At 43.6% G+C, this 142,474-nt stretch overlaps 1 protein-coding gene across 2 annotated transcripts; it reads right to left on the minus strand.

The window, feature by feature from the left end:
- Positions 1–21,508: 21,508 nt before the first annotated feature.
- Positions 21,509–105,591, minus strand: BRPF1 (bromodomain and PHD finger containing 1). Of its 2 annotated transcripts, XM_077451796.1 has the most exons (15): positions 105,316–105,591; positions 99,115–99,723; positions 94,111–95,070; positions 84,522–84,678; positions 80,807–80,902; positions 78,440–78,571; positions 78,196–78,342; positions 72,135–72,447; positions 69,596–69,916; positions 54,529–54,822; positions 48,652–48,799; positions 44,689–44,819; positions 40,550–40,671; positions 40,206–40,360; positions 21,509–28,294 (listed from the first exon to the last, which is right to left on the minus strand). In XM_077451796.1, the coding sequence occupies exons 2-15, from the start codon at positions 99,711–99,713 to the stop codon at positions 28,111–28,113; spliced, it is 3,759 nt and encodes a 1,252-aa protein (XP_077307922.1). In that variant the 5' UTR covers positions 99,714–99,723; positions 105,316–105,591; the 3' UTR covers positions 21,509–28,110. The 2 variants fall into 2 exon arrangements, with proteins under 2 accessions (XP_077307922.1, XP_077307923.1); XM_077451797.1 differs by lacking the exon at positions 40,550–40,671 and having other exon boundaries at positions 28,145–28,294.
- Between the last annotated feature and the right edge of the window lie 36,883 nt (positions 105,592–142,474).

Here is a 142,474-nt window from a genome sequence, read left to right on the forward strand (position 1 = left end):
GCTAACCCTAACTGCCCTAACAGTTATTACAGTCACAAATGACACCAATGAAAAAAAAAAAAATGCAATTGGTGTCACTGTGACTGGGGGGGCAGGGGTAATTGGGGGGGTGATCGGGGGGTAAAGGGGGGGTGTGAGTGTGCCTGGCATGTTCTACTGTACGTGTAGTGTGTTGGTGCAACTCACCGATCCTCTCTCCTCGGTGCCGGAACGAAAAATACCGACACGGAGGAGAGATTACATCACTTCCTCTCCTGTGTTTACATTACAGGAGAGGAAGTGATGTCACGGAGCATTTCTATTCGTCGGGAGCGATCGCGAGGGGGTGGCCATGAATGAATGGCCGCCCCCTCATCCCGGATCGCTCCCGTACGAAAACCGACCGCCGCAGGCACCGGGGGGGGGGCCCGATCGGGCCCCCCACCCGCGGGAAGGCAGGGACGTAAATATACGCCCATATGCCTGCCCGTGCCATTCTGTCGACGTACATCGTCGTGCGGCGGTCGGCAAGTGGTTAAAAGAGTCTAAAACAAAAACTTTGTCTCTACTGGTGAACAGCCAACCAGCGTTTATATTTTGATTTTCTAAGCTGTGTGGAAATAAAGGAAAGATAGAAAGCTGATTGGTTGCTTTGGGCAGCGGCACGTTGCTGATTACATATATATATATATATATATATATATATATATATACACACACACACACACACAGTACATTTATACTGTTTATAGTTTATAACTTTATAGTGATGAGTGACATAGAGGGTCATTTACTAAAGGAAAATCCACTTTGCACTGCAAGTGCACTTGGAAGTAAAGTCGCTGTAGATCCGAGGGGAACATGCAAAGAAAATAAAAAACAGCATTTTAGCTTGCACATGATTGGATGATAAAATCAGCAGAGCTTCCCCTCATTTCAGATCTACCCCTTAGATTTAGAGCGACTGCACTTCCAAATGCACTTGCAATGCAAAGTGGATTTGCCTTTCGTAAATGACCCCCATTGTGTATAATATAAATTATAACCAGCAGTAGTAGAGGATTGTACCGTGTTAGCCTTAATTAATGCAGGCATTTTGGAGTTTAAGTGTGCTCCCTTATTGGCTAACCTAAAGGGACACTATGTATAATATATATATATATATATATATATACACATACACACACACATTATATATATATATATATATACACACACATATACACACACACATATATATATACACACATACAGGGCAGAACTTAGGGTGGTGGGGACCCCTGGGCTTGAGTCACTTTCGGGCCCTACCTTCTATACATTACTGTATTTATCTGCGTATAACACGCGCCGGCGTATAACACGCACCCCAAGTTTAGGAGTGAAGTTTAAGGAAAAAAACTTACATTTAAATGCCCATCTGCAGCCTTGTCCAGTGTCATTGCAGCCTTGTCAGCGTAGCCTTGTCATTGCAGTCTTGCCCCAGTGTTATTTGCAGCCTTGTCATTTGCAGCCTTAAAGTTTAAAAATGGCGCTGCCGAGATAGAGAGTCCTGTGTATCTCTTCGGCTCTTGGGTATTCTCGGCGGCTCTCAGGGCCTCTCGCAGTCCAGAGTAGGGATGAGCCGAACACCCCCCGGTTCGGTTCGCACCAGAACTTGCGAACGACCCCCGCGTTCGGTACGAACGTTAGAACCCCATTGAAGTCTATGGGACTCGAACGTTCGAATTGGAAAGTGCTCATTTTAACGGCTAATATGCAAGATAGTGTCCTAAAAAGGGTTTGGGGACCTGCCTCCTACCTCAGGGGACATGGGTCACTGCAAAAAAAAAGTTTTAAAAACTGACGTTTTGGCAGGAGCACTGATTTTAATAACGATTAAAGTGAAAAAAAAAAAAGTGAAATATTCCTTTAAATATGGTGCCTGGGGGGTGTCTGTAGTATGCCTGTGAAGTGCCACGTGTTTCCCGTGTTTAGAACAGTCCCTGCACAAAATGACATTAAACGGAAATAACGTCATTTAAAACTGCTTGCGGTTTTAATGTTATATCTGGTTCCTGCAATATGGTTGAAAATCATTGAGAAACATGGCATGGGTAGCCCTCCCTGCTCATTACCAGCCCCTTTGGGTCTTGTACGCATATTAAGGGGAACCCCGTACCCATATTAAAAAAAGGAAATGCGTGTGGCCCCCAGGCCCTATATACTCAGAACAGCAGTATACAGGCGGTGCAAACAAGACAGGGACTGTGTAGGTTTGTTGTGTTAAGTTGAATCTGTTTGTCATTTTCAACCGGTACATTTTTAAAGTGTAGCTCCAGTCAAAAAAACTATCTTTAAGCTTTTTGGAAAACATAGGGAAGGGTTATCACCCCTGTATAATTTGTTTTGTCGTCCATCTTTTTTCATCTCACTTGCTGCTGTCTCCTTGCGTTTGCAAGTAGGAGATGTTTGTAAGTTGGATGTTTGAAAGTAGGGGCCTGCCCTATATTATAGCGGTATGTACTGGGTACAGAGCACGCAGACAGCACGCACTATCTCCTAACACTACTGACTGCAAGCTCTATTATTAACCACTTGTTAGCCCAATGTTTGCATAAAGTGAAAGATGAAGTTACGCTGAGTAAATAGATATCAAACATGTCACTCTTCAAAATTGCACATGCCCGTGGAATGGCGCCAAACGTCGCTACTTAAAAAATCCCCATAGGCGACGCTTTATTTTTTTTTTTACTGGTTACATGTTTTGAGTTGCAGAGGAGGTCTAGAACTAGAATTATTGCTCTCGCTCTAACATTCTCGGCGATACCTCACATGTGTGGCACATGCGAGCACATGGGGACATGGGCGCTTTAATTTTTATTTTATTTTTTTATTGTTCATTTTACTTTATTTATGCTAGTTTGACATTTTTTTCCCCAAAAATATATTTTTGATCACTTTTATTCCTATTACAAGAAATGTAAACATCCCTTGTAATAGGAATATGGGGTGACAGGTCCTCTTTACAGTGAAATCTGGGGGGTCAATATTACCCCACATCTCACCTCTAGGCTGGGAAGCCTGAAATAAAAAATAAAAAAAAGATTCTGGCTTTGATCGTACTGGCGAGTTGGTAGAAGCACCGGAGGGCGGTGAGGGGTGGGGGGCGTCTATGGCTGGGTATTTCAGGGTATCACCGAGTATGGCTGGGTATCTCTGAGTATGGCTGGGTATGGCAATTTATGGCAGGGTATTACAGAGTATTGGCGGGGTATTGGCGGGGTACTACAGAGTAATAGCAGGGTACTGCAGAGTATTGGGGGGTACTACAGAGTAATGGCAGGGTACTGCAGAGTATTGGGGGTACTGCAGAGTAATGGCGGGTACTGCAGAGTAATGGCAGGTACTGCAGAGTATTGGATGGTACTGCAGAGTAATGGGGGTTACTGCAGAGTAATGGCGGGTACTGCAGAGTAATGGCAGGGTACTGCACTGCAGAGTAATGGCAGGGTACTGCAGAGTATTGGGGTACTGCAGAGTAATGGCGGGTACTGCAGAGTATTGGGGGGTACTGCAGAGTAATGGGGGTTACTGCAGAGTAATGGGGGGTACTGCAGAGTAATGGCAGGGTACTGCACTGCAGAGTAATGGCAGGGTACTGCAGAGTAATGGCAGGGTACTGCAGAGTAATGGTGGGTACTGCAGAGTAATGGCGGGTACTGCAGAGTATTGGGGGGTACTGCAGAGTAATGGGGGTTACTGCAGAGTAATGGGGGGTACTGCAGAGTAATGGCAGGGTACTGCACTGCAGAGTAATGGCAGGGTACTGCACTGCAGAGTAATGGCGGGGTACTGCAGAGTAATGGCAGGGTACTGCAGAGTATGCACTGGTATTGCAGAGTATTGGCAGGGAATTGAGGGGTTAAATTCGGTGAGCAGCGATGTGGGCACTGCAGATGCAGCCCACATCGCTGCTGACACCGATCTCTTTCCCCTCCGCTGTACCGATCGGTACAGAGAGGGGAGGGAGGAACAGGCGTCATAACATGACGCCGGTTTGTTTCCAAGTGATCACTCCATCATTTGACGGAGCAATCACGTGGTAAACGGCCGCTATGAGCGGCCGTTTACCGTGATCCGTGATGCGACCCGGCGGTCACGGATGCTCTCGAGTGCGCACACCTCGGGGCACGTGAGAGCAGAATTCTGGGAGGCCGTTAATTAACGGCCTCTCAGAGTTAAACAACCCCCCTGAAGCCGTTAATCGGCAATGGGCAGTTGTTAAGTGGTTAAAGCTAGATCACTAGCTATATAGGTGAGGTGAATATAGTGGTGTATACTGCAGTCAGGGCACAGACAACAACCACTAAACAGCAGCAAGATAGGAAATCAGCCAAAAACGATTGGTGTCTACTGTGTTGAAGGTACACAGAACACCCACTGCTTCAGATGCTAAGTAACACACTACACGAGGCCGCCTCAAAGGCGGCCTTATATAGTGTGGGGCGTGCACTACACAGCCTGAGCTATGATTGGCCACAGGCAGGATGCCTGTGGCCAATCATGGCTCTCCTCGCTGCCGGCGCTGCGATTGGCCAAGCATGCGGGGTCACAGTGCATGCTTGGCCAATCATGGGGCAGCAATGCACTGCGCCACCGCAGTGCATTGTGGTCCGCACGCGCGTCACTCGAATTTTGACGCGAACGGCCCAAACGTTCGGAATTCGCCGAACGGCCGAACAGCCAATGTTCGAGTCGAACGTACGTTCGACTCCAACACGAAGCTCATCCCTAGTCCAGAGCAGAGCCGAGAGTACTCAGCTCGGCTCACAGTCATGCCAAAGTCCCTGTGTTATGTCCATCATAGGGCGGGACTGGGCGTGACTGTGAGCGGTGCTGAGCCGAGTACACTCGGCTATGTATCTCAGTGGGGCCCAGGGGCTTGAGCCCAGTCAAGCCCAATGGTAAGTCCGGCCCTGTATATATAGCATACAAATACATATAAGATCCAGTCTGTCACTAGCAATTACACTGCAGTCTTTGTTTTCTGAGTCCACCCTGTAGCATAGTTTATTATCTGGAGATCCGGCCAGTAAGTCTCATGTTTTTCAGCTTCCTGTAACAGACCAACCTGTCCAGCACAAATGCCAGTTGCAAAAAAAACATGCAACACTGACAGGTGTTCTTACGATGTTCAGCTTTTGTTCATTTATATAAAACTTTTATCCCAAAAGGAAGAAAAATGGATGAGGTACCTGCTTAAAAGTGTTACCTGGAGTTGGGTTTTAAATTAAAATGATGCAATTGAATTTAATTACATTTAAATACACTTATGTAATGAAATCTACTAGTCCATCCAATACCACCCTCTCCACTGATTGACTAGAAGTGGTAAAATAAATAAATAAAAAGATCCTTATGCAAGTGTATAGGCATTGTTAACCAGGCCTATAGAATGTTGCTGAAACAAGGCTTGTCAGGAGCCACACTTTTTATTTATTGGATTGAACTGGATGGTCATGCTGACATTTTAAGCCCCACCCACCGACTTTTATAAAATGTATATATGTACAGTGAGGGAGAGTAATATTTGATCCCCTGCTGATTTTGTATGTTTGCCCACTGACAAAGAAGTGATCAGTCTAACATTTTAATGGTAGGTTTATTTTAACCGTGAGAGACAGAATAACAAGAAAAATATCCAGAAAAATGCATTTCAAAAATGTTATAAACTGATTTGCATTTTAATGAACGAAATAAGTATTTGACCTCTTTCCAAAACATGACTTGGTACATGGTGGCAAAACCTTTGTTATCAATCACAGAGGTCAGACGTTTCTTTTAGTTGGCCACCAGGTTTGCACACATCTCAGGAGGGATTTTTTTCCCACTCCTCTTTGCAGATCCCCTCCAAGTCATTAAGGTTTTAAGGCTGATCTTTGGTAACTCGAATCCTCATCTCCCTCCACATATTTTCTATGGGATTAAGGTCTGGAGACTTGCTAGACCACTCCAGGACCGTTAATGTTCCTCTTCTTGAGCCACTCCTTTGTTGCCTTGGCCATGTGTTTTGGGTCATTGTCATGCTGGAATACCCATCCACGATACATTTTCAATGCCCTGGCTGAGGGAAGGAGGTTCTCACCCAAGATTTGACAGTACATGTGCCCGTCCATCGTCCATTTGATGCAGTGGTTGTCCTGTCCCCTTAGCAGAAAAACACCCCCAAAGCATAACGTTTCCACCTCCACGTTTGACGGTAGGGATGGTGTTTTTGGGGTCATAGGCAGCTTTCCTCCTCCTCTTCCAAACATGGTGAGTTAAGTTGATGCCAAAGAGATCAATTTTGGTCTCATTTGACCACAACACTTTCACCCAGTTCTCCTCTGAATCAAAAGAATTAGATAGTGGCCTATGGCGCTAAAACCCAATATGTATTTAACCTATGAGGGTCTATTTATAAAGATATATACAAAATAAATTTATAAGTGTTACAATACAAATCTATATTTCAGTGCTGAAATTTTTTTACGTTGCAAATTTAAAATGAGAAAAATGCAATAATCAGTGTGTGCAAATACATGCCGACACTACTATGACCCATAAATATAATTTGCTTATAATAATAATAATATCAAAATTCATAAGAAAAAATCATTCAAAAGGTTGTGCAAAATAATTAATCCCAAAAACATCCTTGTACATAAAAAAAAACTTTCAAAATCGCATTCTGGGATCGCTGGAAAGTCCCATACAGTAATGTCCCAGGTAGTGGTAACACAAGGTAAAGTGACTAGTGCACAAGTGCCAATCCTCAATGCAGAGAAAACACTCGTCCCCGGTGCGCCACTCAGTGTTGTGGTAATGCGAATGCTCTCACCAGATCATGTACCCCTGTGGGGTTGGATGGGCTTTCACAGTATGAGCCACTGTGCTGCTATCTGGATACTGTTGCTGGTGCACTGGGGGAATGTTCACTCTTCACTTTATGTGCACTCTGTTGTTATGTACATTGAAGGAAGAAAAACATATCCATGGTGTAGTACGTTTGAACAGCTTTTTATTTAATTACATAAAAGAAAATTACTCACATTTGCTAGTAAAAACAGTTCGCATTTGTAAACGGGTAGAACAAACTCCGCCGGCCGCTGCTGGCTATAGGAAGGGTGCACGCACGTACGTAGCCACGCCCTACGCGTTTCGTCAGAGTGACGTCTTCTGGAGCCCTTCTCCTCTGAATCATTCAGATGTTCATTAGTAAACTTCAAACGGGCCTGTACATGTGCTTTCTTGAGCAGGGGGACTGCAGGATTTCAGTCCTTCATGGTGTAGTGTGTTACCAATTGTTTTCTTAGTGACTGGTCCCAGCTGCCTTGAGATCATTGAAAAGATTCTCCTGTGTAGTTCTGGGCTGATTCCTCAACGTTCTCAAGTTCATTGAAACTCCACAAGGTGAGATCTTGCATGGAGCCCCATCTCGAAGGAGATCGAGTTATTTTGTGTTTCTACCATTGGCAAATAATTTCACCAACTGTGGTCACCCTCTCACCAAGGTGCTTGGCGATGATCTTGTAGCCCATTCCAGCCTTGTGTAGGTCTACAATCTTGTCCCTGACATCCTTGGACAGCTATTTGGTCTTGGCCATGGTGGAGAGATTGGAATCTGATTGATTGCTTCTGTGGACAGGTGTCTTTTTTACAGGTAACAGCTGAGATTAGATGCCCTTTAAGAGAGTGCTCCTAATCTTAGCTCCTTACCTGTATAGAAGATACCTGGGAGACAGAAATCTTGCTGATTGATGGGGGACAAAACACTTATTTCACTTATTTAAATGCAAATCAATTCATAACTTTTTTTAAATGCGCTTTTCTGTTTATTTTTGTTGTTATTCTGTCTCTTACTGTTAAAATAAACTTACCATTAAAATAGTAGACTGGTCATTTCTTTGTCAGTGGGTAAACTTACAAAATAAGCAGGGGCTCAAAATACGTTTTCCCTCATTGTATACCAGGAAAGCATTCATGAAATACATCTATTTTTCTTGACACATTTGACTAGAAATGTTTATACTCAATAGAATATATCTATAGTTTCAGAAAGTTATCCTTGCATCCTATTGTGTTTGAATCCACCTAATGTAACATGCGTCAATCCACAAAACATATGTGCAGCATTGTGATGTGAATGTCCCCTCTGGTGGGATTCTGACATTGTCAACAGTGCAGATTTTAGAGTTGCCACCAGAACAGGAATAGAGGGGAAACCTTCCAATGGGGACACCAGTTCCAGTAACAACTAGCTAACAGGGCAGAGGAATTTTCTCTAATTTCTTGCTGCCTATCCAGGACAGGAAATTAAGGGAAGTCATCCCAGCAGAAAACCAGCAAAAATACATTTTTAAAGGTTGTAAACCTCATTGACTCTACCTAAAACTTAGAACAGTTTTGGCTACACATACACTTTTAATCTTTGTCAGTTGATCTTTATATGTTATACTATTCTCATTATTCAAACAGGAAAAAAGTGCTCAACTTGTCACTAAGACTTCCAACTTTATGTGTAAATCGCATCTATATACATATATGTACATTGATAGGATTGTTTACACAGATGCCATTCAACCACATAGGAAAAAGAAAATACATTTATATGCTCACTGATTCTTTTTAATATAAACAAGAAAATTTATATTCTTTTTTCTATTTCTCTCTCCAGGGCCAAGAGATGCCTCACCTACCGGCATCACCAGCAGAACATCATCAGCTCCAAACATTAAGCCAAAGTCAAAATCTTCTTCACCATCATTCGCGCAACCCATTATTGCTGAAGAGCAACCTCAACTGGCTTCAGAAGCTAGCAGAAATGTCAAAGAGTTATTGGCTTAAGGCAACTTCAAGGACTCAGGCTTATCTATCTCATGTATCCAAATAACATCTCTGACTTCATTGGCTTTGACCCCAAACCAAGGACTCGGCATTGGATGCATCATGGAATCAGCCACCATCCAAGGCTTCATTGGCTTTGACCCCTAAAGACTGGGCATTTTCTAACTCATGTAGACAGCAAAGATCTCCAAATTAATTTGCCTCGATCTCTGAAGACTGGGCATTATCTCCCTCATGTAACCAGCCACCATCTCAGGCTTCATTGTCTTTGACCCCTGAAAACTATGCATTATCTGACTCATGTAAACAGCCACCCTCTCCAGCTTCATTGGCTTCAATCCCTGAAGACTGGGCATTATCTGCCTCATGTAGCCAGCCATCATCTCCAGCATCATCATCTTTGACCCATGCCAAGGATTCAGCATTATCTGCACCATGTATTCAGCCACCATCTCCAGCTTCATTGTCTTTGACCCCTGAAGACTTGGTATTATCTGACTCGGGTAAACAGACACCATCTCCGACTTCATTGGCTTTGACCCCTGAGGACTGGGTATTATCTGCCTCATGTAGCCAGCCACTATCTCCAGCATCATCGGTTTTGACCCATGCCAAGGACTCAGCATTATCTGCTCCATGTATCCAGCCACCATCTCCAGCTTCATTGTCTTTGACCACTGAAGACTATGCATTATCTGACTCATGTAAACAGCCACCATCTTCGACTTCATCAGCTTTGACCCCTAAGGATTGGGCATTATCTGCCTCATGTAGCCAGCCACCATCTCCAGCATCATTGGCTTTGACCAATGCCAAGGACTCAGCATTATCTGCCTCATCTATCCAGCCACTATCTCCAGCTTCATTGGATTTGACCCAAACCAAGGACAAAGCATTACCTGCATCATGTAACCAGTCACCATCTCCGGCTTCGATGTCTTCAACCCCTGAAGACTGGTGGGCAATATCTGTCTCATGTATCAAGCCACCATCTCTGGCTTCATTGGATTTGACCCAAACCAAGGACAAAGCATTACCTGCATCATGTAACCAGTCACCATCTCCGGCTTCGATGTCTTCAACCCCTGAAGACTGGTGGGCAATATCTGTCTCATGTATCAAGCCACCATCTCTGGCTTCATTGGATTTGACCCAAACCAAGGACAAAGTATTACCTGCATTATGTAACCAGGCACAATCTCCGGCATCATTGTCTTCGACCCCTGAAGACTGGTAGGCAATATCTGTCTCATGTATCCAGCCACCATCTCCGGCTTCATTGGCTTTGACCCAAACCAAGGACAAAGCATTATCTGCATCATGCAACCAGCAACCATCTCCGGCTTCATTGGCTTTGACCCCTGAAGACTGCTGGACATTATCTGCCCCACGTGGCCAGGCACCATCTGTGGCTTTGTTGGCTTTGGCCCAAACCAAGGATTTGGCATTATCAGTCCCAAGTTGCATCCCATCATCTAAAGCTTCACTGACTCCAGGAAACACCAGCAACAGAGATTTGTTTTCTGTATACAGCTGGCTTAATATAGCACGCTCATCCAAATGTAGTTTCAACCAAAGGCCTTTACTGCCCACAATATTCTTGGACAGGGTGCTTTTGGAAAGGTAAGTGATTTGGCTGATTTGCCACAGTCTGCTATATGTGTTTTCCTATACATGTTTTTCATAATAAAATATCCCTATCCCTAGTATGAGTCTCACTCACACTAGACAGTAGAGGCAAAGTGTGGGAAGCCATAATGCTTGTAGCTTAAAAGCAGACCTTCACCCAATAAAATAACTCTCTTCCACCTGTTTTTTCCCTCCTCCCACAATTAGATATATTTTAAAGCAATTTTATTCTGGTGGGCACATAAGAAACCTTTGTGCCTGCGCAGATTTGCCACAGGAGTCTACCTTGTTCTAAAGACAGGACAGAGGCCTTTGGCACATCTGTGCACATGCAAAAAATTCAAAGATGGCTACATGGGTAAGGAGGGGCAGGGCAGAAATAATGGGGACTGAAGTTCCTCTTTAATGGGGGTCTCTCAAGTCTTGTTAAAAAACGCTCTGTATTAACATAATGTATGCATCCCCAAATGTCTAGCCTGAACTAAGCCTTACAGATCTGTGAACGCTGCAGAAATGATCAGTTACTCCCTAGACAACGTAAGAATGACACTCCTGATATGTACAGTACTTGGCCAAGAAAAACCCCTCCGGACTGTGATTGGTCTGCAAATTTGAATGCCTATAATAACTCTTATGTTTTCTTATTTCTTTTCTATCAGAATGCTGACATCGGAAATTATTTGTGGCCTCCATTACCTTCATGGCAAAGGAATCATGCACAGGTAAGGATCACAACATCTGATTATCTAAAGGGTCACCATCAAAATTGTTATTTTTAGTTATGGGTACAAAATTCTCTGCTCCTCCACTTACAATTCCTGATAGCATAGTGGCAGTACTTCCCAGCTGTATGCCTTGTAAAGTCTCATTCCTTCTGCTGTAGTCATCAAAGTGCTTCTCCATTATTTAAAAAAAAAATCTGCATGAATAAAAAACTTCAACAGATAAGGTGAGACTTCCCTATACAGGTCTCACTGGGGGAATGAAAGAAGCTGAGATCCACCCATAACTACAATTCTGCTTTGAATATATAATATATATTTTCATCTTTTCTCATAACAACCAAGCTTACTGTCTGTTTTCCTCCTCATAGGGACATCAAGCCGAGCAATGTGCTTTTGGACGAATATGGGCATCCTAAAATTGCAGATTTCGGACTTGCAGTGACCGACATGTTTCCTCCAAAGAAGACCACAGGAGTTGCAGGAACCTTAAACTATATGGCCCCAGAAGTAACGGATGATTTCATTGTAGTGTTCATCTAGATACAAAGCCCTTCATTACAGGATGTGGGAGAGTTTATGGGGCATTCTGCCTTTAGTTAATGGATAATGCCTCCAATTGAGTCCTGGTGATATCAGTGGCTTTCTAGGCCGGGTTCAGCAGTGACCAAATTTTGATCCATCTATGGGCAGGCTGGTTGTACTGAAGTCAATCCATCTACTGACTTCAGTATAACCAGCTTTTCGTTTTTTTTTCATTTGATCTGAGCTATAGCCAGAAGTGATCAATGTATTCAGATGTCTGTAAATACTTTCAGAATACAAAAGCTCTGCGTGAGGGGTTTCTCCATCAACGCTGGCTGTGTTGACCAGGGAATCGAGCAATCACGGGTTGCAGGAAACAAAATTGTTTAACGTATGGCCTGTTTAAATCACCAACAAGAAGTGTTGCCTTCATCTGCTGGGGGGGGCATTAAAGTTGCATATAGATGGAGATCTGCGTCACAATCCAGACATTGGCTCCATCATTATCTGCTACCCAGAAGATGGCCTGAGGTTTTTTTAAAGGGAGATAAAGCGAAATCTTCCAATTGGTACACCTATGCCGGTGACACCCATCATAAAGGAGATATCCTCTTGCTTTCAAAAAATCTCCTCTAACTTCCCATTGTTTCTCTGGAGCAGGAAACTAAGGGAAATGACGCAAAAACAGAAAAAAAAGTCCCTTGTCTCATTCCCTACTCCATTCAAAAAAAAAAAAAAATACTGAGATTTGACTTTACACTATACCTCTAACACCTCCTAATTTGATGTTTTATGAGTGAAACCATTTTGATGAATTATGCCACTTTTTCAGAATCTAAACGTTCATAAAAATCCCAGTAAAATCAGGACACTTGGGGGGCGCTCTACATTGTATAAGCTAGTATTGTGTTATCTCTGTCCTCTGCTTTTCTGGACAATGTAACCTAACCTTTCCTCTCTTATGTTTCTACAGATTTTTATCAGAAAAGCCATATGGGATACAGGCCGATTATTTTTCACTTGGAGTCATGATTTACGAAATGGCAGTTTGTCGCCACCCATACTGTCCACGCAAAATGACCAAACTCCAGATGAAAAGGGCGGTAATGGAACCTGTTTCCGAATATCCACAGAACATGGATCCTGACCTCCAGGGTCTCATCATAAGGGTAACTTGATATTGGGAAGAGAAAGCACACACAGAAGGGAAAAAAGCATTATGGGAAATGTTGGCAGGGCTGGCCAACATTTACATATGTGACACTCCAGGTCTTATGGGTAAACAGTGTGGTGTTGGGGAGGGGGGTTTAAGGCAATTGCATTTCTAGTAAGGTACATTTTGGGTGCAAACACGTTTTGCATAATGGAGTGGTCAAATAAAGATTGTATGCGCATTTTATCAGTTGTGCCGCAACTGAGAACAACTTGTTAAAAGTAGGTTACCGGCGTGAACAGGGAGGTTGAAAATATGCAACTGCTAAAAATGTGGGATGGTTGGGCAGGGAGACCTCAGGGTGGGATGGGAGTGGATAGAGAGGTCTCAGGATCTCAGGGTGGGATGAGATGGGGGGGTGGACAGAGAGGCCTCAGAATTGGATAGGGTGGATAGAGAGATCTCAGGATGGGATGGGGGGAGGGGTGGACAGAGAGATCTCAGGATGGGATTGGGTAGGACAGAGAAATCTCAGGATGGGATTGGGGTAGGACAGAGAGATCTCAGGATAGGATGGGATGAGATGGGGGGTGGACAGAGAGATCTCAGGATGGGATGGAGGATGGACACGGAGACCTATGGATGGGACGGGACGAGGGGGTGGACAGAGAGACCTCAGGATGGGATGGGATGGGATGGGGTAGGACAGAGAGATCTCAGGATGGGATGGGGTAGGACAGAGAGATCTCAGGATGGGATCGGGGTAGGACAGAGAGATCTCAGGATGGGATCGGGGTAGGACAGAGAGACCTCAGGATGGGATCGTGGTAGGACAGAGAGACCTCAGGATGGGATCGGGGTAGGACAGAGACCTCAGGATGGGATTGGGGTAGGACAGAGAGACCTTAGGATAGGATGAGGGGTAGACAGAGAGATCTCACGATGGGATGGGGGATGGACAGAGAGACCTATGGATGGGATGGGATGGGAGGAAGGGGTAGACAGAGAGATCTCAGGATAGGATCGGGGTAGGACAGAGAGACCTCAGGATGAGATGGGATGGACAAAGAGATCTCAGGATAGGATGGGATGGGATGGGGGGTGGACAGAGAGATCTCAGGATGGGATGGAGGATGGACACAGAGACCTATGGATGGGACGGGATGAGGGGGTGGACAGAGAGACCTCAGGATGGGATGGGATGGGGTAGGACAGAGAGATCTCAGGATGGGATGGGGTAGGACAGAGAGACCTCAGGATAGGATGAGGGGTAGACAGAGAGATCTCACGATGGGATGAGGGATGGACAGAGAGACCTATGGATGGGATGGGATGGGAGGAAGGGGTAGACAGAGAGATCTCAGGATAGGATCGGGGTAGGACAGAGAGACCTCAGGATGAGATGGGATGGACAAAGAGATCTCAGGATAGGATGGGGTGGGATGGGGGGTGGACAGAGAGATCTCAGGATGGGATGGAGGATGGACACAGAGACCTATGGATGGGACGGGACGAGGGGGTGGACAGAGAGACCTCAGGATGGGATGGGATGGGGTAGGACAGAGAGACCTCAGGATGGGATCGGGGTAGGACAGAGAGACCTCAGGATGGGATTGGGGTAGGACAGAGAGACCTTCGGATAGGATGGGGGGTAGGACAGAGAGACCTTAGGATAGGATGGGGGGTAGACAGAGAGATCTCACGATGGGATGGGGGATGGACAGAGAGACCTATGGATGGGATGGGATGGGAGGAAGGGGTAGACAGAGAGATCTCAGGATGGGATCGGGGTAGGACAGAGAGACCTTAGGATGAGATGGGATGATGGGATGGACAAAGAGATCTCAGGATAGGATAGGATGGGATGGGATGGGCGGTGGACAGAGAGACCTCAGGACTGGAGAGAATGCATAAACAGTGCAGCTCAGAGTCAGACAATACAATATTTTAGCCCCCATTCTCAGCACACTCGCTGTTCTCATCCTGCTGTAGAGTCCTGTACAGATGAAGCAGACAGGAGAACGAGTGGCGCACTGACTGCAGCCTGAGCCCAGCTTCTGACTTACAATGATCTCATCAGATTCTGGGCACAGACAATCTTCACCTGAAATCATTCTGCCATCTGCAAGGACACTGCCACAGCTTCTCCATACTCCAGCACTTTTCTATCAGGCTCACTCACCTGCTCTCCTCCATTGGAAAGTTCATCCCGGGCTTCAGCAAAGATTGAGAGTGAATAGCCAGTGCAGGGTGATCACTATAAGCTGCAGCCAATCACCAGGATGAAAAGCAGCCATGAGGTCCAATTAAATAATGTTTTCACACAGCCTGCATCTGCGGGACAGCCTTCAGTTTGTGGGATGATCCCGGACGTTCAGGGACGTTCAGGGATGATTGGGAGGTATACCTTCACTGTCACAGCTGCCTTTAGGAGAGACACACAGAGCTGGTGTCCTCTTCACCTGCCCAGTGTATCTCCGCAATCTCACCCCCAGTAATGGATGGGGCCTGGCATAGATTCCATGAGCGCACTTCACTGTAGGCCCCTTTCACACTAACGATCCGTTCAGGTCCGCCTGTCAGTTTTTCAGGCGGACCTGAACGGATGCTCCATAGAGCTCTATGGAGCGTCGGATGTCAGCGGTGACATGTCCACTGACATCCGACCCTCTCCGATCCGAAAAAGTGCGACGGTGGAAAAAGCTATTTTTCCATCCGTCATTGGATCGGATGACGACAGACACTGCGGTCCGTCATCACCCGATTTCCCATAGGGGAGAGCGGCGCTGTGACAGGTCTGTCCCTGCGCAGTGTGCAGAGACGGACCCGTCCTCTTCTTGCTCAGCGGAGATCGCTCCGGCGATCCCCGCTGAGCAAGCTGATATCCACAGGGCGGATCAGCACTGATCCGCCCCCTGTGAAAGCACCCTAACTCTTCCTCCTCTGTACCTGTACACAGGCTGAGGACCTCTTAGGCCCCTTTCACACATGCGGATGATATGTCCGTATTTCATCCATCCGTTTGCGGATGAAATACGGACATCCATTCATCCCTATGGGATAGCGGGTGTCTGCGGATGAGCATCCGCAGACACCCGCTATTGTCCGCCTCCGCAAATGTCCGATTCTGCAGACGGAGGAAAATCCTATTTTTCTGTCCGTCTGCAGAGCGGATCGGATGAACACGGACACACGGTCCGTGCTCGTCCGATCCCCATAGAGGAGAGCGGAGAGCTGACAGGGCGGTCCCCGCACAGTGTGCGGAGACCGCCCTGTCCGCAGCCGGCTCAGCGGGGACAACGGAGCGATCCCCGCTGAGCGAGCGGATCATCACGGGGCGGATCATTACTGATCCGCCCCGTGTGAAAGGGGCCTTAGAGCTTATCCAGTTCTGTTGCTAGGGGAGACAGACCACCAAGGCAGATAATGCCGACAACAAATCCCTCGCTACAAGAAGTTGTCCCACCTCTCACTGGTACACGCTTCACGACAGGCTGCTTGCTAAACCTTTGTTACCCTTGTTAAAGAGGAACTGCAGTCTGCTCACATCATTTGTAATAAAAACATTTTTGCCATTCTGAAGCTTCCCTCCAACCGCATATTATTTTGTATATACTGTGATTCTGTACTTCCCAAATATGCTGCAGAAATCTCCCACCACTGAGTCTGGCTGCATCCATTTTAACTGTGGGCAGCTGAAGCTGCTGTCTGTTTCACTTTTTAAAAAATTCTGGTTATTTTACAATGCAAACATCACATTGCCTACTTACGATTTAATAATAACCCTTGCATGACTAAGTCTATTTTTGACATTTGGTGTTTACAAGTTAAAATCTGTATTTTTTTCTAGAAAATTACTTAGAACCCCCAAACATTATACATATTTTTTTTAGCAGAGAATCTAGAGAATAAAATGGCGATTGTTGCAATATCTTATGTTACACGGTATTTGTGCAGCGGTGTTTTAAACACAACTTTTTGGAAAAAGGGACACTTTCATGTATTTTAAAAAAACGAAATAGTAATAGTACAACAGCCATTCTAAATAGAAAGAATTTACTTTCCCAAGAACAATATATTTTCTTTCTTTAATAAATACAAAAAACAGAAAAATGCAATAAGACTTTGAAATGAGCATACAAAAAAAGAAAAAATTTGATTAAATGAAACTCCTACACAACATTCTATAATGTGCCGTCTTAAGTGTTTGGTTATCAAAGGACTTAGAAAATGGACCCGTTTGTAAAGACAGGTCTTCTTTAAATCACAAGAGGAGGCATTACAGATGCACGGTAATGAAGGGGGTGCGGAACCAAGGTATCGGTTGTCTGTAAACAGTACATTATAGAAGCTTAGAACGTCATTAAAGGAGAAGTACAGCCAAGGCTTGTTTGGCTGGGCTTTTCCCGTGGATCACAGGAGTGCAGTTCGCTTTGCACTCCTGTGACCCATTTCAACAGAGAGCGGGCTGAACTCTCTGCTGACGTCACAGAAGTTGGTCCAGGCACCGCGTCATCACGACCATACAGTCGGGACCCACCTTGATCCCTGGACTGACGCCCGGCTCAGCCTCCCAGTGAGCCGCTAAGAGCCTCAGCTGGCCGCTCCACCTCCTCCACAGCCCAGCGCTCCAGTGAGCGAGGTGGGGGCAGAGCAGAGAGCTGTGACTGACAGTCACCAGCTCTCTGCTTGGGGAGCTGTGAGAACCAAGAGATCTGCGGTGTTTGATCGCTCAGTTTTCAGTGTTGGAGGCACCGGAGGACAGATGCTGCATCCACCTAGGTAAGTATGAATCCAAAATAAAACAAAAAACAAACAAACATCTATACTGCTCTTTTAATTATTTTTCCGTCCCGCTGATCTTCCTTTCTCTAGTGGAATCATTTTTTGCATTCATCGGTTCTAGGTGTGTCAAATAACTAGGCCCGCTGTTGGAAGATTTGGTTTCACCCAACATCACTACTTTGTCCTGTAGGAAAGTAGAGGTTAGCAGAAGGAACCACGGAGAGCAGAGGGTGATCAGGCACCCTGCACTCCTGGAAGTGTCAGATGCAAAAAGGTTTCTCAGGCCGCTCTCTTCAAGAGAGTAAAAATCAGCCATGTGAGTAGTGGGACAGGCAAGTTATTAACCCTTTCGTGACTAAGCCTATTTTTGACATTTGTTGCTTGAAAGTTAAAATCCGTATTTTTTTGCTAGAAAATAATTTAGAACCCCCAAACATAATATGTTTTTTTTTTTTAGCAGAGAATCTATAGAATAAAATGGTGATTGTTGCAATATTTTATGTCACACTGTATTTGCGCAGCGGTCTTTCAAATGCTATTTATTTTTTTAGGGGAAAAAAAAAAAACTTTCACGAATTAAAAAAAAAATTTAAAAAACGGTTACCAGGTTACAGAGGAGGTCTAGTGCTAGAATTATTGCTCTCGCTCTAACGATCACGGCGATACCTCACACAGCCCTCAAAAATTACACTTGCATTTTGCGAGTGAATTTTGAGGGCTGGTGAGAAGGGTTGCCTGGGGGGGGATGAGCACCGTCGATCACAGAGAGGAAGAGAGGAGAGTCACTGGCTGGATGATCAGAGCAGGGAACATCACAGTTTTCGTTTCAATAGCTGTGTGTTCGCCCGCCATGCGCCGTCACATAAGCCCCTCCTCTTTTTCTGGGACTTTGATAGACAGATCAGACATGTATCAAAGTTCCCTGGACAAGGGGAGGGGCTTATGTGACAGTGAGCGGCGGGGGAACACACAGCTATTAAAACAAAAGCTGTGATGTTCCCTGCTCTGATCATCCAGCCGGCAGCTCTCCTCTCTTCCCTTCTGTGATCGGCGGTGCTCATCCCCTCCCAGGCAGCCCTTCTCACCAGCCCTCAAAATTCACTCGCAAAATGAACTCTGAGTGTAGAGTTCAGTGCATTGGATGTACTGCCGTAAAGCAATCCTTGCTGTGGATCCCGCCCGAATCCCCGAAGTGTACTATGGATCAGCATGCCGACAGCATAGGGCAGTGATTCTCAACCAGGGTTCAGTGGAACCCTAGGGTTCCTCCAGAGGTTGCTAGGGGTTCCTTCAGCATTGGGCAATTTCTGCCCCTCACTGACACCATTGATCTTTTTAGCTATCTGTAAGGAGGTAATTCTTCCCAATGACCACAAGTGTAAGGACCATTCTTCCCACTGACCATCACACTAATGTATCATGAGTTGTAGATGATTAATTTTTAGCAGGGGTTCCCCCGAGAATTGAGAACTATTTCAAGGGTTCCTCTGTGTTGAAAAGGTTGAGAAACGCTGGCATAGAGGAACATAGCTTACTTCCATCCAGACTGCAGAGATCATATATGACTTTACTGGACTCCCCTGCGCTTGATCGTTTTTTACATGTGAGTGTTTTAATGCAATTTCTTATTATATTTAAACAGTCTTACTAAGAGGCGCCTGTTGCTTTGTTTTCTCTCTTACATATCTGGAGTGGCTTCAACTCCCCCCACAAGGCTGCCTTATCATACAGACCGCACATCTTCACACAGAGCTGTATTTGCTCAAAGGACTTTTTTACGAACCTGCATTGCTTATCTCCATACTTTGACTTGGGCCGCTATTTATTGTTTTCTCCTGTAATTCACTTGACCTGGCTGCCCTATGGACGGTTGTCGCCTGAAAAGAAGCTCTTGCTCCTCTTCGGGCAACAAGCTTCATGCGATTTGCAAAGGCACATTTTGCTGCTATTGCCATGTGGCAGAATCGCAACGTATTTAGGGTGCCAATGAAGGAGAGGGGCACCCAAACACACGCAATTCAGGATAGCGGGCATAATCGCTGTGTTCCCAAATCACGAGATGTGGACGGGGCCTTGTCCCTCGACCAACATGCTAATGATATTAAATAAAACCTTTACATTTTCATTACATACCTTGTTTTAGACACATTGATGCCATCACTGGGTGTTTGTGCTTGGCTATGGAATGCAGGCAGATCATGGCTTATAGGGTGAAAATCTCATAGCACTCTGCCTCAGTACTCCCCTGAAGAGCCCTCAGTCCTGATGCAAGCAAAGCAGAGGAGTTATGAATATATTAAAATGGGTATATGTCAATCTGGAGGAGTGTGTGTTCCTAGGCAGGACGCATTTGTATGCAGACCACCCTAGGTAATGCCCACATGTGATTGCCAAGCCTCCATAATTGAAAGCACTGAATGCCAAAGAATGAGGGGAGGACCAGGGACAGTAAGGTTGGTGAGGAAAGAGCTAGGTAATTCTGGATGTCACCCAGCCAAGAAATGACTTGCTGCAGCTTTTAATGTACATTGTGAAAAGCTCACAGTGTGCAGTGAACTCAAGAGTAAGCATTTTCAGTACAAGAGAGGAACTTGTAAAACTGTGCAAGACTGAAAAGAAGGCCGGAGTTCAGCTTTACTGCATCCGATTACAGGCAGTATCTTGTTTAACCACTTGCCAACCATATAACATAGATATATGGCGGCTCAGCTGCACCAGATCATGTACCCAGTAGATGACCCGACACTTCCAGATAGGGGGCGCATGTGCACTCTGCCGGGGATCCGGACATGCTATGATTAAACCTAGCAGATGCCGATCACCGGGTGCCAACTGGCCATTTTTCGATCATCGTGAACTTACACAGGACAGAGCCCTGTCCTGTTAGCAGGGAAGTAATAGATTTTCTTTCCTCGCAAAGCAGAAAATAAAATCCATTACTTCCCCTAGTAAAAGCACCACACAGTGTACACCAAAACACTGGCTAGGCACACATTTAACCCTTTGATTGCACTAGATGTTTAATCCCTTCCCAGCCAGTGTCATTAGTACAGTGACAATGCATATTTTATTAGCACCGATCACTGTATTAGTGTCGCTGGTTCCCAAAAAGTGTCAGTTACTGTCTGAATGTCCACTGCAATATCACAGTCCCACTATAAGTCGCTGACCGCCGCCATTACTAGTATTAAAAATAAAAAATAAAAAAAACAATAATTAAAAATTCCAGTATATATTCTTCGCTATAACCATTGAATATACGCTTAATGCTTTTTTTTACCAAAAATATGCAACAGAATACATATTGGCCTAAGTTTATCAAGAAATTAGGTTTTTAAAAAATTTTATGGGATGTGTTTTATAGCCGAAAGTTAAAACTTTTTTTTTTTGCAAAATTGTTTACAGTGCAAAAAAAAAAAAAAACGCAGAGGTGATCAAATACCACCAAAAGAAAGCTCTATTTGTGGGAAAAAGGACATACATTTTATTTGAGTACAGCGTCGCATGTACCCAAATCAAAGCAACACAGTGCCATATCGCAAAAAATGGCCTGGTCATGAAGGGCGCGTGTGTGATTGGGGCGGGGGGGGCTAAATCTTCCGGAGGTCAAGTGGTTAATCATCTTCTGAAAAATGTAAACTCCCCCAACTTACCTCCATAGCGCCGGACCTTTGTGATTAAAGCAGACCCATCTTTATAGTTTAGAACAGCTTTAAGGAAGGCCTATGTGTTAACACAAATTCCCCCCTTCTCTGTTTTCAAACCACTACATTTTAGCAAAGCAAATATTTTTTTTACTATGACATTTGAAAATAAATCATCAGGTATTAAAACAAAACAGGATCCCATATGTTTACAAATGAGAATAATTTAATTCTCCTCACACATATACAATATTTACATAGACATGCTCGAGTTAGGAAGGTACAAAGGCCCAACGTCTCCTTTGTGGCACATCATTAACAGTGTGCTGCACAGGAGGCTGAAGACAATGAGGCTTGCTTTCTTGCTACACTCATTACAAAACCTCTTGTGTAGCTTAGGCCTCAGAAAATATAATCACTGCAAAAGGTAGCCATTTTTGTAGGTCAAAACAACCAATCTGAAACGAGCTTTCAGCAGCTTGAAGAGGGTGAAGTTAAAAAACCGGATCTGATTGATTGCTATGAGCCTCCTGCACACCCGGCTGTTGCTTTTATACTGTTAAAAGCGAATGACCCTAAGTCAACTTTCGCTCTCTTGAAGGGCTACAGTCGTTGGATGCCTGGTCCCTCAACTGAGTGCTGTGGTTTAATCCACCAGCCTAAACATCACGGTGTCCTGTAGTGATCAAACCACAGAGCACACAGTACCCACCAGGCAACCCACACGCCTGGAAGATGTTGGGAGATTCTTTGGGCGCTGGAGTTCTTCAAGAAAGCAATGCTCGATGGTGTGGACAGGTGGACAGGCAAATATGAATTCTTTACAGGGAGACCTTTGTTTCAAATTTTTATTCTAGAGACAGGGTCACTTTAAAAAGAAAAATCAACCTAAAAGTGAGATTAAGTTACATGTGTCTTTCCGAGATGAAGGTCTCTGCTTCTGTGGTGGATTCTCACATAGAATAGTATAATCGTCTACATAAAACAAAAACATGAATCTACAGCTGAAAACCCCAAACTTTTTTTTTTCCTTTCCGTTCTGGATATAGTGAAAGAGGGTTAGAATCTCCCACACCTTTACTGCTGTGCAGGATTCAGATGGGGAGATTTCCTCTCAATTCCTGCCCTGGTGACAAAATTTCTAAACTAATGGCCAGTTTAAGGTCCTTCCGACTGTAGAAGGGCTAAACTGTGGCCAGCGGGAGTAGAAAATGTCCTGGCGCCAGTGGGAGTGAATTTTTTGGTATTAGAAAATTAGTGCCCCATCATGGGTGTCAGTGTAAAGAATAGTGCTCCATCGTTGGTGTCAGTGGAAGGAATAGTGTCCTATCATTGGTGTCAATGGGAGGAATATTGTCCCATCATTGGTGTCAATGGGAGGAATATTGCCCCATCACTGGTGTCAATGGGAAGAATATTGCCCCATCATTGGTGTCAGTGGGAGGAATATTGCCCCATCATTGGTGTCAGTGGGAGGAATATTGCCCCATCACTGGTGTCAATGGGAAGAATATTGCCCCATCATTGGTGTCAGTGGGAGGAATAGTACCCCATCATTCCTGTCAGTAGAAGGAATAATGCCCCATCGTTACCATCAGTGGAAATAAAAGTGGGAGGAATAGTACCCCAAGGGCCAGGTAAAGCCAAGCAAAGTTTGGAGACCACTGCTATAGACAGACTTTCTCCTGAATTGACCAAAATTCAAGCTGGGGGTGACGCGCCACGCCCCAATTATGGGCCGCACAGCGACTGCATCCCATCGGGTTCTGCAGCTGCTTGACTACAATAGCTGGCAGTGGAGAATCCTCTCTTTCTCCATGCTGTTTAGCGTGGATGGAGGGTATCAATTGATTTTCTCTTGTTCAGCCTACAGGTTGAATGAGAGAAATCTGTGTATGGCTAGCTTACACTCTCACCAGAAAAGGAAGTGAGGGGAATTTTCAACAGGGACACACAGCAATTAAGACTTTTTTTTTTTTTCTTCTTTAAAGTATAGGAAGGCTATGACCCCAGGATCTTTTTATTGCTGTGTTCCTGTTGCAGATATTCTGAGCTTACCAGTTTGGTGATGTTGTCTCTGGAAAAGGAAATAAGGAGAACTCTCCCTAACAAGACTGTCGACAGCAAAACCCAAAAGTTCTATATTCTAAAACAGAAGAGTTTTGGATTGATTTTGAACTAGAGGAGAAGTGAGAAGACCCAACTGTAGTGAATGTGGAAATAGTTGGAGCTGGGAACTAACGTGCACAGATGTCGTTGCCAGAATTCCGGGAAAGATATTGGAGGGTGATTAAGCTCCTTGCAGCCATCTGCTACCATCACTTTAAATTAGCTCCAAAATGCCTCAAAAATTCAGTGACACGATAACCAGGGTCTAAAAAAAATGGTGTCAGGAACCATAAAATGTATTCCCCCACTAAACACAGGTAGCTAGTCCTCTTTAAGAAAAGCAATCAACCTCATTTGGTAAAATAACCCAGTTCTGAGCAGGTGGCCTTGCAACAATGGACTCCATGGCCTACTTTTGCAATCAAGTGTATGGTATTGCTTGGGGACTGGAAGTAGGTTGAAGGGACTATAAAACTGACCTTGATGTTGTGCTTAGATCTACCAGCAATGTTTCCTAAGGAAGCATGTGTGTTATTTGCTGGGAAAACCCTCTGTGCAAACGATGGCATCTTGCCAGTTTAAGCTGTAAGAAAGGGTCACCCTGTTACCCAACTTTGTGTGATTTTTCCTAAACTACAGCTTTTGGAAGACAGGGCATTGTGCAGTCACATTCAAGATACATGAAATATCAGTTTGGTCTCGTTTGCTGGAAGCATTACCCTATGTCAGGGATATGCAATTAGCGTACCTCCAGCTGTTGCCAAACTACAAGTCCCATCATGCCTCTTCCTCTGGGTGTCATGTTTGTGGCTGTCAGAGTATTGCTATGCCTCATGGGACTTGTAGTTCTGCAACAGCTGGAGGTCCGCTAATTGCATATCCCTGCCCTATGTGGTTATCTAGTAAACATGTCCTTTAGTCATGTGACAAGCAAAGCTAGTCATAGACAGGGAATGTGGCCAATAAAGCCTAGCTAGCCTCCCGCATTGCAGCAGTTGTATTAATCACCAGGTATGTTCTATCTGTAGTCCCACAACACAGGGGAATAATGGTTGTGTACTTTTGGTGTGGAGTGTTTTCTTTCATGTACTTCTTTACAGTAAATCGTGATCACCATTCATAGTCTCATTGGGGTTGATTTAGTAAAACTGGAGAGTGCAAAATCTTGTGTTGCTGTGCATGGTAGCCAATCAGCTTCTAACGTCAGCTTCTTAAATTAGGCTTTGACAAAAAAAAAAAAAAAAAAACAACAACCTGGAAGCTGATTGGCTTCTATGCAGAATTGCATTCGATTTTGTACTCTCCAGATTTAGTAAATGAACCCCTTTATATATATTTTTTTTCTTTACAGTCCAAAATGGCTTGTTGTATCTTTACAGTCCAAGTTGTGTCTTTACAGTCCAAATTGGCCTGTTTTAGGCCCAGTTATTGAGGTCACTCACAGTGGAACTACCGTCAAAACTTTTTTATTTTAAAAGCTGGACTCAAGGCACAAAACGTTTTTATTTTAAATATATTTTTCAATAGCCATAAAAAAATATAAATCTAGTTTGTGCACGCCAAATGCCTTTCAAAACCCAGATATTATCTTGGAAAAGTAGAAGTGACATCATCATGTGCTGCACATAGCTTGCTTGTGCACAGGTCAGAGCTGTGGGAGGCCCACCCACTACAGGCTGCCTGGAGAAAACTAGAAGAAGGCAGAGATCAGACCGGTCACCCTGCACAAAAAAAAAAAAGACAGCAACAGTGACCGGTCTTTATTACAGGAAATTGCTTCAAAAAGGCAAACTGCTTTAGTGGCTTAATGCTGGATTACTGCACAAATCTCAAAGCACATTAAGATTCATGTAAGATAGCATATGCCTCTTGTATTTTGAATAATATTTGTTTAGCTTGATTTCAGGATTTATGGTTTGGATACAGCAGGGAAGTGTTTGAACAGAGAACGTATGGCAGTTTTTTCTGTATTGCTGTCTGTGCCCATTACTAGGGAGCTTTCTGCTCACTTCCTGTGACAATGACCATGGAGAGGAAACCTCCTCAATGGTGACAATATAAACTTTTGCCCACACTATCCCAAAAACCGGAAAAAAAAAATTTGGGCTGGAGTTGCACTTTCGGCAACCCAACAGTATTTCAGATAAATATACTCACGACTACACAGTTACCATTTAATGTGGTTGTAAACTCTGTTAAACCACTTGCACCTACAGGTAAGCCTATAATAAGGCTTACCTGTAGGTAATGTAAATATCTCCTAAACTTGCACAGCTTAGGAGATATTCACTATGTGCTCTGCTGTCAACATCACCGGCGCATGCACACTGAAGAAACGGGCCACTGGTGCTGTTCCTTCAGTACCCATGCCGTGACCGGCGGCACATTCGCACATGTGCGGGAAAGACGTCATTGCAGCTCCGGGCCAATCACAGTACCGGAGCCCACGAACCCGAAAGCAACCCGGAAAAATGTCGGCCGTGGGAGTGCGGGGCAGCACTGCAGGGCATCATTTTAATTATTTCATAATGAGCTAGTATGCGATGCCTTTGTCTTGCAGGTTTCTTTTTTTTTTTTTCCAGGGGTTTACAATATCTTTAAATAAAGATTGTGCGACTATTGATGATGGACTGACACTTTGCTGCATCCCAGGACTTCTGAGTCCCTTTGACAAAAGAGCCACAGGCTAAGCAAGGTTATTTTAGGTATACCCTTCCTACTGAAAACCACTCCATTGGGTGGAACTGGAACCCTCCGCACTATTCTGAACGTCTCTATGCACTAAGTCTAACCAATGCAAACAGCAGAATTTACTGCAAGTGTTCACAAGGAGCTGTCCAATTTTCATTTACATGGGAAAACTCCTTTAATTGGTAATATCTACTGAATATGAAGTTTGTCACAGAACCATTACTTAGAAACATGAAATCACTGGCACTTAAGATTTGGTAAACCTGATCATCTCCTGTGATACTTACTTGGGCCTACCTCATCCAAGGTAAGCTGGTTGCTCCACAGAATGAAATATTCTAGGGACTTAAAAGGAGAAGTACAGCCAAAGCTTGTTTGGCTGTACTTCTCCTGTGGATCACAGGAGTGCAGTTTGTTCTGCTCACCTGTGATCAGTTTTCGGCAGACGTCAGAGAGGCTCCAGGCTCGGGCAAGATCGTAACGGTGAGTTGTAAAATACCTAGACACCTGCCATTATTACTCCCCAGACCTCCCCTTGTGGTTGGCTGCTCCAGAAAAAGGAGAACTAAAATGGTAATTCACAAAAGCTAAGTGATTTACAATTTTTATTGTGGGGGTAAAACATGATATCTTACATATAGACGTTCTAGATTGTAGGAGACTTTATAGCTACCCCAGATCACCCTCCCACCCCACACACACACACATACAGACCTACGCTCTCACTGGGCGTTGGGTATCAACTGTCAGCATCAATTACTGTATCATTTGGCCAAAACCGGAGATGAGCTTTTAAACCAGCCTGCAAATGACAGCTAAGCAGGATTGTTGGCTGTAAAAAAATATCAACTGATCCTAACTGGACACGTATTACAGTCAAGAGTTTCAATTCACTATGCTATAACACATGTGTTATTTACCATTTTGATGATTAAAAGACTGCTATTTTAGGCTCTCATTGACTGTACTCGTGAAAACTGTTTGTCTATATGGTAAATAATTAACAATCATTATAACTTAGTGGACATAAGGGAACTGTGGCCATACTATGGATATTTAAATGCTAATGTATTGTTAACAAGCAGTAAATTAGCTTTCATATAAGCCCTCACTGACCTCAGTAGCTGCAGGCACTGTGAATAAATTCATCCAGATTTCCCACTTTCACAGCACAAGAACTATCACTTTAGACAGTTCAGCTTCTCCAAGCTCCCCCCAGGTGTAGTAAATTAGCAGCTTTCCAGCCTTCAAATCTGTAATTTTGACATAGAGCAAGGTTCAAAACTAAAAGGGAATGAGAAAGGTCTTTAGACCAGGTGAAGGACTTTAGTGCTTCATTGGTGAACTTTGAGGATGAATTGCTCATCAGTTCCTGCAGCTATAGAGGATGTCGGGGACATGTTTTAAAGCTCATTTAGTGTTTGTATATGTACATATTTAACTGTCTGGTCACAGTTCTACTTTAAGCCTAATGGCTTATATAGTCTTTCCTTCTGGTGCACGCTCACAGTTTTTGTTAAAAATTTTGCAGACAGAACATATTCAGAATGGAGCATAAGAATCTGAAAGGATGGAATATCCCAATGCTTCATTAAAACCATCAGACAACTCAATATACAAACATTATTAAGTCTGTACACAGGAATCCATGAATAAAGAGTAACCAGCCAAAGGACAGCCGACCCCAGTAGAATATCTTAACTCCAGAAGACAGCGGCCTGCGTTCGATAGTTTGAATTAAAATGGTCAACCAGCGACCATGAGGACATCTTCTCAGAATGTCATTGTCATCATCCTGTGTGTTACTTGTTAGCCCTATCTGTGCTCACAGCGACCCACAAAAAACGTGGCACTGGCCCTCTCCACTGTGGTCACATTATCTGAAAAAAGCTGTTCATTTAAGCGCTACTCACTTTAAGGTAACTTCTCTGGTTACCACGTTTTTTATTCTTAGTAACAGCAGCAGAGTTGTGACACAGGAACAGGTCACAAAAGTTCATGGAAAGCGCTAATCGCTTTCACTTGTCTCGCTGCTCTGTGCGCCTTGGACTTTGTTACGGTGTTGCACGGCACGTTCGTAGGCGATCTGCACAGATTTGCGGATGTTTGATTTCCTCCCTTCCAGCATTTTTTCCTTATCCAGCTCGCGGTTCAGCCCCAGCGGAACCAGCTTTGTTCTGGGTAGCCACTGCCTGTAGAGTAAAGTATGAAATATTACACACTACTGATACATATTATGCAATGACACAAATTGAAACTAGACAAAACCAAAAATTAGATATATGCTGCATTCTAATCACATTATTAACACAGCAGTTTTTGTTTTTCTGAGTTTCTCTGTAAGCACATTGGTGTAGTGTTCAGCACTTCCGCCTAGCAGCACTAGGGTCGCTGGTTCGAATCCCAACTAAACCACGACAATACCTGCCTGGAGTTTGCACGTCAACGTGGATTTTCTCCAGGAACTCCGGTTTCCTTCCATACTCCAAAGACATGCTGGTAGATTACTTGAATGGATAAATTGGCCCTTGTATGTATGAATGTGAGTTAGGGGCCTTAGATTGTAAGCTCCTTGCGGGCAGGGACTGATGTGAATGCACAATATATAATATATGTAAAGTGCTGCATAAACTGACGGCACTATATAAGTACCTGTAATAAATAAAATAAACATATTGCCTGTTGATCCACCTAGTAGATCTGTTATTTTTCCACTTCATGCAATAGAACGACAACGCCATTCTGCAGTGAAATCACACAGCAGTCTGAGATTAACATGTTGTTTTAAATGGACTTCAACCCTTTTGCTGCCGGTGACATAACTATTATGTCCGCAGCATCCCTGGCTTTTAAGAAAACTCTTGGACCCTATAGCTGCTGGGAGTTAGTTTACAATGTTTTTATCCTGACTACTGGACTTGTAGAAGTGAATCAGATGGCCCCATCCCTTATACATGCTGAAGAAGTTGCTGCCCCTCCATCCTCCCATGTGTCTCTGGCTCATCTGTCCCTCCTGGGTGAGGAGACCTCCATGGTGGGTGTCAGGATGGAAAGCAGTATTATGAACCCAGAGGTGCCTAGCTCCGAGTACTTCCAAGTTTAGAGCCATCAAACCCCAGTCCCTCTGACTGGAAAAACTAATCGATCGCAGTTTGCACTTGTTCAACAGGGTGCAGGTGTGACACCCCTGATGTCTCTTTATAGAGAACCTGGGCTCAAATTCAAAGAGTTGGATGAATGAAGGAATGGATATAGTGAAGAAGAATAAGAACCTGACAGTTTTTATTTCTAATAAAGAGGTAAAATGGTTTAAATCGTAGAAATATGCCTGCTTGCTAAGGCTGCTTTCACACTGAAAGCGCCGGACGTTTTCACCCTCTATCGGGGTACTTTTAACCCCAAAAAACTCCTGTGTTCAGCAATGGGCAGGGGCGATTTTGGAGCGCTGTATTCAGTGCTCACAAACAGCCCCAAAGATGCTGCTTGAAGGGACTTTTTCTAACGTCCCGCAAGCGCACCGCCCAGGTATGAAAGCCCCCATTGCAATGAATGGGAGGCACTTTACAGGCACTATTTCTAGTGCTAAAGCGCCTGAAAACTACCTCAGTGTGAAAGGGGTCTAAGTGCGATCTCTGCAGCATATGTATTAATACAAAAGAAAAAAGCAGACTAGAATACCAGTCAAAGGAAAGCTGCTTTTACATGACACATGTGGCGTATCAAAAACAGTCAGTTCAAATAAGTAAATTAAAAAATATCTTTAGAAATGTCAAATATTAAATGAAAAAAAAAAAAGACGTTTGTCATTGAGGAAGAATAAAAGATCTGACGTTCTCAACAGATGCAATCCAATCCTAGTATGCAGTCTGCAGCACAGGTGCCAAGGCATGGTGTGTTGTCTCACACCAAGTACAATATATCAGGCCCCTTTCACACTGCAGCAACTTGAAAGTCGCACAATGCGGAGTCGATTTTGCCACGATTTCAGGGAATGCGCCTGTGTAAACTTGAGGTCTATGGACCATAACTTGCATCAAAGTCAGACCAAAGTGATACAGGGACTACTTTGAAGTCGGTGTGACTTGAAGTTGCACAGATATGAATGGTTATCATGGGGTATGACTTGTCATGCGCATCTGATGTCCAAAGTCGCAGGAAATGTCGCATAAGTGTGAAAGGGCCTAAGAGAAGAGCCGACAACTCCAAAGTCCTTGATGAAAAAAATGTATTGGCTACATATGAGCATTAACCACTTTAAGACTGCCCACTGCACATAAACTGCAGCAGGGCAGCTCTATTGCGCAAAACAACGTACCTGTACGCCGTTTCGTGAAAAAGATAGTGGGCGCGCCTGATGCGTGCCGCAGGAGCGCACCTGCGGATCTCTAGGTTCGGCGGCCACCCGCCATAGCGGTACATAGAGGAAGAATAACCACGTCAACATGATTGTATGAGTTATTTACCTCATGTTGTTGGTTTGTAAATAAGGCGGTAGTAGGCTGACATTTCAATGAGATAATTTGAAAAAAACGTGTCACGTGATTCAATTATCTCCTGAGATGAGCGAGTGAATTGAGCCCCCTTGTCATCTGCAATTTGCTATCACATAGGGGGCTTGACAGTCCCCTTCAGATAGCAATAAAATAAACAAGATACATTTAAAAAAAAACACCCAACTAATTTTAAAAAGCCCCACACCCCATGTACGCACATACAAACACAAATGCACCTGTTGATTGCACATTGCGTACAAAAACTACGATTGCACCACATATAATGGCTCACACCAATGTGCCATAATTCACGGATAAAGCTGATGATTTGTAAAGACTTTTACAGTTGACTATGGACAATTTTGGGTACCATAACAGACAATTGTGGGTACTATAGTGTTTTAAAATGAAAAAAAAACACACAAATGAAAGGCCAACTTCAACCAACACTTTTTAAGCAGTTACATTTATTTTTAATTTTTTAACCACTTTCAGACCGGACCATTTTGCTGGTAAATGACCAGAGGTCTTTTTACACTTTGGCACTGCGCTGCTTTAACTGGTAATTGCGCGGTCATGCAATGTTGTACCCAAACAAAATTTGCGTCCTTTTCTTCCCACAAATAGAGCTTTCTTTTAAAGGTATTTGACTGACTCTGCGATTTTTTTTTTTTGCGATATAAACGTAAAAAGACCGCAAATTTTGAAAAAAAATGATATTTTCTACTTTTTGTTATTAGAAAAATCCAATAAACTCAATTTTAGTCATACATTTAGGCCAAAATGTATTCAGCCACATGTCTTTGGTAAAAAAAAAAGTCAATAACTGTATATTTATTGGTTTGCGCAAAAGTTGTCACATCTACAAACTAAGGTACGTTTTCTGGAATTTACGCAGCTTTTAGTTTACGACTGCCTATCTCATTTCTTGAGGTGCTAAAATGGCAGGGCAGTACAAAACCCCCCCAAATGACCCCATTTTGGAAAGTAGACCCCCTAAGGAAATTGATAAGTGGCATGTTGAGCCCATTGAATATTTTATTTTTTTGCCTCAAGCGATTGAATAATGACAAAAAAAAATTTTTTTTTTTTTTTTTTTACACAAAGTTGTCACTAAATGATATATTGCTCACACATGCTATGGGCATATGTGAAATGACACCCCAAAATAAATTCTGCTGCTTCTCCTGAGTACGGGGATACCACATGTGTGGGATTTTTTGGGAGCCTAGCCGTGTACGGGGCCCCGAAAACCAAGCACCGCCTTCAGGCTTTCTAAGGGCGTAAATTTTTGATTTCACTTCTCACTACCTATTACAGTTTTGAAGGCCATAAAATGCCAAGATGGCACAAAATCCCCACAAATGACCCCATTTTAGAAAGTAGACACCCCAAGCTATTTGCTGAGAGGCATGTTGAGTCCATGGAATATTTTATATTTTGCCACAAGTTGCGGGAAAATTACAAACTTTAATTTTTTTTTATTTTTTTTTCACAAAGTTGTCACTAAATGATATATTGCTCACGCATGCCATGGGCATATGTGAAATGACACCCCAAAATAAATTCTGCTGCTTCTCCTGAGTACGGGGATACCACATGTGTGGGATTTTTTGGGAGCCTAGCCGCGTACGGGGCCCCGAAAGCCAAGAACCGCCTTCAGGTTTTCTAAGGGCGTAAATATTTGACTTCACTCCTCACTACCTATTACAGTTTTGAAGGCCATAAAATGCCAAGATGGCACAAAACCCCCATAAATGACCCCATTTTAGAAAGTAGACACCCCAAGCTATTTGCTGAGAGGCATGTTGAGTCCATGGAATATTTTATATTTTGCCACAAGTTGCGGGAAAATTACAAACTTTTTTTTTTTTTTTCACAAAGTTGTCACTAAATGATATATTGCTCACGCATGCCATGGGCATATGTGAAATGACACCCCAAAATAAATTCTGCTGCTTCTCCTGAGTACGGGGATACCACATATGTGGTACTTTTTGGGAGCCTAGCCGCGTACGGGGCCCCGAAAACCAAGCACCGCCTTCAGGCTTTCTAAGGGCGTTACAGTTTTGAAGGCCATAAAATGCCAAGATGGCACAAACCCCCCCCCCCAAATGACCCCATTTTGGAAAGTAGACACCCCTAAATTTAGGGGTACACTAGTGAGACTAGGTAATAAATGGCGGGTGCCCTGAAACTATAAAAAAATAACTAACCAACCAGCGTCACCTGTAACAGTTATATGGTGATCACTGGTGAAAGGGTTAACTAGGGGGCAATCAGGGGGCTTTATACAGTAGTATATGGGGGTCCCTGGCGCTATAAAAAGCTGCGGCGAACCTAAATACCTACCTGCCTAACTAGCGTCACCTGTGACACTAATACAGCGATCAGAAAAACGATCGCTTATTAGGCTGGGTTCACACTGGAGCGATGCGGGAACGTCAGGAATCCGCGGCGGGTTCCCGCATCGCATGCCTCCCGGCGGCAGTTCACACTGCCCTATGCGAACTGCTGGGGGTGTCAGTGAAATGTTAATGACACCCCCAGATCAGTTTGCATATCGCAGTGCGATCTGCAAACTCGGATCGCATGGTGTGAACACCCATGCGATCCGATTCTGCTGCGGACCAAAAAAAGGGTCCCGTGCGAGTTTGCGGCGGGTGCGACACGAATTCAGCCATACTATCTGTATGGCTGAACTCGAATCGCACAGAGATCGGATGTGATTTGCACTGCAGTGCGGTGCAAATCACATCCGTTCTCATAAACCGCTGCAATGTGAACCCAGCCTTAGTGACACTGGCGACGGGGGGTGATCACGGGGTTAAACCTTTATTGGGGGGGGTTAGGGGGGTACCTTAGAACTAAAGGGGGCTAACCCTAACAGTTATTACAGTCACAAATGACACCCGCCGGGTGATCAGGGGGTTAAACCTTTATTAGGTAATAAATGGCGGGTGCCCTGAAACTATAAAAAAATAACTAACCAACCAGCGTCACCTGTAACAGTTATATGGTGATCACTGGTGAAAGGGTTAACTAGGGGGCAATCAGGGGGCTTTATGCGGTAGTATATGGGGGTCCCTGGCGCTATAAAAAGCTGCGGCGAACCTAAATACCTACCTGCCTAACTAGCGTCACCTGTGACACTAATACAGCGATCAGAAAAACGATCGCTTATTAGGCTGGGTTCACACTGGAGCGATGCGGGAACGCCAGGAATCCGCGGCGGGTTCCCGCATCGCATGCCTCCCGGCGGCAGTTCACACTGCCCTATGCGAACTGCTGGGAGTGTCAGTGAAATGTTAATGACACCCCCAGATCAGTTCGCATATCACAGTGTGATCTGCAAACTCGGATCGCATGGTGTGAACACCCATGTGATCCGATTCTGCTGCGGACCAAAAAAAGGGTCCCGTGCGAATTTGCGGCGGGTGCGGCGAATGGCTGAACTCGAATCGCAGAGATCGGATGTGATTTGCACTGCAGTGCGAATCACATCCGTTCTCATAAACCGCTGCAATGTGAACCCAGCCTTAGTGACACTGGCGACGGGGGGTGATCACGGGGTTAAACCTTTATTGGGGGGGTTAGGGGGGTACATTAGAACTAAAGGGGGCTAACCCTAACTGTCCTAACAGTTATTACAGTCACAAATGACACCAATGCAAAAAAAAATAAAATAAAATAAAATGCATTGGTGTCACTGTGACTGGGGGGGCAGGGGTAATTGGGGGGGTGATCGGGGAGTAAAGGGGGGGTGTGAGTGTGCCTGGCATGTTCTACTGTGAAGTGTCGTGTTGGTGCAACTCACCGATCCTCTCTCCTCGGTGCCGGAACGAAAAATACCGACACGGAGGAGAGATTACATCACTTCCTCTCCTGTGTTTACATTACAGGAGAGGAAGTGATGTCACGAAGGATTTCTATTCGTCGGGAGCGATCGCGAGGGGGTGGCCATGAATGAATGGCCGCCCCCTCATCCCGGATCGCTCCCGAACGAATACCAACAGCCGCAGGCACCGGGGGGGGGGGGCCCGATCGGGCCCCCCACCCGCGGGAAGGCAGGGACGTACAGGTACGCCCATATGCCTGCCCGTGCCATTCTGTCGACGTACATCGTCGTGCGGCGGTCGGCAAGTGGTTAAAGAACGCAGAACTATAGTCCACAATACTTACCCTGCTTCAGCGTCCTGAGGACCCTCACCGGCTTCTTCCATATGCCGGGCTGCAGCTGTCTTGATTGGTCAATGCAGGATTATGTCACTCCTGTGCAAGTGTTCAGTTATCCCGGCATACATGATCTGCCCATGTGCAGCTCAGTGTGCATTCTAAAAAAGACTGCGAGCAGGTAAGTAAGTTTATTTTATTGCTGAAGAGACATAGCATGTCTCTTGTGCAAGAGCCTGCCTGCTTGCGGTTTTTAACTGGAGACTATAGCTTAATTTTAAAATAGAATTTCAGCTAAAACCTAACTAGTCCAAAAATCTCCTCCCCCTCCTAACATCTGAGCTAACTAACCGGTGTTAAAAAGATGCATATACTTAACTATTTTCAGCCCACTCTGGTCCAGTCTGCGATCCCCTGGTGCTAGCCAGTGGTGGCTGCAAGGGAATGGAAATGACTGAGAAAGTCGGGAATGGTGATGTCATTCATAAACTTCCATGGTGCAGCCAGTGTCAATGCTCCCTCCTCTCTCTCGCAGCCGCTGCTTGCTGATAGAGGGGAGCTAAGTCAGATGACTAGACCAGAGCGGGCTGAGAATACCGTATATACTCGAGTATAGGCCGACCCGAATATAAGCCGAGGCCCCCAATTTACCCCCAAAAAAACTGGCAAACTTATTGACTCGTGTATAAGCCGAGGGTGAGACATGCCTGTCCATCCCTGTGTGTGTGTCCGTCCATCCCTGTGTGTCCGTCCATCCCTGTGTGTCCGTCCATCCCTGTGTGTCCGTCCATCCATCCCTGTGTGTGTGTCCATCTATCCATCCATCCCTGTGTGTGTGTGTCTCCATCCATCCATCCATCCATCCCTGTGTGTGTGTGTCTCCATCCATCCATCCATCCATCCCTGTGTGTGTGTGTCTCCATCCATCCATCCATCCCTGTGTGTGTCTCCATCCGTGTGTGTGTGTGTGTGTGTGTGTGTGTGTGTGTGTGTGTGTGTGTGTGTGTGTGTGTGTGTGTGTGTGTGTGTGTGTGTGTGTGTGTGTGTGTGTGTCCAGCCTACCTTTGTCCCGAGCCTCCGTCCCGTGCCTTGCCTCCTTGCCTCCGTCCCGTGCCGTGCCTTGCCTCCTTGCATCCGTCCCGTGTCGTGCCTTGCCTTGCCCCCGTCCCGTCCCGTGCCGTGCCGTGCCTTGCCTTGCCTCCGTCCCGTGCCCTCTTCGTCGGCGGCCATTGTAAAGTTCAAAAGCTGCGCCGCCGCCTTCGCCTGTGATAGGCGGAACACTGAATTTCCCAGCAGCCTGTGTTCCGCCTATCACAGACGTCGTATCATCCTCGTCCGTAGTACGAGGATGATACGATGTCCGTGATAGGCGGAACACAGGCTGCTGGGAAATTCAGTGTTCCGCCTATCACAGGCGAAGGGGAGCCGGAGGCGCGGCTTTTGAATAGAATGGCCGCTGTCTGTCTGCTCGACACGCTGATCGAGCGGGCAGACAGCGATGACTCGAGTATAAGCCGAGGGGGGCACTTTCAGCCTCAAAAAAGAGGCTGAAAATCTCGGCTTATACTCGAGTATATACGGTAGTAAGTATATGCATCTTTTTTACACAGGTTAATTAGCATAGGTTTTGGGAGGGGGAGAGAAAAATTTAGCGAATAGTTAAAGCGGAACAATACTCACCTCAGCTCCAGCGAGCTCCCCGCCCACTGACATCTTCGGGCAGGAGGCTTCCTGGTCTTGACTGCTGCCTGTTATCATTGGCCACGCAGGGGTGACATCACTTTCACACATGCACAGGAGTTCAGTCAAATTTGGCATTTCCGAATTGGTATAGTGAGCTGCGCATGTGCGGCTCATAGGGGCGTGCATCTTCACAGGCCTCACGATTCGATTACGATTATCCTGTCTGCGATTCGATCCGATTCCACAATGCATCATGATTACTGCGCAGGGTTTTCATCCAAAAAATTCAAGCAGTCAGAAGAACTTTTTTTAATTTTTTTTTATATGTTCTTAAAAAAAAAAAAAAGACAACACTACCTGCATGTAGCAAAGTGTAAACACAGCAGACAACTTAAAGAGGAGCTCCAGACTGACCCCAAAATACTACAAGAGAGGGTCAGAGACTGCAGACATGATACAAGAGAGGGTCAGAGACTGCAGACATGATACTAGAGAGGGTCAGAGACTGCAGACATGATACTAGAGAGGTTCAGAGACTGCAGACATGATACTAGAGAGGTTCAGAGACTGCAGACATGATACTAGAGAGGTTCAGAGACTGCAGACATGATACTAGAGAGGTTCAGAGACTGCAGACATGATACTAGAGAGGTTCAGAGACTGCAGATACGATAAAAGAGATGGACAGAGACTGCAGACATGATACAAGAGATGATGTATGCCCTTTTATTAATTATGGTTTATGTATGCCTTTATTGTCTTAGCGACTGATTCACATCACAACTTCATTGATACTTTTTTTTTTGTATGATTCATAGTTTTGCTCATTACTGCCCCACACATGCAATGCATGGCTGCATGTGTGGGGCAGTGATGAGCAAAACCATAAATCATACAAAAAAAGAGTATCAATTTCAAATCAATGAAGTTGTGATGTGAATCAATCAATAAGACAATAGACAAAAGGCATACATAAACTATAATTAATGTTATGATACTGTATTGTTACATTGTTCATTATTTCCATCAATAACATATCGCTTTTTTGTGATCACTAGGGAGATCAATCAAATTGCTATGTGTATGATCACCAGATATGTGACGGGGGGATCCAGATCAGGAGCATGGAGTGTAATCAGAGGGAACCAAATAACAGAAGCATCCAGTGTACAGTGAGTGTAAGGGTGACTGGAGCACTAGGGCGGGGGAGAAGAGATCAAAAAGTAAACAGAAGAGGCTCAGAACTTGTTTTGTGCCCCCCTTTGGGATCAAAAGTTCCACAGTCCTTCCCCCTCCCGTGTACACAGTGATCCTCACCCTCCGTTACACTCACCGGTATCATCTGCGGTGGCCGCAGTAAGCAGTCATAGCAAGACAGACACAAACACAGCAAACCCTGCCCATCTTCCTCCGCGATATTCACCCTGACCAAGAGTGCACACTACACAGCACGTGACACCGCCTATCACCCCTGCTTACTAGCGATGAGGCCATTTGCTCCTCCCATTGTACCTTTTATCATCGCCTCCCATAATCAGAGCCCTATAGACAGAGAGGATGACTCGTCTGGACACTCGCTCCACGTGTCTCACAGCACCAAGCTCAACAACGGCAGCTGGGGATGACATCAGCGGGGGGCGGGAAAAAAGGCGAGGCTAACACCCACAGCTCCTTCGGCTGCTTTCAGCTCAGTTCAGACTCGGAGGCAACGCATAGATTGGCGCGTGGGGTGACGTCATCAGAAATCGATTTTGCAAGGTCGTAGCATTGGTGCCGCATCGTGGGTGGCCGAATAGCGATGCATCGATGCCACTATTAATTTCAACACCCCTAGCGGCTCACTGTACAAGGGTCGGAGAGGCAGGTAAGTATCTTTAAAGGGTAAGTTCACTTTTTTTTTTCTTCTAAATGCTATCTCCCCTATGCACCAATATAGCATTCATGTACTTTTGCAAAAATATCAAAGCTTTCCAATAAATATACAATCATTTACTTTTCTTGTCCTAATCCACATTTCCAGACATTTTCTTCCTGATCAGACTGTAGGTCATGACACAAGAAGGAGTTGACCTGCTGACCTCAGCACACACCCTGCATCATCCACCCACCCATTCCCAGGTGCATGTTTTTTAAATGAAATACAAGCAATCAGTGATCACTCTTCTAACTAAATACACAATATACAATCAGACTGTATAAGTGACTATAGATTTAATGGAAAGCTTTGAGATTTTTGCAAAAAAAAAAAAAAGTACATGAATGCTACATTGGTGCATAGGGGAGCTGGAATTTAGAAAAAAAAAAAAAGTGTACAAAAAGGTGAACTTACCCTTTAATGCAAAAAAGACAAGGCCTGTCTGCCAATTTTATTTCTATAGCCTAAAGTTCCACTTTCCCATAAGCATTTCGTCAGAATACATTCCCAACACCTGTAACTCTCACTTTTCTGTACAGCTTGGTTTGCATGTAATGGTGGAGACAAATATAAATATGTGAAATAAAAATATCAAAGATTCCATCTACTAAATAGTAAAATTACAGGTATTAATCCTATACAGTTACCAAAATATTTTTTTTCTATAGTGAGCCCTTAAAGAGGAGCTCCAGACTCCTTCAGAAAATAATTACAAATATTGTAGCTGCTGACTTTTACTATAAGGGCACTTACCTGTCCAAGGATCCCACAATGTCCTTACCCGAGCTGATTCTTCAATCGTGCAGGCGCTGGGAGTAAGGGAGTAAGTAGTAAGGGAGACAGGAAGTGAAGCCTTGTGGCTTCACAGCCTGCATCCTAATGTGCATGCGTGAGTCGCACTCCGCCCTGTGAATGGTCCCATAGACTGCGGAGGAAGGAGGGGGGCCAAATTTCTGGCTCAGATTGCAGCAGCGTCAAACCCAGGTACCCCCTAAAATAGAGGAGGGAGCATTGACAGTGGCTAAACCATGGGAGTCTATAAATGACGTCACCCTTTCCGACTTTCCCAGCCATTGTCAGGTGCTATCTACACTCCGGGAGCAGGTACCTGTCAAAACCAGGCACCCGGCCCCCTCAAAAAGTGTAAAATGTGGCAGTGGAGGCCAGGAGGGTGCAAACAAGCGACATTTCCTCTTTTGGGTGGAGCTCCGCTTTAAAGTAGAACTAAACTCTCCAATCCCTTACAGCCAAGGAAGCTGCCATCTTAGCCTCTGTTTGATCCGCAGTTGCCATGGTGCTGCACAAATGATCAGTTATGACACCAGCCATTTGATGGGTTGACAGTTTGGTTGAAAGCACAAGCAACTGTGACAGTTATTCATGGCATGCCTTCAATGTAAATTTTAAACAGTTAAATCAATAGGTTTAGCTCCTCTTTAACGCAAACATGTACTGTAAATAATGCACTGCTGAAAAAACAGAAAATGTGATATTGCTCCCTCTGATCCAACACCAACCAACGTTAGGGGCTTTGGCAGAAGCTAAAACTAACAAGGGAACAGCAGGTGAATGCTGTAAAAGTAGATATAAAAGTGTTGGGGTTGGTTGTAAACATCTATGACTTACTTCTTGCAACTACAAAGCACATTAATATCCAACAGTAACAATAAAATACAAGTATCCATCCCACCCTAAAAAAAAAAAAAAAATTATAAAAAAAAGGGACGGATGCATTTCTTGCAGCATCCACACAGGTGAATTTCAGCCACTTAGATAAAACAAAGAAACACATACTGTACAGTCCACACAGATATCCTATGAATGATAATGAATACTCACCAAGTCCGTTTATTGTCAAAAAACAGAACGAGGTAGAGATGCTCTTGTGCTTCTTGTGTCATCTGCTCTCCTAGCTTGAGAACATCTACGGGTGGTACAGGAATGGGAACCCCGTGGTGAAACACTCCTTCTCGGGGCATCTTTGGGTCGATAATCTTAAGAAAAGAAAGAGTTGGTAAAAAAATCTGCAAGGCACAGACAATCACAACACAAATTAAAGACAATAAAACTCAACGAATGAATTTTTTGATAGGTTTAGCCGACCCATGGTGATCAGTTATGGTGGACAATTATACAACTACTATAACATTAAGTAGAATAATAGGGGAGGAACTGATCTCTACCAGAGCTGGATATGAGGGATATCCCCGACACTTGGCCCACACCAAGTCTAAGGCTTCTAGAGTGGAGTCTTCGTCTTCGGACAGCCACCCCGCCCCTCGTCCCTCCATTCCTTTGCGTACCACTATCAAACAACAGAAAAGGTCACAAGTCATATGTCTGCCTGCAATCTCACAAATTATACAGTATAATATAAAATCGTATAAAATAAATAGAAACTAAAAAAAATGAAATAAAAATCTTGCTCTACTGTATATGTACCTGAGGATTTTGTACCAAAAATTCCCCAATAAAGCACTAAGAAAAGGAAGTAATACAATAATCTTAAAGTAAACTTATGGCCAGGCTACGGACAGTCAAGTATTTACATTTGCTGGCATATACTTAACAATTGGTAAGTCAGTTTTAAAGTGTATTTTTAAACCCAAAAGAAAAGTTTAAAGTGGTTGTAAACCCCATTCATGAAATTTGACCTAAGCACAGTGTTTACTTATCTCTCTCCAAAGCTCTAAGTGCTGTTTCTCTCTGGTGCTCTGTTCCTCTGTTATCAGCAAGAGTCACTTCTGACAAGTTCCCTGACACATGAGATAACAGCAGCTGAAAAGTTGTGTCTGGGAAGGAGCTTAGCAGGGAGATTGTCTATTCAGACTACAGCTCTGCATGTTCCTCCATTCCTCTGTCTATGTGGAGGGGGGGCGGGTGCTTTCCTCCAATCAGCTCTCACACAGTGTAAGCTCAGACTCCCCACCCACTGCTGAAAGAGGAAGAAAGATTTCTAACACAATGTGCACTTTCCAAAGAGTGTACAAAGGGAAAGACAGCAGATATACATGTAAAACTTATGTAGGGAGATTTGTTTAATCTCTGTGTATAATCTGGGGCTGTTCGCTTCACTGGGTATATGTGAGGGTTTACAACCACTTTAATATATTTCAGCTCACCAGTTCTTGGATATGGTTGCTGCATTCATTTTCTCATTCTGATTTTTTTTCTTTATATTTTACCTGGTAATCCTGCAAATAATATACTTCCTGTCCTAGGGTGTTTATGCTCACTGTGTATCTATAGAGGGAGCTCTAGTTGCCACCCAAGCTGAACTTCAAACAGATCTTTCTCTGTTCATCTGCTTTACATGGGGATTTTTACATCTCATCCAATGTGGGTCACAGAAAGAGTTCTACCTTAGAAATGTCCAAGAGCAGTCCAACTGAGGGGTTGGGCAGCACAGCAAACAGATTCAACGTGAATAAGGAAAAAAAAAAAATAGAAAATTAAAACTGGGACTGCTTGCAGCTCAAAAGCCACCTGAAGAACCCTACACCCAAAGCTGCCTTTGAATAAGAACACAGTCTCCAGCTGGTAGAGAAACTGCAAGAAAAGAAGACCGGGTAGCAGCCTGTAATTGGAAAACCAGTACTCGATGCCAAAAAGATTAAGCAATGCGCACGTAACCAGTGAAGTATGCCTTGACAGAGAAAGATTAGAACCCATCCGAGAAGAGCAAAAGAAAAGTAGCTAAGAGAAAATGGCTCACATCCCACATTGTAGTCAAACAAGGAAGAGAGGCATCTGGAACTGGAGCCAAACCGAGGGACTGAAGAAAAAAGTCCTGGTTGAGATAAAAGATCAAAAACTGCCCTAGGTTAGAAAAGGGAAATAGGGTTCCATGCATTGAAAGGCTAACAGGCCTTGATAGTGCTTGGAGCTGAGCTCTAGCCCAACCTATCTGCATGAAGGAATAGACACCCCTGGGACGAAGTCCCATGATAGACCTTACTTGAAAATCCTTCCTATTCTCAAGCATAAAAAAAAAAATAGAATAAAAAAATCTGATTTAGAGATACTCCCAACTTTCCAAATTCAACAAATGAAAGCCCTCCCTTTTGAGTCTGAAAAGCCGTTCAGGAAGCCCTGTTCACGTTTCACATATCGGGAATGCGCGTTCCCGCTCACGATTTTTGTGCACCGATTCACAAATGTTTCTACGCATCATGCATAGGGCAGCCCAATCACTTGAAAGGGCTGCCCTTTAGAAATTTGTCATGCTAAAAAGGGCTCAGGGATTTTGTCCCTGAGCCAGGAGCAATCTACACACGTTTTTGACAGGATTCTCATGTGTTTGTTCATGCAACAACTGCGACAAAAATCGCACTGCCTTTGGGGTGCCATTAGGGATGAATAGCACCCAAGCGCAAACCTTGCTGCGCTTTTAATGTGATTTGGAATCTTGGGCAGAATTGCACAGAATCTGCCCACGATTCCAAATCACTAAATGTGAAGGTGAACTTTGAGGAAGAAATGTGCTGCACGTGGAGAAAAAAAAAAAAAAAAAAACTGTTCAGCATGCAGTTGAACTAGGATATAGGGTACATCTGGTGTACTCGATCTGCAAAACAGGTCATGGAGCACACTCAGGTGTATGGATCATTCCCCCATGTAGAAATGAAGCTAGCTGGGGACAACTGCCCACACATCAAGACTAGAACATGAAGTTCTGGCCAGGTCAGGATCCAATCGAACACTCTCTTTGCAGCAAGATCTCCTGTTCCTCCTTGGTGATTGAGGCATGTGCAGCATTGTGGTGTTAAACTGGATTCAGATCAGGTGACCTGCCAATGAGTCAGTGACGTAGAAGGAATCACACATCTACTGAAACTCTGAGACAACAATTCTCTAAATAGAGGGCCTCTGCACCGGCAGGATGCCCATGCCTCCTCCTCAGCCCAACAGGTTGACTTCTGATGAGATCTTCCAGAAGGTGATAAGGGAAAACTTCCCCGATTCCATAGCTGGAAGACTTTGCCATTGGACTAGGAACTACTTGAGCCTCAGGGCCAGGTAATTCCATCAGCTTAGAAACTCTGCGCAGATGTCCTATGACATATGAGTGTAGTGGTGAGACAGTCTGGGAAGAGATTGGAGAAAAGATGCTGCCTTGAAGGGGGTTACCCATAGAGCCATGACTCCAGTGCAAGAACTGAGAGACGGTCAACTCCTGGACTTAAGGACAACCACATGATTTTCTCACAGTAGGAACATTTTGGTCTAATCTAGCTATAGGAATTAAGAATTCCAGCACCGATTTCTGAAGATTGAGGATCGAACTGAATCATTAAGACATCCATACAATCAGCAGCATGATAACAGAGCTCACTGTTTCCTCCACAAGAGGTTCCCTAATTATCCAGAAATGTTTGCTTCTGATGCTTGGCCCAATGGGCCTACCAACAGAGTGAGTCTTCAGAGACTGGGCAAGCACTGAGCCAGTATCAGTTAATGGGGTCTGGAAAAAGTAGAGATGCAAAAAAGACATGCTTCCTCCGATAATAATAGCAAAAAACGGAGGCATACTGGTAGTTGAAGAGGTTATCCTGGGATGGCCTAGAGTTGGTTTGCCAGTGTACAACTGTCCTATTCTTGTAGGCAGCAGTGTGACATGTAGGTGAAAGGCTTCCTGTGCCTTTCAATGGACGAGAAAGAAATTAAAACAAATGCAGCTACCACACCTAAAAACACTGGTAATCTGTGATATAATCAAATTTTTTGGGGGATTTATTTTTTAAAACAAGCCCTTGCTGACCTCTGTAGCTGCAGGCACTGTGGAGATATTTATCCTCAAAGAGCACAGCAGAAGCACTGCTGGTAAGGGGAGCAGGGTGAGCTGAGTTGCCTTAGACAGGGAATGCTTCTGCTGTGAGCTTTAAAAATGAATTTCTCTACAGTGCCTGTGGCAGCTGGGAAAAACTGGGGTTACGTCATCACTGGAGTCCCTGAGATATATAGGAGGCCAGCATGTTTCTCAACATGCTAAAACTAAAGCAAGAGCATAAAATCAGGTTTTTCATGAAGCAGCCTATAACAGTGTTGGTCAAAAATGTATAACATGTATGTGGCATGTGCGTTCTAAAATACCTGGTCTATTTTATCCAAGTTTACCGACTGAAAAAAATAAAAACTTTAATGAAAGTGAACAGACTGGGTGGGCCAAGCGTTTTATTTTTTATCCTGTTAAATTTTAATAAAACTGAGTTTATTTAACATGTGTAAAATATATCTGACTACTTGACAGTTAAACAAAGCAATAAGGATTTAAGAAAATGTGGCTATCCCAATTTGTACTGTCCAGAAAGGAGGTACTTACAGCCATGTCCTACTCGGCCCCCCAAGGAATAGGACTCATTTTCAGTTCCTGACGTATCTTCGCTGCTGTAGTCGTGGTAATTCTCTCTTGAAAAGGATGGCTTTCCCCGTCCCTGTTTAGAAGGTGTTGTGCTGCAAACGAAAAAATAATGTAATTGACATAAATAAAAATAATAATAATAAGGAAGCATATAAAATTGCAACACACACCATTAAATCATTTGTTATTATTCAATTTTCAATCTGTAGCCACTTTAATTTTCTAAAACTGCAGTATGGCAACCTGGAGGTGTTCTGTACAACATTGGTGCATAGAATGTCACCAGAGTTTTCATTTTTTGGTTTTGAGATTGAATCGCGGATTTTCTCAAAAGTCTGCACTTAGGTACAATTAAAATGTTTAAGTAGCCCTTGCAAGAGGAATAACATTTTTTTTTTTCAGAGATACTGCACAAGGGCGAGTTCACACTGCCCGCATGTTAAAATGCTCTGCTTTAGTATGTGGGCAGCTGTCACTTTTGCCCTGCTGTGTACTGCTGTAAGAAGCCAATGTGCAGCATAGACCACCTAGAAGGAAGTGTTTCAACCCCACCCCTTTAAAAATATATAAAAAAAAAAACCTAAACAGCTAAAACAGCCATAGTGCTGGTTTAAGCCACAGTTTGAACAGAAGATCTGTTGGTCAATCTCACTTATTAAGCCTGCAAGAAAGGGATAGTGTGAGACCTAACGCCCCTTTCACACGGGCGATCCGATCAGGTCCGCCTGTCAATTTTTCAGGAGGACCCGATTGGACCCGCAAGTCTCTTCTACAGAGTGTGGAATGTTCGCTGACATCCACCGCCAACTGACCCTATCCAGTTCGCCACAAACGGAGAGATGGTGGTCCTTTTCCCCATCCATCTGGTGGATCGGATTGGATGGCATCGGCTGGAAATGGACAGACGGTCAGTTTCCATCTGATTGCCCCATAGAGGAGAGCTGGACTATGTCCGTGTCCACTCTGCATAGTGGAGCAGACACGGACCTGCCATCTGCCTGCTCAGTGGGAATCAGTGGAGAGATCCCCCGCTGAGCAAGTGGATTTCGCTTCACGGGGGCACCCATGTGAAAGGGGCCTAAAGCAACCAATTGAAAAGTTTTTTTATTTTATATCCTGTAAGAAAGGGACAGTGTGATACCTAAGGCCCCTTTCACACTGGCGATCCGATCAGATCCACCAGCCAGTTTTTCAGATGGACCCGATTGGTCCTCCCAGTTTCTTCTATGGAGCGGCAGATGTCCTCTGACACCCGCCGCCATCCAATCTGCCACAAACAGAAGAATGGTGGTCCTATTCCCCATCCATCCAATCGCCCCATAGAGAGAGCGTGACCATGTCATCCTCCTGCTCGCTGAGCGAGTAAATTATACTTCACAGAGGCAACCGTGCGAAAGGGGCCTAAAGCAACCCAATCGCAACCCAGTTTTTTATTTTATATCCTAAAGGAATTTGGATTTTCAGGCACTTTCAATGCCAGTAGCGATGGTAACCAGAACAAATAGAATGAGTGAATCTTCCCATTTAGGACACAGAAGGAACAAAAAAAAAGAAATCTAACACGTTCTCTCATATTGCTTTACAGCTAAGGTAAGAAAGTCCACTGATAATCCTAATATATTACTAAGAAGCAAATTAAAATGCTGATTAGGTTGTCTTATTTTCAAAAGCCATAAATGACATTTAAAAAAAAAAAAAAAAAGGTTTGTCATAAAACACAGCCAAAAGATACACAGTACTTAACTATGCAAACTACTGTATCTATAGATATACATCTGAAATCTGATCAGATTATTGAAAAAAAAATAACCAACGTGTATTAATGATTTTTGAAATTTGTAATTACATTCTAACATAGGGCAGCTACAGTATATTAGCAGCATACAGTATTGAGGCTCGGTTCCCCCGGTTAGTAGGCTGAAAAATTATTGCATCTTGCCAATCCTCTTATCTTGCTGCAAAGTTTACCGGACTTTCTGGCATCTCTATTAATGTGAAAGACCTGTAGTGCTTCTAGTAAAGAGTCCATTTGACCTAGGTTGCTGAAACTTTACATCACTGGAGAGACAGGAGGGACTCGTTACAGGCACTATAGTGCCTTGTAAAGCACCTCAGTGTGAAAGGGGTAAAGTGTTATCCTCTGTGTTCACAAGCATCAAACATAGGTAATGTCCCTTTAAATCTGAAATACATCTCATGCAAAGGGATATGTTTTTAAAAAACAAACATGTCACACTTACCTCCTCCTCTTTGCACAGAGTGGCCCGATCCTCCCCTTCTGGGGTCCCTCCGCGGTGCTCCAGACTCTTCCTCTTCTCAAGTGCCCCGTCTGAGAAGCACTCTCCTTCCGGACACCCATGCGAGCACGCTACCTTGTCCTGCTGCTGCGTCCGTAGACACAGACATCCGGACTCAGCCCCGCCCCCACATCATTGCATTTGATTGACAGCAGGGGGAACCAATGGCAGAGCTGCTATCAATCTATCCAATCAGGACACGAGACAGTGGCCAGAGCTGGTGTGCTTGTTCCCATTGTGGGAAACACAGGGCTCAGGCAAGTATAAAGGGAGCTGGGGGCTGCTGAATGACAGAACGATTTTCACCTTAATGCATAGAATGCATTAAGGTGAAAACCCTTGAGAGTTTACAACCCCTTTAAGTCTGAAATAAAGTCCCAGAAAAAGTCCTTTTTATATTTAAAATAAAGTAATAAAAAGTCCATAAAAGTGCTTGTGAAAACAAAAAGATACACATTCTTATGCCAGGATGCAAGCATACCAATCCAGCCACCACCATCAGAAAACTCCTTACCCTGTAACATGACCCCTATATCACAAGGAGGACAATCTAAGGTCTGCTGACATCATCAAGACCAATCATTGGTCTTGATGACATCAGAAGACCTTAGGATGTCGATATGCGAGGAATAAGAAGCTGCAGGGACTGGCCTAGCAGGGTAAAGCCCCATGCACACTATCAGATTGTCTGCTGATTTTTTTCCATCAGATTTACCAAAACCATATAATATGGAGGTCAAACCTTAGGGGTTTCAATGTGTATGCAATCAGGCAGGCCCTTGTACTACATGGTTTTGGTAAACCTGAAGGAAAAAAATCAGCAGACAATCCGATAGTGTGTATAGGGCTTTAGTGTCTGAATACCTGCAGTCTCACGGTCCTGTGTTGTCGGATATATAGCCTGGAAACCATCCACATGGGTCCTGTAAGTTGTCCATTAGATCCCAGGAGAAACATCTGAGTAGGTCTGGAGCAGGACGTAGAATTCTGGCATAAAAAGTGCTTTTTGATCTTCTTGCGATATAGGGGTCTTATTATTTTTAATTTTAAAAAATACTTTGGGGCTGTATTTCAAACATAAATTGCACGTGGTGTATTTAAAAGGTACATTACCTTTGTTTGACGCTTGTGAACACTGAGGATATTGATTTACATGCATTGTTTTAGACTCTTAAAAGTATGGTGTAAAGGAGCTCAAGTGGCCTACCTTACTAAAAAACCTTTGGGATGAACTGGAATGAAGATTATAAACCAGATTTTCCAATTAATCATCAGTACCTGATTTTACAAATGCTCTTTTGGTTGAAAGGGCACAAGTTCCTAAAACCACACTGCACAATCATGTGGAAAAAGGTGGAGGCTGCTGTAACTACATAACAATGGGGGGGGGGGGGGGAGATTGGGGGTTGCAATGTCATATTAATGCCCATGGTTTTGGAATGGGATGACCAACAAGGTCATATAGATGGTCAGGTGTCCACATCGTTTTGGCTAAACATAGTGAAAAAGAGAATACGGAACATGCGCCTAGTGGGGAACCTTTACCAGGAGGACACTTGCCACTTCCTGTCTCAATGATCACTTGTTCAATTGGTTCGCCACTTCCCTTTATGTTCAGTAATCTTACCTGGTTCTGTCTGATGCAGCACTGCTGCTGCTGGTACTGCTGGACTCAGAGTCGGAGCTGCTCCGGGGAAGATTGCAGTCAGTGCGGTAAATTAAAAAACTTTTTTTCACCTGCTGGTTGCTGCCACTGAAGCCATTGGTGGGCAAGTCTGTAAATATGGAAACACATTAGATAATGGGAAATCTCATTTTTCTTTTCTGGCCTACTAGGTTAATGATCGTTCCAATACATGTGGTGCAGGCAGGAGTTTGGGGGTCAATCCATATTGTGCTTGCACAGCTACAGGAAATGTGGATCAGCTACTGTGGAGCAGCACGCTAGCTCTAAACCAACCAGAGCCTGGCATGAGGGCCGATTCATATAATGAATCGCAAAAGGAAAGCGCTGTACGTTTCTCATGCGAACTGGGCTCAGTGCAATTTCAGCCTATTCATTTGAATGGGCTGAAATTTCACTGGGCTACACCAATAGTGCACGCACTGGTTTATAAAACGCACAGCAGCTAGATCGCATGGTATTACTCTTAAGAGTAAAACTGTGGCCAGTATAAGGACATTCAAGTATTTACATATTTTTAATAAGAAATTAGCTTTAAAACAATCTCACTCACCTCTGTAGGTTTAGGTCACCTCTGTAGTTTTTAGGTGGTTTTAGGTGGGGTTCCTGAAAGTTCACAAGAAGTCCCTCAAGTCTGATCTGAGCTCCCTGCTCTTTCTGGGGCAGGCTGCCAACTAAATGCTGGGAGGGGGAAAACTGGGAGAGCTGAGCTGCTGAGGCTGGATATATGCAGTTACCTTTTTTTATTCAACCATAGTGCTGAAAAAAACAAAAGAATAAGACCCCTTTCACACCACACCGCCCATTGCGTTGGCGGTAAAACGCCATTATTTTTAGCGGTGTTTTACCGCCGAAATTGCGGCGTATTTCGGCCGCTAGCGGGGCGCTTTTACCCCCCGCTAGTGGCCGAGAAAGGGTTAAAAACCACAGGCAATATGCCGCAATAGCGGCGTTTTGCCAGCGGTATTACAGCTATGTCCCATTGATTTCAATGGGGAGCAGTGGTGGAGGAACGGTAAACACACCGCTCCTTCACCGCTCCAAAGAAGCTGCTGGCAGGACTTTTTTCCGACGTCCTGCCAGCGCACTGCTGTAGTGTGAAAGCCCTCGGGCTTTCACACTACACACAATGGTGCAGCTTCTTTAGGGCGGATTGCAGGCGCTATTTCTAACGCTATAGCGCCTGCAAAACGCCCTGGTGTGAAAGGGGTCTAAAACAAATACAAGATTCCTCCATCCACACAAAAGGAAGCGGATAGAGGATTCCACGTGCCAAGATATCTGACAGCAGCATACACGAGCTGTAAATGTATAAATTAGTGCCACGGTGTCTGGTGCTTAAGAGGCCAGTGATGGCTTATTTTAGGTGGATAAGTTCACGTTAAAGAAAAAAAATATGTAAATAAATGCACATTTTATTGCAGGTAAAAAAAAATGCATTTTTTTGTTGGAGCCTGTAATTCATTGCACCAGCAGATCATTGGTGTCATGCACGTCTCCTGTAGATCTGTCAGTGTATCTCTGTGCCCACAGATACATTGGGTAACAGCTACAGCATTGGGAACATGTTGCATGTTCCACCCTAAGAACCGGTGGAACATGTAACATGTTCCCAAAGGTGAACTTATCATTTAAAATCAAATTACTGCTTGCTAACAATATGTACACTCTTGCATTTTGCTGCATGAAACATGCAAAACGCATGTCGAGTAGAAATCCAATTTATGAGGTTGGGTCACATCTATACACTACCATTTTGTGTTAACAAAAGAAAAATTTTATGGGCTCCCTCGCACCTACACATAAGCAATACCATTTGCATAGAATGCATATGGAACGGTGTAAATACAGTCTGAATGTCCATAGCCTGGCCACAGTTCTACTTTTGAGTGCAGGTGTAACATGTTACCTGTACATATCTAAAGGGGAAAGCTATGAAATGCATAGTAGGAGCAGTCACACAGAGCTCCTTACATTTCTAAATCTGACACAGGTGAGATGACTGTACTAGTCATGAGGACTACATATAAAACTGGGAGTTTTTGTGTTTTTTTGTAGTCAGTTTAAATGCAAATACTTGCTCTTTTTTTTTTTTAAAGCATTTTGAGTCATACCATTCAAAAGTAATTTTTTTTTTGAAACACATGAAAATGTAGCAGGTGGCTGGGTATATTTCCAGAAGAGGGTGTCAGAATTTCTATAAAAAAAAAAAAAAAAAAAAAAAAAAAAAAAAAGCACATTGCTCTAATAAACACTACAGCACTTCAGTTAACTACTTAAAGCCTAACCCCACATTTAACATCCCCTTAATTTGTTTAGGTCAAGCTGGGCCAAACAACCTATTTATTGAATAACAGGTGCACTTGCTGGACGCACTCGATTACCTGTATGTAGCCATAAGCCCCGTACACACGGGCCAAATATTGGACAGCATATCATATATTGAACCGGCCGATGCTGCCCGACATTTGGCCCGTGTGTATGCCAGCTGGTTCGATGACCGGCTTCTGTTGAAGAGTCATGCCTGAAAAAGGTCTTCCAACCGGCTTCCTAACAAAACTCAGCAAATGACTGAGACCGCTGACCAGAGTATTCTGGCAGGGGCGCCATTCCTCTGTCAGAACACAATAGAACAGTAGGGAAGATTGCTATACTAACATTGGATTGTTAGTACAGAAGCTCCGACCCGAGCGGTCAGTTGCAGTGTGTACTAGACTCTGGCTACATACAGTATACAGCACTGTTTTCAGCATTTGAACAGACTTCCTGTCCCACTCCTGGAACATAACAGTTGGGCTGAGTGCTGCTCAGCCATTCACAGGAAGTTTTGTATTCTATGAGTCAATACAAAGCTTCCTTTGATTGGTTGGAGTGGAGATTGTGATGTCACCCACCCACTTCAGCCAATCATTGGAAGCTTTGTATTCATGCATAGAATACAACTCCCTGTGAGTAGCTGAGCAGCGCTCAGCCTGACTCTATGTTCTAGGAGTGGGACAGTAAGTCTCTCTCCCACTGCCGAACATGGCACTGTATACTGTATGTAGCTAAATCGACACACAATAAAGCAGCGTGCTCAGCAAGTGCACCTGCAATAAATAGTTAGTTTTGGCCAGCTTAGCCCAAACAAACTATTTAAAGGGATATTAAACATTAAGTGGGGCTTTAAATGAAACCCAGTGTAATTTCAGGAAATAAGTGTGGCCAGAAAAAATAAAATAAAAAAAATGTGTCTGCTCTTAAGCAGCAATAGATGCTTTTCCTCCCGTTCTTCATAAGATGTTCATGATGGTGGTGGGGAATAAAAGATACAGCATAGCTCCTACCAACTCTATATTTGATCAGATAATTCATTTTGTGGTCCAAGCTTCAAAAAAGGTTTTTATAAAAAATATAAAAATAACTTGGATAAAATAAAAGATCTCTAACAAAAAAAGAGAATATATTAATAGTGACCAATTTATTTTCTCTAGGAAAATAAACCAAGTGATCTGGCTGGTCACAATGTGCAAGATCGCCACTATTGTGGATAAACTTTTCTCTAGTTTCTATACATGTGTTATTAATCCGGTATTCTTATAGGTCTAAACATTGCTATTAGAAGGTACAGGATCACGTTAAACAAAAATGACAGATGATAAAATTTGATAACATTTTGTACCACCAGAATAATAATAAAAAAAATATATATATAAAAATTAATGTTTTCGTGGGCCAATAGTTTTATTTTCCTTAAAGGCAAGATGAGCCCCAGGGGTGCATGACAATTACATACAAACTGTAGGATATCATTTTGCATGCCTATATGCCTGCTAAGGGCCATAAATGGGTACAGCAGCTTGATAATTTGCTAGCCATATGCTAACTTTAAAACCAAACTCTGTGGATTTTTTATTTTATTTTTCTCATGCAGAGGGGCTGTGCCTGCACTGCACGGGATAACTGCTCGTTTTTATCTAGGAGAGAGGAGATATACTTACCTAATCCTCCGATCACAAGACCGGTCTGTATTGCTCCTGCCCCCCCACCCCCACCGGTCTTGGACAGTAGACTGTTCCTGATGTCAACACGCCATCATAGACCTCCCCTGAGAGCATCAGGAACAGTTCACCCTGGATTATGGGGGACCACCATTTGCCACTGGATCGGGTATACAGCATTATGGTCACCCGTGGACAAAATGAGCAGTTACCACTTGCAGCGTGGGCACAGCCCCAATGCATGGGAAAAGAATCTAATAGGACAGCTTTAAAGTAGATGTAAATCCTAACTAGAGATGACTTTTAGCACGGTAATGTCCCCTTTATCATAAACCATTGCATTTTTTTTTTTTCATAGAAAGAATTTCACCTTATTCATCCAGAGCTGCTAATCTCTTTCAGCTGCAGGTCATTGCTCTGGACTGGATAGTGGCAACAGCACATTAGGCTTGTGAAATGTGTGTCGGTACAGCCGCTCTCCATGTAACAGAGTGAGCAAACATAAGCACAGATGGGAGGCAGCTGTCACCCCATATCAGGTGCCTGAACAAGGACCTTAAAAGTCAAGACCATCAGGTATTATTTTAACAAAAGCTGCAGAATTAAAGGCTAAGTAGACCATTTGAAAATAAGCAAAAAAAAAAAAAATATATATATATATATATATATATAATATGCACTTTTTTTCCAGGTAAAAAAATAAATAAATAAAAATATGCATATATATATATATATATATATATATATATATATATATATATATATACACATACACACATATATATATATATATATATATATATATATACACACACACACACACGCAAATTTTTATGTATTTATTTTTTACCCGGAAAAAAAAAAAAGTGCATATTATATTATATATATATATATATATATATATATATATATATATATATATATATATAATGCACTTTTTTTTTCCAGGTAAAAAATAAATAAAAATTTGCATGTGTGTGTGTGTATGTATATATATATATATATATATATATATATATATATATATATATATATATATATATATATATATATAATGCACATTTTTATTTATTTATTTTTTTACCTGGAAAAAAAAAGTGCATATATATATATATATATATATATATATATATATAAATACATTATTTTTTTGGCTTATTTTCATATATATATATATATATATATATATATATATATATATATATATATATATATATATATATATATATATATATATATATATATATATATATATATATATTTTTTTTTTTTTTTTGCTAAGGAGCCTGCAGAACATTGTACCTGCAATCAGGAGATCACAAGTGCAATGTCCGGCTCCTGCAGACTCTCAGGATAGCTGTAGGTCTGTACCACCAATATGGGCAGGCAGTTACTTGAGAGCAAGAAGATCAATGAACTATGAGAGCGCTCATCAGCTCCCTCATAGTGTATTGAGAACTACCAGCCATCAGCTGCAATGGCCGACAGTTCATGTAGTCTATTAACTCTCACAGGAAACTGTGAATGAATGACGTGACTGTGAGGGGGGTGGGGGCGGAGCCTCGCACGGCTACACTGTTTTTGAATTGTTGACGGTGGGTGTCTGCGGTGTCACAAGGATGGGGGGGGGGCGAGGGGGGAGAAGGTGCAGATGCTGGAACATGTTAAGTGTCCCACCCTAAAAGGGCACGGAACACGTAGCATGTTCCAAAGGGGAACTTACCCTTTAATGCAATTAAAAAATTATTTTTAAAACGACATGAACAGGTTAAACGTTTTTGAGATATTAGTGATTGGGATTAGATCTGCTTTAATCTGCAGTGTCTTGGCCCCGACTTACCTATAGAGGCATCTTCTGCTGACTTGTCACTGTCGCTTTCACTGTCTGAACTGGATGTTGGCCGGGGACTCCTGCCTCTTTTCCGCTGCCTCTGCGACCCCCCCATTATAGACAGTTGAGGGGGTCCAATCGGACTGCTGATTTGCCCCGACGACAAGTGGCTGTCTCTGTTCTTAGGTGGCCTCCCAGGTCTCTTTGGAGGTCCTGCCGTTTTTGGGTTCTTCTTGGAGAAAAGGACAGAGGTCCTTCTACCAACTTCATGTGCGGGGGTGGAGGAAATGTTTGGGCCAAGTCCTGAGAGGAGACAGACAGGCAGAGATAGCGCAGGATGTTAAGATTTAGAACAGGAGAGATTGTTCAGGGGCTCAAGAATGAAGAACAGAGGTGGATAGAGCACAAGGCATGAGGAGGGACCCCATAATGTATGGTCTCCAGATAAAAATAAAAAAATAAAAATAAAATGTAGCATTAAAAAGGGCAACTCTTTATCTTTTAACCAGTTTATCATACAGATCTCTAAATGTAGCTCTGCAAGAACCTTGGACCCCTTCCCTGGGAACCAAAAACACAAACTGGCCAAATGTTAAGGTTTAAATAAACACGCTTTATTGATAGAAAAAAAAAATTGAAACATTACCCAAGAGGAAAATTCGGAATGTACAGCGCTTGATTACAATTCTATAAAAAAATAAGCTCAAAAAAAATATATATATAAAATCTGTCGAACCTCACATTATGAAAACTGAGAATAAAGGTTACAAAGACCTGATGAAAGCAAGGCAATATAAAACAGCAGTTAAAAGGGAAACAATCGTCTTTATATATAAAAACATGTGCGTGTTATCAGATTCATGCAAATAATGGTGTTGGTGTGTATTTAAAGCATAAAGAGAAGTATGGTCGTCATTTTTTTATTATATATATATATATATATATATATATATATATATATATATATATATATATATATATATATATGTCTATATACACATAAAAGAGAACAACCTATTGTAAGTAACGTTAGCACCGGTCAAGGTTTTAAAAACCTTGTTTTCTATGTAATGTTTGTCATTATTCATATACACGGGGGACATATGTGGCTTCCTGCTTAGTAGTTCCACATAATGTTTTGATTTGCTAATCCTCGCTCACTGCAATATTGTAATCTGATCGAAAACAGACTGTCTGTAGTGTCTACTGACACAAAAAAACACACACACAGCTCTGATAACTAAAACAAACTCTGTGATAGGCTGTCTAGGATTCAAAGTGAACCTGTGCCTGAGATATGAACATTAAAGCATTAAAATATTCCTAAAAGGTAGTAAGAATGAGCTTTAAAATAAAGCCCTCACTGACCTATGAAGCTGCAGGCCCTGTGGCACAATTCATCCTTAAATTTCAAAATAGAAGCAATGAAGACCTCCTCGTCAGCAGCTCAGCTCCCCCCTCCCAGCAGTGATTAGGTAGCCCAGGGCTCCACTCTCAGCAGTGACTCAGTAGCTTACCCTGCTCCCTCCACCCATATTTACATTTAAATTAGATATCAGAAAGCTGACAAGACAGGCGGGAGCTGAGCTTCTTAAAGCAGATCTTCATTGCATCTGAGCGCCACAAACCAAAAAAAAAAAAAAAAAAAGATTTAATTCATTTTTAATATTCAAAGCAAACTTCTACAATCATCCATGCCTAAATGCTTTATTTTGTTGAGAAATCACTTTGAAAAACACCTAGTATTTCTGGCGCTGGCCATTTTGAGTAAGGGCAAATGATTCATGTAGCATTTACTTTCTGGAATCCATCTGCCCTTAACTCAGGCATGCACACAGGAGAGTGTGCGTAGCGGAGAACCCCTCTTCCCCCCCTGAAGACTCCTGGGATGTATGACATAATTTGCCTAGACAAGAAACCAGGAAGTAACTAAAGAAATGTAATAAAAATTATACACCTTCCTATTTTCTAATGCAAGTAGCATGAGAATTAAAAACAATCTATGTTGATTGGGGGAGTGAAGTTCCACTTTAAGCCTGGTACACACTACTATTTTTTTCTGTTCCACCCAACAGGCTGAAGGAAAAAAAAAACTGACAGCTCAGGAGGAGTACTAACTGTCCGATGTTAATACAGGGATCTCCCCTGCTGTGCTATTGTGTTCTGACAGGGGGACGGCCCCCTTGCTAGAACACTCCGGTCAACGTTCTCAGCGCTGATCGGTTGGCCGATTAGTAGAGACCTTTTTCAGTCACGCCCCTTCCACAGAAGCCGGCCAGTGTTAGACTGTTGTTCTGTCCGATGAGCAAACCCGTCACATATCAGTTAACGGAAGTGACGTTCTGTCAGCTGCGCATGCGTTTCACCGCTACCAGGTTTGCTAAGCTGACAGAACACCTGCAGTCAGAAGGCAGCAGCGGACATCTTACTACACCCAGCTACGTCTTGAATTAGCAATAAAGTGAGTGTATATAAATATAGTATATCGACATCTGTGATGCTGTTTTGATGTTACATTATGTAAGAACACCCCACACTGCACTAAACCTTTATGCTGCGTACACACGGGCGGATTGTGTGGCGTACTTAGTCCGTCGAAACACATTTCAGCGGACAATCCGCTCGTGTGTGGGCTTCAGCGGACTTTTTCAGCGTGCAGTCCGGAGTACTAAGTATTTCGGTTTTTTCGAAATTCTGTCCGTCGTACTTTGGTTTCAGCGGACAATACGGTCGTCAGTATGCTAGTTCGACGGACTAAGTATGGCGCATGCCCAGAAAGGATTTACACGGCGGAAGGGTGCTTTGCTGTGTCTTGGACTTCCTATTTCTAGTCCCGTCGTACGTGCTGTACACGTCATCGCGCAAGCTTTCGACGGACTGTTTGTGCATCCGTGTGTGGTCAAGTCCGTTCAGTGGAAAGTACGACGGACTGTCCGTCGGATTGTATGACGGACTAAGTACGCCATACAATCCGCTCGTGTGTACGCGGCATCAGGCTTTCAAAATGAAACATCCAAACAGAATCACAGATGTCAATATACTATATTTATGTATATACGCTTATGTTATTGTTAAAATTACTCTGAAATTCAAGACGCAACTGGGGGTAGTAAGATGTCTGCTGCCGCCTTCTGACTGCAGGTGTTCTGTCAGATTAGCAAACCTGGTAGCGGTGGAAAGCACGTGCAGCTGACGGAATGCAACTTCCGTTAGATAATCTGACAGAACACCGGCTGCAATACACACGGGACGAATGTCAGACGGTTTCTATTGAACCGGCTGATCCTGCCCGACATTCAGCCTGTGTGTACTAGGCTTTAGAGAAAGACTTAAACAACCTCAGAACTTTTGATATGAGCTTTGAGTATAAATTCCTCCACAGCCTACAGTAGCATCCCTAGACCTAAGTAAAAATGCCTGTCCTATGCCAACATGCTGCAGAGAAGGACCCTTGCTCTGTGTGGAAGCGGTGGTCTCTTTGCAGAAGTCCAACACCCCCCTTGCTGAGAGACAGAATTTTGTAGGGGGTGCGTAGGGAGCCTGAGATTTGTTGGTTGCAGGGCTATAGGTCTGATTCAACAGGAGGTTGGTGGACTTCTGTAGAAAGATCACTGGTCTGCAGCATGCTGGCAGGGCATAGGCTTCCCCATTCAGGTTATGGCTGCTTCCCGAAGTAAACTGTAAAGCTGGCCATACAGTATACACATTTCTTATTCAGTTTCCTTTAGCTTTAGCCCTGGTTTCCCTGCATCACATCGTATTGCACAGCAATCACACCACGTCCATGCGATCTGCTGCTGGTTTCAATGTTAGAGTAACAACACCCCGAAACAGATTGCAAAAAGCAGAGCGACTGCAAAATAAAAAAAATCACATGGGTGTGAACACCCATACGATGCGATTCAGGTTCAGGGAGAAAAGGGTCCCGCACCATTCTGGTGCAGATGGGATGCGATTTGAGCCCTACAAAATGCAGGGCTCAAATTGCACCACACAGACATCGCATGTGATGTGCACAGGAATGCAGTGAGATTCCTGTGCGAATCACATGCGGTGTTCCACACACCCACTAGTGTGAACCCAGGTTCACCTTCAACTACATAACGCAAGGGCCTCTCTGATTGCATAAAAATTGAAAGTGTTTAAGTCTGACCTCACATTATCTGGTTTTAAATGCGAAGAAAAATTGTACAAGAAAATTGTATAATGTATGGCCGGCCTAAGACTGCACATGTTTTGTTTTGATGCACCTGGGATATATCTAGCTGATCTTAGCAATAAAGTTCAATTGGGCTTTGGCAATTGGTAAATAGTTGAATGCTCACAGTCTGGACACAGGTTCACTTTAAGTCACACAGAGCTTGGGATTGTTTTTTTTTTTTTTTCCTTTTTGCCCATCCATTGCAAAAAAATAGATCCTTTATCCCTAAGCCCCTGTACACACGGTCGGAGATTCTGCCAACCAAATCCGTCGGATTTTGTCCGTCAGATTTAGTCTGACGGATTGTGTCCGAAACTGTTGCATACACACGGTCGGACTAAGTTGTCGAAAAATCCGATCTTTCAGAACGTGATGACGTAATTTCGTTATGATGGGACTACGTTCAGGCTAGTAGCCAATAGCTTTGATGTAGGAATTTGATCTGAGCATGCGTGGCACTTGGTCCGATCAAAATTCTCTACACATGATCGGATTAGGTCCGACCGGCCCAGTTGGTCGGGAAATATTTCCAACATGTTGGAAAATTGGGTCGGACGGAGATTCGGACGGAATCAGTCCGATGCATACCACACACAGTCGGATTATCTGACGACACGGTCCGATAAGACGCATTCCGACGGATTCTCCGACCGTGTGTACGCGGCATAAGAATAATATGATTTGGCAATGCCGACACATATCATACTTATTTGTGAGAAGTATGGTCATTAATGGTAGGTCTACTTTGTTTTATAAGTCTTGTATCTAGATAAAACATTTTTGTAAGAATCAGGCAGCCATATTGACTATGCAGGGTTTGCATCCCTGTTTAAAGCGGAAGTAAACCCATTGATTTAACAGTTTAAAAAAAACAGTTAGACCCCTTTCACACCGAGGGCATATTGCAGGTGCTATAGCATTAAAAATAGTGCCTGCAATCCGCCCTCAAACAGCTGCACCATTTTCTCCAGTGTGGGCTTTCACACTGGAGTGGTGCTCTGGCAGGACGCCAGGAAAAGTCCTGCCAGCAGCTTCTTTGGAGGGGTGAATGAGCGGTGTGTTTACCGCTCCTCCACCACTGCTCCCCATTGAAATCATTATTACTGCGAGAGCTTTTAACCCTTTCTCTGCCACTAGTAGGGGTTAAAAGTGCCCGGCTAGAGGCTGAAATGTGCGGAAAATCAGATGGTAAAACATCGCAATGGGCAACGCAGTGTGAAAGGGGTCTTACGTGCCCACCATGCCGGGAATGCTAACTGCACATTGGTTGTGCTCTCAACCAAACTGTTAAACCATCCAATGGCTGGTGTCAAAACGGATCACATGTGCAGCACCATATGGCAGTTGAAGATTAAATAGAGGCAAAGATGGCAGATTCCTTGGCTGAAAACAATAGGGGGGTTTACTTCCACTTTAATAGTGTTGCACAACTACTGAAATATAAATTTTCCATCTATGTGGCCTACCCTAAAAATACATTTTATCTCACCAGTTTTTCAGCAAGCATATGAAGGTCACACCCAAAAGATATCTAGAAGATATCTAGAAGTATATCTTACAATCACTATATTGGCTGAGAATACACTAGCGTTGCCACCGAATCCATTACTTGAAGTTGTAATAAATCTGTTCCAGTCCACAAATCAAGATGCTGTCTCCTGCCACAGATCATTCTACTGTCGATAATCTTTAGTTTTGGTTATACTTAGGCCGGCCATACATGGAATGAATTTCTTTTCTGCAACCACGGGTTGCAGGAAAGAAATTAGCTGGATTCCCCATGAACACAGACAGCGTTGATGTGGGAATCCCTCCTGCCAGGCCATTGTGTTCTCCTGGCAGGGAAAGCCGGCCCCGCCGGGAGAAGACAGTGATTTCTGCCAGCGGCTATAGCAACCACTAGCAATAATCGCAGGTAAAACCTGCCATGCTGGTTGTACCCAAGTTGATCAATCAACTTGGTACATTCAGCCTGCCCATACACAGTTCAAATCTCGGTCGGTTCCTGCGGAACCTGCCGAGATTCAAACCGTGTATGGCTCTGCCTTTCAGCTGTACTGACAGTAAACTAACAAACTAATTTTTTATTAAAAGCAGACAGACATTGGCACCACAGTTCTGGAATTCTCTTTGGAAAATGTCAGCTTTAGTTCCAGAAGTTGAGGTTGGCTTGCCCCTACAGTCACACTGTTGGATTGTGACACTTCCAAACATAGTTACAGGATAATAATTAGCCCTGGAAGGATGGAAAGGCAGGCCAAATCTGACATCAGAAAAAGGGAGATCAGTTTAATACAGTTTTGAGTTTCCAGGGGAACTCCTATGGATGCCTGAATGTATGTTTAGCGCTTCTAGGTTCCTGCTTTCCAATCTCATAGGTTAGTCTCAATACTGATGTACAGAATACTGTATAAAACCTGGTCTAAAAGAAACATGCAGTAAGGTGCTATACAAATGCACTGATTCCTGTGTAAATGACACTGGCAGTGAAGGGGTTAACCGGGGGGTGGCAGTGTAGGAGTTAAGTGTGTCCACTTACTAACTGTGGGGGGCTGGGCTGTGTGTTAGTGAACACTGATCTCTGCTCCAATCACAGGAAGCAGAGATCAGCGTCACTTGTTGCTAGGCAGAAGGGGGAGATGCTGTTTACAATGGCATATTCCCATTCTCCTTCCCCGTGAGACGATTGTGGGTATCCCCGCGACGATAGAGTCCGTGGGACCCGCGACCGGTCTCACGGGGGTCCCGACCGGCACGTGCCACGCGTGATGGCAGGGCGGCAAATTCAACTCGACGTACCTGTACGCCAGTTTGCCTGCCCGTGCCATTGTGCCGACGTACATAGTCGTGCGCCGGTCGGGAACTGGTTAACAAAGGGACAGTTTATGTTCCTTCAGACTTAGGGCGAGCGTAGAGTAGAAAAGCTCCCGATGTCAGTGGGGAAAAAAAAATAACGCCTCATAGTTCGTTTCAGTGAGAGTAATTGTGCCCCATTATTGGTGTAAGTGGGAGGAACTGTGCCCCATTGTTGATGTTATTGGGCCCCATCGCTGGTGTCATCGAGAGGAATTGTGCCCTGTCATTGATGTCATTGGGCCTTACTGTTGGTGTCATTGGGAGGAATTGTGCCCCCTTCATTGGTGTCGGGGGGGGGGGGGGGGGGGGAGAGAATTAGGCTCCATTAGTTGGTATCAGTGGGAGGAACAGTGCCCCAAGGGCCCAGATAAAAGCCAGAAAAGGGCAACAGTTTGGAAACCACTGCTCTAGGTCAATGGTGTTACATGTTGAAGTTATTAGACCAACAGACAGGCCAGGCAAATAGCATTTTTTTTTTTAAAAGGAGAGATCATCAGCCTGCTTCCAGTAGATAAAGGTGCAATTACAAGGCTGCATAATTATGCTATACATGCCATCAGTCATCTTAGAAGGCATGCAATGCTGAATTTTGCAACCTCACTCTTGGTGAGGAAGTCAGAGAGAATAAACAATAAATACTGAAAAAGTTCTCACTAGCCATGCAGTCTCAGCAGGCAGCAAGTGTCAGCATTCTAGGTTTGTTTAGGTCTTTGAGGCTCCATTCACACTTGTGCGACATGTCATGCAACGTTGGATATGAAAATCGTTCCCTGCGTTTTCCAATACTAACCATTCATGTATGTGGGGCTTAAAGTTGCAGTAGCTTCAAAGTAGTTCATGCACTACTTTGGTCTTAATCATGCAACTTGAGGGCCATATACTTCAATGTTAACCTGAATGTTATATGATACAACAGTTGTTCATTATCACTGGTCAAAGCCAAAGTCATACCCAAGTTGCACCCATCTAAAGTTGCTTCAAAGTTGCATTCCAAAGTCAGGGCAACTTTGGAGTTGTACAAGTGTGAACGGGGCCCAAATAACAATTGCAGGCAAAACTAGACGAACAGATGATTTGTAAAAAACCTTCAAAGTGGTATTAACCCAAAAGAAAACAATTATTATATTGCTGCTTACCAATCCTTAGATGTTTTATTTAGGCTTCCTATCTTCTATTTTCATCTGGTGATCTGGCCAGTAAGTCTGTTATTTTTCAAAAGAACAAGTTCTCTTGCAAGATGTATCACTTACAGGGATGAGACAAACCACATACCACTGACGGGCGCTTACAATGATGAGATTTATTTATGTATAGCTTTTATCCCAAAAAGGAAAAAAAAAACTGTTTGCTGTAACTGTTTATAAAGTGCTAGCTGTTTTTTTTCAATTTCTTCTAGTACATCCAACACTCCCCTCCCCCCTAGACTAACAATGCTGCTGTCCAAATGTGCCCACTGTGCTCATTCATCCAGAGTGGGGGGCTTCTAATACAGGAGGTGTGTTACTGGCCAGATCACCAGGTAAAAGCAGAGGGAAAAAAACTGACGGAGTTCCGCTGAAACAGACTTGCATACACACGATCACACCAAAGTCTGATCGTTTAGAATACGTGACATACAACACGTAGGACGGGACTAGAAAAAGGAAGGTAAATAGCCAGTAGCTGCCCTTGCATCATTTTTGGTCCGTCGGAATAGCATACAGACAAACTGTTTTCCTGATAGGAATTGATTCCGTTGGAAAGATTTAAAACATGTTCTATTTCTAGGTCCGTCAGAATTTTCGAAAGAAAAAGTCAGCTGAAGCCCGCACACGATCGGAATATCCAATGGAATGATTCCGTCTGACCTTTTCTACCAGAAAGTCCGACCGTGTGTACACGGCATTAGGATTAGTAAGCTGCAATATATTACATTTTGGTTTTGGGTTTAATATCGCTTTAAAGGGATGCTAGGCTGAATTTAGTACTACAATGGAAAAGGTCTGTTTTTTGTAATCTCAGGGTAAAGTGTTCTGTAAAGTGGAGCGATTAGCAAACAATTCCAATACTGTTCTACCGTCTAAAGGGTTTGTAAGTCTGCCCATCCAGTAAGGACTGTCACCTGTATGCCTGCTCAGTGTAGAGCAGTGCTTTTTAACCCTGTCCTCAAGTACTCATAACAGGCCATGTTTGCAGGTTTTCCTTGATCTTGCACAGGTGCTTTAAATCAGAGTCAATGGCTTGGCATTTTGGACAGCTATTTTATCTAACAGAAATTCCCAAAACATGGCCTGTTGGGGGTACTTGAGGACAGGGTTGGGAACCACTGGTGTAGAGCATTAGAAAGATGAAAACGCAACAAAGCTTAAAAGGATAAGTTCACCTTAAAAAAATAAAAAAATATAAGAAAAATAATAAACGCATATTCTTTTGCATGTAAAAAAAAAAGTGCATTTATTTTTTTTTTTTATTAGGAATGTGTAAAGCATTTGTGGGTGCAATGTCAGGATCCTGCAGACAGTCAGAGCTGTGTGCCTCTACCTCCCAAGATGGGCAGGCAGTTACTGAAGTCCAGCACCCTCCTAGTTCACTGAGAACTACAAGCTGTCAGCCGCAATAGCTGACGGTAGTTGTAGTTCATTCACAACTCTGAACAAATGACCCGGCTGTGTGGGCGGAGCCCTGCATGACCGCGCTGTTTCTGAACTGTGTGGAGAAAGAACCCCCCACTGTCACAATGAGGGATCGGTCAGGAAGGCAGCAGGTGACATAGTAACATATTACACCCCAAATATGGGTGTAGCATATAATAAAGGTGATCATATCCTATATTTCAGTTTAGAAGGAATTTTATTTTTCACGACAAGTAATCTATAACAAAAAACGCATTTTAGGGACTCAAAAGCTCCTTCCTCATCAGGACTTGTGTGCTGGCAGTAAATTCTGATTTAGGCTGGCCATACATTACACAATTTTCTTAATAAATTTCCTATAGATTTACCTTCAGCTATGCAGTGCAAGGGCCTGCCTGATTGCATACAAATTGAAAGTGTTTAGGTTTGACCTCATATTATATGGTTTTGGTAAATCTAAAAGGAAAATTGTACAATGTACGGCTAGACTTACACTGAACAACGCAAATCGATTCAAATAGCATAAAATCCAGTTCGTTATCAGTTTGGCAACCTGTATCCCATGCTATTCGTATTATTGTACAATTTACTGCCAGCACATAAACCCTGATTAGGGGGAGTTTGATCCCCAAAACGCTTTTTTTTTTATTACTTGCCATGAAAAATAAAATTCTTACTGGGCTGAATCAAGCTTTGCGCCGCTCTTAGTTTTCTAATAGTCTACATACTAGTCCAGGGACCTTTTAGGATACCACAGTTGACAGAGAGCTGCCTCTAAAAGTTAGATTTTGACTGCTGGTCTACTCTGGGTTCCAGCATATACCTATACCTGTGTAGCGTGGAAGAGGCAAGTGAATCACATTACAAATCCTTTATGCCAATTCGCAATTCTTCAAACCCTGCATTTAGGCTAGGTTCATACCTGTGCAGCCGTACGGGCTGCGGTTCCCCGTACGGGTGCGATTTCCAGTGCGAGCAGCGTGCCATTAGGACTAATGGCACCCATCCCAGGTTGCCGGCATTTGTGCGGGTCGCACAGCAGCACCACCTGCACAGATGTGAACCTAGCCATAGTAGGTCCTGGCACACAGGAGGCAGAGAGAGAGGAGGATGCCACCAATGTGGTAATATCTACAAGCAGTCTGAAAAGGAAAAAAGGGAGGCAGGGCTGTTGCAGTCATCCTCTTTATGCCAAGTAACCATATAGCACAAGAGGATTGGCTCTATTACAAGAGTATATGAATTACATTAGAAGTCCATGTAAGGCATATCACATAGTATGGTGTATTTAGCCTATTCTTGTCTGGAGCTGACCTTTAAATCTTTCTATACTGCCAAAAGATATTTTTAAGGTTAGACAAACCTTTTTTATTTTAGCAGTATCAACAAAATTTACAATATACAGTATATATTAACAACTCTGAATGAAAATCAGTATTTAAAACTAAAAAACAGAATACAAAATCCTTTACCAGCATTTCTTTTTCACATAAAGCTGAAAATACAGTGTATATATCCAGTGTATACATTCATTGTTACTTTTACTGCTATGGCCACTTCCTTACATTCATGTGACACAGTGCATTGTAACAGACATCCGGCCTCACCTTCTCAAAAGTGTCTGAAGTGAGAACTGTCTGTACTGTTGTATAACACAGTTCTCAAATTTGTAATCAGAGAGGACTGCCAATTGCTGTGCGGCAATACAGATCATTGTCATTTCCTTGTGAGAAATCATTGTTGCAGTAAATAATTTACATTCTTTGCACAGTGCTGTAAAGTGTAGAGTGTCTCTATAGCAGGGATATGCAACTAGCGGACCTCCAGCTGTTGTAGAACTACAACTACCATGAGGCATAGAAAGACTCTGACAGCCACAAGCATGACACCCAGAGGCAGAGGCATGATGGGACTTGTAGTTTTGCGACAGCTGGAGGTCCGTTAATTGCATATCCCTGCTCTATAGAATGGGTCTGGCTTGTACTGTACATATTAGAGTTTTTTTGTGTTGTTGATAACATCCATAGTCCAGCTGACAGTTTTAGAGCGCAAATAGGAAACCTTTAGCCCTCATTCACATTGCAGCAATTTGTCACAACTTATCACCCGCAATGGCACCATTCCAAACGGTGCAACACCAAACCGATTTGTAAAAGTAGCTCCTGCACTACTTTTGCGCATTTCAGGTGCAACTTCAATAGACGTCTGTGCATGAAGCCGCACAGATGTCTTTCAAGCAGCACCTAAAATCACGCTGACCTGCTACTTTGAAACCGCGCTACTTCAAGTGAAGTAGCACAATTTCAAAGCAGCATCAATGTGAACCAGGGTTTAGAAAGCATAGTATGGGCTATAAAGGGTCTTATTTTTTCTGCAGTCCAGAACATGTATTATCAGGAGGCAACGGATTCAATTTATCAATAGTTCACGGTTAAAAAAAAACCAAACGCATATGGGGTTCAGTGACTCTGGGGAGGTCGTTCTCAATTAAAACAGGGTACACTTAACTAGGAGACCCAAAGTTTAAGATCCACTAGCAAAAAGTCTAAACGGGGTGCCAAACCAGAGCTATAATCCAAAATCTTTTTTTATTAGCATGTTATTTCTTTGTATAATTTTAAAAACAAATGGACCCCTTTTAACAAATAATTCCACGAGTTGACATTTTATATATAATTTTGTTTGGTCCAGCTTGGACCAACACAACTATGTATAACTTACCTTGCCAATGGCACTAGAATCCAGTGATCTCCACTTGCTTCCAGGTCCAAGCATTATGAAAACCAGCCACTTGGCATAGGTGCCATCCAGAGAATGCTTTGCATTTTCTGAATGAATGCAAAGCCTTCTCTGATTGTATGAGGTGGAGAGGCAGCGTGGCGACATCATGCTTCCCACCTTGTCGTATTCACAAGGCATCAGACTGGCCACTCAGCATGGGACATGGAAGCAAGTGGAGATCACTGGAGTAGGGGCATCAGCCAGGTATAGTAAATACATAATTACATTGGACCAATGCAACAATGTATACCGCCCAATAATTACAGCTGGTCCAATGTATACCATGCTGATGCCTATAAATTATTCTTTAAGGTGTGTATACATGCACACACACTTTTTTTTTTTTTTTTTGCATAATTGGTTTGTCCAATTACAGACTGTGAATGGTGGAAGGAGGATATGGAAGCACCATTCATCAGAGGAAGACTCTCCAGGAGCAAAGTATTCTACTGTGAAATAAATGTCTCATAGGAAAAGTGGGGGTTGTTCCTTTTAAAAGACACTGGTTAGTGGACTGAAAATAGTGGGTTTACTTGGGCGTCCAAGGTTGCCCCAACACATATACTTCAAAATTGAATAATGATGAGGAGCGCCTGAGTTGCTGCAGTAAATGGTATGCTACATGGGTGGCAGGAGGAAAGTTCTGCACTTTTTCTTAAACTTGAACATTTTAGCTGTATTCTGATACAGAGAGGTTTATTTAAATGAATTATTTTGTATATTGTTTTTGTATGTACAAAGAGATGTTAAGCTGTAGAAGAATTTTTGGTGTCACTGTAATGTTCTGAGATGCTAAATGAAGCAGAGTCAAAGTCCTACGATTTATAATCTCTGCATTGTTATGGTAACAAACAGAACGGAGGCCCTTTGGAAGAGAAAAGGACAAACTTGATGAACCCAAAATACACAAAAGATTGAATTCCACAAACTAACGCCCATACTTCGCTCTAAAAGCATTTGTTTTCACCTGTCGCATCACAGCAGGCACCCGCTTGTCATTTCTGACCTTTTGGGTGCTAGAACATAGTCCCTCAGTTTCCTGACTTTCAGCACTGCAATGCATAATGAGGTGGGGGGGGGGGGCATCACCGTCTTAGGCCCCTTTCACACAAGATCAGGTCCGCCTGTCCATGTTTCAAGTGAACCCAATGGGACCCTCCATTCTCCTCTATGGAGCAGCGGATATAAACAAACAAACTTGCGTCCGTCTACTTCCAACTCAATAAAAACGAATGAAAGGATCCATTCCCCTCTGTCTGGCCCGATCACATCAGATGGCAGTTAGGTATAAAACGGACAGCTGGTCTGTTTACATTCGACTGCCCATAGAGCAGAGCAGGCCGTGTCATCTGCTGGTTCCACTCAGCTCAGCAGGGGATCAGCGGACAGATCCCCTGCAGAGAAAAACTGACCCCTATAGTGACAGGGCAGTGGATAGGAACTCTATATGCCTGTTCACACTAATGCATTGATTTAAGATATAGTGAAACAACCATTACTGCATAGAACGAATGCTGGGACATTCAAAATAAGCACAAAGGCCAACCATGCAAAAAGTCCAACTATAACTTACCTTTCTGAAGGCCCATAACTTGAAACGCAGCCACTTCACTGCCCGTGGTCACTGTTGGTATTCTAAACTTAGGCCTGATTCACACCTATGCATTTTTAGTGCTTTTTGCAGCTTTCCACTACAGTTAATTTAACATGGTTTCCTATGGAACACGTTCTGTAGGGCAAATCTGCAAAATGCACTAAAAATGCATAGGTGTGAATCCAGCCTTACAGGCATGTGAATACCTGCAAAGTTTTCTCACGTCGGCTTGTTCGCCACCATAGGACATACAAGCCAGCAGGAGAAACCACTGGGTGTGGGCAGGGGGAAGAAGTATTCTAATAGTGATCAGAGAGCAGTCAAGTGGCGGTGTTTTAAGACACAGGCTAATGTATAGATGTGCTTTCTTTCTGAAGTCACAGGGTCACTCTAATGCAACATGTCAACATGCATTACTGCAATGCACTAGTGTGAACAGGCCCTAAAAGAGAACATCTGGTACAAGGGAGTATCTGCTCTCAAGCTGTGTACTTCGCTTCCTTTGACATGAGACAGGTGTGCTTTAATGAAAATGTCTCTTAACTAGTGTTTTTTTTTGTAAACAACCATTTCAGGCCAATAAAAAGGTGCATTTTCAGCTGGTATCTCAACTATTTCTAGGTAAGGGCTATCACAAAAATTTCAGGCACAAACTATGTAAACACATGATCAAACTCAACAGAAATAGCAGCAGTTTCACATTCACGGACTGAAAATATACAGACCGAACAGTGATTTTCCATAAAGGTAAGCTGAGTGCATATCATACACTATAAAAGAAGGCTTAGTCAACATATGGATCTCCAGCAGACCATGATGGGACTTACAGAGCTGTACAGTCACACACGGCCCAACTATGGTAGTGAGTACATTAAAAAAAAAAAAAAAATAAAGGAAAAAAAAAAAACAAACAGAAAAGTGCCATATGAAAGCGAACAATCACACACACAAATGTAAACAGAATTGAAACTAAACAGAGCTGCAGAAGAGGCCCCTGAGAACAGAAAGCAGTCAATTAACACAGGTCAGTACCTTTCCCCGTCTCCTGACTGCTGCTCTCTTCTGCAGCACTGTCCGTCTGTCCATCCTTCTCTGAAGGGCCGTGCAAAGGCAGGGCTCCTCTGCCACCAGCAGCGCCGTGCCTGTCATTGGCTCCATCCCTTCTAGATTCTTGTTGGTGGGCCATCTTGCGGCGGATCGACGTGATCTCTTTCCGGATCATCTTGGCTTGGCGTGCTTTTCCTATGCTGTGCTTCGCCGAGTTCACCTCATCCAGCCTGGCTAGCTGGATTTTCAGCTGCTCTTCTAGAGGAAGGGGTTTACGCCTGTCAGGTTGTGGAGTCCGCTCAAAATCTGCAGAGAGAAACAAAATTAGTGATTTACCAATAGTGAACATTAATATTATTTGCATTAGTTCTGCAATAAGAAGTTCAGAGTTATTCCCTATAAACAATAGTTGTGACTCATATGCAATATCTAATAGATTAGCAGAGAGAAGGGCGTGATCTAAGTGTAGTATAAACACATTAAACGGGTGAAAAGACAAAATGGCAACTCACAATTCATGTAGGAGGAGGAGTACAGCGGCAGAGTGGCTCTCCTGCACTAGATCGCATATCTAATAACGTGATCCAGCTCTTCCGGGTTAGGCAGGCACACGTGCGCGTACACACACACACACACACACACACACACACACACACACACACACACACACACACAGGGGGGCACTGCATTATCCAGTTGCATACCTTGGGCATCTTATAAACATCCATAAAACCCCTTATCTGTACACAGGATGTGTCTTGTGTCTATCTCCTTCTACACTTCTGTACACAGCCCTTGAGATCCTATGACTGGGAGCTAGTCTGAAGCCTTCCTCACTGAATGATCACGCTGATGGACAATCTCTGAGAATTCAAATGTAACATTTTAAGCCAAAACAACAAGTAATACAGTAGCCATCTTATCTCCTGCATTCCCTGTCAGGCAGATTTGTGAGTGAGAGAGCTGCAGCTGACAGAGGAAAGTTTTTAATGTGTGCATAGGGAGTTAACTCTTAAATTAACCAGGACATGCGCTTTCATTTTTCTACTTAACCCTTTAATTTCAACCTGTATAATCACCATTTAACAGTTTCTTCATTCTTCAACATGTCATGTTCCACGTTTCTATTTTAAATTGTTTGCGGGAAAAAAACTTTTTTATAAAGAACATGAACATGTATTGTTTATCTTTAAGGATTTACAAATGTAATTTTAATGTTGCAGTAAGTAGAACAAGCAGAATAAAATGTGTATGTTATCATCACATTAACCACTTTATGACCAGCGCACGATATACATCCCTTCTTTGAAGAGGGATATAAGAGGGATATTTCGGCAACGGCAGCAGCTGCTGCCACAACCGAGATATTCATCTCTTCAGACGCTGGTCGTTTTTACGATAATGGTGGTCTCTGCGGTGGATTTGCCACAAGATCACCGTTATCGGTGGTGGGAGAGGTGCCAACCCCCCTCCCGCCGCTCTCCCGCGCCCTCCGCCGCTTACCAGAGCTGACGGTAGCGGCCGAGGTGATCTGGACCGGTCTCTTGCTTGGTATGTATACGAGTGAGGGTAAGATGGTCCCCACCCGTCTCCATACCATAGCAGGGCGGAAGAACCACGTGTACAGGCCTTTAGAGACAGAGCGGATTATGTGAACTTGTAAAAGTGGGTTAACAGCCACTTTAAAGCTGAATTTCAGGCAGATATAAAAGAAACAAATCAATGCAGCCTGTATTAATACTTCATTAAATATAATTCAATTACAGGCAGTTAAAGTAACTGTTGCGAGTCAGTAGCATCCTCTTGCAGTCTACTGCACAATCCATACAGCAAGGAGGAGGAAAAGAAGCCTGTCAGTCAAGTCTAGTATATAAAAAAAATATATATATATATATTTCTCTTCAGACTGACCCAGTGTTGTCCATATGGTGTAAATGTGCCCAAAAATAGTCTCTCTCCCCTCCATGTCCTCCTCTATGTAATATATTGTTTAATCCAGTCCTGCCAGATAGTTTGTCCTTTGGACGCTTCTTGCCATGGATGCAGACCCCTCTCTTTCAATTACAAAATATGGTACACCCGGTCACTCGCAAACGACACACTTTTGCGACACTGCAGGAAAAGTTCTCTATCCCTCAAAACTTATTCTATTTTTATTATATTTTATTATTTATTATTCTAGCCCATTATGCTTTAACTTTGCAGGGAAATAAAGAGGAAGTAATTCCCATCAGGGTTTACTTCCTCTTTAAATAAAGGAAAAAAAATGGGATTACATTTTTTTGATTCCATACAACAGATGAACATAGAGAATGTGCTGATTTTTCCAGCTGACGTTTCCTTGATGTTAGGAAAGTTGACAACCAAAACGGTAATAGAGAGGAGATCACAGCGGGAACGCAAACAGCTTTTAAAACCTGACATATATTCCAAACCTTCTCTACTCTATCCAAAACATACAAAGGATTGGCTGGAGGAAAGTTTTAAAGCCTTCAGAAGGCAAAGCCCCCCAAAATGCACATACCATTTTCCCGATTATGACGTCCCGTGTCATTTCCTGCTTTGTTTTGGGGTAAGTGCATTCCTGTTTCGAAATCAATACCAATTTTCTCTGCCTGACGGCGAGCCTGTCGGATCACTGCTGCCCCCTGCTCTTTCAGGCGGACAGCTGACCGGTAAAAGATGGTGTCCTTCGCATTATACTTGATGCAGTTGTTAACAATCAAGTTGAAGTCCTCCTCAAACTGGTCAAAGTTTTTGTAGCGGAGAGCTTCTAGGTTAACCTTCATCTTTTGGAAGTCCATTGGCTTTTTAATGTGTTCTAGGTAGTCTGGAACCTGAGGTGGAGGAAAAAAAAAAAATAACACAAATCCCTTAAAAAGCAGAAGCAATTTGTAAAGCACTTTTGAAACAAAAATGTTCAGCTGGTTTCTGAAACATAGGCAAAATGATATGAGATTTACTGCAAAGCGGGTGGATATAGTGAACCAGGCACTTTAGAGGGAACAAGTAATTAGCAGTTTATTTCCATATAGGAGTGCCGAGTCAGGTGTGTTATGAATCCCAGTTGCTAGAATTCATGATCTGAATTATTTATATGCTAACATCAGCTGCTAAGATTTAAAGTGTTATTAAAGGCAAAGTTTTAGTTTTTTGGGGGTTTTTTGCACAGAGCAGACCCAATCCTGACTGTTCTTGGGTCCCCCACCGGCATTCCTGCCCCCTCCCTTCTACTAAGTACCCCATAGCAAAAAGCTTTCTGTGGGGGAACCAGAGGAAGCTCGCTCGTGAGCCACTGCTCTGCGTGTCAATTCAGACACAGTCACTGTTTGGCCCTGCCCCCTCTCTCTCCTTACTGGCTGTAATTGACAGCAGCAGCCACTGGCTCCCATTGCTTTCTCAGCCAATGAGGAGAGAGAGTCCCTGGAGACCCGAGTCTCTCGTGCACATTGCTGGATCGCGATGGGGCTCAGGAGAGGATTGGGGGGGGGGGCTTTACATAGGTTTACATGAAGGTAAAAAAACTTTGAGCCTTTAGAACCACTTTGAAGTGGTATTAGACCCAAAAGCAAACATTATATTGCAGCTTACCAATTCTTAGATGCAATGGCTGCATTTGTTTTATTTTTTAGGCTTTGTTTCCTTTATTTTCCACCAGGTGATCTGGCCAGTAAGTCAGTTGTTTTTCAACACAACAAGCTCTCTTGCAAATGTGACAGTTAGTGTGTTGAGACAAACCATTTACCACTGACAGGGGTGCTTACAATTATAGCAGCTAAAAAAAAGAAAACAAATGCAACCCCCACATTGAATAATTGGTCAATTAAAATATTTAAAATTTTTGGTTCAATTTCGCTTTAAAGCTAAAATCTAGGATAAACTATGGTCTAATTACAAAAGCCATGTGTATTTTTACAGCAAAACACCTCATGTACTTGCCTCTGTGTAGGAATTTCCTGTAACTAAGGCTGGTCACTGCTGCTCTTCTCCTTGTGCAGGGTGACTGGTCTTGTATCTGTCCAGCTCTAGTTTTCTGCAGGCAGCCCAGCTTAAGGTAAAGTTGACGAGTCCCACAGCTCTGCTATGTATAGCCCAGTGATAAATTCACGGCTACATTTACTAAGTTATATCTGGGATATAATAAACATTTTGTGCACACAAAGGATTCGTATCCTTTGTAGCTATTGAGGGAAATATTTGAAATGATATCTATTGGTACAAAACCTACCCAATGCAATATTCCTACTGCACTGCAAGGGCTTAATGTTGGTTATGTTTATGAGACACAGAATAAGGTGAAATGATTTAATCCACACTCCACGTCTCTCCCTCAATTTGTGTGATGGGGTCGCTGTAGTCGCCTCTTAAAGTGTTACTAAACCCAGGACCCTGCATTCAATATATCTGGTCCCCCACAGTACACAGAACATGCAAATGCAATTATGTTAATAAATATGAACTGCTAAATACCTTTTCTCATCAGCAGTTAGAGCAGTCTTGTGACTTCCAGCAGTGTCCACCCAAGCACTGGTTAAAGCTTGTAGGAGGAGTTTTCTGACTGCCCTATGAGACTGAAAGACCCTTGACTCTGTCTAGACCGTGCTGATTGGCCCTGTGCTAATCACATGCACTCTCCCAAGAAAAAATCTCTAGCAATACACACCAAACTGAACATGTGCAGCCTGACTCCATAGACTCTGTTATTAGGAAACGGTCAGGGGACAGTGAAAGAAGTGGGGGATGATTAACCCCATTAGGAATACAGGAGGTCTTATACCTTTGCGTTTTACTGCCACCTACAGGAGGATTGGACACTACCTCTCTATAAATCTTTTATTTTTTACAAAAGCTGTGTCAAGAGCATCATAAAATACAGAGGGCTGGGGCCTGCATCTCTCCATAGACTTCAAGAAAAGAATTACAAACATCCTTTCCATTGAGGGACACAGGACATCCTAAATCTTTGGACATCCAAAAATAGCCCAACTGATGGACGGGAAACACCAAAAACGATCACCAACAGGCCCAACATAACAGAAAACTGGGGATTGCCTGCAACACAAACAGCTGCCTAAATGTCTGCCTGGTTGAACTTAGAGAGTGTGTGAACAGAAGATCAGATGGCAGCCTTGCAAAACCGGCAAAGAACGTAAAACCAAAAGACGATAAACAGGGTCCCCAGGAATGCCAAAATGGAAATCAGCCTTTCTGAAAGAATCAGTGGCTGGGATATACTTAAAGTCCAAACCACATCGAGACAATGGAGGGAAAGTTTTCTTTGGAACTGGACAAAGGTCCAGAAGGAAAAAAAAATAAACCGTCCTGATTGAGATGAAACCCAGAAACTACATTAGACAAAAATGGAAGCACTGGGCCCCAACACCCCCCTTGTCCCTATGCAGAACCAAAATGGGGTGCAAGATAAGTCCAGAGTACAGAGGAGAATGTCTGTGATTGGTTCAAATTGCAGTTTCTGAAGTGCAGAGAGAACCAAATTAAGATCCCATAGAGTTACAGAGAAGCGAATGGGAGGGAGCAACATGAGTTGGAGGCCAGCATTCTTTGAAACAGAACAGAAAGAGCAGAAACTTGACCCTTGATAGTGCTGACCACTAGGGCCCTTTGTACACGTGCTGCTGCGGGGTGGGGAATTACTCCACTGCTTAGGATTGGCTGTCTGCAGTGACAACTTCTTAGTGGGATAGGTCAGGCGGGTTTGGACTCATGTCTAAACCCACCTAAGCTTATCCCTGGCTGAGGACCAGATGCTGGTCCAGACCCAACTGCAGGAAGGAAAGGACAGAACTGGGGCAAGGACACCTTGATCCAGAAAACCCAAGGAGGACTTAACGGAGATCTGCTAATCTGTTTGGGGATACAGGAAGAATGGAGGTCAGAAACCAAAGAGGGAGAAGGAAACTCCGGTTTGTAGCCCTGGGATACAATCTTCTGCACCCAAGCATCTGAGATGCAATTTGTCCAAGCAAAAACACAAAGGTTTAAATGTCACCCCACTCCAAAATTTGGGTGAGAACACCTTAATTCCGAGGTAGACTTGTCTGAGCATATGGCAAACTAAATGCCACACCTTGCAGGTGGACGGGGAGCCAAGCTTTGGGGTGGTCTTGATGTAATGGTCAAGGGTGTGGGAAAATGAGAGGTGAGCTCATCAGTTAAGAACTGGAGTGACTAAAAAACAGAGTCTCTGCAGCAAATGATTCAGCAACCGCTAAGGCAGCAGGCAAATCGGATATAAAATCTGCAGGAGAGGATGCAGAAGCACACTTGTGTCCTCTGTGATCAGTCAGCAAATAACTGGCTGATAGTGTTGCATGACTGTTGTAAAGACCTCAGCCAGAAAAGCAGAGGATGCAAACACACCTGATGGAGCTAAAAAGGACTCCAAGGATGGAATAGATTCCAAGAGTAGAGACCAATAAAACTCCAGGCTGTAGACATCAGCACCATCAGTAGGTGTGCAGCAAGCAGCCTTTGTTTCGTTAGTAGAAAGCGAACTTGGGGCACCCGGTACATCCGGACTGCCCCTTGTGTCTAGAATCAGACATGCTGCGACAACATGGAGGTAAGGCAACATATAGGCACAAAGTAACAGGCAAGGCCTCAGGTAAAGGTGAAACCTGGCAGCTGGAGCAGGTGAGGGTTAGATAGACATGGGTGACCACAGATCAAAAATCAGAGTTCTATGAGATTTTTGTAAGCAGGGAGGTGCTTCCTTGGTGCTCTATGGTGGGGAAAGGCACATGCAGCATTCCATTCAGCAGAACAAATCAGAGCTGAGTCCGACAGCTTTAACCCCATCTGTCAAAAACCAATAGGAATAAGGGAATAAAGGTGTCCCATGACCTACGTAAATAAGGCAGTCCAACAGGCCCACTCTCAAAGTATTCAGAGAGGGCAAGTGCTGAGGCAATGCCAGCGTCTCTGAACCTGGATACGCAATGCAGCTATGGAAAGTGTCTACAGTAAAACCCAGCGCTTAAAGATCACTTCTAGGTTATCTGTGCAATGTCCAGTCAAGCAGGCCTTGGACGTGGTACTCCAAAAACAGACTAAAGATGATGGTGCTGAATAGCTGCAATCAAAGAAGCAAAGCTCCAGTAGTGATGTAGAGAGGAGTCTTGACAAAAAATAAATAAATAAATAAACTGCTACCGGTAGCAAAAACACAGAAGAGTTAAAAAAAGAAAAAAAGAAAAAAGAAGGACGACATTAATCCTCTGAAGATACTAGCAAAAAACCGAGGCAAGTTGGTAATAGGAGGGGTCATCGAGGGACTGAGCTACAGTTTGTTCTCCACTGTTCAATCCTCCTGTAGGCAGCAGTAAACCAAAAGATTTAAAGGTTTCCTTTGTCCCTCAATGGACAATAAAGAAAGTTGTATTTGCATCCCAACCATTTATACTCTCTCAGCTGCAAACATTGGGAATGGCTTACACATGGGCCAGGTATCAGCCTTATTTGTAGATAACCTTAACAATCATAAGCCATTTTCAAGGCCAACCTATGCTAAGTCAAAGTAACAGTATTGTTTTAATCCTTTAATCCCCCACTCCAGCAGCAAATACTGATCTCTCCTTTGCTCCCCCTTCAGTTCTGTTCAACCACCAGAATCATGGAACAAAAATCCCTCTGCAAGCTCAAAAAATACTCTAACCTTACACAGAATCAAGGACTCTCCTCCCAAGTGTAGCACGGGCCTAGGTCATGGGTCTGTACTGCTGTGGAATGTGAGCTTTTAAGCACACCTGGGTTTGAGTTAACAAAACGTTGTCATTTAAATAAAATCCCAATAGAAAGGTTACCTGCAAAGAAAACTGTCAACACCTACCTCTCCTTTTTTGTTGCCTGCGCTACTCTGATCATGGAGAAATTATCCCACAAAATCTGTTCAGAAACTGACACTTCTAGCAGTGTCAATCTCCTTTGCCGCCTCCCAGCTCTTAGTGGCTCCTCTCGCTGATCCCTACATCTTTACAGGACACAGTAGTGATGAAAGAATCAGTGAGAAGAACTAATGAATGAAGCAGGGGACTGGACCGGGGAGACTCCGGGAAATATTGCTTTCCAAAACAGACATCACGGGACAATTTCTTTTCATCAGAGCAGGGTTCACCAGCATGGACTGCAAAAGAATTAAATATTTAAAATCTATGAAGGCATGTCTTTTTTATGTGACAGTTACTTTAATGTCCAAGTCAAAAAGAGAATACGTTTAAACTGAACTGTCACTGCTGTCTTGCAGGTACAGCCCATAAACAGATGAGGAAAAATAAGCATCTAAATTTGTTTTAGTTAGGGTTTATAACAAGACTATACAAATACTAAAAGTCCGGTGACCAAAAGGCTTACAGCTGCTACTGAACGTTTTTTTTTTTTCTTTGAATAAAGCCTATGATGCTGGCTCCTTACCGGAGCCTTCTCTCTCAAACTGGCTCAGCTGAATTTCAGTATTGATGTGCGGAAATACTGTAGAAGTAGAAACGTCACTCTGATAAATTGATAAACAATATACATTAATGACAATCATGAAATGTAGAAAAGATGGATGGAGATTGGATTCTTACTTCGTACAGTTCTGTTACCTCGGAGAGAGGAACCGGCTCAGTAAACAAATTGCTGGTATCTTTCTCTTGCAACAACTCTAATGTTTTTCTCAAGAGAATAAGAAAAGGGGTTAGCTGGACCTCTAGAGCCAACTGCTGTATTTTAATCTGCAATAAACAAAACAGGAGGGAAAGTCAACATGGGATGCCGGTAGACTGCGCAGGCAGAAAGATGTACTCAAGCAGGCACTAGATCGCCCTGTACCGTTTCTCTCTTCAGCTTCTCTCGCTTGCGTATCAACTCTACCAGCAGGCGTGCCCGCTCCAGGTCATGCCGAAGCCTTTGCCAAGACTTTAACTGTTCCTTCAACATCCAGTTTTTGTCCGTAGAGTCTTTCTGTTGAAAGAGAAATTTATTTGGCTTGGAGTTTTACATAAAGAAACCTTTTAAAGAGGAGATCCAGCTGGAAGTGGGTGCGGAAACTTGTCGAAACCAGGTACCCGCTACCCCCTAAAAGGTATCAAATGTGGCAGCGGTTGGGGGAGGAGGCAGACAAGTGGAGCCTCCCATTTTGGGTGGAGCTCTGCTTTAAACGATAATATAACACTCACTTTTATCTATAGAGGATCAACAGTGTCACCCTTGGACTGCTGCATTGTCTGCAGAGCGTAGTGTTAGGTTGGCCATACACCGTTAGTTTTTTCTTTGTTCAGCCAGCGGGTGGATGGAGGAATTTCAGAACAGAAAACTGTATTCTGAGGGCAGCAATCGCAGCAGCAGCACCCACTGATCATGAAAAGTTTTCCAGTATGTCCTTTTGACAGAAGACGATTAAATAATAGACTTCTGTCGAGCAGACATTCCCTGCAGCACCGGGCAAATTTTTGATCAGTGTATGGCCTGCTTTAGTAGGACTAGTAGCTTAAGTTAAACTTTATAAATTTGATTAACAAATTAAAGCCTAACTTTAGCTAACACTTTTTAAACCATAAAAGTAATCGATAAAGTGGTTTTAAAGTCAAAAGTTTTTTTTACCTTAAAAGAGAAGTATGGGTTTAAGTAAAAAATAAATAAATTATACTCACCTAGATGGATGCAGCACCGGTCCCCTGCTGGCTCCAAGACTGAGAACTGAACAATCAAACACTGCTGATCACTCAGCTCTGTCTTCAGGCTGCAAAGGCTCAATCACCAGTTGTCTGCTCTGCCCCTACAGCACTCACTGGAGCGCAGAGCTGTGAAAATGGCAGGAGTGGTTGGCTCAGGCTCTCAGTGGATTGCTGAGCCAGCTGCCGGTCCAGGCATCTGGGTGGATCCCAACCGTATAAACCGTCTCTGTGACGTCAAGCAGGGCTTGCTATGGGGGCATGCGGAGAATACTATTGCACAGAGCAGGCAAGTATAACTACTAAATTTATTTACATTTTTTTCTAAACAAATCTCTTTACAACCTCTTTAAAATAAGATTTTGCACTCAAGCCTGCAGAGTTTTCCCAAGTCCCTCTGCCACAGTGGAGGATAGGATTGGAGGATAGGATTTGTAGTCCTCCCGATTCTCCTCTTCTGGGGTCCCTCAGCAGCGCTGGTGGCTCCCCCTCTTCTTGAGTGCCTCGTTGGAGAAGCGCTTTACTGTGGGAAATCCGTGTGGGCGCGCTCCTGAGTCTTGCTACTGCATCTGACACAAACAGCAGGACTCTGCCTTCCCCCGCCCCCCCCCCCAATTGTTGGATTTGATTGACAGAAGCGGGAGCCAATGGCTGCGCTGCCATCAATCGGGACACGAGACACCGCTCGGAGATGATGTGCTCGTTCCTGCATTAAGGTTAAAAACCACAAGGGTTTACAACCCCTTTAAGCCAGTGTGAAAAAGGCCTGCAAAAATAGTCATATCAGGAAATCAGAGTCAGAATCAAATACATTTTCTTGTAAGACATAAATGAATGATAAAATAATGCGCATGGACTATGTGCTAACAGTCTCATGTCAGTATACAGATAAATGATGGAGTTTCAATGTTAAACAGTAACTCTACTTTTGTTGAGGAAAAAAAAAATATTCCCCTCTGGGTGATCTATGTACATTACAGGGATTTTAACAAACTTTGTTGCAGATTCCTAACTTTTGTTATTCTGAAGAAATCCCTGTGCGTTTGTCTGCGTCAATGTGGGAAAGTGAATTTAATGGGAGTGGTTTCCTAACAATCAGCTGCTTTACCTGCAGAGCTCTAATGAGAAAAATTGCTGGGCCTGCAAACCTTTTGACACGATTTCCTATTGGGAGTATCTTACCAAAAATGTTATTTTTGTTGCAGGAGATGCCTGAAATTTGACTTGTATCTTAGTGTAAGCTCCTGGGGAAAAAAAAAATCAGTGAGCCAATCACACAAGATGGAAATAATGTTTCTGAGGGGCATTCTGTGTACAGAACAACTCCAGGTAGCCGTATTAAATTGCATTTTCAGAAAGTTACAGAGCTGCAGATTGAAAAGCAAAAATGTAATGTTTAATAACATTCAATTACAATATGACTTGTGTCGCAATTGTATAAAGTTATATTTTTTCTTTCCCACGAAAGTGGCGTTACCCTTTAAAGTCATCAACTGCCAATACAATGCAGTCTCCTTATAGTCACCTTCAATGTTTGGTCTCCAATCTCTTCGTTTGGTTTAGAGATTGTTCCCTGGTGAACAGAGGTCTCATCAGACAAAGGTACTCTCCACTTGATATCCTATTGGGAGAATAAACGCTTTTGTTTATCCGCACTCATAATAAAGTACTTACCCAGTTTTCATCATATCCTAGACTGTATGTTTGTCATATGGTTTAGGAGCTCCAGATGTAAGCAATGACAGGATCATTTTTAAAGCAACAGTAACTTTAAAATTCCATATAGGCATGCAAAATGATTAAAGTCAGTGCACAGAAAAGTTTGTTCTGACATGTTACGCATCTTTAACTTCACTCAGCGTTAATAAAGGAGCCTGGCATCCTCCACAACCATGTTTTATATAGAAAAATAAGTCTGTCGCATATATATATATATATATATATATATATATATATATCTCGAGATGGAGATGGAGATAAAATATATATACACACACACACACACACACACACACACACGAAATAAAAATAAAAAGCATGTTGACATACAGCTTCATTACTTTTGAAAGTCATTGCTATGTGCACCCTAACACATTCCATAATGGAAATAAAGGATTATAGATAGCCGAGGCATTACTACTCCACACAGTGTACAAAGTCACTTTAGTGGAAAACGGTGTTCACACCTTGTGGTGGCTGCTGTTAAACTGAAATCTGAGATAACTAAATACTGTCTACATACAAGAGGCATATACAGGTGCATCTCATAAAATTAGAATATCATCAAAAAGTTCATTTATTTCAGTAACTTAATTCAAAAAGTGAAACTCATTTTATAGATTCATTACACACAGTGTGATATATTTCAAGCATTTCTTTCAAATTTTGAGGATTATGGCTCACAGCTAGCGAAAACCCAAAATTCAGTATCTCAGAAAATTAAAATATAACATAAGACCAATAAAAAAAATAAAAAATAAAAAGATTTTTAATACAGAAATGTTGGTTTGCTGAAAAGTATGTCCATGTACAGTATAGTATGCACTCAATACTTGGTCGGGGCTCCTTTTGCATGAATTACTGCATCAATGCGGCGTGGCATGGAGGCGATCAGTCTGTGGCACTCCTGAGGTGTTATGGAAGCCCAGGTTTCTTTGATAGCGGCCTTCAGCTCATCTGCATTGTTGGGTCTGGTGTCTCATCTTCTTCTTTGACAATACCCCACAAATTCTCTATGGGGTTTAGGTCAGGCGAGTTTGCTGGCCAATCAAGCACAGCGATACCACGATCATTAAACCAGGGCGGGACACGTGGGGCATGCTGGGAGCATTTAACGCCCCTCACTTGGTGGTAGCTAGTTCCCCTAGTAGCACATCCTGTGCACGCATGCACTTTGACTTTGGACCATGGCCCCCTGTAACACTATAAAGGTAATTACTTTGCAAGTCTCATTCCACTCAACTTCATGTTTTTTTTTTTAGCACCTGTTTTCATTTATTTATTTTCCTGTGCTGTTATGTGGGGTTGCTGCCTACATCACAAATTAGTTTTAAAGTTTCTCTCTCTTTACATTAAAGTTAGGCTTTCTGGATATACTTGCTTTCTCACATTTCGTCCATGTCCTCTTTTCCATTTGATTATGGGTTCCTCTCACTTTCATTAATAGAACACTACTATACACTCATTATATACAATTTATTTAAATCTACAGAATTGGAGCCCATATTTCACTATTAACTGGATACTTTTTTAATTTGGGGATTCTATATGTACTCCTGGTCCCCCCACGTGCCCCTGTTACCACAGCTCCCGTGACAGACATCTCAAACAGTCCTCGTCCTCTAGTCTCACACATACAGCAGACATAAGTATTTAAAGAGATGCCAATTCTATCCCCTCCATCTATATCTTTTCCCTATTGTTCATCATTAGACCATATTGGTTATTGATGGCTTTTTTGTAGATTACTGATGCATCCGCCCCTGAAGAGTTCGTATTATTCCACAAAACGCATAGAGCTTACATAGATGCACCATGTCTATACAGACAGCTCAACATGCTCTATTATTCTATTTTACTCAAGATTATACTACATACTTTTGTGCATGTTTTTGATATGTTTACGATCCTATGTATTCACTATGTCTTGTTACCTGTGGTTTTAGGAGAAAAAAAACAAAACACATTTTTCAAACATTGACGAATTTCCTAGCCATGACATACATGCCTCATTTAAAGTCCCAACCCTCTCTTTTAAATACAGAATCAGGGATGTAGGCGTATGGAGCCATACGTCTCATTTAAAGTTAAAAAAAAACCCCCTTAGTTTATTAAACCAGGTATTGGCACATTTTGGCTTTGTGGGCAGGTGCCAAGTCCTACTGGAAAATTATATCAGCATCTCCATAAAGCTGGTCATCAAAGGGAAGCATGAAGTGTTCTAGAATGTCCTGGTAGAGGGCTGTGCTGACACTGGACTTGATAAAACACAGTGGACCAGCAGATGACATGACCCCCCCAAATCATCATAGACTGTGGAAACGTCACACTGGACCTTCACGCAACTTGTATTCTGTGCCTCTCCACTCTTCCTCCAGACAGACCTCGATTTCCAAATGAAATGCAACATTTTCCACAGTTCGTGATGATTTGGGGAACCATGTCAAATCTTTTTTTTTTTTTTTTATTGGTCTTGTAATTTTCTGAGATACTGAATTTGGGGTTTTCACTAGCTGTAAGCCACAATCATCCAAAATTAAAAGAAAGAAATACTTGAAATATATCACTCTGTGTGTAACGCATCTATAGAATATATACAAGTTTCACTTTTTGAATTGAATTACTGAAATAATTTAGCGTTTTGATGATATTCTAATTTTATGAGATGTACCTGTATATTCGTACTACAATGTTGGTGTCCTTTTAAAATTTCTTTCATAACTGAGTGGTAATAGAGCATAGGGCCACTTGCACACTGTACTGATGTATAAGTATCAGACGTTCCTGGCAGAAAAAAATGCGAGGACGGGCTGCGTATTAATATGCACACACAAGGAGGAAGTGGCAATTGCACAACTTTGTGAGTTTAAGCGTAAAAATACTGACTGGCAACCCAGATTTCTGTATTTTTTTTACTGATCAATACGCATAACATGCTTACAGGTCTGTGTGTACAGGTACTTGGAAAACAATGGGATGCAATTAGATCAGTAAAACAAAAAAACTTTTATGAACTGAGCAGTTTCAGGCAGCAGTGTGCAAGAGGCCTTAAAGTCCTATACTTTGTCTTTGTGCAGGATTTTCTTGTACTAAAGACTAGTCAATGCTGCTCTCTCCCCTAGTGCAGGGTGACTGGTTTTGTATCTCCCCACCCCCCTGTAATTTTCGGCAGGAAGCCTGTAGTAGGTGGAACTACTAGGTCTCTCCCACATCTCTGCACGGGCTAAGGACAGGTTTGCTATAGAGCAGTGGCAACACAGATGTACAAAGCGCTGTGTAAGAATACTCAACTTTGTTAAGACACCTACTGCTACAAGGTAATAACTGGTTTTGCAAAAGCATATCGGGCACAGAGTGGATTTATATCCTTTATGACTAGCGAGGAATATACAGTAAAAAAAAACATTTTGTGCTCGCTATGCAGCCTTTAGCTATCAACCCCTATAAATCTCTTCAACTATATTATAAAGCTATAAAAGAAACACTGGTCCACCCACCCACCCACTCTGCTACTATCTGACCTGCTCACAGTTCCGCTGTGACTGCAAGTGTGTCTGTAAGCGGCGCAATAAGGGAACGCCATTCCGGGATTGTCTCTTTAATGTCCAGTAGCTATGTAGCCTCTGCATGAACTGGCTTTTCCTCTGGATAGTTAAGCAGTTGGTGATCTTACTGAGCCTGAAAAAGAAAAATGATAATTGTATTTAGATAGAATATATATTATGTTATAATATATATTTTTTTTAATTACACACACACACACACACACACACACACAAAAGTATAAAAGAAACATTTGGGTGTGGAAGTGCAACATTAATATAAAGCTTAAAAACAGTCGAATTTCGAACAAATTTTCTTTTCAAAATCTGAAAGTTCGTTTTTTTGTGATCCGATGGCGCCACCATTGATTTTCGAAATTCGGCCGACCAAGCCTTCAATTTCACCTCATGTTGCTACAGAAAAGAATTTGTGTCCGGGAATCTTCTTTTCTCTCCGTAAATGTTCTTTTCTTGCACATGCGCATTTTTTACATTACATTTTTCGCATGATTCTCCCATCATTGATTAGAAAATCGTTCGTTTTTCAAAAAATTCCCAACATGTCCGATTTCTCAAATTTGATTGCCGCACAAAAAAATAAAAAATAAATAAATAAAAAAAAAAATAATCGCCCGTTGCTGCAGCCCGCTAATGGTGCGAAATTCGTACGAAAATACTTAGATATGATTTTCAAAAGAAAATTCTTTCGAAATTCGAACCGTGTATGGCCGGCATAAGTTTACTGATGGGACCATCACTATATCTTTTTAGTCGTAAAGTTGCATGAATACTGTATTTTCAGTGTTTTGTTCAACAAAAGGCTTCCCACCCAATCACTGCATCAGGAATATGCTGGTAGACAGCTCTAGAACAAGACTGATATAAAATTCAGATTGTGGTTTACTAAAATTTCGCACTTTTGCAATTTTTCAAACAAGGCACTAGTGCAATCTATAAGAGTACATCAGGAAAAACGTTCAGTTTAAATAGAAATGAGGTGAAATGGGCATTTTTTTCACCAAAGTTATTATAAATCCCCCACCTTCTGAAAGACCTCTTCATAAACGCTCACACAACTGATAAGTGCCCCAAACACTAAATGGATATTCGTCACCACCCAGATATCTCCGAGATCAGTAAAAAGCGGGTTTATATGGCCAAAGATATAAGGACTGCTACATGATCAAGCTGCATCTGTTGTATGAAAGGAAACACAGCTGATCTCTGCAGGGTGGATTTGATTTAAATCACAAATTAAATCACTAGTAATTCGATCTCGATTTAAAATCATAATTTTTAAAGACCAACTGCCATCTCTGTCCTGCAGCGGCTCCTCTGACCTGCTGTTGACTCACCGACAGTCCCATTCACTTTAATGGGACAGCTGGTGAGGTGGCAGTGACACAACAAGGTGAGGGACGTTGCAACAGCAGGTGAGTGGATGCCCGCTAACAGGCGCTGCCATGATTAATCTGAAATGACAGGTACGCTTTAAATATAAGGACTCATTCTTGCTGGTAGTTAGAATCTTTAATATTTGCAAACAAAATGAAGGTTTCCTATTTAGAATAATAAACTGTCAGGTTAGTAAAAACAGCGATATTAGAACAGATTCAGTCATACAGTTTGTAGTGTACATAGATTTGTAAAACAATGGGATAAAGGAATTTCTGTTTTATCTCATGGTTACTGTGATATTGTTTGAATGCAATTAATGTAGAGCTCAGCTTATCTCAGCTTGAATTTATTGAATGAGTTTATCAATAATGTAAATATTTCAGAATATACAGCCTCATGCTACATAACGAAGCTCCATTTGATGCTGAATAAACAAAATTATTAATGTATCTTGAATAGAAAACTATCTTTAGATACATTTTTACTCTAGAAGCATTTTATTAAAATAAATTTGATTAAAAAAAAAAAAAAAGGGGGAAGAGGAGGAAACGATTTAAATCCAAAAAAATAAATAAAAAAGCAGATTTTATTTTTTTTTACAAAAATCTAAACAAAAAAAAAAAAAAATAAAAAAAAAAAAAAAAAACACACCACATTAATTTTTATCCACCCTGGATCTCTGTCCCTTTTTCTCATCCCTCGTCCCTCATATCTGGAGATGGCAGCAGCAATGGACCTGGATGGTGGACTTAAGCGGGAGTTCCGCCGTTTTTGTTTTTTTAAAAGCCAGCAGCTACAAATACTGCAGCGGCTGACTTTTAAAATAAGGACACTTACCCGCCCAGCGCACCCGCGATGTCGGCACCCGAAGCTGATCTCTCGATCGTCTCTCGGGTGCTGCCGCCGCCATCTTGGGTATGGGAATCAGGAAGTGGAGCCTTGTGGCTTCATTTCCCGGTTCCCTACTGTGCATGCGCGAGTCGCGCTGCGCAATAAGGATGGTCCCCGCTGTCTCTGGGATCCGTGCGTTTCCCAGCAGACAGCGGGGGACCTGCGGAAAGGGGCGTAGATTCTGAGGATATCTATGCCGGAAGTGGGTGCAGATACCTGTACAGGTACCTGCACCCCCCTCCCCCCTGAAAGGTGCCAATTGTGGCGCCGGAGGGGGGGGAGGGTTCCAATTAGAGGAAGCTCCACTTTAGGGTGGAGCTCCGCTTTAGGCGAGTATAACTGGCTTCACCATAAACAAAAAAAATATTAAAAGGATGGGCTAGAGGGGTATCATATTTTGGAGTGGGGCTTTAAGTAAGGCAATCAGTAATTCTAAATCTTGAGCGTACTCATTAATACCCTCTAACTATTTTTTTTTTTACGTAGCTCTACTTTCTTCTAATCATGGCAAAAAGATGCTCACATTTGTTGCAGATCTTGCATTTATCAGGTGTTGTATAAAAAGCCCTCAAAAGGGAAAGTTTAGCATCCAACTAACTGTGGACTTCTAATCATTAAGATTACGGTTTGTTGCCTGTGTGTATAATAAATAAGAGCTCAGGAAAAAGACTTCCCACAGAGTGAGGACTCATTACTCATCAAAAGACGCAAGTCAGGAAAGAGAGTTTGTTTCATTAACTGGGAACAGACTGAACTCCCCGATTACAGCTGACATATGTAGACACTGTATCTAAAGAAAATATTAGTAATAAGACACTGTAGCATATTTTAGGGAAAAAAGGAAGACAGCATAGCAAGATGAAAAGCATTATCTTCTAACACACATCTGAAATCACTCAAAAGCTACATTAAGAAGCGTACCGCTCATGTGGAAACGCAATTTTTTTTTTTTTTTTTTAAGATCTGGCACTTTAAACAACAAGCTTGACATGGTGTAAAGGCTGACTTATAGAATATTTCCTCTTCCGCTGTTCTATAAACTACAGTGGTGTGAAAAAGTGTTTGCCCCCTTCCTCATTTCCTGTTCCTTTGCATGTTTGTCACACTTAAGTGTTTCGGAACATCAAACCAATTTAAACAATAGTCAAGGACAACACAAGTAAACACAAAATGCAATTTGTAAATGAAGGTGTTTATTATTAAAGGTGAAAAAAAATCCAAACCATCATGGCCCTGTGTAAAAAAGTGATTGCCCCCTAAACCTAATAACTGGTTGGGCCACCCTTAGCAGCAACAACTGCAACCAAGCGTTTGCGATAACGTGCAATGAGCCTTTTACAGCGTCCTGGAGGAATTTTGGCCCACTCATCTTTGCAGAATTGTCCTAATTCAGTTACATTAGAGGGTTTTCGAGCATGAACGGCCTTTTTAAGGTCATACCACAACATCTCAATAGGATTCAGGTCAGGACTTTGGCTAGGCCACTCCAAAGTCTTCATTTTGTTTTTCTTCAGCCATTCGGTGGTGGACTTGCTGGTGTGTTTAGGATCATTGTCCTGCTGCAGAACCCAAGTTCGTTTCAGCTTGAGTACACGAACAGATGGTCGGACATTCTCCTTCAGGATCTCTTGGTAGACAGCAGAATTCATAGTTCCTTTTATCACGGCAAGTCTTCCAGGTCCTGAAGCAGCAAAACAGCCCCAGACCATCACACTACCACCACCATATTTTACTGTTGGTATAATGTTCTTTTTATGAAATGCAGTGTTCCTTCTACGCCAGATATACTTGGACACACACCTTCCAAAGAGTTCCACTTTTGTCTCATCGGTCCACAGAATGTTGTCCCAAAAGTCTTGGGGATCATCAAGATGTGTTGTGGAGAAATCGAGACGAGCTTTGATGTTCTTTTTGCTCAGCAGTGGTTTTCTCCTTGGAACTCTGCCATGCAGGCCATTTTTGCCCAGTCTTTTCCTGATGGTGGAGGCATGAACGCTGACCTTAACTGAGGCAAGTGAGGCCTGCAGTTCCTTGGACGTTGTTGTGGGGTCTTTTGTGACCTCTTGGATGAGTCGTCGCTGCGCTCTTGGGATAATTTTGGGCAGCCGGCCACTCCTGGGAAGGTTCACCACTGTTCCATGTCTTTGCCATTTGTGGATAATGGCTCTCACTGTGGTTCGCTGGATTCCCAAAGCTTTGGAAATGGCTTTATAACCCTTTCCAGACTGATAGATCTCAATTACTTTCTTTCTCAATTGTTCCTGAATTTCTTTGGGTCTCGGCATGATGTGTAGCTTTTAAGGATCTTCTGGTGGACCTTACTGTGTCAAGCAGCTCCTATTTAAGTGATGCCTTGATTGTGAACAGGTGTGGCAATAATCAGGCCTGGGTGTGGCTAGAGAAATTGAACTCAGGTGTGGACAACCACAGTTATAGTATGTTTTAACAAGGGGGGCAATCACTTTTTCACACAGGGCCATGATGGTTTGGATTTTTTTTCACCTTTAATAATAAACACCTTCATTTACAAATTGCATTTTGTGTTTACTTGTGTTGTCCTTGACTATTGTTTAAATTGGTTTGATGTTCCGAAACACTTAAGTGTGACAAACATGCAAAGGAACAGGAAATGAGGAAGGGGGCAAACACTTTTTCACACCACTGTAATCTAATAATTCAGGATATGTCAAACTGGAGTTACAAGACCAAATGCATCACTCTTCTACCTATTTGAGACCCTCAACCGGTCTCCCTTTAAATTCTGCATCCCTTTAAAGTCTATGTATGTCTTCACACTGGTCTGTTGTCATGTTAAAAATCTTGCTTGCTGCATTTTTGAACAGTAAAATAAATACATTATAAAAAAAAAAAAACACACACACACCTTCGATGCTTCGAAAACGCAGCAAAAATGCATTAATACTGCACCCATGTTATGTTTGGGATGTGTTTTTTTGAGTCACAAGACCTATGAAAAACACCATTTAGCACAGCAAGATTGTGGTAAAATCTGTGCCCTTATCAGCACTTTTTTCTCTATCGGCAAAATGGCAAAAATCACAATTTTCGGCTGGCGAAATTTCAGTTCATCTCTAATTTAGATTTCAAGTAAATGAGGCCCCAGCTCCTTATATAATTTTGGGCAGCATAGTGGGGCTTTGTGGTTATCACTGAGGTCCCCAGTTCAAGTTTAATTCAGAACACCATGTGCCTGGAGTTTACATGCTCTCCCTGTGCCTGCGTGGGTTTCCTACAAGTACTCAGGTTTCCATCTACACCCCAAAAGACATGCTGGTAGGTTGACTGGTTTCTGTCTAAAAATGGTCCTAGTAGGATACTCTACTAGAGGTCGACCGATATATCGGCCGGCCGATATTTGCTGTTTTTTAATTAATCGGCATTGGAGGGACTTGGAAAGGACTTCTGTAATAGAAGTCAGTGTAAGTTGCCTGAGTCCTCATAGACTTTCCTCCTCTCTGGGCAGTCTGCCAAGAAAAGAACAAAATGATACAATGTTTACACTTGAATGAATGAAATCATCTCTGTGTGTAGAAGTTCTCAGTTTAACCATTTAAAGACTAAATCTTTTCTGACACTTGTTGCTTACAAGTAAAAGTCCTGTATTTTCTGCCAGAAAATCACTTAGACCCCCCAAAAAGTATATATATTTTTTTAGCAGAGATCCTAGGGAATAAAATAGCGGTTGTTTTAACATTTTATGTCACATGGCATTTGCGCAGAGGTCTTTCAAATGCATTTTTTGGGGGGGAAAAAAATACACTAAATGATTAAAAAAAAAAATACTAAAACAGTAAAGTTAGTCCATTTTTATTTTTTTTCGTCCAAAAGTTTTGAGTACTTGTTTTTACTTTATAGGCTGCTTGCACACTGGAGCGGGCAGGCATTGATGGTAAAATGTTGCTAGTTTTAGCAGCGCTTTACTATCATTTTAGCGGTGCTATTCGGGTGCTAGTGGGGCGCATATAATCCAGCTAGCGGCCGAAGAAGAGGTTAAATGCGCCCGTGAAGCACCACTGCCAAATCGCATTGCATGCGCTTGGGCAGTGGTGCCCATTAATATCAATGGGCAGGAGTGGTGGAGAAGCGGTGTACACCACTCCAAACGTGCTGCTTGCAGGACATTTTTGTTTTTTAACATCCTGCCAGCGCATCTCCTCAGTGTGAAAACACTGTCTTTCACACAGACTGCAGGGGAGCTGTTTTGCAGGCACTTTACAGGCGCTATTTTTAGCCTAAAAAAACGCCCCAGTGGGAAAGGTGTCTGTTTTATGAGATGAAGGGGGATAAAATAAATAAATAAAAATCGGCCTAACATATCGGCCCAAAAAAAAAAAAAAAAAAAAATAAAAAAATCGGCATCATATATCGGCCATCGGCCGCCATGATTTCTAAATATCGGCATCGGCCAGAGAAAAACCCATATCGGTCGACCTCTATACTCTACTGAATGTGCCCAAGATGACTGCCCCAGCAGAAAAAAGGCCTTTGGGTCCCCAAAGAGAAAAGCGCTATAGAAATAGAAAGAGAAAAAAAAAGGGATCACTGTTATTGCTGTCACAAGCAATGTAAACATCCCTTGTGACAGTCATAGGCAGTGCAGGTACTGTTTTATAGATGGATCTGGGGTCTATAACCCCAAACCCCTCCTCTGCACCTGAAAGTATTAAAAATGTCAAGGTCTGCGTTTCTGAATACTTTCTATTTTTTAACACTGGCACCTTTAGGATGTGAGTAATCTGCAAGTGATGTCATGACATCACTTCCCGGTTACTAGATCCGAGACCTGAACAAAGCTGATCTGCTTTGTTCGGGTCTTTGGCCAACTTGCGGAAGTGCCGGCTGGTCGCTCGGGCCTCCTGGTAGGACAGAAGACCTGGGAGCTCACTGCCTGTAATAACGGCCCAGCGGCTGCTGAGCTGCATTGGTAGTTATTACAAGCGGACCGTGCGCTCTAAAGAATGGTACCAGGGTAATAAATGCAGCTGCATGCATCATCCCGGTATAACCCCTTGAAGCAATAACGGCAACATCGGTAAGTTTGTGACCGATGCTTCAAAGAAAGTAAAAATTGGCCGCTCTGATAATCGGTCGATCACTATTATGTAGCCCTTGAAGATTAACTCCACTGAACTCGGCCCACTGTTTCAATTGAATGTGACATGCCTGTAATAAACTCACATATCACCTATATGCTGCTGTAGGCTCTCTTTAGCTGCAGTGGGAGCTACCTTGGCACTGTCAAAGGGTGACAGGAAGAACCACCACTTCCTGAATACATATCCTGCCCATTAAAGCAGAGTTTCAGCCTGTATTAAGAAAAAATGTAAGTCAGCAGCTACAAATACTTTAGCTGTTGACTTTTAATATAAGGACACTTACCTGTCCAGAGAGCTGGCAATGTCAGCACTCGAAGACGACCTGTCCATCGGCTTCGGGTGCAGGCATCCTTACTAAGGGAAACAGGAAGTAAAGCCTTGTGGCTTCACAGCCTGTTTCCTACTGCGCACATGCGAGTTGCGCTGCACTTTCTAAATGGTCCTGCTGTTTTCTGGGACCCATCTGTCTCCTAGAAGGCAGCAGGGGGAAGGAGAAGGGCCATAAAATGACGTAGGTGCCATGGCGCCCTTACATGGAAGTGGGAGCAAGTACCTGTTTTTGACAGGTATCTGTTCCCCCTTGAAAGGTGCCAAATGTGACACCAGGGAGGGGGGGGGGGGAAGCAGATAAGCAGGGCTTCTATTTTTTGGTGGAACTCTGCTTCAAGAATGACCACGAGTCCTGCAATTATGGCTCTGCTTGTGTACTGAAAGGTGAGGAGTTCCCAGACCTTTTCATACCTTTCCCCATTACATTAAAGCAGAATTCTAGGCAAATATAAAAAGAACATATTAAAGCAGTTCTTTAATCCTCAATACAAAACAATATTTATTCTTTGAAATACAAGCAGTAGAAGTATATTGATTTGACCTGGTACCAGCCTCCTGAACTGAATGCAAAAGGTTTTTTACCTTAATGCAGATTGTATTAGGGTAAAAACCTTCTGCCTTTACAATCACTTTAAAAGGGTGAATTTCTGCAGCAAAATTTGTTATTTTATATTTTAATTGGCTATTATCTTTCCCTGGAGTTCTGCTTTAAGTTATAGAACAGCAAGGGTTAAGAATTGCTTTTAAACATCAGATTGAGTTTATTTTACAACCATGTTTTAAAACCCAGGTTTTTTCACTCTTAAATCTGTTCTGTTTTTACCACTGTTCTATTTCACGTATCAACGATTACTTGTACAGTGAATGAATGCTTACTTCTCTTACAAATCACATGTAAAATTGTGTGTTCCCAGCAGGCCTCTGGACCTCTTGAATTTTATGAAGCTGAATGTAAATCAGGCCGTCACTAGCTGGGTAGTCTATAAAGAAAGCTGAGGGTTCTTGGGAAAAGGGAATAAAAAAAAAAAACGAAAAAAAAAAAAAAAAAACACATTGCTTTCAGCATGGTATCAGCTGAGGTAATGATGCAAAGGTTTCTAACACAATGACAAAATAAGCCATGCCAGATCTGGCGCAGATACCATTGGTGGGCTGGCACAGAGAACAGTGTGGAAAGGCTAGCCACTAATTACTATGATTATTAAATGTAAGGACTTATTCTTGCCGGTAGTTAAGAATCTTTAATATTTGCAAACAAAAGGTTTCCTATTTAGAATTATTTAGAAGCTGTCATGTTAGTAAAACAGCGCTATCAGAAACGACTCAATCATACAGTCTGCAGTGTACATATATTTGCAAAACAATGTGATAAAGGGATATTCCTGAACTTTGTTTTATCTCGTGGTTACTGTGAAATTGTGTGAATACATCAATGCAGTTCATGTTATCTCAGCTTGCATTCATTGAATGAGTTTACCAAAAATGTAACTATTGCAGAATATACAGCCTCATGCTAAATAAACTAAATTAATAATGTATCTTAAATAGAAAACTATCTTTAGATGTATTTTAATAAAATGCTTTTGGAGTAAAAAATCGAATTTAATAAAAAAAAAGAAAAAAAAAAGGATTAAAAATAAAGGAATCATTGATTTATATCCACCCTGGTCTTATGCCTTCTTTTGAAGTTAAAATGAATAAATGCAAAATTTAAGTTTCAAGAGTCAAAGTATTAAAGTATTAAGTATTAAATAACAGAAGATATAGGAAGGCCTACCCAAGCTGAAAATGAACTTTGTGTTTCCCATTACTTTTTACCATAGACTATTTACCTGTGAGGAGGAATGCAAGGAACAGACACAACTGGAGCAGCTGCTCTTTTTTCAGCAAGGATTTTCCGAGCCTTCTTCATTTTGATCCTCGACTTGGCCTTTGCCTTCTTTACTTTTTCCGAGCTCCAAACTTTCCCTTCCTCTTCTTCCTCATCGTCCTCCTCCTCCCCCTCACTGTGGGAGAGGGCTGGGAGTTTGCACACAGACCCAGGAGGTGTGTGGATGTCACAATATGCTGTTTTTCGGACACTAAAAGATGTTCCATTGGCACCCGTTTCCCGCACGGGTTCCATTTTCATGTAGAGGCCGGCCTGCTGCGCGCAAGTAACGTGGAAGGCAGTGTAACAGTTTGCTTTGTGGCACTGAATACAGGCTCCAGAGCCACGTTGTTTACAGATATAGCAAGTGAGCTTCCACCGGGCAGGTGGGATGTGCTCAATGCTGTCTATAGGTTCCAGGAAGACTGTATTAGCAAAACAAACCTCGGGAATCCAGAGAGCACAAACTACGTGTGCCCAGCGCCCATCGTCTGTCTGTTTAAATGCCCCTCCCTTGTTTGGGCACAGGGCACAGTCTACTGCTCTTGAAGGGGACTGAAGACACCTTCTGCAAAGCCATTGCCCCTCCGGTATATAAGGAACCCCATAGCACTCCTGGTGCACAGCCAAGTTACACATATCACAGAATAATATCACGTTGCTGTTCTGACATTCCCCATCATTGCAAATACAGCAAACAGCGTCCTCATCTATTAACGCGTTTGGATCCCCTTTATTATGGCTTTCAAAGTAGGACTCCTTCTCCAGCCGGTCCATTAGGTATTCAAATGTCTCCTGTGGGATGCAATTGAGGCTCTCCGTCTTTCGTCGTTCATTCATGAAATCCAGCCAGATGTAGTCCTCTTCATCCATATCATACTCCACTTCTTCATCCATTTCTTCTGCAGACTTTTCAATGTACCTTAAAAGGCAGGTGAGGAAAATTAGACAGAAGTAAATGCACAATTTTTTCCGGCAGATTATTGGTAATCATGAAAAGCAATCATGCCACAGAAGTCTATTACTGGAATCAGAGCTTTCCAACTTGGTGCGAACCCAATGAGAGTACCCCCCCGGAGGAGGGAAGCAAGAGACGGCACTCTCCCATTCATATGTACCCATGTAATACTCGCTACACCCAAATCGATATGATACTTTTCTATGTCACCTAGAACATCACTGTACCCCCCTCATCGTACCCTACCTGCTGACCTTCCCTGATCCTCGCCCTACACACCCCATCCTGATGATATTACCTACACTACTTTGAACAGGATTTCATCGTAACATTAGCACAGCTATCTACGACCCTAACACATCCACCATATACAGGAACGAACCTAGTGAGTAATTCAATAGGCACTAGACTAAAGTGAAGCTAGAATATATCCACGAGACTGAACACAGCTCTACACCTTATTTTGAGCCAACAAACTCAATAATTATAACATACATACCAGATAAGAACAAAACGTTAGAGGTGAACGGCGAACCTATAGTCATGCCAAGCTATAAAAGAGACACAAGTAATAAGTCGGAGAAAAGGTGCACGACTTGTGCTGGCTCTGAGGGACTAAATGTGATATGAACAATGAGAATGCCCGTTGTTCCTACTACAAATGTAAAGTTTTATGTGCATTGTAACTTTCTTTATGCAAACAATAAAAACTTTTTGGAAAAAAATAAAAAATAAAATAAAAATAATCGAATTAAAGTGGTTGTAAAGGCTGAAAGGTTTACCTTAGTGCCTTCTATGCATGAAGGTAAAAAACATTCAGTGTGGAGCTCTCCCATCAGCCCCCTTAAAACTTACCTAAGCACCCTCTGGATCCAGTGATGTGCAGGAGAGCCTTGGCTCTCCTGGGCCATTGGCTCACACTGCTGTTGATTAAAGCCAGTGAGCCAATCAGGAGAGAGTGGGGTGGGCCCCGGGAGAATTGAATGGACACACAGAGCAGCCCCTCGGGAGCCCACTATAGCAAGCTGCTTGCTATGGGGGCACTGGGCAAAAGGGAAGAACCTGGAGCGCCAGCAGGGCACCTGAGAAGAGGAGGATCTGGGCTGCTCTGCAAAACCATTACATGGAGCAAGTATAACATGTTTGTTATTTAAAAAAAAGAAAAAACAAAACCTTTTATGCCGCAAAAAAAAAAGTCTTAAAACTGCAACAAAGATCTCAAGCCAGGATAAAAGTCTCCAGTAAACTTACAGTGTCAGGTAATGTGCAGTTGTTTGCTTGTGAGAGTTAAATACAAGCATGCAAATGTTCCAAAATTAGTACCTGTCAACTCCCGGTAGTGAAAAAACAGAGACAGAGGACCCCTACAGGTATGAACTACAGACTGACAGTTCTGTCAGCCTACCTGGTCTGAAGAAGAAGCGGATGCTTCAAAACGCATTACTGCTCACCTACGTCAGCCGCCCTCTGCAGTGACGTCACATCTGGCCCAATGCAATCATGCGTTCCACGCTAGTTACGACGTCGATCGGCCGCTTCCTGCTGCCCCGGGACCCAGCCAGTGCACATGGCTGAAGGACTGATGACCTTCTATCCACTGCGCCTATATTACTCATCTGATCTGTGAATTGCCAATTGTCTTGTGACTATTAAAGTGTTTATTTTAATGCTGCACTTAGTCTGGTGCCCTTCTGTCCCTGTTTTTCAATATACAGCATCATCTGCTTCACCATTTACCTATGGATTTTTATTATGGACTTTTAATAGAATTATTTCTTATAATATGATGTTCTGTTTCATCTGTAACATATCTCTCGAGGGCCACTTTATTTTTTTACTTTAACTCCCAGTAGTGATGCTACCTAACTGTTGATAAGATAGTTTGCTTCTGGATGAACATTAGGAGTGTTGAATATAATCACAGCATCGATGCGTCGTGATTCAGACGTTCACGATGCTGCAAGATGACTGAATTAATCTCCGGTGACGTCTTCCGTGCGGTGATCTGCCTCTCCGGGAGAAACACAGAGGCAGAGCCTGCATGGTGGATAAAGCGCCCTCCCCTTCAGTAAAGCAGAAAGTCAACTGATGAGCTGACAACAGCCAGTACAGTGCATGGGGGAGGAGCTCAAGGAGAACCGGTGTTCTGGCATATAGTGTCCTGCCATGCGCAGCGCTTGCGCAGTACAGAGCAGAAGAAGCTTCGGAAAATCTCCGAAGATGAGCGACGCCTGCGCCGTGAGTGGAGGTGGTAGCCCCACCATCCAAGTGGACATAGGGCTGGCGATATTAGCTGCGCTCGGCTCTTTTTATTCCAACTCTATGTCCACTTGGATGGTGGGGCTAGAACATGGACTCACGGCGCAGGTGCCGTTCATAGTAGGCTATTTTCCGAATCTGTGTGTGTTGTGTACTGCGTATGCGCAGTACACAGTGGACACTATCCAAAGGGGTACTCTATATGATAGGACACCGGCTTCACTGGAAGCACCCAGAAGGGAGAAAACACACTGAGCAGCATGGTGGCAGGGGGAATCGACTGACACTAAGAGCTGGTGAGTGCCAGTGTCACCGATCCCATCCCTTTCTGCCTCTGGAGAACAATTGAGCTTTTCTGACTGCTTGAATTTTTGGATGAAAAGTTTTTAACCATGTGCAGTAATGGTGATGCATCGCAGAATCAAATCATGGACAGGATATTTGTAATCAAATCAAACCATGAGACCAGTGAATATGCACACCCCAAATGGACATGTATCATGTGCAGTAAATTATTTGCCATCCAGAACCCCCCCTCCCCCCCCCCCCAAAAAACGGAACAAAGACAACAAAAAAAACACACCATGTTGCTCAGAATGCAGTGAATGAAAAAGTCAACATCATGGATTTGTTGGCAGGCAGGGACGTGTGAATCTAAAGACTGCCTAAACAGTTATAACTTATTTGCCAGCAGTTACCCTACAAATCTAATTTAAAGCAGTATTACACCCAAAAGCAGAGGTATATTATATTACGGCTTACCAATTCTTAGATGTGAATGCTGCATTTGTTTTCTTTTTAGGCTTACCATTTTCATCTAATGATCTGGCTGGTAAGTGTGTTGTTTTTAAAAAGAAGAAGCTCTCTTCCAGTTACAGGGATGAGACAAACCATATACCACTGCCAGGGGTGCTTAAAATGATGAGTTTTATGCAAAACTTTTAGCCCAAAAGGGAAAAAAAACTGTTTGCTATAACTGATTATAAAGTGTGATCTGAAATTTGGCTACAATTTGTAAGTGTATTTCAAATCTGCTAGTACATTTGACACTTACTCCCACCCAGAATGACAATATTGCTCTCTGTTGTGCCCCCTGTGCTATTTCATCCAGAGTTGAGGCACTCTAATACAGGAGGTGTGTTACTGGCCAACAAAAGGGGGAAAAAGCCTAAAAACAGAAGACTAATGCAGCCACCACATCTAATGATTGTTAAGCTGCAATATATTACATAGGGATGCACCGATGCGCTTTTTCTTTTAATCGGCATGTACAAGTACCAATACTTTCGGTCAAGTATTCACCGATACCAAGTACTGATACTTTGCGGTGTGATTTGCGCCCATACAAAATGAAAGGGCGCAAATCACACTGCAAAGAATCGCATGCGAACTCCTCGCAGCACTTCTGTTCAAATTGCATGTGATTCTGTGCAGTGCGATTTGCGCCCATTCATTTTGTATGGGCACAAATCGCACCACAAAGTATCAGTATTAGGAGCATTTTTACTAGTACTCGTTAAAATATTCGGTATCGGTGCATCCCTAAAATTACATTTTTGGTTTTGGTGTTAAAACTCTTGATTCTCTTGAAACCAGGCGCAGTATGTTGCATCTTCAGAAGTATTACCATTCTCTCAACCCCCTAATAATCATAACCTAAAATAAACTTTAAAAAGTGCACTTCTAGACAAATGTTTTTTTTGTTTTAAAGTTATAAGCCAGCTGGTTACGTGGATGTTTTGCACGTACCTGTAATAGGAGGAAGGCCGGGCAGGAGCATCTGGTACATCACTGTCCAGCTCCCGGTAAACCACTTCGGGGAGCTTTGGTGTGGTGCCCGCAGATGGCGTGTGATGATGATGGTGGTTTGAGTCCTTCCTCTTTTCCTTGTTCTTATGCTTTCCAGACTTAGGAGTTGCAGTAGGGGTTTCATTATTTTCCTTATTACTCCCATTCTCAGGTGCTTCCTCAGGAACATCATCATCTTCAGAAACAACATCCAGATTGTCAAAGATGCTGATGCGATGGACCTTTCCGTGTAGCTCTACTTCAACCAGCCGCTGGGCCTGAGCGTAGGTCATCACCTCACGACTTGGCGACTGGGACAGTTCAGAGTTAGTAGGTGACTGCTTATTAGCGGAGCGAGGCTGTCTTCCTTTCTTCTTCGACCTGCGGATAGGTGTCTGCTGCTGAAGCGGAGGGTTATCATGGTCATAGTGATAGAGGTGGTACTCAATCCCACTGTAGCTTTTATAGATTTTCCGACAGGTCCCTACAGGACATTCATAGGGCGGTTTTGTGGCCCTCAAGTTGTGGCAATATGTCTTCACATCAAAGTCCACACCCATTCTGTTACATCTGCAATGAATAACATAGGACAACAGGGAGCATTAGAAGGTGAATACTGGATCACACGACTGAATTCAATAAAGTTGCTGTGCCACTTTTCTGGCGGTAATCCCTATTGTTAATGTTTTGTGCCAAATTCACAAGGCATCTGAAACGCTTTTGGTTCTGACAGCGACCCGTACACCAACTTTAGGGAGCTCTGCAATGTGCCACTTCTGAAAACTATTACTTTAAAGGGCCCCCTTGTGCACTAATTACTTGACTGCTCAAACTGAATAGCAGTACAATGCAGGGGAAACGATGTACATTTCCACCCATTTTATGCGTGTTTTAAACGCACTTTTTAAATGCAGGTCAGCACAAAGGCACAACTACAACACCTCACTGATGTGTGTTGCATTCAGGGTTCATTTCGTCAGTGAAAATTTTTTAGTCAACAAAATTTCACACTATTTTAGTCAACTAAAGTACGACTAAAACAGTTCAGATGACTAAAATACGACTAAAACTAAAATGGCATTTTAGTCAAAAGACTAGGACCAAAACTGAATCAAGATTTGACGTCAAAATGAACATTGCTTATATATCACAATGGCTAAATCTGTGTGCACAGTGCATGTTCAAACCTTAATACCATAAATAATAACATGTCATTCGATTTTTACTCCAGGAGTATATAATGAGTTTGGAAATTCTAGAGAAATGCTTAAAGTGATTGTAAGGCTTTGTTTTTTTGTTTTTTAAATAACAAACATATCATACTTACCTCCACTGCTGCAGTTCATTTTGCACAGTGTGGCCCCGATCCTTCTCTTCTGGGGACCCCCATTGCCTCACGCGGCTCCTCCCCACATCAGATAACCCCCTAGGAGAAGCGGTCTCCTGAGGGGGTTACCGTGCCTGCACGCTCCCGGGTCCAGCATTTGCGTCCATAGACACAAATGGATTTAATTGACATCAGCAGGAGCCAATGGCTACGATGTTATTAATCTATCCAATCAAGAGCCCCCGTACAGAGGGAGAGTGCGTCTCCGCTGAGTGAATTATGGGGCCCAGGTAAGTAAAATGGGGGGGGGGGCTGAGGGCAGCAGTCACTGCCAGAGGTTTTTCCACCTTAATGCATTGCATAGGGTGCATTAAGGTGAAAAAACATGAGAGTTTACAACCCTTTTAAAGAGGAAGTAAACCCTCCTGCAAAAAAAAATGTATGAAAACACACCCTGCAAGATAAAGGCATAATGCACTAGTATGCAAAATATAGCATACTAGCTCATTATGAATTACTTACCCGAGAACGAATCCCCCCACAGCCATCTTCTTCTCCCCCTCAAGCCGCCGACATGTCGCCCGGGGCTTGCTTCCGGGTATCAAGGCTCCCGTGCTGATTGGCTGGAGCCCCGATGACGTCACCCCCGCACACATACTGCCATTGCTTCAGTTGGCTTAAGTGCGCATGTGCCGCATGACGTTTGCACATGCAAATACAGGGATATCTCCTAAACTGTGCAGGTTTAGGAGATATCCAGTGCAGCTACAGTCAAGCCTAATTGCCTGTAGTTTAAAGTGGTTGTAAAGGGTTTACAATCACTTTAAATAATTCATTGCAATTTAACTGAACTCAATAGATTTTAGTAAACTAAAACAATACAAAAAAAGAGATGGGGTTGGTGAGGTTTGGGAGGTTACAGAATATGTAACAAGGGAGAAAAAAAGAAATAGTAGGAAATTATAAAAAAAATAAATAAAAAAAAATAAAAGAAGATTACAGGACCGTTAAAGTTTAACTAAAAGGCAAAACTTTTTTTTGGGACAGAATTGAGAGGGATTAGAACACTGGTCAGCTGAAGCTATCAGCCATAACCCCGGTATTGTTTTTTGCAGGTGGCGGACGGCTTTCTCATGAAACCATTCCAAGCAGCTTGCCAACGTTTCTCGGGCTTACTGTTTCCGCCTGTTTACAAGAGAAACAGTTTGACTATGCGGCCGACTGCTCCAATGGCCATTCAAAGAGTAGATCCTCTTTGATCGCCTCTATGGCCTAGGAGGACCGAAGCGAGGTCATGACTTCTGGTCCAGGCTGGAAGTAGTTTTTTTTTTTTTTTGAGCTTTGGTGTCTTTCTTTCACATCTTTTTATAATGATATGTCATCTTATTTATATTACAAGGGATGTTTACATTCCTTGTAATAGGAATAAAAGTGATCAAAGGAAAAAAATAAAAATTAAAAGGGGCCGTGTAAAATAAAACAAATAAAGAAAAACAATAAAATAAATACATTTAACGCCTCTGCTCTCACACAGAAGCGAACGCATACGCAAGTCATGCATATGTAAACGGTATTTCGCACCACACGTGAGGTATCGCCACGAACATAAGAGCGAGAGCAACAATTCTAACATTTAATCTCCTCTGTAATTCTAGACAGGAAACCTGTAAAGGTGTTTAAAAGTGTCGCCTATGGAGATTTATTAGGTACCGTAGTTTGTCGCCATTCCACAAGCGTGCGCAATTTTAAAGCGTGACATGTTAGGTATCTAGTTGCTCAGCGTAACATTATCTTTCACATTATACAAAAAAGTTGGGGTACATATTGTGTTCTTTTAAAATTAAAAAAATGCATTTGCAAAAGCACTGAACAAATACCGTACGACATAAAAAAAAATTTGTAATGATCGCCATTTTATTCTCTAGGGCAGTGGTCTCCAAACTGCTGCCGGGGGCTGCATGTGGCCCTTTGCTTATTTTTATCCGGCCCTTCTTCCCTCTGGTAAAAGGCACTATTCACCCCACTGACACCAACAGTGGGGCATCACTTCTGTCACTGACACCAATTATGGGGCATTATTCCTCCCTCTGACAGCAACGATTTGGTACTATTTCTCCTACTGACACCAACGACAGAACACCATTCCTCTCCTTAATCCCACTAGACATTTTCTACTCTTGCTGGCCACAGTCTGCGCCCCCCCCCCTAAAATCTGAAGGACAGTAAACAGGCCATTTGTTTAAAAAGTTTGGAGACCCATGCTGCTCTAGGGTCTTTGCAAATAAAATAAAAATTATATATATATATATATATATATATATATATATATCTGAATGATTCATCATTCAAATAATCAAGATCATGATTCTACACTGCTTCCCACTCTTTAAAAAGCATTTCCTCTATTCAATGCAGAGTTCACTGCTCAAGTTGACAGCTGTCAAAAGAAAAAAAAAAAACACAACACAACATCCCTAAAGAGAAACATTGTAACATATAGTTCTTTTAGATCAAAGGGATGAACTCTGTTGTTATGTAGATGAGGTCAGTTTAACCACTTAAAGAGCACAGCTTTGTTGACATTTGTTGCTTACAAGTTAAAAACCGTATTTGTTTGCTAGAAAATTACTTAGAACCCCCAAAAAATGACTTGCAACCACCTGAAAAGCCCCCCAGTGTGAAAGGGGTCTTCATGAATTAAAAATAAATAAAAATAGTAAAGTTAAAGTTAATCCAATTATTTTTTTTTTTTATGTGAAAGATGATGTTACGCCGTGAGAAAATGTGTTCTAAGCAAAAAATCATGATTCTAATTTTAGCCAGAATCGTGCAGATAGATATAGATATATATATATATATATATATATATATATATATATATATATATCTATTAGAGATGCACGATTAATCGTCATCACGATTTTTTCCGACGTTGCGATCTTGACAAAAGTATTTCCCCGATTCTTTCTATGCAGCGAATTCTCTCTGCTCCGCTAAAGCCAACAGCCTTCAAAAGAAAGGAAGAAGAAAAAAATGGGCAGTCTACCAAGAATCACAACATTCTTTAGCAGTGGAACTTAAGTATAAACATTGTAACAATTTGTCAAAGGAATCCACTTTGGTGTGTGGATGAGGAAAGTTTAGCCACTTAAGGCTGGGTTCACACCGCTGCGGCAGCGAGAACCGGATGTGATTCGCACCGCACTGCAGTGCAAATCACATCCGATCTCTGTGCGATGCGAGTTCAGCCATACAGATAGTATGGCTGAATTCGCATCGCACCCGCCGCAAACTCGCACGGGACCCTTTTTTTGGTCCGCAGCAGAATCAGATCGCATGGGTGTTCACACCATGCGATCCGATTCCTGTCCGAGTTTGCAGATCGCACTGCGATATGCGGACTGATCTGGGGGTGTCATTAACATTTCACTGACACTCCCAGCAGTTCGCATAGGGCAGTGTGAACTGCCGGCGGGAGGCATGCAATGCGGGAAAACGCTGCGGATTCGCAGCGTTCCCGCATCGCTCCGGTGTGAACCTGGCCTCAACACTAAACCATTTTATGACATTTGTTGGTTATAAGTTAAAATTATTTTTGTTTGCTAGAAAATGACTTAGAACCCCCAAACAAAAAATGATATATTTTAGTAGAGACTAGGGATGAGCTCAGGCGTGTTCGCACACTCCACCTGCAGAGCCCGCCAGGAAGTCGGTGCAGCGCTGTGCTAATCACAGGCAGTGAGACATTGCCTGATCTCTACAGCCGCGCATCGGGGGCAATGTCTCACTGCCTGTGATTAGCGCAGCGCTGGCTTCCTGGCGAGCTCTGCACGTGGACCATGCGAACACGACGGAGCTCAGCCTTAGTAGAGACCCTAGAGCACTGATGGTGAACCTTGGCACCCCAGATGTTTTGGAACTACATTTCCCATGATGCTAAACTTCATTGCAGAGTGCATGAGCATCATGGGAAATGTAGTTCCAAAACATCTGGGGTGCCAAGGTTCTCCATCACTGCTCTAGGGGGTGAAAGATTTTATGTTGCGAGAATGATGATCTTTTTATTCTAAGCAAAAATAAAAAATAAATCGTGATTCTCATTTTGGGCAGAATTGTGCATATATATATATATATATATATATATATATATATATATATATATATATATATATATATATATATATATATATATATGCTTTTAAACAAAAAATTTCAGAAAAAGCCTGGTCTTCAAGTGAAAGGGGTTAATTTGCAGGGATTTCCTCTCACTTCCTGTTTGGCTTTGGGACAGGAAGTGAAGGGAAATCTCTGCAATGAGACACAGATGGCACAAAAAGAAAATCTGACAAGGGCCAGACCCTCCTGTACTTTATCCAAAATGGAAAAAAATAAAAAGTTCTGCCCATAGTTCTACTGTAAATAGTGGATGTGCATGGATTATTTCTGGAGAATACAGATATTGGTTTAGTACCAGTGACCTGCAAGCAGTATACGGATCAGCAGTCCCTCCACTCCTGCCTCAGGTCAATGAAACAGAATGCAAATCACAGGCAGCCAGGCACCTGGCATTTCCAGGTCTGCCATAGCAGCCAGGCACCTGGCATTTCCAGGTCTGCCATGGCAGCCAGGCACCTGGCATTCTCACACCCGCCATGGCAGCCCCCTATATACCTCATGACAGATGTCCCCCCATAACACATAGTGTATTGTTTACATTCCCTATAGGAATCCCCCCATGCAGCCCCCTCTATAGATGAGGAAGGGGTGAGGGCCCCCAATCCCCGGGCTCTCCAGGCCTCCCTCCCCGGGCTCCCCAGGCCCCCCTGTGCACTCACCAGACTGGGGAAGAGGCGGCGGTGGCGGCTCATGTCTGGCCGAGGAGAGAAATGGGAGGACTAGGCCTCAAAGCCTGCACCGCCTCCTGCCAGCCGCGCCCGGGAAAAACCTGCTCAGCTCCTGCGGCTTCCCTCTTCAGCCTTCCCCACGCCCGAGGCTCCTGCGCGACAGACAGGCAGCGGGGCGGGGGAGGAGGCCCGGGAAAACGGCTTTCCGAACCGCGGGGAACAATGGAGTCTCCTGAGGGGGAGCTGCGGCCCTGCCCGTGTAAAGTCAGCCGCCGCACATTCGCCACAGCCCCCTCCCGCCCCGCCGCGGAAAAAATACCGGAGCCCCGGCTTCTTCACCGGGCACTCACCCCCGAGCCTTACCGACCGTCTCCCCTCAGATTTCACTCTTTGAGATTTATTTTTTGGCCGCCGGACAGCGTGTGCCGAATCTGCAGCCGCCTACGGTCTGTGGGAAGATCCTGGCGGGCGAGGGGGTCCCTTAGGGGTTTCCAGGGCAACGACAATGTCCCTATAATAATGTGTGTGAATACTATTGATTGTTTTTTTTTTTCCTATATATTTTGCCTAATAAATCATATTTTAAGCTGCACTGTGTTATTTATTGCCGGGGCGGGGCAGGGGGGCGGTGTGAGGAGGGTGGCTAATGTCACAACCCCCTTTTGGGGTCCCCAGTGCATGGAAATGGGGAGCAAGTTTGTAAACTTTCCCTCCTAACACACAACAGGGTGCCCATGGGCAATGGAGGGGGTCAGGGGTAGCAGGCTAGGCCCAACTGTCCTTGGATGCCCAGCCTCATGTGAGCCCTCATACACTGTCAATGATATACAATGCCTTGAAAAAGTATTCATATCCCTTGAAATTTTCCACATTTTGTCATGTTACAACCGTAAATTTCTTTTATGTGATAGACCAACACAAGGTGACACATAATTGTGAAGTGGAAGGAAAATGATAAATGGTTTTCCAATTTATTTTTACAAATAAATACGTGTAAAGTGTGGCATGCATTTATATTCAGCCCCCTTTACTCTGATACCCCTAACTAAAATCTAGTGGAACAGATTGCCTTCAGTAGTCACCTAATTAGTAAATAGAGTCCACCTGTGTTTTTACATTAATCGCAGTATAAATACAGCTGTTCTGTGAAGCCCTCAGTGGTTTCTTAGAGAACCTTAGTGAACAAACAGCATGATGAAGGCCAATGAACACACCAGACAGGTCAGGGATGAAGTAGGGGAGAAGGTTAAAGCAGGGTTAGGTTATAAAAAAAATATCCCAAGCTTTAAACATCACACAGAGCACTCTTCAATCCATCATCCGAAAATGGAAAGAGTATGGCACAACTGCAAACCTACCAAGACATGGCCGTCCACCTAAACTAACAGGCGGGGCAAGGAGAGCATTCATCAGAGAAGAGCCAAGAGGCCCATGGCAACTCTGGAGGAGCTGCAGAGATCCACAGCTCAGGTGGGAGAATCTGTCCACAGGACAACTATTAGCTCTCCACAAATCTGGTCTTTATGGAAGAGTGACAAGAAGAAAGACATTGGTGAAAGAAAGCCATAAGAATTTCCCTTTGCAGTTTGTGAGAAGCCATGTGGGGGACACAGCAAACATGTGGAAGAAGGTGCTCTGGTCAGATGAGACCAAAATTTTACTTTTTGGCCTAAAAGCAAAGCGCTATGTATGGCGGAAATCTAAGCCCTTGTACATACGGTCGGAGATTCCGACAACCAAATCCGACGGATTCAAAATCCGACGGATCTTGTCCGAAACTGTTGCATACACACGGTCGGATGAAGTTGTCGGAAAATCCGATCGTTCAGAACATGATGACGTTATTTCATTACGACAGGACTACGTTCAGGCTAGTAGCCAATAGCTTTGGTGTAGGAATTTGATCTGAGCATGCGTGGCACTTTGTCCGATCGGAATTCTCTACACATGATCGGAGTATGTCCGATCGGACCAGTTTGTCGGAAAATATTTCCAGCAAGTTGGAAAATTTGGTCCGACGGATATCCGACGGAAACAGTCCGATGCAGACCACACACAGTCGGATTATCCGACAAAATGGTCCGATAGGACACATTCCGACGTATTCTCCGACCGTGTGTACGAGGGCTAACACTGAACATCACCCTGAACACACCATCCCCACCGTGAAACATGGTGGTGGTAGCATCATGTGGTGGGGATGCTTTTCTTCAGCAGGGACAGGGAAGCTGAACAGAGTTGATGGGAAGATAGATGGAGCCAAATAGAGGGCAATCTTAGAAGAAAATCTGTTAGAGTTTGAAAAAGACTTGAGACTGGGGCGGAGGTTCACCTTCCAGCAGGACAACGACCCTAAACATACAGCCAGAGCTACAATGGAATGGTTTAGATCAAAGCATATTCATGTGTAAGAATGGCCCAGTCAAGGTCCAGAGCTAAATCCAATTGAGAATCTGTGGCAAGACTTGAAAATTGCTGTTCACAGACGCTCTCCATCCAATCTGACAGAGCTTGAGCTATTTTGCAAAGAAGAATGGGCAGAAATATCACTCTCTAGATGTGCAAAGCTGGCAGAGACATCCCCCAAAAAGACTTGCAGCTGTAATTGCAGTGAAAGGGGGTTCTACAAAGTATTGACTCAAGGGGGCGCCATACAAATGTACCCCACACTTTTCACATATTTATGTGTAAAAAATTTTGAAAACCATTTATCATTTTCCTTCCACTTCACAATTATGTGCCACTTTGTGTTGGTCTATCACATAAAATCCCACTAAAATACATTAAAATTTTTAGTTGTAACATGACAAAATGTGGAAAATTTCAAGGGGTATGAAAACTTTTTCAAGGCACTGTATGTGCATTTGCACAAGCATGCAGTGGATACCACAGCCCACTCATTGGAATGGGTTGCGGTAAGAATGAGAAACATGGGGAAAGAAGTCCTAGACCCTTTCTAAAAATGTTGCATGGAACCATATGGTGCTGTGCCACCATGCAGTTTTGCACACGGGTGCCGATATATATGTGGGGGTGCCATTGCGAAATAATGGCACCCACGTGCTTCAGCATAAGAGCAGCACAATTTTGTGTGGGTTGGGATGCAGATAGGCTCAAATGCATGTAATGATTTGAAATCGTATCATTTACACTGTGTTAAAGGAGAAGTACAGTGAAAGCTTTGGCTGTGCTTTTCCTGTGGATCACAGAAGTACAGTTCCTTTTGCACTAGGGTTGCCACATTTTCTTCAAACCAAACCCGAATATAGTGGCCTGGGACCCCAAGGAGAGTAGTAATGCGGTGCAGATATTGTGCCCTAGCGAACAGTGGGTGTGGCCAAATTGCTCTTGCTGATATCATCGGCCTCCCCCAGACAACTGCCTGCATGTCCCGAATGGCAGGTCCTGGATGTGTGTGACTATCTTGGTTACTTGGGGAGCCACAGCCCATTCTAAATAATGTGTCCGGGTTTCAGTCCACCTTAAACCCGGACTGTCCAGGTGAATCCTGAACAGGTGGCAACCTTATTCTGCACTCCTGTGACCTGTTTTCAGCAGACAGCATGCTAGTGTCAGCTGATGTCACAGAGCCTGTCCAAGCTCAGGCAAGATCGCAACAATGAAGTCGGGATCTGCCCACATGCCTGGACCAGCACCCCGTAGCCTGGCAGACTGGAGCATGGTGGCTGCAGTAATAGTACGCATGTGATGTCACCGGTTGCTAGAGATGACCAGCGACTGCTGCTCACTGGACCAGGACTCGTGGGCAGTCTGTCATTTTAGTGAAGGAGTCATGTCACATTCGGCTACCCATCACATTTTGCTACCCGCTGGAGTGTCGCATGCGCGACACCGCCATATGCATTCCAACACAGGGCCCCTCGCGGGCTTGCTTCGCTCGCCATGCTTTGGGCACGGCCTCGCTTTGCGTGGCATAAATATAATCGAGCTCTGTGTCCACTTGGATGGTGGGGCTTGAACCTGGACTCAGGGGTGGAATGCATACGGTGGCGTCGCGCATTCGCACAGTCCAGCGGGTAGTCAAATGTGATGGGTCACCATATGTGACAAAAAAAAGGCACTATGTGGGAGGAGACTCACTTAGACATGTCAAAAAAAAAAGTATGTATGTGTGTTTGACCTACAGGTGTAGAGATTATGTAATGCTTTGAGGACAGCAATTAGTTCATGTTCAAAAAATAATTTTTTTAAAAATTGTCCAGCAGTGAAAGAGTTAAAATGACCCTAAAATTAATATCTGAGCGTCACCCCTCCACCTCTCTGGCAGTAGCACTACAGCCCTGCTGAGCCCCATGTGTAATATGCTGCACCCTGTGTTAGAGTGAAGACCCCTTTCACACTGGGGCCTCGGCCGCGTTAGCACTAAAGCTGTTTAAGCAGCACTTTTTGGCCGCTAGCGGGTCGGTTTTAACCCCAAAAGAAGGGGTTAAATACACCTGTGTTGCCATTTTGAAGCGCTTTTCAGGTGCTTTGGAAGGACTACCCATTAATTTCAATGGGCAGGGTGGTTTTGGGAGCGCTTAAAGCGGAGGTCCACCCTAAAGTGGACCTTCCGCTCATCGGAACCCTCCCCCCCCGGCGCCACAATTGGCACCTTTCGGGGGGGGGGGGGGGTGCAGATACCTGTACAGTACAGGTATCTGCACCCACTTCCGGGATAGCTCTCTGCGGAAAGGGGCGTAGATTACGCCCCTTTCCGAAAGTCCCCCGCTGCCTGCTGGGAAACACACAGATCCCAGAGGCAGCGGGTCCATCCTTATTGCGCAGCGCGACTCGCGCATGCGCAGTAGGGAACCGGGAAATGAAGCCGAAAGGCTCCACTTCCTGATTCCCATACCCAAGATGGCGGCGGGAGCACCCGAGAGACGATCGAGAGATCGGCTTCGGGTGCCGACATCGCGGGCGCGCTGGACAGGTAAGTGTCACTATTTTAAAAGTCAGCAGCTGCAGTATTTGTAGCTGCTGGCTTTTAAAAAAAAAAAAAGTCCCGGCGGACTCCCGCTTTAATACAGCCCCAAAGATGCTGCTTGCAGGACTTTTCCTAACATCCCGGAAGCGCACCGCCCCAGTGTGAAAAGACACTTCTGAATGGGAAGCGGTTTTCAGGCACTAGTTAGAGGCTATTTCTAACACGCCTGAAACCCGCCTCAGTGTGAAGGGGTTCTAAGCCCTGCTAGATCCCGTCAGGCTGGCCTCTTTTGCAGGCGAAGATATGTAAAACATAAAAAATAAGTTCCTACACTTTTTAAAATCCAGTAATACACGATCTCGCCCTGCTTTGCACATTCTCGGTTGCTCTCTGTTTTTAGGCACTGCTGAATTTGTAAAGGCCAATCTGCTGACAGCCTTAAAGCAGAATTCCAGACAAAAACTGAACACCTTTTAAAACATAAGCACACCCCACCCCACCCACCCCCTCATTTTTGGATATTTCTAATTTTTTTCATACCTTTTTGGTATGTTTTCTATGGGACTTCCAGCCAATGGCGCCGCAGCGAGGTACATCACTTCCACTATTTTTTTTTTGCACCCTTCTCCTTCCCCCCATCGCCTTCTGGGACCTGTGTGTGTTTTAGAAGACGAAAGGACCATTCAGAAAGCGCAGCGTGACTCGCGCATGCTCAGCAGGAAAGGCTTCGCTTCCCATTTCCCTTAGTAAGGATGCCGGAAACATGCACCCAGAGGCCAGGGACGGGTCGGCTTCGGGTGCCTACATCACGGGCTCCCTGGACAGGTAAGTGTCCTTATATTAAAAGTCAGCAGCTACAGTATTTATGACACCAGCCATTTGATAGTTTGACAGTTTGGACATAAGCAAACGTGACAGTTAGCAATCCACCCCCCCCATGTCACAGAGACTGCCCCAGGTCATAGGGAATACAGAGGTCACTTCCAGTGGTATCTATACAGTAGTTACTCCTTCCATTACACTATATTGTAGATTACACACCCCTGCACTATATACACTATATTGTACATTGCAGATCCCATTGGCTAGCCAGGATAAATGAGATCCAGGAAATTAAGAATTATTTATAATGAACAGACCCCTCTAGCCTCTCAGCAGTAGCCTTTCCATGATCTTGGATCTAAAGAGCTTCTTCTCTGCACCATTGGGGGGCGATCGGAACCCGCCCATATTGTTCCCCCATAATCTTTCCCCTCCTCCCTTAACCCCTGCTTTCCCCCCCCCCTCTCTTTTCCTCCCCTTTTATGCATCCATCTATTGTCTCTCAGCTTTCTCTGGTTTAGACCAGCTTAGGTCCTTAAGTTTATTAATGTTATATACAGTAAATGTGAGGAATGGTACTGCCTGCCGACAGGGGTGTCCCATCCATTAAGGACGCAAGGGCACTGCCCCCTCTATCATGTCACATCCCTATATGTGTCATGGATAGCCGTTGCAGCCACCCCCACCCCCTAATTTTGCGTCCAGCCCCTTTTAGGATGCCGGGCACGAGAATTACAGCAGCAAGGGTTTTTTTTTTTTAAGCACCTGATTAGAGCCATAGACTCTAATAGGCTACAAAATAGGATGAACTCTGAGTGCAGAGCATTGCACTCAGAGTCCACCCAGATCTGTTAGAAAAGCAGATGAATATTCGCTTTTCTAACACTGAATTGCCTCTCCCCCAATCGGGAAGTGAGGGTCTATTACCCATTTCCCAAATGGCTGAAAGGTCAGGCGATCCTTTTGGGCGCTTAGGAGGAGGGGAGGAGATGCACGGCAGAAGTCGCCATGATCTCAGAAGGGAAGGGGACACAGGAGATGCTGCCAGATGCCCGCCACATTCTAAAGAATAGAATTGTACTTAGGGACATGATATGTGGGCCTTATGAATACCTAAGGCCGCGTACACACGGGCGGACTGTTCGCCCAACTTTGTTTGTCAAACAGTTTCGGCAAACAGTCCGCTCAAAATTAGCATGGACGGACATGGCCACACACGGCACTTTTTGAGCGGACTGTTTCAGCGAACTGTTTGCCAAACAGTTCGCTCAACTTTTGAAATGAACGGACTCGCCCACGTAAGGCGGAGGCAAATCTGCCCATTTCGAGCGCGTGTACAGGTAGGCGGGGCCCGCGAAGGAGACGTCGCGGGCTCCGCCGCCTGGAATGGACTTAAAGGGGAACCCCAACGCCGAAAAAAATCGGCGTGGGGTCCCCCCAAAGTCCACAACAGACCCTTGTCCGAGCACGCTACCCGGCCGGCCAGGAAAGGGGGGCGAGCGAGCGCGCCCCCCCTCCTGAGCCGTACCAGGCCGCGTGCCCTCAACATGGGGGGGGTGCCTTGGGGAAGGGGGGGCCGCGCGGCCCCCCCACCCCAAAGCACCTTGTCCCCATGTTGATGAGGACAAGGGCCTCTTCCCGACAACCCTGGCCGTTGGTTGTCGGGGTCTGCGGGCGGGGGGCTTATCGGAATCCGGGAGCCCCCTTTAAGAAGGGGGCCCCCGGATACCGGCCCCCCACCCTATGTGAATGAGTATGGGGTACAATGTACCCCTACCCATTCACCTGTGAAATAAAGTACAAAAAAAAACACAACACAGAGAAAAAATATTTTATTGCACAGCTCCGGGGGTCTTCCGTCTTCGGGGGTCTTCTCGCCGGACTCCTCCGCTATCTTCGTGTAGCTCTTTTACTAGCGGAGGAGCCCGGCTTTCTTCCTCCCCGCCGCCGGCCTCTTCTCCCGACTTCGGGGGTCTTGTCCCCCTCTTCGGTTCTTCTGCCGGGCCACCGCGCCTTCTTATAGCTCTTTTACAGGCGGTGGCCCGGTCTTCTGTCGCCGCTGCCTTCCGTTCTTCTGTCGCCGCCTTCGGTTCTTCTGCCGGGCCACCGCGCCTTCTTGTAGCTCTTTTACAGGCGGTGGCCCGGTCTTCTGTCGCCGCTGTCGCTGTCGCCGTCGCCGCCTTCCGTTCTTCTTCTTCTTCTTGTTCTTCTTCTTCTTCCCCAGGAGATGTTGACACGTCGCTCTCTCCGGCCGGAATGCCAGAGCCGCGCTGTGCGGTCACTTATATAGTGACAATGGGGCGGTGTCACATGGTATATGTCACATGGGTTGGTCACATGGTGACCCCGCCCCCTTACGATGTCATAGTCCCCATGTGACATCAACCCATGTGTCGGGAAGAGGCCCTTGTCCTCATCAACATGGGGACAAGGTGCTTTGGGGTGGGGGGGCCGCGCGGCCCCCCCTTCCCCAAGGCACCCCCCCATGTTGAGGGCACGCGGCCTGGTACGGCTCAGGAGGGGGGGCGCGCTCGCTCGCCCCCCTTTCCTGGCCGGCCGGGTAGCGTGCTCGGACAAGGGTCTGTTGTGGACTTTGGGGGAACCCCCACGCCGATTTTTTTCGGCGTTGGGGTTCCCCTTTAATGCCATTCCAGGCGGCGGAGCCCGCGACGTCTCCGTCGCGGGCCCCGCCTACCTTCACACGCGATCGAAATGAGCAGACCTTCCTCCGAGCGGGAACAGTTTGCTCATTTCGAAAGTAGCCTACACACGGGCGGACTGTTCGCTCAAACACAGTTTCAGCGGACAGTTTTTCGGAATTTCCGAAAGACTTTGTCCGTCAAACTGTCCGCTGAAACTGTCCGCTGAAAGCCCACACACGAGCGGACTGTCCGCCCAAACACTGTTCAGCGGACAAGGTTGGGCGAACAGTCCGCCCGTGTGTACGCGGCCTTACACTGTCCCATTTCTCCTCCTCTTCAGCGGCTGCAGGAGGGAAATGGAGAGATTGGTTCCTCCACATGCCCCTCCTCCCACCTCCCTTTGCATGCTTCCCTCTGCCCCCCCCCCTGCTGTGCTGCTGGGTTTCCCCCTCCCATCTTCTGCTAGCTGCTGGGGGGGGGGGGGGGTCTGTCAGGATGGAGAGTGGGGAAGGGGCCGGTAAATGTGTTTACTCTCTTGTCTGTTCATAGAGAGTATGAACAGCGATCTGTTATCCCCCTAACACAGTCCCCTCCCCCCTTCAGTTAGAACACACAATAGGGAACACATTAACTCCTTGGTCGCTCCCTAGTGTTAACCCCTTTTTTACAGTAATCAGTGCATTTTTATACCATTGATCGCTGTATTAATGCTAATAGTCCCAAAAATGTGTCAAAATTGTCCGACGTGTCCGCCATAATGTCACAGTTCAGATAAAAATCACAGATCACCGCCATTACTAGTAAAGAAAAAAAAAGTATAATAAAAATGCCATAACTCTCTCCCCTATTTTGTAGACACTATAACTTTTGCGCAAACAAATCAATATACGCTTATTTTTTTTTTTACCAAATATATGTAGAAGAATAAACTGAGGATTTTTTTTTTTTTACATATTTTTGGGGGATATTTATTATAGCAAAAAGTAAAAAATAATGTGTTTTTTTCAAAATTTGTCTCTCTTTTTTTGTTTTTTAGCGCAAAAAATAACCGCAGAGGTGATCAAATACCACCAAAAGAAAGCTCTATTTGTGAGAAAGGACATCAATTTTGCTTGGGTGCAGTGTCGCACGACTGCGCAATTGTCAGTTAAAGCGACACATTCCTGAATCTCAAAAGTGCTCTGGTCAGGAAGGGGGTAAAATCTTCTGGGGCTGAAGCGATTAACATTAACGTGTCCTGTAACCCACACTTTGGACCAATCTGAATGGGCCCTAGGTAGGAGACAGAAAATCTTGGGATTCGGTTCTTCTCATTTACAAAGCCAGCCTTAGCTGGGCTACTGAGCTCACTACCTGAAGTCAAATCCCAGTAAATGTACAAACTGGGCATGTCCGTTTGTAAATGTCATATTCTGTAAATGGGTGGCCATTGCAGGATTCAGTCTTTTTTTGTTTTGTGGTCAAAAAACGCATAAGCTGGACACTACCTGAGAAAGATTTCCTTTTGTGCTTTAGGCCACAAACCTTATGAAATAGAATGTTTTCTTCCAAACTAGGGTTGCCACCTGTCCAGGATTCACCCGGACAGTTCGGGTTTGGAATCATGTGTCCAGGTTTCAGACTGTCTGAAACCCGGACACATTATTTAGACTGGACTATGGCTTCTCGGCAGAGTTTCTGGCTGCAGTTGTCTCAGCTGAGAGTGTCTGTTATGCCGCGTACACACGAGCGGACTGTATGGCGTACTTAGTCCGTCGAAACACATTTCAGCGGACAATCCGCTCGTGTGTGGGCTTCAGCTGACTTTTTCAGCGTGCAGTCCGGCGTACTAAATATTTCGGTTTTTTCGAAATTCTGTCCGTCGTACTTTGGTTTCAGCGGACAGTACGGTCGTCAGTAGGCTAGTTCGACGGACTAAGAATGGCGCATGCCCAGAAAGGATTTACACGGCGGAAGGGTGCTTTGCTGTGTCTTGGACTTCCTATTTCTAGTCCCGTCGTACGTGCTGTACACGTCATCGCGCAAGCTTTCGATGGACTGTTTGTGCATCCGTGTGTGGTCAAGTCCGTTCAGTGGAAAGTACGACGGACTGTCCGTCGGATTGCATGACGAACTAAGTACGCCATACAGTCCGCTCGTGTGTACGCGGCATTACACTCTCTTTCACACTGCCCAAAGCCAGCGCTAACAAACCATACCCTCCCCCCTCCCCAAATACATACAGAAGGGAGAGGAGAGAGGGCCTGATCTGCACCTCTTCCCCTCATCCCTACCCCTCTGTGTCTGCCCACACTCCAATCCCTGGTGCTGTGCCTCAGAAAAGGAAAGTGGAGGCTGGAAATTTGAAGCCTCAGATCCATCTGAATGAGAGGTGCTGATTGCCAAGGAGTGAGTGAGCTCACTATCCATCCCTATCTCTGACTGAAGTCTCCCCCTTCCCTCTCCTGCCTCTGAGTGAGTACACTAAGGCAAATCAGGTTTCTCAGAGTACCCCTTACATCAGAGTTACCCTTTACACCAGAGGCCACAGTGTTTCCCCCTTACAGCAGAGTCCTCTCCATACATCAGAGTTCTCAGTGTTCCCCCTTAAATCAGGGTTCCCAGAGCCTCCCTTATGTCAGAGTCCCCAGAGTTCTCCCTTACATCAGAGTCCCCCCTTACAGTGAAAGAGAACTCTGTGAGTTCAGATGTAAGAGGGGAACTCTGTGAACTCTGATGTAAAGGGGGACTCTTGTTATTAATTTCATATGATTAGAAATTTTATTTAGTAGCAAAAAATATGTATAGTTTATACTATAAAAAAAAAAGAATGCTGTGTGCCGCAAAACTGTTTGGGTTTGACTTGAAGAAAAGGTGGCAACCCTATTCCAAACTCTCCATTGAAAGAAAAAAAAAAAGCTCAGATATAAGGCACTTTACCATTTTTTAAAATATTATTTTATGTTTTTGCCTAGAGTTCCCCTTTGAACAAAATGTTTTTTTTGTCACCAGACTGGCCGGATTTTAAAGCTCAACTTCAAATAGACAAACAAGCAGAATTTTGCGCACATCTGTACACAGATAAATGCACACACTGCTCCAGGCTGTGTTTGAAGGTAAACATGATTATGCAAAATTTTGATAGATAAGATTTAAATCCCATATCACATTTCTCGGTGCTGGAGAGAATATCCGCTAAACGCAAATTAGAGGACGACAAGCAGCAGAGAATTATGGGAGGTGCAGAACACGCTCAATTACTGCAATCAGCGAGATGAGGAGGGAGATAGTGGAGGACGATGTGTTCTGGATCCTTCAGGGACGTTTTTACACTAAGATGCTCTTCAAAAATGCTCTGGTTACTAGATAACAAGCTCTTCTCCGTTCCAATTTTATATTTACCGTCTGACATTCTGGGATGGCAAATAAAAGGTACAGTATGTCCACCTTGTAAAAAATAATAATAATGTTAAAGCGGAGTTCTGCTTAAAAAAATAAAATAAAAGTCAGCAGCTACAAATACCGCAGCTGTTGACTTTTAATAATCGGACACTTACCTGTCCCAGGGTCCAGTGATGAGCGGGGGTTGGGGTGGGGAACAAAGCCCAGCTCGTCTCCCCCTCCTCTCTGTGGCACCGGCATTGTAACTGTGGGTGCCCGGCTGTGGCTTCACAGCTGGGCACGCACTGCGCGCTGTGACTGGATGGGCAATCATCCGGGACCTGGGACGTGTCCCAGACGATTGCTGAGAGGGACGGCGGAGAGCTGATCTCCCTTTCGGTGTTGCGGTGTGCCAGGAGGATGTGGGAGCTGGGACCCTCTAAAAAGAGGGTATCCGCTCCCGCCCCAAAAAAATGACATGCCAAATGTGCCATGTCAGGGGGTCACCTCCCTTAAAGCGGAAGTTCCATTTTTGGGCGGAACTCTGCTTTAAAGTGGTGTTGCCACCAAAAAATAAAAAATAGTTTAAAATTCTTAAAAAAAAAAAAAAATTCGTGGAAAAAAAAAAAATTTCTACTCACCTCTAAATACCCGTTGCTAGGGGGTCCCTCGTAGTCTGCCTTCTTCCTTGCCCGGGCTGGTGACATCACTTCCCCTCGTGCCGCACAGTCATCTGGGACCTGTCACGTGTCCCAGATTACTGTGCGGCCTATCACGGCGCCCTGCGCCGCTCGTGCATGCGCAGTGGGTGCCCGGCTGTGAAGCCACAGCCGGGTGCCCACAGTAAGAATGACGGCGCCGCGAGCGGAGCAGGGAATGAGGGGGGGCTTTGTTCCCCCGCATCGCTGGACCCTGGGACAGGTAAGTGTCCGATTATTATAAGTCAGCAGCTGCAGTATTTGTAGCTGCTGACCTTTAAGTTTTTTTTTTTTTTTTAGGGAGCACCCCGCTTTAAGATGAAAAATGATACATGATGAATAAAACATACACGGTTGTGTCTGTGCTGTTGTATTTCAGTTCCTTGTACCTAAATAGGAGCCTAAAATATAATTCAACCCTAAGCAAAAGTGCCATGGCTAAGGTTTAATTGAGCTAGAATATTAACCTACTTTTTTTCTTTTTTAATCATTTTTGTTCTGCGGAACGCCTCCTGTACTGCAGCAAGATCACGCTGAGGATTCTCACATCTTCCCTCATTAGTCACCTTTAAAGTGAGTTTAGAACTCCCAGCCTGTGCTGATCAAAGGTTCTGTTTAAACCTGGTCTTTTTGCATCAAGCTGCTTACCCTCTTGAAATTGTGTGCTTGTAAACTAAACTCATATCTGCCTGCAAATCCAAATGTACCATGTGTCGGCTTTGGCCAACAAGACCTGCACTGCAAGCTGTGAGAGCAACATAAGAATTAAGTAAAAACAGGCTTTATGAATTTCTCATTTACAGCTAGGTAACTTATAATGGACGTGGGTGGACGTGGAATCACAAATACTCCTGCAGAGGCACCATCTCCTAGGAATATGCAACTATGTTTCAAAAAAAGGTAGAATGGGGTGAGACTTTAATTGTGCCTCAGAGGAATATGAAAAAAAATAGAATACAAACACTTTGATTATATATATATATATAAAAAAACTTTATTAATCTGCCGTAAGGCAGTACCTTCCAAGAATAAAAAGGTTAAGATAAATTACAGTCTTAGAGTTTGAAATCAGGGTGTGCAGGTCCCAGACAATTAGAAAAGATGTGGCCTACGCATTTCACGGACAGTTCCGCTTCGTCAAGGCCTTGAAAGCAGCACAATGGAATATCACATAAATTCTATAAATAAAATATAATATGTGATATCCCATTGTGATACTTTCAAGGCCCCGAATGAAGCAGAACTGTCCGCGAAACACGTAGGCCACATCTTTTCTAATTGTCTGGGACCTGCACACCCTGATTTCAAACTTATACTGAGAACAGTTCTGAGATACGCTATGTTACCAAAAGTATTGGGATGCCTATATTTACATACACTGGCATCCCAGTCTTCACCCGTAGGGTTCAATATTGAGTTGGTCCACCCTTTGCAGCTATAACAGCTTCAACTCTTCTGGGAAGGCGGTCCACAAGGTTTAGGAGTGTGTCTATGGGAAATCTGACCATTCTTTCAGAAGCGCATTTGTGAGGTCAGGCACTGATGTTGGACGAGAAGGCCTGGCTCGCAGTCGTCACTCTTCATTCACCCCAAAGTTGTTCTATCAGGATGAGGGCAGCACTCTGTGCAGGCTAGTCAAGTTCCTCCACCCCAAACTCACTCATCTATGTCTTTATGGCTCTTGCTTGTGTACTGTTCCGATGTAGTGTACTGATGGTTGCAGGTTAATATCGATAACCTCTGCTTGCTATTGTGGAATGCTCAAAGGCAAAAGGGAAATTAGCCAATTTTTTTTAACCAACATAATTGACCAAATGAATGTAGTACACACACAGAGATGCCTGCATACACCGATTTAGGCCCCAACCACCACAACCCTAGCAAAAGGAAGACACCAGAAGTCTCAAAAGACTTATGCCCTGTACACACGGTCGGACATTCCGACCACAAAATCCGTCTGATTTTTTCCAACTGATTTTGGCCGAAACTTGTGTTGCATACACACGGTCGCACAAAGTTGTCGGGATACGTACGACGGGACTATAAGCGGGCCAGTAGCCAATAGCTTTCGTCTCTTAGTTTATTCTGAGCATGCGTGGCATTTTGTCCATTGGAAATTTTCTACACATGATCGGAATTTATGCGATCGGATTTTGTTGTCGGAAAATTTAAAATCCTGCCCTCAAATTTTGTGCGTTGGAAAATCCGTCAGAAAAAGTCTGATGGAGCCCACGCATGATTAGATTTTCCAACAACATGATCCGATCGCACATTTTCCATCGGAAAATCTGACCTTGTGTACAGGGCATTAAGCTATGTACACACGATAGGATTTTCCGACAATAAAACCGTGGATTTTTTCCCGAAGGATGTTGGCTCAAACTTGTCTTGCATACACACGGTCACACAAATGTTGTCGGAAATCCTGAACGTCAAGAAATCAATGACGTACAAGACGTACGACAAGCCGAGAAAAATTAAGTTCAATAGCCAGTCCGGCTCTTCTGCTTGATTCCGAGCATGCGTCGACTTTTGTGCGTCGGAATTGTGTACACGTGCTTAGAATTTAGCTAATGGGCCGTACACACGATAGGATATTCTGACAACAAATGTTGGATGTGAGCTTGTTGTCGAAAAGTCCGACCGTGTGTATGCTCCATAGAACGAATGTTTGAGAGCAGGTTCTCAAATTTTCCGACAGCAAGATTTGTTGTTGGAAAATTTGAGAACCTGCTCTCAAACATTCGTTCTATGAAGCATACACACGGTCAGACTTTCCAACAACAAGCTCACATCCAACATTTGTTGTCGTAAAATCCTCTCGTGTGTACGGCCCATTAGCTCTGCTCTTGAGCGTGTGTCAAATCCCTACAAGACATTATCCTGCTCTCCTAAAATATAATTCTTCTCTCTGTGCTGTCAAACAGATTTATTTCATCACTCTTATGTTTCAATTGTTTTTATTAGTATTTTGAAAATAGGCGAAAAATAAATGAGTACCGTACAGAGCAGCAAACAATCCTTGCATGCTCGGAATCATATAGCAAGGATTGGTATAAAAATGAGGGGAGGAGAGAAGAAAGTCATCAGCAGAAAATCTTGGTAAACGGGTTAAGTCTTCAATAAGGCCACAGATGAACATATGGACATCAACAGAAATAAACAAAGAAAATAAGCTTTGGGTTATGAACATATTATATTACAAAAAAATTGTTAACACTGGAAGGTAGCTGTCAGGCCGCGTACACACGCGCGGACTGTTCGCCCAACTTTGTCCGTCCAACAGTTTCGGCAAACAGTCCGCTCAAAATTAGCATGGACGGACATGCCCACACACGACGAACGAACAGTTTGCTGAAACCGTGCGCGATGACGTGAACGGCACGTACGACGGGACGAAAAATACGACGTCCTATACACTGCATTATAACTTTCGGCGTGTAAATCCTTTCTGAGCATGCGCGGAACTTAGTTTGACGAACAAGCCTACACACGGGCGGACTGTTCGCTCAAACAAGGTTTCAGCGGACAGTTTTACGGAATTTCCGAAAAACCTTGTTCGTCAAACTGTCCGCTGAAACTGTCCGCTGAAAGCCCACACACGAGCGGACTGTCCGCCCAAACACTGTTCAGCGGACAAAGTTGGGCGAACAGTCCGCCCGTGTGTACGCGGCCTCAGGACTATTGCCCTGTAAGTCAGAGTAAGGACCAATAAGGCAGAAAGATCCTGAGGTCGAGACCTTACTGAAATGTAATCACTGTGAGCAGGGCCGGGACATGGGGTGGGCAGGAGGGACGGCTGCTCTGGGCACTGTAGTATCATGCAAGATAGGGGGGCACCACAAGGAGGCTGGGGAGGGGGATTTGTGTTACGAACAGGAGTCTGGGGGGGGGGGGGGGCGTCAGGGGGTAAGAATTGTTCTAGGAGGGCAAATTTGGGAGGTGTGCTAGGAGTGGTGATTTGGGGGGATTTGTGTTGGGAAGAAGAGGGATGGGAGAAGAGGATTTGTGCTAGAAGGTGGGATTTTGGGGGTTTATGCTATAAAAGCAATATATTCGAGTGGCAATATTTTATTTTTTTTCGTGGGGAGGGGTGGGGGGGGGGGGGCGCAATTTGGCAGGTTTGCCCTGGGCTTTGGATGGCCTTGTCCCACCACTGACTGTGAGTAGGCCTTCAAAAAATAAAAAGGCCTTAGTCCAGTGATTATAGCTCCCTAAATATTTTCCCATTTCCCCTATAGGGGGCTCCAATCCCCCAACTATAACAAAAAATAGTTTGAGTAGGAAGAGATAGAGAGAAGAAAAAAAAGGGGGGGGGGGAGAATGAAAGCAGTTAGTACATGAGACTAGAATGAGAGGAACAATAGAAGAGGTAAAAGGGAGAGCGTAAAGAAGTTAGTCCGTCCGGGGATCCTCCAGTCATTATCGGCTTTGTTCTCTTGGAACCTGCAAATAATTCAGCCAAGGGGACCATATTTTATCAAAGGTTGGTTGCTTATCTCGTAAGACACTCACTACCTTTTCATTCAACGTTATCCACGTAAGTTTCCGTTTCATTAAGGCAATATCTATAAACAGAGCTTTTCCACGCTGTTGCTATGGCGATTTTAGCTGCCAAGAACACAAAGTAAATTAAGGTCTGGGTACGTTGTTGGATATTTTCAACAGGCTTATTTAATAAGGCTATACTCGCATCTTTAGTGATATTGACCATCGTGACTGCAAAAATAAGTGAGTGGACCTTTATCCAAAAGGGGGGGAACCTTAGGGCACGCCCACCACACATGTAATGGTATACCTCTTTGGCCACAACCAAGCATGTGGCTGAGGTGCCTGGATACATTTTTGACAAATGCTACAGTACCAAGTACCATCTATTTTTGACAAGAAAAGTCCATTCTTTCCTCCACATTTCAAACCAAGTACCATCTGGTGTGGACTTTATAGCCTGATTCTATCAAGGCTACCTTTAGGATACCTTTATGAATCCGCATGCTCCATTTACACCAGTCCACCACCTCAGGGGTTATGGACAGAACCCTTTCCCATGCCACCTGGCAGGATAATCTATCAGTAGTGTTGATGAACAAATTGGATAATAACAAGATACTCCCCCCCCCCGCAGAGCAGCGTCATGCATGTACCAGATTTCAAACACAGTACGGACTGCCCGGTCAGAGCTATCCTTCAGAAGGGATTTGAGAAAGTGGTAAATTGGTTGCCGGTGGAAGCTCTCAGTGCGGGGCATCTCCAGACTTCCCCCGTGAAATATGGGGAGGGACATATGCCTCTGTGGTCAAAATAGTTGCCAATAAGGTACATTCCCTTATTCAGCCACCAATCATACCTGTCAGGTTGCATACCCGGTGGAAACAGGGGCTGCCAAAAAGGGTAACTACTGGGGCATGTGTCGAATGCAGAGGCCATCTCCTGCAGCTTCTGCCCCACACCTGAAGTGAGTGGGAGAGACTTGGGCTCAGTATAGCCCTATGATGTTTTGGGGGGACCCAAAGGACAAGATCCATTGCAAGACAGAAACTTGCCTGGGACTCTATGGAAACCCAATCTGGTTGGTAATGTTTGCTATGGAGTTGGTCTAGTTGAGCGAGCTGTGCTGCCACGTAGTATTTCCTATAGTCCTCCAATATCCTTAGGAGCATACATCGTGGCCCTTGCTATTCTGGGGCCTTTGGTACCCCAGATAAAACTGAGAATTTCGGATTGGAACCATTGAGTGGCGTTAACAGGGACCTTGATCGGCAAAGTATAGATAAAATATAGTAACCTGGTCAGGACTGTCATTTTCATGGAGGCAATCCTACCCATCCATGACAAACTCACGTCTAATCATGCCCGCATGTCTTCTAATAGCCTAGCAAATAAAGTAGGGTAGTTGGCCTTGTAAAGGTTGGAAACGCTGGGGGTCAGTCGGATTCCTAAATAGGAAAGGGACGTCTGCTGCGACTGAAATGAGTACTGAGACTGGATACTCTGTAGAGGTGAGGTTGGCATTCATCGCCTCTGATTTATCGTGATTAACCATGAGCCCAGAAACTCTCCCAAAGCTGCTCAGAAGAGACAGTAAGTAGTGTGGGGAGAGGTGATGAACATCATCAAGTCATCACTCTTAGGCTCCGTTCACACATAGGTGCTTTGAATTTTTACCATGAAATGCGTCAAGCAAAGAAGGATGCAACTATGTTTTTTATTTACTCTTTGTCTATACCTTATACCTTTTGTGGAGATGTCTCTTACATATGATTTAACAGAATGTGCTGCGATGACACCCATGTACATATATGAATTGTAATTAATATTTGCCATATGTGTATACATGAAATGCTATTTTATTCAAATGTGCTGCTACGCTACCTATATATGAATTGTAAGATATCCATTTCATGTGTACATATATTAAATTTTCCCCATGCATCTATTGCTATGTGTTATATTTTATACATTTTCTATGTTAATAAACATGCCATGTTTGCTTTTATACTTATTTGTCACTGGCCTCATTCAAAGTCCCAAACAAAAAAAAAAAAAAAAAAACACTTTAAATTTCAGCTGCTTTGAATCACGGGGAAAGATCGCCACGATTTTGCCCACAATTTCAAAACGCGATGTCAAAAATGTCAAATTGTATAATAGCTCAGGTGCCAGTCATTTTTCAATGGCACCGAAAAATGCTATGTGATTCTGCCGCAATTGTTGCGTGACAAATTGCACAAATCAAAACACGCTACCTGTGTCTCCTCAAAAAAAGAACCTCTTATGAGTGACACGCGTCGCTCAATTTGGTTTGCATGATTGCAGAGCGATTTTTCGTGCACATGAACACACTGATGTGCAATTTGACATTTTAACAGCAAGTTTTGAAATCCCGGGTGGAATCGTGGCGATTCTCCCCGCGCTTCAAAACCAAATCACCCATCTAACAATTTACATTAAAACCAGGGGTTTCGTCTGTAAAGTTGGAGCACACACACATATATATTATTGGATAGATTAAGTGCAGGTATGCTTGGAAGGAACCAACCCCTCATGTTTCATCTTCCAGAGCATGATTCACTGCCCAGGACATTACCAATTATTTAAAAAGCAAAATAGATGCAATTCATGAGATATCCACTACCCAGATATTTCCCACACTTAAAGCGGAGGTCCACCCTAAAGTGGACCTTCCGCTCATCAGAACCCCCCCCCCCTCCGGCGCCACAATTGGCACCTTTCAGGGGGGAGGGGGGTGCAGATACCTGTACAGTACAGGTATCTGCACCCACTTCCGGGATAGCTCTCTGCGGAAAGGGGCGTAGATTACGCCCCTTTCCGAAAGTCCCCCCGCTGCCTGCTGGGAAACATACAGATCCCAGAGGCAGCGGGTCCATCCTTATTGCGCAGCGCGACTCGCGCATGCGCAGTAGGGAACCGGGAAATGAAGCCGAAAGGCTCCACTTCCTGATTCCCATACCCAAGATGGCGGCGGCAGCACCCGAGAGACGATCGAGAGATCGGCTTCGGGTGCCGACATCGCGGGCGTGCTTGACAGGTAAGTGTCACTATTTTAAAAGTCAGCAGCTGCAGTATTTGTAGCTGCTGGCTTTTAAAAAAAAAAAAAAAACGCGGAGTCCCGGCGGACTCCCGCTTTAACATACCATGTCTACTACCACATTCAACACTTTCTCTTTTTTTTGTTGGCCCCATTACTGCAGTAGAGTTTGCTAAACTCTTCTCTGACATCAAAGTAACCACCTACCCCCCCAATCCCTGTTCCCTCACAACCTCTCTGGTTATCCTATTGCTTTATTCTACGTTCTCCTAACTCCCATCTTCAAAATCTCCCTCCCTACTAGCATCTTGTCCTCCCTCCTAAAACATGCACTAGTCACCCCCATACTGAAAAAATCTAGCTGGACCTCACCAGACTGGAAAACGTAAGACCCATCTCCTTGCTCCTATTTACCTTAAAACTTCTAAAACATCTTTTCTATAACCTGCTATCTCGCTGATAACACATTCTTATGAACATGGAGCGATTTTGTTTCCTGCAACGAAAATGGCTCCATTCAGTCAGTGTTGATGGGGGAATCCCTTCCTCCATTGTGTTCTCCGGGGGGCTCTGTCCCAATGTCCCATCCCAGCTGGGAGAACATAGTGATTACTGATAGTGCCTTTAATAGCTGCTAGCAATAATCATATATAAAATCCGACAGGTTGGTTATACTCAAGTTTATATATCATTCAGCCTGCCCATACATGGTCCAAATCTTGATCCATCACTGCTGAACCAACAAAGATTCAAACCGTCTATGGCCAGCTTTGGATTCTGGCTTTAGCCTGCAATACTCCATGGAAACTCACTAACAATTTACTAACTGCCAAAGCCAATGGCTGTTACTCCATACTCAGAACTTTCTGCTGCCTTTGACACAATTGACCACCCACTCCTTCAAAAAAACATCACTACCTTGACCTACAAGACTCTGCTTTTTCCTGGTTTGCCTCCTACCTATGTAGTAGTTCCTTAAGTGTTACTTATAACTCAGTCTCCTCCTTTTCTCTAACTCTTTCTGTAAGGGTCCCTCTAGGCTCTGTCCTCAGATCCATTCTATATATATCCTACACCTTCTACCTTAGTCAATAGATAACGTCCCATGACTTATAATAACATCTATCTACCTCTCTAGTCCTCAGCTCACACCTTCAATCTCCTTTCACATCACTACTTTACATATCAGAATGGATGTCACACCACTTTCCAAAACTCAATCTCTCCAAAACGGAGGTCGTAATATTTACCACATCCCCCCCTGTTCCCCTACTGTGACTTTTGCCAGGGTGCTAGTGCTTTCCTGGACTTCTGACGTCAATTTTTGGCCCCACATCTAATCACTGTCCAAATCCTGCTGCCTTTACTGAAACATTTCCAAAACATGGCCCTTCCTAGCCTACAAATCCACCAAGCTATTAATTCACTGCCTTGTTACGTCTTACCTCAACTAGTGCAACTTGCTCCTTGTTGGCCTACTTCTACTCCCCCCTTCAGCCTGTTAGGAATTCTTCTGCCAGACTCATCCCCCTTGCCAACTGTTTAGTGTTCACCACCCTTCTTTGCCAATCGCAACAAAAAAGCTCAACATTTTAAAATTCAAAATACAAAACCATCTAATACAAACAAAACCATCCACAACCTCAAGCCACATCACCAACCTCGTCATAAAATATCACCCACACACCATGTACTTCTTCCTAGACCTCCAGCCATCTGGCTCCCTCGTCACATCCTCCGATGCTCTCCTCCACGACTTTAAGGCCGCGTACACACGGGCGGACTGTTCGCCCAACTTTGTCCGCTGAACAGTGTTTCAGCGGACAGTCCGCTTGTGTGTGGGCTTCAGCGGACAGTTTCAGCGGACAGTCTGACGAACAAAGTTTTTCGGAATTCCCGTTAGACAGTCTGCTGAAACTTGGTTTGAGCGGACAGTCCGCTCGTGTGTAGGCTTGTTTGTCAAACTAAGTCTCGCGCATGCTCAGAAAGAATTTACACGCCGAAGGTTGCATTGCAGTGTATAGGACGTCGTTTTTCTAGTCCCGTCGTACGTGCCGTTCATGTCATCGCGCACGGTTTCAGCGGACTGTTCGTTCATCGTGTGTGGTCAAGTCCGCTCATGCAAATTTTGAGCGGACTGTTGGTCGTACTGTTTGACGAACAAAGTTGGGCGAACAGTCCGCCCGTGTGTACGCGGCCTTACAGAGTCTCTCCCTTTCTCTGGAACCCCATACCCCAGTCTGTCTAGCTATTGTCAGGTCACCTTGAGGCCAGGTGACAGATGCACGCCGTAGGGATCAGGAGTGCACCGCAAGTTTGTGGACCCTACGGCTGACTGCTGCGGATGGGAGTCAAGGTGATAAGGAAGGCAGGGCCGCCAGAACATCAAGACAGATCCCACTGGGGTTAGAGCGTAAGATTCCCTGGGGCAGGTGTTCACCAGAGCCTCTAGTGGTGAGGATGGACTGGGCTGCAACTGGCTCCAGGTCGCAACCCGCAGGTTCCCCCAGCTTGCACCCACAGTAGGCAACAGGAGGATAGGGATAGTGAGGGATAAAGCCAAGGTCGGGGCCACAAGCAGACAGGAATAGTCAGGGACACGCCAATAGGTCAGAATCACAGACAAACAGGGATAGTCAAGGACACGCCAAAGTCAGTAACGGAACAACAGAAGAGCACACGGCAGGTAACAGGAAGCCAAACACACAAAGGTACGCAATGGTTGATCAGCACCGCTGGCTTGCAGTGCACAGGTTAATATAGGGTTCCCTGATAGGGCCTGGGGTGGAGCCACGCTTAGAGGAAAGGTTATAAAAACCACCAGGTGGAAGTGGCTGACCTCTTAGTCAGAACACATGGAGGGGAGGTAAGCAAACAGAGGAAGATCACTGCATAACCATGACAGTTATCTTCTACTCTGTCTGCCTTTAGGTGATCCCTGAAAACTCATATTTTTGGGGAAATCTATCCCAACTCTACCTAACCATATAACTTTACTTTCTCCATCAACTCCTTTTTTGTAACGAGCATGGTCCACCATGGTACGAAGTAATTGTGCGATAATCTGATCGTGAGTGCACAGTTTTTGAGAGCTGATCACAACAGTTCTTGTCAAATTACCTGAAAAGGACAAACAAATATTTTTCACATATGATACCAGAACAAACGATTTTCGCTTAATCAGTACAATATTTTTCAAAAATAAAATCGGAAGACCAAGACCACGCATGCTTGGAAATGATAGAATACAATACAACACATTACATCACTTCCGAAGTTGTATTTACAAGAAGGTCTGTAACTTTAGTAACCTATTGGTTTTCGATATGAGACTAGCATGCAAAAAAAAACAAAAAAAAAAAAAACGGACAACCGTTTGTCTGATATTCTCATCATGTGTGTTATGCTTAACCGTCTTGTAATTAATTTTATTGTAACTGTCCCTTTATTTTGTGAAATGTTGTACAAGCTGTCGGTGCTATATATAGTAAATCCTGTCTATTAACTATTGATAATTGGATTCTCTAGTCACGGTTCCTTTATACGTGTTTCGTATTCTTTTACAAGTTTGAATACTATGTACAATATGGAATATTATGTATTTTTTGTAATATTCAATGTTTCTGAATAAAACTTTAATGTGAATAAAAAAACAAAAAAAATATATATTAATAATAAAGAGTACTGTCATCTTCATTCAATAAAAGTTGGAAAAGGAACTATTTTGTCTGTTTTTAGTTTTTCGCACATAGTTCTTATTGTCTTTTCTTATAAATTGGTAGAAAAACCAGCACAAAAAAAAGGCCAGTGAAACCGGTCAATATGAAATTCCAGATTTGTACAAATTAGCCTGCAGGTGGCGCCCTTGCACTAATGTAAATTTTTCCTCTTACATTTGATTACATAGGACTTGTCAGTGGACAAATTGTAGAGGGTTGTTTTCAAAGTGTCAGCTGTCAGTTTCAGCTCAGTAATCAGCGGGCATTACAAGAGAGTTGTTAGGTTGAGCTAAAAGCTTGGGTCATTTTGTTTCTCTCTCCTTCATGCCTTCCCCCTTTAATATGCTCTTATTCAAATTATCAAAAAATAATTAAAAATAACTTAGGTGGCTTGACCAATCATTTTAGACTTTCAAAAACATTTAGGGAGTTGGTGAAAGAATGTTAGAAAACCTCATGCAGAATGGGCATTTTTTGGACTGCATTTTTTTCGGAATGGCACACATTTTTTTGGAAATTGCTCATTTTTGGAATTCTTTTTATCATGCAGCTTTTTGGCCATGTTTTTTGGAAGCATGCATTTTTGAACCACGATTTTCAAAATGCAGTACTTTTTAACCTACAGTTTTTCAGAATCGGACATTTTATTTTACTGTGTTTTTTTTCAGAATTGCACAAGTTTTTTGGAAACACACATTGTTTGACCCTCACTTTTTCAGTCACGAAAAAACAGTCACGCATTTTTTGTAAACTTTATTTTATCAGAATTGTGCATTGTTTGGACCACTTTTTTTTTTCTTTAGTCACACATTTTTAAAAGAGCTGTTTTTCAGAACCGTGCATTTCTTGGGCCACTTTTTTGAAATCTCTAATTTTTTTTTAAAACTGCATTTCTTCGGAAATTACTTCCTTTTTGTACTGTATTTGTACATTTTGTGGATCACATTTTTTGAAACCGTACATTATTTGGAATCCAATATTTTTTTGGAATCATGCATATTTTTAAACCACTTTTTAAAGAGATGTGTATTTTTGGACTGTTTTTTTTTTTTAACCCTGCATTTTTTTAAACTGTGTTTTTCACAACCGGCCATTTTTTGGGGGGGAAGGTATTTTTCCAAGTCAGATCCAAGAATTTGGACAGTGTTTTTTCAAAATTGCGCATTTTTTACCATGGTTTTTCTAAACATCCGTAGAGCAGTGGACGATTTCAGCAGGGCAGAGGTTGGTGTCAGTAGTTTATTTTCTTATTACAGTTTTATTATTGCATTATTTTTTTATAATATTTTTATACAAACATTTTTATTATTGTTTTTTACAATTGGGGGCTTTGATGAAATATCAGGGGTCTAAACAGGCCCCTGATGTTACACATTTGAGACAAAGAAAGGGACTGGGGACAGAGATTCCCCCAGTTCATTTCTCTTTAGCCAAGCAGCAGGGGGGATCTGCCCAGCACAAGGTGATTAGGGTGTGCCCGGGCACACCTGGCACACTCTGTGTGCACGCCTATGATGGGCACTGATAAGGCTGCACTGATGGGCACTGATGACGAGGCACTAATATGCAGCACTGATGGGCCCTGATAGGTGGCAATGATGACGATACAGCACTGGTTGGCACTGATAGATAGCACTGATGAGGAGGCACTGATGGCCGGCATTGCAATTTCAGATCGCACTTAAATCGCAGCAAAAGACACAGTATGTTTGGGTGCCATTAATTAATAATGACACCCCAATCATGGTTAGCAGGCACACATTTTGTCAACAGTGCAACAATAACACTACAAACATGCCAAAACGCATGCTAAAAATAAATGTGCAATGCTCTACGGCCAAAAAAGGTTCTGGAGCTTTTGTTGCGTTTGTTGCGTTTTGTTGCGTTTGTCATGCATAGGGCAGCCCATTCAAGTGAATGGGCTGCCCTATGCATGACCCTTGGAAACCAGGGGAAAAAAACGTGCAAAAAAATTAAATAAAAAAATGCAAGTGGGAATGTGTGTTCCCATTACACAAAGTGTAAATGGGGCCAAATGATTTCCCAAAGCTGCTATTTAAATAAGCTCTCTACCAAGTTCACAATCTCCTTTTGATGCTCCCATTTAATGTTTTTGTTGCTGAATGTACCATTCTTTAAGGATGCGCTAGTTGCTACAAGTTTGTTTTTAAAGTTTTATAACTTCTGTAGAACTTCAGATCTTGCTGCTGACTCAGAACTTCACAAAACAGATCCTGATTTTCTTCTTTGTCAGCTCCATCCTGTCCTCGGAGGCTTCTCCAGCACTAGTATCACATCCATAAATATCAACTTGAAAAACATACATCTTCTCCCTGGAGTTATAATAATGATTCCCCCCCAGCAAGAAGTGTGGGTGGCTGCAGGTTGGTAAACACAGTCTGCATCTGCACTGTGAATAATGCGTGCCAGATAATTAACCGGATCTTGGTTGCAGAATAGAAGTCTTTTTATGTACATATCCTGGAAGGACTTGAAGCGTACAATTATTTACTGACTATCATTTAAAATAAAAAAAAATACCTATGTACTTTTAATACACGTATCCTTTTATGACCCATTTTCTCTAGCCAACACTTTTTTGACTTGGTGATTAGGGGAAGGGGGGAAGGTGGACACAAAAGTATAAATATACTAAACTTATATTTATGAACTGTGTTTGGGGATTATTATACATGTTACCCAAAATTTCTATGATAAATATAATATGATTATATACAAAAAATATTGATTTCTATCCATCATTACAGTGATTCACAGTAAATATTAATATTGTGATACTCCCGCCGGAGCCAACTCAAAGTGCTAAACAAGTTCCAAAATAAAATTGAAAAAAAATATTATAAAAATTATAAACAAAAAATATGCCCCAAGATACCACAATAGTCCACAAATGCAATGCACTCCGAGCCTCGCCCCACCGTTGTGTGAATACAGTCCAAATTACAATAGAATGTGGAATCAAGGTCCAAATCCTTCTGTGTTCATGTGTCTTACTTTCCACCAGCGTAAACTATTCGTGCCACCACCACCTTATAAAATGGCCACTCACCAGACTTAACCGTCACAGTACGCCTTCGGTTCATTCAATGGATAACCACTCCTTAAAGCGGGAGTCTGCCGGGAGTGCGCGTTTTTTTTTGTTTTTTTTAAAAGCCAGCAGCTACAAATACTGCAGCTGCTGACTTTTAAAATAGTCACACTTACCTGTCCAGCGCGCCCGCGATGTCGGCACCCGAAGCCGATCTCTCGATCGTCTCTCGGGTGCTGCCGCCGCCATCTTGGGTATGGGAATCAGGAAGTGGAGCCTTTCGGCTTCATTTCCCGGTTCCCTACTGCGCATGCGCGAGTCGCGCTGCACAATGAGGATGGACCCGCTGCCTTTGGGATCTGTGTGTTTCCCAGCAGGCAGCGGGGGACTTTCGGAAAGGGGCGTAATCTACGCCCCTTTCCGCAGAGAGTTATCCAGGAAGTGGGTGCAGATACCTGTACTGTACAGGTACCTGCACCCCCCTCCCCCCTGAAAGGTGCCAATTGTGGCGCCGGGGGGGGAGGATTCCAATGAGCGGAAGGTCCACTTTAGGGTGGACCTCTGCTTTAATGCGCTCTCCCGTTAGCAATTCCTCGATTATTGTATATTCATAAAAAGGTATATGAAACCAACATAGTGTAAAACCATTTCAACTTTAATTATAAAATTGAAAACATATTGCATCAGTATCACATCTCCATGTGTCCTCTAGCCGACACTAAGCTTATCCAGCCATATGCAAACAGCGTAGGATCAGGCAAGCCAATGATATTCCACAGGTGATTCTTTCCTCCCGCCACTCAGTCAACCTGTCTCTGGCTCCTCTTCTTATACCTCTTGTCTCCACAGCCTCTACGCGTTTCGCAGCACCCTCTGCATCGTCAGGAAACTTATATTTAGGCTACATGCACATGGGCACATTTGCTCATGCAGCGTAAAGACCGGTATAGCCACTGCTCCCAATGTGACATCCATGCAGGTGCGCTGTGCGCGGCTCAGAGCACACCCTGTGCGGATATGGTGCTATGCACCCACACAGATGTCACATTGTCCATGCAGCCGCTGCAACCCATTAGACAGTAATAGCACTGCCAGTGTTCTGTTGATTACTGCAGATCGTTGGATAATGCCTCAGACAATTTGCACATGCGCAGTGTTGACGTCACGCCAGCTGACCAGCTGGCATGACGTCAACACCGCGCATGGACGTCAACACCGCGCACGCGCAGATCGTTGGAGGCATTTTCCATACCGCCCAACTTTTTGAGATGGGAATGAGCGACACCTTTTAGAAAAAGAATATAGGCATAGGACACACCCCCTGCTACACCCCCTTAAAGGAAAATGATACAAAAAAGGACCCACAAGTGCTTTTTTTTTATGATTAATATTCCTTTATACTGCCTTTTGAAATTTACAAATGCAATAATTTAGAAATTGGATAAAAGGCTTAGCACTGGGAAACACTTTGAAAGACAAATAGTGCATTTTATATACAGTTATATAAATCAGAACAAGATGAGAGACAAATGAAGAGGAAAAAGGGACAGAAGGTCTTTGTACCAAATCAGGGACAGTCCCTCGAAATCAGGGACAGTTGGGAGCTATGCTTTATCCGACAAGCAGCAAAGCTGATCGTCAGATTCTCTCTGCGCATTTGCGAGACTTCACCATGACGTCACTACTGCACATGTGCTTATCGTCGGAGGCATTATCTGATGATCTGCAGTAATCTACAGAACACCAGCATAAGGAAACACAAACATCCAGGGCAGGACATGGACTGAAATGCCCTGTGTAAACAAGAGCATAATAACCATATGCCTAGTACACATGGGCCAAATGTTCAGTAAAAACCGTCCAACATTTGGCCAATGTATACTGGAGTTTGTTGAAGCGGAATGACCGAAAAAAAAGTTTGCCGATTGGTTCCCGATCAGTGCCTTCAACTAATGGCTGGGAGTGCTGGCCGGAGTGTTCTGGCAGTGGGGCTGACTCTCTGTCATAACACAATAGAACAGCAGGGGAGATCGCTGTACTAACGTCAGATTCATCCCCTGATGAAGTCACGTGACCGTGACGAACACGCGTCGGGACGCTACCGGAAGTGACGCAAATCGAGCTCGAGGCTCGTTTATACACTGTATTAGAAACTTGCTTTATTTGTGAGTACCTGATTATTTACCTTAATAAAATACTATATGGTTAAAAACTACTACACTATGGGGCTTCCTTCCTCCTCATCTTTTTAACCCCTTACATACACACCAATTGCTGAGGTACCCCCCATGCTGAATGCTGCTGAGTGATTACTTAAAGGGACCAACACAGCGCAATAGGCAGGATACTGACGCCAGGATCTGGGGACACCACAACAGGACCTCAAAGGATAAAGAATACCAGGGACCCTGATGATATACATATTATATGCTGTTACCTTACAGCTGTAAGGTAAGGGGACACCCATATTCTGACCACACAGGACCACGAGGGATATATTCACCATCACTACTATCATCACCGATTACATTGCTTTTTAAATATAGTGCACATGTATTTAGACACTAGCACTTTATACGATTCTTTGATATAATCGCCACTGGTTGTCGCACAAGTATAACGGACATTTTCCGACATATATGTATTTTTCATTTTTTATATATTTTTTATTTTGACATTTTGGCATATATTTTAGGTATTGTGCACAAGCTTTATATTATTCTAGAGGGATTTTGCATTTATTCCCTCAGCACCAACACTTTTATGCGTTTATTTGGATTTTTACTTTTTGTCACTCTCTGCACAATTGAATTATTGAGCTGTTTACTGCTGCATTTATATTGTTTTAATTAGCTTATGGTGTAGAGGATATCTGCACGGACTTATTTTTTGGCACTGGCACTTTATGCGATTTTGTCAGTTATAATTAACCACTCTCTGCACAATTGAATTATCGAGTTGTTTACTGCTTTATTCATATTGTTTTAATTATTTTATGGTGTAGAGGATATTTGCACGGATTTATTTGTTATTCTTTGGCACTGGCACTTTATGCGATTTTGTCAGCTATAACAAATCGCATTGGGAATCACTAGTTTTAAATATTGCGATTGTTTTCTTTTCGTATGTTTGCATCTATATTTGATTTTTATCCTGGATGTTATAATGTTATAGTGGTGAGGGTCCCTCATCATCCCCTCATAAAACACGCATACTGTTTTACACATATATTTTCACTTTATGCGATAGTATATATATCACCTAATATTTTTAGTGCCCATAAAGCTTATTAGCCTCCAGGCTAAACTTCCTATCATAGTACTGCGCATCACTACCTTTGCCGTTTTTTTAACGTCAGATTATTAGTACAGCGGCTCCTCCTGAGCTGTTAGGTTTGTTTTTTCGTTCACCTCTGCTGGGTTGAAGGAAAAAAAATAAAAAATGACTGATGTGTACGAGGCTTTAGAACTCTCCTCACTTTGATAGCTCCTCCTATGTGCATACAGTAAACTGTTTGACTCCTAGTCCTGCCCTTCCCTCCCCCCAGTGCTGAGGAGGCTGATAGCGAGTTCTCATCACTTATGTTAGCTGTATGTAAAAAACACAAATAGTTGTTTTTGAAAGCTAAGTTCACCTTTTCGAGATAATAGCCTATGCAGTAGATATTTAAAAACTGCACAGCTTTGTAAAATGTTCATTGATTGTATTGACATACCTGTAGGCCTTGTAGGCCCCGCTGGAAGCCTGAACGATAAAACACCCAGTCGGCAATCACCATGTCCTGCCATGTTGTTAGGACATGAAAATCGTTACACGCTCACTTTCAGCATCACAACAGTAAAAAAAACAATGGTTTTGGTGTCCTACTAATAAGAGATTGCTGACTGGGAGTTTTAAGGCCAGGCTTCAAGGCAGGCCTAAAAGGCCTACAACTTCGACAATACCAGACATCCCGAGTCTCCCTTGAGTTGCAGGAGTCTCCCGCATTTAGTAGCGGGCTCCCGGACACCCGCGAGTGCTCTGCGATCTCTCGGCTGCAGGGCTGATCCTGGGCGGCAGTGGTGTCATCCATGTGTCCCCCTCCGTTCTCCTCCAGCCCGCTGTCCTCTTTCTCCAGCCCCCCTCTGTTCTTCTCTGGCCCGCTGTCCTCCTCCTCGGCCCCCCCTCCGTTCTACTCTGTCCCTCGGTCCTCCGTCTCTGCCCCCCCTCCGTTCTCCTTCAGCCTGCTGTCCTCCTCCTTGGCCCCCCCCCCTCCGTTCTCCTCCAGCCTGCTGTCCTCCTTCTCCGCCACCACCTCCGTTCTCCTGCAGCCCGCTGTCCTCCTCAGCCCCCCCCCCTGTCCCCCGCAGCTGACTTCCCCCTCTCCTCTCCCACGGGGGGGGCGAGATGTTTCAGGATGGAGAGCAGAGGAAGGGGCCGGTAAATATGTCATTTACCGGCCCCTTCCTTTTCTGAATAGGACACAGTGAGCAATCGCTCCTGTGTCCTGTAATAACTGAGCAGAGTAATCTGAGATCTTCAGTTTACGAATGGACAGGAGACTGTGTTTCCCGTCCATTCTTCTTCAGTGCTCAGAAAGGGACCGGGGAATCTGTGTCCTCAGTCCTTTTCTCTTTCTCAAAGGGGGATGTCAAGGGTCTGTTTAGACCCCCTGATATCTCACCAAAATCCCCCAACAGGGCTGATAAAAAAAAAATAAAAAATAAAAATGTAATTGTAAAAAAATATATAAAAAATGTAATTGTAAAAAAAAAAAATATATAAAATAAAAAATGACTGACACCTTACACCCCTACCCTACCAACACTGTCTACTGCCCCAACCCCCTCCCCCAAAAAGCGTTGTGAATTTTTTAAAAAACAAATTAAATTGTAAAAAAATCAATAAATAAAAATAACTACTGACACCATCCACTGACTTACTGACACCATCCACTGCACAGTGAGCGGAGATTGATCCAGTCCCACTCTCCTCTATGGGGAAATTAGGTGAAAATGGACCGTCTGTCCCTTTTCATCCGATCCACCAGGCGGATGCAAAATAGAAGCACCATCTGTTTGTATTTGGCGGACAGGATCGGATCATATAGCGGCAGATGTCAGTGGACATGTCCATGCTGACATCTGCCGCTCCATAGGGGAGAGTGCAAGGTCCGATCAGGTCCACCTGATCAGACAGCCCGTGTGAAAGGGGCCTTATAATATCTTCTGGGATCCCTTGACTGCATAGGCTATCTGTTGAGAAAGGTGAACATATCTGAATTTAATTGTGTTGTTTTTTTTGTTTTGTTTTTATATTTTCTTGAAGCTTAGCATTAGGCTCCATGCACACTAGTGTTTTTGTAGGCCCCTAGAAGCTGTTATTAGCTCCATTTTTTCTCCTAGAAGCCAAATAGTGCTATCCTATGTGTCCATGCACACTACATTAGGCTATTAGCATTTTGTGAGCTTCAGCCTCTAGGAGCAGAAAAAAAGTTTTTTGTAGCGTTTTTTTCCAGTGGAAAAAAATGCTGAGCGCTCCAAAATGCGACTAAAGCGCTCCAAACAGATTGTTTTTAGCTTTTTTTTCTTTCATGCACTGTAAAAATGCTTATAAAATGCTAATGCTTCTAAAAGCTACTAAAAGCCAGCACAAAAACTTTATTATCTGCATTTTTCATTCAGCTTTTTTTTCTAGCATTTTTTGAGCTTATAAAAACACGCTAGTGTGCATGGAGCCTAAAGGGTTAGTTCTCTCTATGCAGGTAAGGGGACTTCTATAGATAAAAATAAACTGCAGCTCTGACCAAACTTTAATAATTCCCTTGCTATAGGTGTAGGGCATTTACATGCTGTAATACTCCCAGAGATTACACTGCCTTGAAAAAGTATTCATACCCCTTGCAATTTTCCGCATTTTGTCATGTTACAACTAAAAACATAAATGTATTTTATTGGGATTTTAATTGTGAAGTGGAAGGAAAATGATAAATGGTTTTCAATATTTTTTTCAAATAAATATGTGAAAAGTGTGGCATGCATTTGTATTCACCCCCCTGATTCAATACTTTGTAGAACCGGAAAAAGGTTTCAAAAGCTGCGCCACAACCCTTATTGACTAACCAAACCGATATGAATAATGAGTAAATAAATAAATGTTTGATATGTGAATGAATAAATTAATATAAATCACATTAATCCCACATAAATTAATAAGGAAAAAAATCTTAGGTCACAATTCATCAACCCAAAAGAAAAAACAGGGCTTATAGAATAAAGTCCTCTATAAGGCTGGGTTCACACTGCTGCGGGGGGAGATCCGGATGTGATTCGCACAGCAAATCACATCCGATCTCCGTAGCACTGCGAGTTCAGCCATACAGATAGTATGGCTGAACTCGCAGCTGTCCCGCAGCAAACTCGCACAGGACCCTTTTTTGGGTCCGCAACGGAATCGGATCGCATGGGGGTTCACACCATGCGATCCGATTCCTGTGCGAGTCGGCAGATCGCACTGCGATATGCCGACGGATCTGGGGGTGTCATTAACATAACATTGACACCCCCAGCCGTCCGCATAGGGCAGTGTGAACTGCCGGCGGGAGGTGAGCGATGCGGGAAAACGCCGCGGATTCGCGGCGTTCCCGCATCGCAATAGTGTGAACCTAGCCTAAATGTTCTTTTCAGGACACCGCGGTGGATCCACACAAAACAGCAAACAAGTGCCCGTCACCGAGAAGGGGATGCGCTTACCAGATGAAAACCCAAATAAAGCCTTATTAATGAATCATCTGTGTCCTCCTCCATATATCAGACGCTCATGGATCAGCTTTTCCCAGTGTGTAGCAGCGTCACACAACCAATTCCCACGATCAGCAATCCCAGATACCACTATCAATAGCTCAAAAAGAAGAGGAAGCCCTCATAGTGTAAAACCGCTTGGACAATTTATTAAAGCATATGGATAATTGCACTTACATTTAGAATCCATTTAAAAACAGCACAAAGTGAAAACAAAAAACCGGCTGGCATTCGGGAGCCCGTCCTCCCCTCGTGCAGCGTGGTGGCGTCACTGCGTGCCTTTCCAGGCGTGTTATGTCACAAATGACGTTGTCAATGGGGAATTTTATACTTTGTAGAACCGCCTATCACTGCAATTACAGCTGCAAGTCTTTTTGGGGAGGTCTCTACCAGCTTTGCACATCTAGAGAGTGACATTTCTGCCCATTCTTCTTTGTAAAATATCTCAAGCTCTGTCAGATTGGATGGAGAGCGTCTGTGAACAGCAATTTTCAAGTCTTTCCACAGATTCTCAATTGGATTTAGGTCTGGATTTTGACTGGAACATTCTAACACATGAATATGCTTTAATCTAAACCATTCCATTGTAGCTCTGGCTGGATGTTTAGAGTTGTTATCCTGCTGGAAGGTGAACCTCCACCCCAGTCTCAAGTCTTTTGCAGACTCTGATGCCCCGTACACACGAGCGGGTACACACATGGCTGGTGTCATAACTGATCACATGTGCAGCATCATAGCAGCTGTAGATTAAACAGAGGCAAAGATGGCAGCTTCCTTGCTTGAAAACGATAAGGGGGTTTACTTACACTTTAATGGTGGATATAACAGCTGGGAGTGTCTTAGCAACATCTTAGCAACAAGGTAGGAGAAGGAGATGCAATCTCAGGTATTTGTTTTAGTCAGGCTTCATAAGGTATGTAAAGGGCCTACACCTATAACAAGGGCATCATCAAACTTTGGTCCAAGCTGCAGAGTTTGTTTTTCTCTACAGACACCCCTTACCTGTTTAGGCAGTCTTTTGGTAACTATGCCTTTAAAAAATTAAATAACAGGATTAAAACTACCACAACCAGTTTTTTTTTTCAGCCTCCATTCATGCTTTATATAATGAAACACAAAAGCCTGGGCGCACATACAACCGAGTCGGGGGTGGCGGCCTTGACATGGCCGAGGTTTCATAAAAGAGAACAGCGTGGCTCTAGTATTGTCATGGCGGCTAGTAGGTAGTGGCCATGTGACCCTTTTAATGCATTGTCTGGCTCTATCCACGCGACCTACCGCCGCGTCATCCTAAGCGGGCCCCTCAGTCCTCCACACAGTACACGGCTTGACAATACAATCCGTTGATTTGTTGTCAAGCTGTTGTCACGAAAAACACAGTATCCTTTTCCATAAGAAAGCCTCACACCTTGACGGACAGCCTGCCAGCCTGAATGCATTCTAATTATCCCGCCACGGATACTGTTAGTGAATAGCGGAGGGTGCTGCCTGTAGATAAGAAAGCGTTCTTTTTTTTTTTTTTTGGTAACAAAAACCCGTAGGCTTTTATTCAGAAAGGTTTGCCTTGAGATCGAACCGTGAATTTTCCCATTTTCTTTGCTCTGCAAAAATGAATAGCCTACCTGCCAGGAGAAATCAAATAACAAGAAAAAAAAAATTAAAATAGCTCAGAACAGACTAAACTGGCAGAAAAATAAAAAATTCCACTGGAAAAATGACTCATTACAACATTAAAGAGGAACGGCATGCCGCATTCAGACAAAGCTTTTTTGTCCTTCGTCCAGCATGAGAGAGAACAGACCGCGGTAAGGGGTATGTAATATCGCCGCCAGCCAAGGAGAATCTGCAAAAATACGCTAGTTTTTCATTATAGTCATTTTAAAAAAAATAAAAGAACAAGATGATTTAATTTGTACCATACTTTTTTTTTTTTTTTTAGGGCAGTTCCTTTCCTACTATTGGGACATTTATTAAATACAAGAATGCTGAATCTTTTGCTTTCCCTGTCCAACAACAAAACCAGAAAAAAAAATTGGACGTCGGCAAGAATCTCAAAATCCAGTCTTAAAGCGGAGGTCCACCCTAAAATGGACCTTCCGCTCATCGGAATCCTCCCCCCCTCCGGCGCCACAATTGGCACCTTTCAGGAGGGAGGGGGGTGCAGTTACCTGGATAATCCAGGTAACTGCACCCACTTCCGGGATAGCTCTCTGCGGAAAGGGGCGTAGATTACGCCCCTTTCCGCAAGTGCCCGCCCCCTTCCGCAAGTGCCCCGCTGCCTGCTGGGAAACACACAGATCCCAGAGGCAGTGGGGACCGTCCTTATTCCGCAGCGCAACTCGCGCATGCGCAGTAGGGAACCGGAAAATGAAGCCGAAAGGCTCCATTTCCTGATTCCCATACCCAAGATGGCGGCGGCAGCACCCGAGTGATGATCTACAAATCGGCTTCGGGTGCCGACATCGCAGGCGCGCTGGACAGGTAAGTGTCACTATTTTAAAAGTCAGCAGCTGCAGTATTTGTAGCTGCTGGCTTTAAAAAATAAAAAAAACGCGGAGTCCCGGTGGACTCCCGCTTTAAAGCCCATTAAAATTAAGGATTTAATCAGATACTATAAACATTTCAGGTGCAAAAAACAGATGTGCAAGTTCCTGTTTTTTTTTTTTTTTTTTAAACACTTGCTTACTGGGCACTTAAACCCCCCCTCCTGTCCAGACCAATTTTGAGCTTTCAGGGTTGATGCACTTTGAATTTTAGAATTTTCCCCACAAATAGAGCTTTCTTTTGGTGGCATTTGATCGCCTCTGCGGTTTTTATTTTTTGTTTAATAAAATTGTAAAAGACAGAATTTAAATAATTTTTATTTTTTTTATATTTTGTCATAAAATTTTGCAAACAGGTAATTTTTCTCCTTCATTGATGTACACTGATGAGGTGGCAGTGATGGGCACTGATGGGTGGGAATAATGGGCACTGATTGCTTACACTGATAGGTGGCACTGATTAGCAACACTGGTGAGCATTGATAAGTGGCACTTATGGACATTGATAGGTGGCACTTATGGGCATTGATAGGTGGCACTAACAGGTGGCACTGGCAGGGGGTACTGATGGGCACAGATGAGGTGTTCCTTCCTCTTCGGGACCGATGTCCCTTTAACATAAGCCGGTGATCTGCTTTTTTTTTCTCCTCACGCTGTCTGTGTGAGGAGAAAAGAAAATTATTACCAAGCTTTTGTTTACATCATGTGATCAGCTGTCATTGGCTGACAGCTGATCACATGGTAAGGGGCCAGGACCGGCTCCTTACTCAGATTGGTGACACTGTAGCCCTCATTCGGCTATGGCCTGGGCCTCAAGTGGTTAAAGAAAGTAGCCACAGCATGAGTAGAATAACCTGTCCGCTTCCAGAATGCTGTTAAGAAGGACCTTTGCTCTCTGTGTTAAAGCAGTGGTCTCTCTGTAGAGGCATGACACACCCCCTTTTGAATGAGGGCTAGAGCTCTTCAGTCAGCTTGGAATGAAGAGCTATAGATCTGACACCGTTTTTTATACTTGTAGGTATAATATATTAATATATACAGCATATACAGTGTGTGTAT

This window comes from Lithobates pipiens, unplaced genomic scaffold (genome assembly GCF_037356315.1).
Source record: "Lithobates pipiens isolate NorthernLeopardFrog02 unplaced genomic scaffold, aLitPip1_a1.2 Scaffold_23, whole genome shotgun sequence".
NCBI lineage: Eukaryota > Metazoa > Chordata > Amphibia > Anura > Ranidae > Lithobates > Lithobates pipiens.

Excerpts from the sequence above, each read along its gene's own strand:
- BRPF1 (XM_077451796.1), bottom strand. The coding sequence starts at position 99,713 with ATGGGTGTGGACTTTGATGTGAAGACATATTGCCACAACTTGAGGGCC. Across the intron at positions 44,820-48,651 it reads GCTGCATCAGACAGAACCAG|CACAACACCTTCTAAACAGG; the intron begins GTAAGATTACTG and ends TTTCGTTTGCAG. Across the intron at positions 40,361-40,549 it reads ATCCCTCATATCCAGCTCTG|ATTATCGACCCAAAGATGCC; the intron begins GTAGAGATCAGT and ends TCTTTTCTTAAG.